General features: G+C 41.1%; 2 protein-coding genes and 3 long non-coding RNA genes across 9 annotated transcripts; 3 read left to right on the forward strand and 2 right to left on the reverse strand.

The window, feature by feature from the left end:
* Positions 1-7,733: 7,733 nt before the first annotated feature.
* On the forward strand, positions 7,734-13,987 carry LOC310883192. The gene is made up of 3 exons (XR_014573367.1): positions 7,734-8,801; positions 11,506-11,591; positions 13,436-13,987. It is a non-coding gene; the product is annotated as an uncharacterized lncRNA (long non-coding RNA).
* Positions 13,988-47,924: 33,937 nt separating this feature from the next.
* On the forward strand, positions 47,925-87,808 carry FAM3C (FAM3 metabolism regulating signaling molecule C). 3 transcript variants are annotated; one of them, XM_083803112.1, is made up of 11 exons: positions 47,990-48,092; positions 59,982-60,067; positions 62,067-62,127; positions 64,703-64,807; positions 65,925-65,954; positions 66,143-66,266; positions 80,264-80,322; positions 81,660-81,710; positions 82,180-82,264; positions 84,355-84,481; positions 85,538-87,808. In XM_083803112.1, exons 3-11 carry the CDS (start codon positions 62,115-62,117, stop codon positions 85,625-85,627), a joined length of 684 nt encoding a protein of 227 aa, XP_083659238.1. In that variant the 5' UTR covers positions 47,990-48,092; positions 59,982-60,067; positions 62,067-62,114; the 3' UTR covers positions 85,628-87,808. The 3 variants fall into 3 exon arrangements, with proteins under 3 accessions (XP_083659236.1, XP_083659238.1, XP_083659237.1); XM_083803110.1 differs by lacking the exon at positions 59,982-60,067 and having other exon boundaries at positions 47,925-48,092; XM_083803111.1 differs by lacking the exons at positions 47,990-48,092; positions 59,982-60,067 and adding an exon at positions 48,306-48,583.
* On the reverse strand, positions 67,398-76,175 carry LOC310883183. The gene is made up of 2 exons (XR_014573362.1): positions 75,439-76,175; positions 67,398-70,606 (listed from the first exon to the last, which is right to left on the reverse strand). It is a non-coding gene; the product is annotated as an uncharacterized lncRNA (long non-coding RNA).
* Positions 87,809-93,717: 5,909 nt separating the features above from the next.
* WNT16 (Wnt family member 16) lies at positions 93,718-107,883 on the reverse strand. The gene is made up of 4 exons (XM_083803088.1): positions 107,541-107,883; positions 107,228-107,448; positions 105,145-105,431; positions 93,718-96,912 (listed from the first exon to the last, which is right to left on the reverse strand). Exons 1-4 carry the CDS (start codon positions 107,627-107,629, stop codon positions 96,448-96,450), a joined length of 1,062 nt encoding a protein of 353 aa, XP_083659214.1. The 5' UTR covers positions 107,630-107,883; the 3' UTR covers positions 93,718-96,447.
* A 189-nt stretch (positions 107,884-108,072) lies between these two features.
* Positions 108,073-119,025, forward strand: LOC310883186. Of its 3 annotated transcripts, none has more exons than XR_014573363.1 (5): positions 108,073-108,301; positions 110,790-110,890; positions 111,847-112,172; positions 113,296-113,357; positions 116,051-119,025. It is a non-coding gene; the product is annotated as an uncharacterized lncRNA (long non-coding RNA). The 3 variants fall into 3 exon arrangements; XR_014573364.1 differs by having other exon boundaries at positions 111,847-112,001; XR_014573365.1 differs by lacking the exon at positions 111,847-112,172.
* Positions 119,026-121,896: the final 2,871 nt, after the last annotated feature.

Here is a 121,896-nt window from a genome sequence, read left to right on the forward strand (position 1 = left end):
CCATGTATTATTATGTCATCCAAACAGTAGCTTTCTGCAGGCAGAATCCATTGCCTCAATGTAAGGGTACAGTCTATGATCTGGAGAAATGGGCTCAATGAGCAGGTAGCCATCTACGCTAGTCCTTAAGAAACCTCCCTTCTCAAATGTAGATGCCTTGTTCAGGGTATCAATAATGTCCTTCAACTTGTCCTAGCTTCATGGCCTTTAGGAGGCAGCCTTGACTGGAAATGAGATACCTTCATTTTCCTTCTTTCCAAATGGATTAATTCTGCCTCATGGGTGCTGAAATTCATAACTTTGGACTGTACCTGTTAGAAGTTACCAAATCCAGTACACCAATCAAGGCAAGGCTGCCACAACTTCATCTCCTCAGATCCAGCCAGTAGTGAGCCTGAGTGTGTACTCCCAGTAGGCACAGATACACATGCTTTCAGTACATGTATACATGTATGCATGTAGACATAGACTTATCTACGTATGTGCATAGCTGGCCACACAGATTGACACAGACATAAAATGCAACACTAAGCTAACACAGCACAGATGGACCGATTCTGCTCCCCTCTGGGGCTGATTGCATTGAAAGCCTGTTAGTGGAAAATATGTACTTACATATATGCATACTCCCCATAGCTTCTCTTGGACCCCAGTCCTCCCAGTTGCTGGCACCTGGACATAGAGGCCCTGAAGCAACAGCCCCACTGCAGTTGCTGGTACTCTGACCTGCACACACACACAAACACACCAGCAGCCATCCGTGCATATTCGGCCTTTTCAGTAGCTAGCCTTGGACCCCCCAGCCTCATGCACAGATACACATGCAAATGGGTTCCTCCAGTAGCTGATTCAGACCTATGGCCCCTCCAGTAGCCAACTCCCAGCCCCACGATCTCTTGAGTAGCCAGTATGGGACCCTGTAGTCCCTGCAGTAACCAAGAGCCCCTTGTTTCTCCAGGATCAGGCCCAGACAGACAAACAGGCTCCTGAGACCCCTGGTCGCAACCCAGCAGCTGTACTCAGGCCACAGACGCACACATAATAGAGATCTCAGCACCCAGGAAAAAGAGTTGGGACTTATCAAGAAGATAGGACAAACCGTGAGGATCAGATGAAGGGCATGACCAGACAGGTGTACAAACCAGCAACATTTGCACGTGAACAGACCCTTTTATTCCCTTTCCTCTCTATTTTTCCGCACTTGCTCCTTCTCAAAGAACCTTGATCCCTCCCTTTGCCCTACCTTTGGTTCCTCCTCTAAATATCCCATAAGTCTTTCACATGCTCCAAATACTCTTCCCAACCTACCATAATGCCTCCCATATCCTTGTAGGCAGGAATCTCTCTCCCCAGTCTTAAAGCGATCCTGTGAGAGCTTCTCCTGGAGCCCAGGCAGTGGGGCTGATGGCCTTCCTTCCCTGGCCAGGGAGTTGGGGTGCTCAGCTGGCACTGATTAGGTTGCTGTATTCCTCTGCTCCATCACATTTTTGGAGGTAATCCTCAAATCACATAATCTAAAATTCCCACTTTGCACAGAAATCACTGTGCACTTGTCTGAGGTGTGTATCAGTCAATGGTCTTGCTGTCACGCAGGGGAAACCTGGGTCTCTTGGCACCATGGCTATGCTGGATATAACACCCAATGCCATCAGACCTTTACAGACAAGCAGGACAGTCCTGGATCTCATCAATACTTTGAGCCCAAATCAGAAGCCAGGTCTCCTTCCAGGTGCCCAAATTATCAGATCACTAAGTCATTCCCAAGTTTGTAAACTCTATCTATTGTGCCTGCTGCTTCGATGAGCCCACATTCTCAAGCACAACACGCACAGCTGTACTCACAGCAAGTCTGGATGCTCTTCTGAGAGTTTAGGCTTGCAGCTTCCAACCCCCTTCAGCAGAAGAGAAGGCGGAACTTAAATTCTTTCATCTTGAATGCTAACCCAGCTACACAAAAGGAAGAAAAGTAACACTTGCCAGCACACTCTCTATTCATGCATTTGAGAGAAATCTATCTTGTCATTATGTGAGGGATAGAACCAGTGCTTATTGGTTTGAGTCCCAGTCTGAGAAACACCACTTTACAAATCATTATCTGGTTTAAAGTTCAATAGTTTATGAGGTTTTGTACCTGTCAAAACATAGAGGGGAAAAATTTCAAGAATTTTTTTTACATTGGAAACATGAATATCTGTGGACTTAAAGCATCTTGAGGATTAGATGGCAATTTTTTAAGAGTTGGCTTTTGGATGTCTAATTATGAAGGCAGCTTGGAACAAAGTGACTAAGACAGCCTGCCTTCTGTATCTCTAAAGCATATGTGGCATTTATATTTATTGTCTACCTTGTAATCCTGATGGTTCTCTGAACCTTATCCTTGCAGACTATATATAGGCTTCCAAGCAGATGCAGGAATGCTCTCATCAGAGCTGTGAGCTTTCACACCCCCATCCAGCACATGTGCAGACACATCTCCAAAGAGAGCAGATAACAGCACATGCGTCTGGCATCCTTTCCAAGAGACAAACACAGCTTCAGACAGTGAGTCACGCACTGAATCATCACCTGAACAGGGCTATCACCTGTGTTTCTAGAACTTCACCATAAGAAAGGTAAAATATTTTTTTGTTTTACTTTACTACAAGAAAAATATATGCAACACTTCCAACTAAAACACTCTCACCTTTTCTTCTCAAGCTCTGCAAACCCACACAATGACCCTTTCTAAATCATATCTATTCCTTAGGGAAAAAAAAAAAATATATATATATACATATATATATATGTATGTATAAGTAAAGTAGTCTTTTCTTACTTGTTTACTTTACAGATGTGAAATTGCTTGGCTGTGTGGTTATAAAGGAGCATGTGAAAAAAAAAATACGTTGGTGTCTTTTTGGAAAGACTAAGTGATCCTAGAATTCTACTCCAACAGATTGACACTAAAAAAATCTCGCACTAATGTGAGCACAGTAACAAATTATGTTATTTCTTCTAGCCAAGGTTCCCAGTGCTCTTTGCAGGTATTATTGATAAGCTTTCTCACAGCCTTGTGAGAGAAAAGAACACTACTTTCCCCACTTTCTGTATAAATAAACAAGCTCAAGCAAGGTTAAATGATGCCCAGTTAACATGGGAAAGCCTCAGCTCTAAATTACTGCAGAACCTGCACCGCTGGAAGAAAGGGCTCATGTCAGAAAATCCCAATGCTATTTTATAGTCAAAACGTATGAAATGACCTGCCTGTGGTTTCATCATTAACATACAGAGCTATCTTTCCTCCTATAGGCAGCACACCGGTATAATTAACCTGGAGTTCATTTATCATACATTTTTAAGAAACAGAAGGCAGAGAAGATGAGCTTTCCTCTTTCACATTAACCAAGCTGTCCTAGGGAAGATACAAAGGATGGTGTCACAGCTGTGCCTAAGCACTCCTTGCTAAGATACAAGATTATTTCACTTGCACTTTAACAAGTTGTTGGTAACTGATTGGAGACTCTCACTGCAAATGTGATGTAAAATGTGTCAGCTCAGACTTCAGTCTAGGTTAATAAAAGAAAAAAAAGTTTTCTCTGGCATTTGCCAGGAAAGGAGCAAGCACCTAGGCAGTCACCTGCCTCCTCTGACATGCAGTAACTTATTAACGTACAGAAACCCACTACAGTGCCAGAGCCATTAGAGACAAAACAGCATCTCACCCTCATTAAAATGCAGCTCTGGAGGCTGCCCTTCAGGAGTAATGGCATGTGCAGTGTTGGCTCCGTTCTGTTTCCTGCAGAAAGGAGAGTGATTATGCGGAGTCATGAGTTCACTTTGCAGATGAAGAAGTAATATTAATGAAGGTGCTCTTGGAAACAGAAAAGCATGTGCAAACATTTCCTTGTAGGATAGGAGATTATACTGTCAGTGCTGAATAAAAGCTTGTTATGTACTAAAAGGGTTTGTTTTTAGTGGGTATTTTTTTTATGTCTTTTTCTGCATTAAGCTGTACCTACTATAATGCATTACAAGAAGCTACATCACATTTATTTTGTAATTGTCCTTTTCTTCAGTAAATAAACCCTGGCATTTGGTTGGTAGTGGGTGTATCCCCTGGGTGTGACCTCGTTTTGGGACTGCTTTGAGGTACAGGTGAATGGGCGGCTGGGTAGGGCAGGAGGGCAGGGGGTTGTGACTAATACCTGCTGCAGGATGCACGGCCACAGTACATGCTGTAACCACCCCTCTGTCCCTCCATCAGCCGAGATGCGCAGGGACTGCAAGCTCAGCTTCACTGGGCTCTTCCCTCAGCTATCCATCCTATACAATGACCTTCTTCACCTTCTTTGTGGAAGAAACAGCCAAGGTCTGGTGCCTCGTTCTGGGGTAGAAAAATTCATTTTTGCTCACACTGCTGGGGAACCTGAGTTGAACGTACACAACCCTCCATGCACTGTGCTTTCTTCTTAGCTGCTGTGACCTGTTATCCTGGTTTGCTAACATTCACACATTGAACAGGTCATCAGGATGAAAGAGGGCTTCAGTCTCCTCTCCATTTTGCTTTGATTTCTAGAAAGTGAAAGGTGAAAGAAACTTTATTTTGGAACATGCTATGAACATGTACATAATAAACTAGAAGGCAAAGAAAAACAATATAGCGAAGGAGAAATAATGGCATCTTTTCAAGTTCTTTTTCATGCATAAATCTATAGAAATTGTCCTAAGTAGAAATGAGGGGATCAGGCAACTTCTGAGAATCTGAATATCCTGAGTTGGAAGGGACCCACAAGAATCACTGAGTTCAATTCTTGTCTCTACACAGGAACACCCAAAAAATCAGACCCTGTGTCTGAGAGTGTGTCTGAGAGTGTTGTCTGAGATTGTTGTCTGATTGTGTCTGGCTTCTTGAACTCTGGCAGGCTCGGTGCTGTGACCACTGCCCTGGGCAGCCTGTCCCAGTGCCCAGCCACCCTCTGGGTGCAGAACCTTTCCCTAACACCCAGCCTGACCCTCCCCTGTCCCAGCCCCATGCCGTTCCCTCGGGTCCCGTCGCTGTCCCCAGAGAGCAGAGCTCAGCGCCTGCCCCTCCGCTCCCCTCGTGAGGGAGCTGCAGGCCGCCATGAGGCCTCCCCTCAGCCTGCTCTGCTCTGGGCTGAACCAACCAAGGGACCTCAGCCACTCCTCATACGTCTTCCCCTTTAGACCCTTCACCATCTTTGTAGCCCTACTTTAGGCACTCTAATAGTTTTATATTCTTCTTATACTGTGGTGCCCAGAACTGCCCACAGTACTCGAGGTGAGGCCGCGCAGCGCAGAGCAGAGCAGGACAATCCCTTCCCTCACCCGGCTGGCAGTGCTGGGCCTGATGCACCCCAGGGTACGCTTGGCTCTCCTGGCTGCCAGGGCACACTGCTGAGTCATGCTCAACCTGCTGTCGATCAAAACCCCCAGATCCCTTTCTTCAGGGTTACTCTCCAGCCTCTCGTCCCCCAGTCTGTATTTATAGCCAGGGAGAAGCAGAACATCTTGAAGAATTGCAGCCTTACAAATGAAAACCAATCTCGAAGTAGTCTTGTGCTGTACAGCACCTGTCTTTTGGTCCCTGTGCTAACAGGACAGGTACTAGAGAGGGAAGGCTTCATCCTAGACTGATTCTCAGGGAATTGTACAACCAGAAGTAGACAGGAGCCCAAGAAATCCACCACAAGCACTTTGTAAAACCTCCTTCTTTTGGGGGATTTTCTACTGCTGGACATGGTGTTTTGCTCTGTAGTGGCTTTTTTTTTTTTTAATTTATTATTATTTTTTTAATTAAAGTGTTACTTCAAGGGTTAATAATCATTCATTCAAGAGTTTCTGACAGAAATCTGCTTGGTTTGATGTGATTGGTTTCCAACTGATAAACAAAGTAACCTAAGAACTCAGCAACAGACTAAAATCAGCAGTTGCTGGAACTCCTTTCTCTTGAGGCAAAATTAGCATAGTCATTACGTTGCTCCATTCATCTTTTTCCCCTTCCCTGTTGACTGTTATAATACTCAGAATGTATATCATCAGGACTCACAGGGAACAGCAAAAAGGTGAATATATTTTAATGGATTTCAGAAGCATCCTTGAACTAGAAGCAGGAAGAAGCAGATGAGGTACTGAAATGCACTCTGAATTTAAAGGAAAACTCTTTATCTCATCATCACACATTCATATTGTGTGAACAAATCACTAAAAAAAGAAAGTAGATCAAATAAATTTTTCATATGTGGAAAGAAAAAGAAATAAAGGCACAGAAACAAGAAAAGAGCCATCCTGTGATGGCAACTGCCTTCCATTTCAAAATCGCTGGTTCTCTCAGGAGTTCTTGCATTGCCTCTGAATATCATGTCAGCACAGCAGTGCCTGCCTTTCCTTGCATAAGGAGTTATTTTACTTTTAATTCAGACTAGGGGCAGCAATAACATTGGTTGCTGATGAATGTGTCTTAATGAAAAGTGAAGGCCAGGTATCAAGTACAACAACATTTGACTAAAACAAATCCAGAGAGTAACCTCTTTTGATGAGAATCAAGAGTTTTCAATAAGGTCACACTGCCTGAAATGATAAGAAGTCAGGGTATTATTTGCAAATAAAAATTCTGAGGTATGTTTTGGCTTTGTCTCTTCGTGGATGATCTGCAATATGATTTGCACCCTGGTATCTGCAAAAGTGTTTACCACAGTTATTTCTTATCCATATTTGCAGCTAGTTTTTGTCTATCACCCCCTTGCTAACTGTAAACATCAGCAAAGAATACTTCGTGTGTGTGGATCAGGCTGTGCGTAGACCAGGCTTTTCTGGGTGGTGCATAGATCTTGTCAACAGTTTTCAAAAGGACATTCAGTCAGAGCAAGCAATTGCCAAGAAAGGGAATAATTAGTATGTAAGCCAGACCACTCTGGAAAAGCAGGTTTCCAAAACAAATCTGGCCTGATTTGCAGCATTAGGACATGGCTTTGCCCTAAGCCATGTTTGGAGCAGCCAATCTGTTCCTTCTGGAAAATGCATGAGCCAGAGTCTTCTCTGGGAAGAGGCATCGAAAGTGATGCCATGCTCAGCTCTTCTCCCCTGCAGGGCAGTCACATTCCCAGGTTGCTGTTTGCCTGCGAGACACAGAGATGCTTTGACTGGGATGTGCCACCCTAAATAAGCAAATATATTAGCTCACAGTTTTGCCACCACTAGTCTCATGACAGCTGGCAGGGATTATTATTTGTTTCCATCCTAAAAGTATGTAGTTAGAAAGGTGTTTCCTTGCCCTCATTCACCCACTTATATAAATGCACTGACATGTCAATTGCTCACACCTACAGAAAGCATTTTCACCTGAGCACTCCATACAGCTTCCTTTGCTCCCTGCCCAGGAAGGACTGGCTGAGACATTCAGTCTGTATTCACTGATTAAATGGGTTTGCAACACACTGAAACAGTGGGTTTATTTTGTTCTAACTTCTGCCACAGCACTGCCGTAATGAAATAGGTAATTGAGCCAGTCTATCCTGGAGGCTTATTGCTTTCCAACTCACAAAATCCAGAGGATTATCATTTTGTGAAGTTGAATCCCTTTGAGTACTGAGGGCCAAATTTTGCAAAGGGAAAGTAAATTAGAACATTTTAGTAGGTAATAAATGGATGATCAAGCTCATGGTTTTTCTCAGAAGGGATCCTTTGGCTTGTGGTTGAATGATTTTGGATACTAATCTGCTAAAAATAATGTGGTGTCCGGCATTCCAATGGCAGGATTGTTATTTTACAGATAATACTTCAGGTTGAATTAGAGAATGTGGTTTCGTAGGTCATGCCCTTGAGGGATTTTTTTAATGGGAGATAACTTTCATAAAACCAAGAATGGGTTAATAAAATACTAATTCCTCACCCTTTTCTGCAGTGAGAACAGCAAATGGAACAGTGATATCAGTTAACATTTTTTTCATTCTGTGAGCAGAATTTTGCCTCATGCTTAAGTCTAAGTTCACAACATTTTCTTACAGTTCTTATTTTGTAGTCATTAACTGTGTGATTAACCTTTGTGTTCCATGGGAGGTAATGTGCCTCCTGCCATCGGTCTCTCTTGCAGCATCTAGACTCTGTAGGAGTATCCTGACAACTAGCATTTCTTCACACCAGTGACATCGTCTGTTTATTGCTGCGTGAACCAACCAGTTCTACTGAAAAAAAAAAAAAAAAAAAAAGTGAACAGGTCTGTGATAATCACAAAAATGCCACAAATGAGAATTACCCGAGACAGAAAAAGACAAAAGCATCATTAGCCCTAGAGGCTAAAGATCACAGATAGAGTGAGCTTTCTGATGCCACCTACAGAGGACAAACAGGAAGGAACGAAATGCTTCTGTATGACTGTTGCATGACTTCAGGCTCCAGGGCAAGCAGCACGGGGTTTGGCCAGAAATCCCCTGAATTTCTGTGTAAATCTAGTAAGCCCTCTTGTCTGACCCAGTGTGGTCCGACTGGCAACCTGTAGTCAAATCTGGCAAATTGGACACTTCCATCTGGTGTCTTCCCTGGAAGAAATGGTATAGCCAATCAAGTACAAATGATGCTTGAACAGACAAATGCCTCTTCTGGAGGCTGTGAATGAGCTGCCAGCTTTCCAGCCGTCACTGCCTTCACTCCTTTCCTCCTCCTCACTGACTACAGCAGCAGCAGAGCTCCCTGAGCCAGAGATGGGGTGCATCTGACAACTCTTGACAGCAAGGGGTTGAGGTAGCTACAGCTTCCCGGAGGTGAGAGTGACTGGAGGAAGAAGAAGAGAAGGATGCCAAAATCTGGTGAGTCGTGCCCTTACCTGAGTGAACATGCCCTGAGGGAACACTGTCTCAGTTGAGGGAATCAGGCTATGGCAAGGTTTGAGATTTCTTCTCAAGGGGAAGAGTACCCAGGGTGCTCAGACATTTCTCGTGTCCTCACTGAGCTGAAACTCAGGCTTTGGGCTGAGGACTTGTTCTCCCCTTTGTCTGGACTCTGCTGAAGAGAAACCAGCTGGGCTGGGCAGCACCATCCTGCCGAAGCCAGACATTGCCTTGGGAAACAGCAAGGCCTCCTCAGAACCTGTGAAAAGAAGCAGGGAGAGCACCACCCACAAAGCTGAAATTACTGGGGTGAATATAAGAGTCTTTGTACTGAGCTGAATGATGACAGAAGTATGACACCAATGGGTAGATGATAAGGCAGAAGCACCATCACTGCTGCAGGCAATACTGCAGCACCTGGGGATGGCATCACGCCAGGAGCATCTCTAAGGCTCCATTACAAAGGCACTCTGCTGAAAATGCATCTGCCTGAAAATAACCCTAGGCACAGGAACTTTACTAACCACTGACAGCCATCTGAGGGCAAAAGGAAGAAAAATTCAAGGGTCAAAGGAATCCTTGTTGGCAGGAATGTGGAATTTACTATTCACATATGCTAATTGTTTCCATTCTTTCTAAGCTTTTATCCAGAAAGAACGTTTACCTGCCTCCTTCGCAAAGTGTTCAGTACTTGTCAGTGATAATGTGCTTTCTTATAAACCTGGTTAGAGAGGCATTTGGCTTTCTCAAGTTTCAGGCTGAAGCTTGACTCGCTTTATAGGTTTACCGAGGCTTTGAATCCTGCCCTCATTTGTGGTGTTCAAAGTCTAAGGTTGTTTCAGAACAACATGAGATAACAGCATTTTCTATGAAAAAAATTACTCATATCATTATATGCCTTGTGTTCTTCTCCACATTCCCAGTTTCAGTTTAGCAGATTAGTCAGTGGGTCATAAAGTGAGGTATAGAATAGACTTGTTCGTACATTCCCAAGCAGCAAACAATCCTATTTCTTACTTGGAAATTCCTGTAAGTGTGTTTCAGTTGACTTATTGACACCAAAGGGACATGGGAAGCATGCAAGGATCACTTTTTGTGTTTTTCAGGAGCTGAAGAGCAGTTTTTTTTACGGCTGAAGAACAGTTATGGCTGGAGAACTGTTTTTCTAGCACTATATAAGGTTAATGCCTTTGGCCACCTTCCTTAATGCTTTTAGGGACATTACTGCATTTGCGGAAAAAATGTCAGGTTGAAGTGTTTATTTTCCACAGAGTTCATGTACCGGTGTTCTTTCATAATGGCAGTTTCTATTGTACCAGATGACTGATGGAGCATTAATCAGCTTATCTGATGGTCTTTGTGTTAGAGGGACATTTTCTCATGCTATTGCTATTGATCTGTTACCATCCCATTAGCTTACAGAATTGACTTATGGAGCACTTTAGACATAGGAAAATCAGTTACTACACAAAAGTGCCCTCTATTTTTATTAATGCACTAGAACTAAATTCCCAAGGGTTAGTTTGAGACCACTGATGTAGAAGACATTGTAACCTGTCTGCCACTTAGCCTTGCAGGTATGTGACATATCTGCATCTCACCGTGGAGTTAGTGCTGACCTGAAATGGGATGCCCATTGCTGATCATAATGTCTCTCCACTGAATGTTAACAGATCAACTTTCTAGAGGGTTATGAAAAGAAACCATGAAATATAAGTATACTCTAAAAACATTTACAGTTGTCAGCAAGGTACTTTTATTACTGACATCAAGTCTTCTGTCCATGGTCAGTTCCTGTTCCAGCAGTCACTGGGGTAAAGATGGTCTAGTGAATAATTATTTTTTACACAGTGTATTTCATGACAAAAAATGTAAGGGAAAAAAAAGGAAATATAGAGCCTCAGAAATTTTCCAAGTGCCTCTGCTGCTGCTTGCTCTCCCAGCCTTATTCAGTGCCTGCCTCTGCAGGTTGGGGTGAGCAGCCACGCTAGCAGCAGGCCTCATAAAGTGCTGGGGTAAGAGCAAAAAACTTAGTGGTGGGCAGCCCAGCCTTGCCTCACCTTTTCCCTGTTCATTGGCATGGTATCACCTGAATACGTCTGGGCACAGGAGATGGGAGGGAAAAGAGAGGTGGACACTTGCTGGATCTGGGCATGGAGGTAACAGGTCAATGACAGCTCCTCCTGAAAATGGGATTTGTTCAGCCTCAGGGCTCCAAGCTGTTCGTGGAAGATGACACTTTGCTGCTGCCATGATGACTGCTTTGCTGATGCCATGAAATTGATTTTTATGACCCAGGATGAGGACAAAACAATTTAATCTTCATCAGTGGGGCAGAAAAACACATTTCCCTGCTTTGCTGAGGACACTGAACCTACATTGCTCACTATGGCTGGAACAAATGAAGCAGCTTGGTGCAGTGTAGTATAATGGACTGCTAAAGCCATCACTCTAACAAGATGGAAGGCAGCTCTGTCCTGTCTGCCCTAGACCCATGCAGCACATTTGAATCGCCCTTCTTCTGCATCTTATACCATCATTTATACTAATGCATTTGACTGCTATCAATTCAATTCACATTCATTTCACACACAAGAAAAATAACTAGAGCAAAGTGAACAGAAGTGGTGAATCCAACACAAAAGAGAAAATCTGAGATGTGACTGAAACTTCTCTTTAACAGGTTAAATTAATTAGACTCTACCGAAACCTCACTTCCTCTCTCTCAGCTGGACTTGCACGTCACAGATTGTATCTTAGAAAGAAGAGGTAAGAGCTTGGCTTTTAATTTAGCCACAAACTGTCAATTTAAAGTTTACCGGAACCTTAGTGAATGTAGTCCATATTTCAGGAGTCATGGGTCCTCTATGTGCTTCTGAGGAAAGACTCAATTTCTCTTAAAATGAATAGATTCAACAGGTTTTATTCTTGACATTCTCATACGTCTTGCATCAGTTGCCAATAGTTCTGAATACGACCATTTTTTTTACGTTAAAAATAGCCGCAGATGGTTCCCAGGAATGGACTGTCAGAGACATAGACAATGAATCTTTCCATTTCTCACTGTGTAGGGATCTTCCAGATTTTAAAAACTGATGCGAAGAGTCCAAAAAGAGGTAGTCTGAAGAAATAGGCCTAGGACAAATTTGAATGAAAATTGATCTTAATACCGTGGGTTTGGGGAAGTGATAAAGAAAATAGCATGGATTTTCTAAACTAATTATACTTTGTCCTTAGCTTAAGTAGTGTCTTTCCTTAATCTCTTTAATTACTTGCACTCTTCGAGAAATATTTTTTCTTTATGAAGATCATTCATATTAAATGAATCACGGCTTTGTACTGTTGCTTCAGTTTTTATTTAAAACATAATTCACAGACAAGTTCTGTATTCCCTCTAGATTTTATGAATTATAAACAACATTAAATCTCTTTTACTTAAACTAACAAGTTTTCTTTTCCACAAGCTAGGAGCTCTTTAGCACCATAAGAAGTCAGCAATATCTAAGCAGGCAGATAATTACTGTTTCTTTGTCATGCCTGTAACTCTAATGCACATTAATTGGAGCTTTACATGCAACTCTGAATAAAGCCTCATTCTTCAAGGTGCTGAACAGCTTGCCTAACACCTGGAGGTGGTAAGCACCTCTCCAAGCTGCCAACCTCCTATAATAGTTGTGGGCTTGATGCATCGGTTGTAAATTCTGTTTCAAAATGAGAAATCCCTTTGTACTTATCTGTTTAATCTTTGTGCTTCACTCTTGGCTATCTGGATTTATCAGAGAACTGTGAATGTTGTCAGACTCCTAGGGGTGACAGCTGAGATTATAACCATCTTCTTACACCTTAGTTAAAAACTGGTATATAGAAATAATATATATATTATATGTACATTATAATATATTCATTATATGTATGTACATTATAATAATATGTATAAGTAACTGCATGCCATATTACAAAGAATTCGATCAAAATCTCACATACTAAATCCTTTACCTATTTCAACTCTTTTATGACTTGGCTAAACCTGGAAGTGGGGCTTATTCTTCTTTTGAACAGTAGTTCCCTGGACTCCTGTATTTTCAGTTGCTATTCCAGACCTTAACATATTGAAGAACCAAGAACAGGCAAGAATTATTTGATATACAGTTTCATGACTGCAATGCAGCCAGGACTTGCTCACAGGTGGTTGTTTTTCGTTTGTTTGTTTGTTTGTTTGTTTTTGTTGTGTTTTTTGGTAGTTTTTTTTTCTTCTGTTACTGTCCTCTACCCTTAGTCACATGCATTTTTGTTGCTATTTCCCTCTCTCATGTTCATTCCTGCATTTCTGACAAGTGCACAGAAGGTATTTTGTGTCTAACATACATGCTAAATACTTGTCAAAGGGTTTTATGCCCAGACAATCAAAACTTCAGCGACATTTCTAACTCTGGCAATGATTTTCTAAGCCTCTTCTCCCCAAAATACCACAATTTCAGTCCATTGTACAGTCTCTCTAACCAAGAGAATTCTGACACACTTTCTGTTTCTTAGGGATGCCACTACACATCATCTGGATTTCTGCTCCCACAGGAATTAAATTTCCTAATTGCATAACTATTAATATTCCTTAGGTACACTCCTCATGACTGAAGTTCTCAAAATAGGATCTAAAACACATGGACTAATCCTTGAATTACTACAAGAGAAGACCTAAGTTTCACAGCTATGTTAGCAATGCAGGGTGTTGAGGTTGCATTCTGCTTATTCTTATCATTGTGTGGTATTTGAACTGGAAGAAACCAGAAGTCTTATTCATCTATTTATTATTATTATTATTATTATTATTATTATTATTATTGGGCCCTGTTGAAGCCAAGGAAATCAAGAATGGCTATGGCTTCACTTTCACTTGACAGACAGCATTGGCTAGGGAATTCTATAGGTATGGGGATGACCTGAATTCAAAGAGGCATTCTGCATCTGGACACCTGAACAAACGTCAGCTGAAGGACTGTTCTAAATCTTCTGAGCTCTGGGTTTGTAGGGTTTTGATTTTTAGTTACTTGTCTTTATTCAGTTTAAATTAAGATGAATTAACATTGAATATTCACTGTGGACGAAGGATCTTACCATCTCACTTGCACCATACATGTCTGAGACCAGCAGCAGGGGAGTGATACTAGGGGCCATGCTTGTGGAGAATTTTGCTGTATAGTTATTAGTATATAGTATATTATTTTTAGCATATAGTATATCTTAGTATATAGTACATTATAGTATATATATTATTAATATACAGTATATTGCTCAGGGTAGCGAAGTTGGTAAGAAGCATGTGAGGCAGTATCACAGATTCAAGGGCAAGTCAAAGTGAGCAGAATGGTCAGAATTTTAGGTGCAAGTGGGGTATACATGCAGGAGGCCATAACTAACCATTTCACTAAGGTAACAAGATGAATGAGCATTGAATAGACAAGAATAACAGGAGAATAAGAAACTGCAAAGACATCTAAAGGTCAGAGAATCAGGTAATGGTTTGGGATGGAAGGGATCTTAAAGATCATCTAGTTCCAACCCCCTACCATGGGCAGGGACACCTCCCACCAGACCAGGTTGCCCAGAGCCTCATCCAGCCTGGCCTTGAACACCTCCAGGGATGGGGCACCCACAGCTTCTCTGGGCAGCCTGTGCCAGGCCTACTTTAGGTACTGGAAAACTGCTATAAGGTCTCCCTGTTTCAGATGAAACATCTGAACATAAAATGTGCCATCTTTTGGGGGGTTAATAGGAGAACAGCAAGTAAAGCAGGATAATCAAGAGTGGGGGAAGAAAGAAAAGCTTTGACTTGTTTAATGGGTATCATAAGGAAATAATATAGTATTATTTTCTTTTCTTTTTGGTTGTGAATGGGAGAGAGAAGTGAGAAGGTAAATTTCAAGCATGCCCATCTATAGACTGAGTCAGGAAAGCAACTCTTGCTTTGTTCTCCATTGGTTCTGGTGGGAGGAAGGCAGCTGGCAAGGAGGTTTTATTTTCATGTCAGTTGGAGGAGGGGTGAGTAGAGTGGGAGGACAGTAAACTTTTGGTAGGATTCTGATATGGAGTGAGCTGTGAAAACTTGAAATCTAGTCTCACTTCTTTTGATCATTAGCAGGCAGGACATGGAAAAAATGAAAATCTTCCATTTGATTGTCTGAGAAGTTTTTGGAAAGAAGTGTGGCATTTACCAATATCATGTATTTGCATTTATTGTAATTTGTTTATTTTTATACAATTAAAATTATAGCATATTGAAAGATTTGTATTGTGATTCATGTTTAATAAACTGATTCTAGAGGAAGGAACAGAAATGAAATATTTATTTGAGGGAGAGGAAGAAATCAGAGAAAGGAAAGTATTCTTTTTCTATCTTTTTTTTTTTTTTAAAGGGGTTTGAAGAAATTAGAGCTGTAGCTTTTGTATGTGTTCACTATGAGAAGAAAAGTGTGTCCTCAAAACTTACTTCATCCATTACATTTAGTCTGTGGATAAGAATACAAGGAACACCCTATCAGTCATAACATCGGTCCCAATACTGTCTCTTACTGTGGCAATCCAAAGCGCTATTCGGAGAGAGCAGACAAGACCACTGGCTAGCACCCATTTCCATTTATCATTCCCCAGCATCCATAAGTCTTGGTGGAAAGATATTAGAAGGTAACACACATCACTGCTGTTCCTTTTAATTAATTTGTCTAATACCTTTCAAGCCTGTGAAAGTATCTACTTTTTGTCTATTTTAAACTGATTTCACCAAGTGCTTTCTGGTTCTAGTACTGAAAGTTTTAACGAATTTCACTTTTGTGTTGACATTTTCTACAACCCTTTTTTTTTTTTGGTAAATCTTGCTCTTTTTTTCCTTTCAGACTTCTCATTTCTGTATTGAACAGCTTCAGCCTTTTTAGTCTTTATAATAAGCCTCAATCATTTCAGCTGCCTTCTTTTGCGACTTGTCTAACTCCACTATGCTCTTCTTGAGGACCCAAAAATCTGAAGTTCTCAAGATGTGGTTTTACATGGTGGTAAAATGGTACTTGTCTTATTGTCAATACCTTTTCTGATGATGCTTTATGTTTTGCTGACTCCCTTTTTGTCTCCCACCAAACACTAGGTGAAAGATTTCAGTAAACAGTAGTTTCATGATCATTTTCTTGAGGTGAAATGGCCAATTGTGAATTCTGCATGTAGGTGCACTTCATGTTATTTTTCTCTAGATACATTACTTCTATTTTAGATACAGCGAAACTAATTTGCTGCATTTTTATTCACTCAGTATTGTAAACTTCTGGAGTTCCTCACTGTCTACCAGAAGAGCTTGTTATCATCTTCAGATTTGAGGATTTTGTTGTGTTTTCTTTTCCTGATCACTGGTGAAGATGTTGAATAAACCTGGTCCCAACGACAGTCCCTATAGGACCTCACTGCTGATGTTTCACCATCTTAAAAAACACTACTCTTTTACCTACACTTTATCTACCTTTCAGAAAAAGAGGTCATTTCCTGCAGTCCTGTGGCAGCTTACATGTTTTGTTTGTTTGTTTGTTTGTTTTTTGTAACCTTTTCATGTAATCTGGTCAAAGATTTTTTTGAAAGTCGAATGTATTTCCAGCTTTGTCCATGCTCTTACTAACAGTGCTATTGAACTCCAGCAGGAGTTCAAGGAGACCGGATAACCCTTCACCTGAGCCATTCTGGCTCTTTCTCAATAGTCTGTTTATTCATGTGTTTGGCAATATCTTTCTTTATTGTAGGCATTATCTACCATTTTCCCATGAGTCAGACTCATGGCTCAGTAGCTCCCAGGTTCACCCCTTGAGTACTTGTTAACAGCCAGCAGTTCTTCAATTTTATGTCTGATTTCTTTCTCAATTCTTGGGTGAATGCCATCTCATCCTGGTGACTTATTAACATTTAGAACAGCTGGTTGGTCTAAATACTTTCAGTGTGTTTGCTCCAAACTGACATACCTCATCTGACCTCTGTGCTGTAAAGAATATATGAGTTACCTGAGCCTTCCCAACACCTTCAGCAGGAAAGACTGAAGCAAAGAATCAAACGAGTTTCTCAGCTATCTTGCTTTTGTCCACAAATGCCCCTTATTTCCTGTCCTCAGGCAGTCCCACCATTTCTCACCCAGGCTTTCTGCCTGCCTGGATAGGGCTGCTTGACCTCCGGGAATAAGAAGTATGTGACTCCTTCTGGAGTGCTCTCACCTGTAAATGTTTGAGTTGTGGAAAGCATAGGTTTTGTCACCTTGACCAGGGTCACAGTTAACATGCATGTTTACCTGCTGTGTTTGATGAGAAGATGCATGACATGAAAGATCATAGCATATTAATTAAAGATTATTTTCAAATGGTTAATAAATAATGCTATTTATCAGTATCTCTTGACTTAAACTATAGTCTATAATAAAAATGCATATTTGTATGTCAGATTAAATATCCATCCAGCCTAGCATTCTGACGCTGACAGACTAGCACAGCAACACGGAGTACTTCCCCAGTTGCTAACAATTAGTGGTTCAGAGAAATGATGAACAATTGTTCATTATTCATTTTCTTTATGACACTCATGATTTTATACTCATCTGTCATATTGTCTCTTAGGGGAACAGTCCTGGCTGAAAAGCCATGTCTATTAAACAAATCCTTTCCGTTCTCTTCCATACTTTGATCATCTTTGTCCTTCTCTTGACCTTCAGCGGGAGATTTTAGCTTTCATTAACTTCTACCAGTTTTTTCCCTGGTTTATTTATATACTTTTTCAATTTGGGATTTTTTTTTTTTGTCTAGAGGAAAATGAGCAAAGTAAGTCATCATGCAAGCTTGTTTGTTCCCTTCAGCACCAAATAGGTAACAAACCCTGCCATGGAGATTCACAAATCTTTTTAATCATATATACCTGTCCACAATCCACATTCTAAAAGCTATGCCTCCCATATTTTCAGCTGGGATTTCTGTGAATAAAAACGTGCATGCACACCAAGCAGAGTGGCCGTCACGCTATTTGCACATGGTTAAACCTTACAGCTGAGCTTAGTTAGTTAGACGTTCACCATCTGTCAGGAAATAAAATTTGTCAGAAAAGTAACTGCGAATTAAGAGGGAGCCGTTTTTCATTGGATTAACATACTGAATTAGCATATAACGTGGTGTGAGGGGTGCTAGAGGAGGAGTTATGTGGCTGAAAGCATGGGAAGAAAGGGCGGGATTAGTCCTCCGGGCAGCATTGAGCCTCGCGGGTGGCCAGTTGCACCCTCACTGCTCGCTGTCTCCCCGGGGTGGGCTGGATGCAGCTGTAGGTTGTTTGCAGAGCTGAGCTGGATGTGTGCCGCAACCCAACACATTCGGGGCAGGTTGGTTACTGCACACTGCCACGGCAGCTCTGTGTAGTCGGCTGCAGGGGTGGCCTCTGTGAGAAGAAACTTGTGGCTGTCCTCATCTCTGTCCATGAGCATCGCAGTTTTATCTGTTTCCCCTGCCGTAGTGAGGATGGGAGCAAGGGAGCAGCTGCGTGGGTGCTGTGAAGCCAGCCAAGGTCAACCCACCATAATTAGTAACACATGGAGTATCCAAAGTACAGCTGACTCATTGCACACACAAAGTGGAAGTGCTCGTTCCTCAAGGCCGCGCAGTGCCCACGAACCTCATCAGAGCAGTACAGTTGTGTTGTTAGACACCTGGAAATCCAGGCAAAAAATGTGGCGGTGGTGTGAAAAGCATAGGAAAAAAACAGCAAATGATTACAAGAAATGATAGCGTTGGCCAGCCTGTACCAAATAACAAACAAGAAAAGGTAAAAGAGTTGATCTCCAGGAGAAGGTGGTGTGAGGTGTCTTCCCCAGCCACGGACACAGGAAACACCTGCCCTGCGTGCAGGCTGTCTCTTATCCCTCCTTATGTTCACAGCTGCGGTCAGCCTCACCTGCTGGAGTACTTGCCCGGGGATCCCAGGGAGAGACAAGGATGGGCTGGCAGGTGCACAGGTGCCCAGGTGGCTTGGTTACTGACAGGAGCCCCAGGATGCCATACTGCCACGTCACTGTGCGTTAATGCAGTTAATGCAGTCCCTCTGTGAGTGTGTTCAGGGAAGAGGGTACTGGCAGCAGCCCGTGCGCCCCTGATAGCACAGAGTAGGAATGTTTGTGTAAGAGGTGGTTTTGGACCTTACTGAGTTGTTTATTCATGCGATAACTTTATTTGCCTATAGTTGGAAGAAGTCTTGGATTCAGTCCAAGTCGTACGTGGCATTTTTCCAGCGGGAGGGGTTGTGGCAGTTTTACTTTCATTGTAGTCATGGGTACGATAGGGCCTGATTGTAAATCTTTATTATTTCCCTCTGTTACTAGCTTTCTTTTTGTACAGCTGTAATCAGAACATTAATGAGCTCCTTAAAAACTGAGTTTAGGTACTCACATTCTCATTATGATTCTGCAGTTTGTTACAAGTTTCAGCCACTATAGGGCATATGTTTAAAAATACATGGCAATACAACTATCAGAAAACATCAGTCCAAACAGACAAATGAGTGAATGATTAAGTTCTGTAAAACTACAGTGTTTTGGAGAAAAAAACTAAAAAAAGTAGTGCAAAATTGGAGGTGCTAAAACTGTCTAGTTCAGGTCTTATTCTAACAAATCTTACAACCATCCAGAACCCTTTGCGTGTTCACTGAACTCAGTGGAGAGATTGTCACACACGTTCAGTAGGAGTTGAATCACTCTGCCATTTCAAAGAAGTCAGATAATTAAGATACACTGCAAAAGAGTGAATCTGCAGTAAATTGTCCTGGACCTTTTTTTTTTTTTTTTTTTAAAGCAAAAAAAGCAGTATGCTTTGAAATTTGCAGTTGAGTTGAATTGAGCAGTTGAGTACACAACAGTTACTGTAGATTATTTGCATGGCTTCTTCATTACTAATAGTGAAGATCGGTACAACTCTAGCATTCTGATAATTATGCCCTCACTGGAAACCATGTTTGAAATTAGCTTCCTCCCTCATAATACAAACCTTGAAAAAAATAGGATAGTAAAGCCAAGAATTCACAAGCCTGTAAAATGTTCCAGTAAAGGCCCATTCATGCAACCTTCATTTGTTCTCCCTTGTGCATGTTTTAAGATATCATATTTAATTCTAAGTTAATTACAATATATTCCTAATTTACCAAAGGAATGGGTGTCACTCCGGGACAAATCTGGAACCTATAAGGGTAGTGACTGTAGGTTGGTTCCTTTAAAGACATAAATAGACGTGCAGTGGGTAAGCCAGGGAAAAACAGGATAGCAAGTTTTGACCTTAAGACTAGATAGTTGAGTGCTTTCCTGTGGGACTAAATTCTAACCTGCCCTCAGCTATGGACTGCTTCTGTGATTCTAGACCCATTTTTTACATTTATCCTGCTGCCTTCACCAATAAGAGCCTCGGACTTTGAAAACTCAGGGTCCTGAAATTTCTTTTTGAGCATTAGAAATTGGCATGTACTTTGTGTTGATAATTTTGGCTTTCATTTCTCTGCCTCTACCTGTAGAATAAGTGTAATGACACCACATAATGTAACAGCTGCATTGTGTAGATAACTATAATAATAGCTTTGAATTGCTTAGCTTATTCTGTTAACGGCACCTCTGAAACCTCCATTAAAAAAAAAAAAAGTGATTTCTTTTTAACTCAAATCACTGGATGAGGTGGGAAACTACTGAAAATGGCAGTGCAGTTTCATATTATTAAAGACAGTCATAATATCTGTGAATCAAAGGAGCAAATTAAAATTCCACAGAAATACCAAATTCTGTCGTCTTCTAGGTTGCAAACATTAATTTAAAATCTTCTCTCTATTTTAATGTCAATTTTGTATGCAGTTTTTAACATTTAAGTTTCATTCCCAGTGCCCACTTAATCACTCGAACTTATGGAATAGCAGATAGTAGTAATAAGACACTATGCTAGTAAGAGAAGGGTCACAAACCTTACAGTAAATTTGGAAGTTTTTTTCCTATACCAAGATATATATGCTAATTATAACCTCTTTCCTTCCATTTTCTTTTGTCTGTTGCTCTTCTGCTGTTCAGATTATAAATCTTCTACCTCTGTAATTCCTTCCTGTTTTCCATAGGCCCTCAGTGAACTTAAACACACACAACAGTATTCCATTCTGCAGCATGACAGAAGTCACTCTTCACCTCCAGAGTTGAGAATATTTGGATAATTAAAATGGAGTCAAGCTTTGGCAAGCAAAGCAAATGGGGCTTTCCCAACTCTAAATAACTTATTAGATTCTTCACTCATTTAGCTGTGTTTCACCACAAATTCAACCATAATTAGGTCTGAGCATCTAAAACTTAGAGAGAAAAAAAAAAAAAGATATTAAAAAAAAGTGAGACCTTAAAAAATGCTGTGTTATCTTAATGGCTAGTACCACAGCCATGCATGAAGTCACAAAGGACTTCATGAGTGCCTGAAGGAGCTCTTCCCATCAGGATCCATAGGGGTAGAGGATGCAGGGTCCTGTTATGCTTCTGTCCCCACAACATGCTTCAGGGGAGAATCCCTAGCAGAAATCTGCACTTGCATATTTACTGATCCACTGATATGCTTATGCCTATCTTCCCATTTGTCATGTTGCACTAAAAGCATCTGAAAGAGTTTACTCTGTAGAATACAATTAGTGAAGTTTGACACAAGCAACCTTTGCTTTGGACTTCCTTTGGAAGTGGTAATTTGTGAAACCATAATGTTGTTCTAACACAATAAGACTCAAGGTATTCTTGAGAAGACGTCATTTTCATATATTACTTCTCTTCTCTTCATCCTAAGCAGCTAGCCAAAAAAAAATTTGATGTTGCTGGCTACGCCATCTAGAAGCAAAAGTGGTTGACAGTGTTGATAATGTTCTCTTTATTTTCAAACATGTACCAAGCTCCATATCTTTGCACTCAGGAAGAGGAAATAAATAAATATAGATTACTCATTCGGTTTGATTTTTTCTTTAGTCTATACTAACCTTTAAAAAAACATTCATCCGTCTTTAGCTAAGGGCATGCCCCAGTTGTAGGGTCAGCCTTTGGCCTCTGTCAACTTCATTATTCCACCATAGTCTTCCTCTTGAATGACTTCAACTCCACCAATCTGTCTTCTACAAATAGCACCCAGATAAAGCCCTTTCTGCTTGATGCAGTCAGATTTTTCCATTCCAATAACTAAAACTGATGACAGACACACTGGTTTTGACTGATAGTTGACAGAGATGAATCTGGCATCACATAAATTAGCATAAGCTATCTAAAAAGTTTCAAAACCTGATGTGCCAAGCTTGCATTTATCTTATGACAAAAGTAGAAATCACAATACTAAAAATAAACTCTGCTAGCATGGAGATTTCACCTTTCTTATAGGCATTAGATCGCAAAGACACCTCAGCTAATAACTCCCAGATAACTAATTACCCTTAAGTTGCAGTATCACAGAAGTAATCATTTTTAAAAGCCAGTCAAAAAAATAAAATCAATTTTCCAGAGTAATTAGCCAACCATCTATGACTGAGATGAATGATTCAATTAGAATTTGAATTATACAGAGCTTGTTCATGCTGATATGAAAAAAAAAAAAAAGGAAATAGGAAAACAAGAAACAGTCTATCCTTGGAAGCCTGTGGCTTTTGTTGACATACCTATCAAGACAACTTGAAGGGTAAAGGCTTCCTCTAAGGCAAATAAACAAATCTATTTCTGAGTAATTATTATCACACTTCAGGTAGTGAATTTTGCAAGCTGTGATGCTGCATGCTAAGACTGACTGCTAGAGACATGGAATTAGCCTTTAGAAATGCTTTGCCTGGAGTACTGTTTGTTGTTGAAATCAATTAAAGAGCAATAATAAAGAGCACGATCAGATTATTATTGCTTTTTTTTTTCTTTTTTTCTTTTTTTTTTTCCCCGTAGATGTCCAAGATGGTGAAATGGTGTCAGATGACATCCCCTTGTGCTCTGACATGGGAAGTGGTTACAGTTCTAGTATTTGTTATTCCCTAAGGGAACAGTCAACTCTGTTCTAGCAGTACAGGAAGGACTGGTTAGTGACCCCTCTACAAGAGAAGGACATAGAACAAAAAGAAAAAATATCCTTTCCTAGTATAACAGTGCCAGTGGGTTTTTTTTGGATGTTGCAAAATTTGGACAGCCATTTGCTCAGATCCATTAAGTTATTTAAGGCTCTTAAATGAAGTCCCTAATTTGTTGCTTGAGATATTCCTTTACAGCGAATGGAGACAGAGATACCTTTAGAGAGCTCCTCAGACAAACCAACTACAAATGACTTTTCTTGCTTTTGAAGCAATTTTACAAGCAAATGTTATTCTCTTAAAAACAGATTGACTATAACTATGCTATTCTATGCTATTTCAGCCAATCTCATAGTGTTATCGTTATTCTTCTAGATGACACAACATTCTATGAGTTATGGTACTTCTACATTGCAAGTCACATACACAGAAATTGCTTTAAACTAAATACAGAAACTGCTGTATAAATTAATTATCTCAATTACACTCTAGCATAACGCACTGTATTGAACATTTAGAAAGTGGCTTGATACTTTCTGACCATCTGTGGAAGGCCAAATATGTCACTGGTACAAGAATGTCTAGCTCCATTTGTTTCATAGGCATCCACTCCATTTTCCTGCAAAATAGTAAATATAGCCAAGGAATTTCAAAAGTTTAAGAGAGCACCAGCACAGCAGAGCATGAACACATGCTATCTTATACCCTTATCATCTATGACAGTGTGAATATTTCAGTAACACAGTTATGACATTCCTTGATATGTTCACAGTTTATTGTAGATAAAAAAGTTGTCACTAGCAAGTTATTTTGGCCCATAGTTTCTGTTCAATATCACCTTGGATAACACAACTACTCCCTGTATTTCAAGCAATTAATGAAAGTGCTGTGATACGTACTCTGCAAATCAGGTCTTCTTTATTTTGAACTTCATATTGTTTTCCACTTGTGAACTGGGTGACAGAGAAACCTTTAGCCAACTTGTAGATTTGCTTGTCTACTATGGATTTCTTGGGAAGCCTAAAGCCTAAATCATTGTAGTAACGAAGCTAATAGGAAGGAATAGTAGGCAACACTACTACAACAAATTAATGCATGTACACAGAGCATCACATCAACCTTGATGTGAAACAAAAGTGATGACCACAAACTAAAGATTTCTGTGATGCTTGCATGTGGAGGAACATAAGGAGAACACACAGGCTCATCCAAATAGCAATGGGGAGATGGACAAAATAACCAGTGACTTACACTGGGCTGCTCTGTGACTGTAGCCATGATCAGCAGAAACTAGAAGGGCAAGGGTGAAGCAGTTTGATTGCTGGGTCCTTCACAGCATGCTGATGGACATGAGTGTGTCTAATAAAAGCATCTCAGCTGTCATCCAGTTTTGTATCTCTTCTTGGGGAATCAAATTAGGCAACAAGCTGTCAAAAATCACTATGGCTCAAAAACAGTGCTAAGAAAATATGACTACATATAGAAACAGGAAAAGATATGGTAATATCATTTCAAAGGTGCAGTTAAACTCCTCTTCAGTTTCTGAATCTGTCGCTGATCTGAATCCAGTGAGGCTTGTGGTGACTGAAAGAGGTTGTAATACAGTTGGAGACTGAAATAAGTCCTGCAAAATAAGTTAGGTGGATTTCATCCAGCTCCCAAGAGAGACACATCTTTGTCACAAAATCATCACTGCTCTTGCTACTAATTGGCATCTGCACTGGCAATCTCAACAGAAGAACTGAAAGAACTGCCAGAGGATAGAAAATGAAACCTGCTCCGCTCATTGGGGATTGTCACTCAGGTCAGGCCTGAGACACACTCACAGGAGCAGAAAGGAGAGAGCTTCTCGATGTACTGCCTGGGGGTCTGCAGCTCCCCCTGTTCTGCAAGGGACACTCAGCCTCCTTTGCCTACCACTTTCGGTCACTTACAGCCTTATACAGCTTTCATCCCTCAATTACTTGAGCAGTAACACCACACCACACACCCAATAAGTTTTTTGAAGCCCTGAAATGTTTCTTCCTCTTTTTTTTTTCCTTTTTCTTTTCTTTTCTTTTTCTTTTTTTTTTTTTTTTAGAAGGATGAAGAACAGATTTGAGAATACTAAATGGCTTATCAGCAAATGCAAAAGGTTTATCTCATTCCCATGGCAGTCCCTGGGTACAAAGTTGGTTTCTTGAGGATTTTTACAGGAATGGTTGACTTTCACCTTGGGTTAGCAAAGGTCTTCAACTTCCAGGCCTGTTGATGTGATATACTTTACAGGTTATTTTTTTTTAATAAAGAATAAGACAGAATATAAATTGCATAGTATATTCTAGGTATTTAGGCAGGAACCCCATGCTATTGCTTAAATATGACAATATCAAATACATTACATTGTCATTACGTGTGATCCGTGTTTTGTTCATTTTATTCTTTTAAGATTTCATTGAAGATGACTATAATCAGTTTCATCAGCTGGTATTTCTGGCCTTATCAGGAACATTCAAGTGCTCAGTAATTCAAGTGACCAAATATATACCGAAGAGAGAATAGTAAATTACTATCCTCGGAAATAAATAGAGATGGACTTCTGTAGGGTACCTGTAAGAATCAACCTTTGCCAACATTATTCCTCAGAAGCTTAGGGTATTCCTTGTTTTAACTAGACCCTACTGACAAACTAAATTTAAATGCTCCCATATGACATAGCAAATATGGATAAAGAAGTGCAGGATGAATAATAAATACATCACAAAAAAAAATTAAATCTGTTGTGTCGATGCTTAGACAATTTACTAGATTACCATATTTCTTATTGTACCTGTAGAAACATCACTTTAATGCAAAAACTAAAGAAATAATTATTAATTTGCAACTAGATACGTCTACTTGTCAGGGTAAAATTCTTTGGACACTTAGATCAACACCAGCTTTTAGCTCTCAAGAGCAAAATAATTCAGATGTTTCCTATTGCAAAAGAAATTATATTGCGGCTGGGTACAAAGGGGCACAGTGTTGTTATTTATGTGAAGTTCTCCACCTTTTCACCTGTTTTCTTTATTTTAATCACCTTTTCAAAAATAGTCTCCTTTAAAAAATACATGGAAGTGAGCGTTTTACATGCAATCATGAAAGTACCAGATTGTGAATTAAATGCACTTACTCCAGTGAATCTGCAAGCTTTTGTCTTCCAAAGAAAACATGCATTCAAATAAATATGAAGAAAATCTTGGATCTCCTCTTAGAGCTAAAGAGTCACATGACAACTTTATAATATTTCTTTTTACAGGTGTCCTCATCTTTACTTTATGAGTATCAACCTTGTGCTCTTGAAAATGGAGATTTTATTTTCACAGGTGCTTGCAAAGTACACAGTTGCCAGCAGTTGAACATTTAATAAGAAATGTCAAGGCGTTAAATGCTGTTACCTGTTACCATCGTATTAACGATCCTTTCTTCAAGAATCAATTTCAACATATTAATTAGATATCTTTCTTTTCTCAAGGCCTTAGTTTGAAGATCTTAAAGCTACAATAGCATTTGAACACACTTTTTAATCTGCAGTTTAAAGTGAAAATTAAGGCAGTTATGTCAGTGAGGGACTGCATTTACATCACACATACCATCACAACTGACAGTGGCAGTTCAGCTCAGACTCGGGATCAGAACAGCTTACATCCTCTGTACCATGGCTGAAGTACTTTCGAGAAACAATGCAGAAAAACCTGTACCTGTATAGATTTTTACACCTCAAGCCACTACAGTAAGAGTAGATTTGATATTGCTTCATAGTTTGCTTTATGAGCTAATCGTTAAATAAATATCATATCTACTGATGTTGCCATTGCTATGTCTTACAGCACAAAGTGTGTTATCTCTATGTACAGGTGTGGTAAATGTGGTACAGCTACTCAGTGGGTAAGTTTCGTGGTTTGCTTGTATATGAAGAAAGCAAAATTACTTTTCTTTTTTAGCAGCTACTGCTGCGCTAGCTGTCTTTCTTTCTTAATTCAGCAATGAAGTATAGCTTTTTCTGTTGAGGTTTATTGGACTGGAACATGATTTGCAAGTTTACATTTTGTTCCCTACTTTGTGCTACATGAGAGAGCTCCCAAAGCTGTGGGATAAAAAAAAAAAAAAAGCCATGTCCTTATTAAAAGCAGAGTTCTACTTCAGAGAAAGTTTCCTACATATTTTCCATTAAGTCTGCAAGGCAGGTAGCCTCAACTGTGTCTCTTTGTATGCCACACTGTATTCATTCAGATGATGATCAGACAGTAGATGTCCATCTTGGCCAGAAAGGTTGAGGGAAGGTCATGCTGTGCTGCCGTAGGTTGTGATGAACGAACTTCACACATAGCCACAAATTCTGAATCTGTAATTGCGAAGTTTTGTCTAGGCTTTACCAGGTATGAGGCTGAGATGAGAGTGCATCTTATTTTTTTTCCCTAGCTGTGAGTCCTATGACCCTCTGATTTCAAACTATTTGGAAGCCTTGGGAAAAGGACGTGTTGTCTGAACCCATTGATGCTACAGGCATGTGTTGGGCAGTATCCCACTCTGCTAGGAGTCCAGTGAAGTCAGAGAGAGACCCTCATCTTTCCATTCACTTGATTTTTCAGTGCAAGTGCTGAAAAATCAGTGTCCAAACCCAGTGTCATACTTTCTGTGCACGTGCAGTGGACATAGTGCATAGTGGACCCCGTATGCTATAAATGTCTCATTCTGTTCCTATAGGCTTATGTGCCTATATCCTTCTGTGCGTAGAACACATAAATATGTGGAAAGTGCCTATTTGTCCTGGATCTGTGAACACGCAGACTCTCAGACATTTAAGAATCCTTGACAAGGGGCAGAAAAGCAGTAGTTCAGAAGATTGTTTGTAAAAGTAGCAGCCTAATGCTAAAACTGGGAAAGGAAGCATGTGTACGCCTGGCAGAACAGACTAATTTTCCAATGTGATTGTAATTCCAGTTCAGTCTTAATGCCAGACCTCTGTGTAATTGAGAAATGATGTACATTTGCAACACAAATAATCTGATTTAGGTTCTTAGAGTATTTCAAATAGCTAGGAAAATATTTAGTGTATAAACTAAACTGTGAATAGAAAGTCTGAGGGAACATACTGAACTGGAAACCCATGTGAGAAATGATGAACATGGTTTGTAACTAATCTTGCATTGGTATTTCAGACTTCTCTGGGCAGTGCTCTACAAATCTACCATTATCTTACTTAATTTGTTTGAAATGCCTTTTCACCTCTGTTTTTCTGACTGGCTGGGTACTCAATGGAGTGAAGCAGAAGACTTTAGAAAATTAAATCCTCCTCTTGGTCTTGTATCCAATATTTCTTTTTTGTCTCCTGTAGAAGTGATATATGCTGGCATTGTCCACTTGCAGACCAGAAAGTCAACCATATCCTGGGCTGCATCAAAAAAAGCGTGGCCAGCAGGGTGAGGGAGGTGATTCTCCCTCTCTGCTCTCATGAGACCCCACCTGGAACACTGTGTTCAGCTCTGGGGCCCCAAGCACAAGAAGGACATGGAAGTATTAGAATAAGTCCAGAGGAGGGCCACAAAGATGATCAAGGGGCTGGAGCACCTCTCCTACAAAGACAGGCTGAGAGAGTTGGAGTTGTTCAGCCTGGAGAAAAGAAGGCTCCAGGGAGACCTTACAGCTGTCTTCCAGTACCTGAAGGGGGCTTACAGGAAAGCTGGGGAGGGACTCTTTGTCAGGGACTGTAGTGACAGGGGGAAATGGCTTTAAACTAAAAGAGGGTAGATTTGGATTGGATATTAGGAAGAAATTCTTTAGTCAGAGGATGAGTTCCAGTGATCAGAGGCACAGGAACAGGCTGCCCAGAGAAGCTGTGGATGCCCCATCCCTGGAAGTGTTCAAGGCCAGGCTGGATGGGGCTTTGAGCAACTTGGCTAGTGGGAGGTGTCCCTGCCCATGGCAGGGGGTTTGAAACTGGGTGATCTTTAAGGTCCCTTCCATCCTAAACCATTTATAATTTTGTGATTCTAATTATAAGACTGAAAATCTTATCCAAGAGCCAGAATAGTTACTAATTGAGTTCTCAAGCACTGCAACACACAGAGAAATGAGAACTGTCAAAGCAAGCCAAACCAAATATTAGCAGGAGCCCAATGACACATAAATTTCAGACTGAGTGAAAACCACCCAGAAGTTTTGTATAACTAATCATTTGGAATTTCATTTTAAAATAGCCTATTAAACGCAAAATATTCCAATACAGTAGATGAAAGTGTATCCACAGAAGGAGTGAACCTCCTCACTTTGATGTCAATGAGAGTAAAATTCAGACCCCACTATTTGGGAAAGAAATAGGATCATCCTTAAGGCAACAAACTTGAGTGTGGGTTGGCCTAAGAATGTTTATAACAGACAGAAAGAGGAGCCTGAGCTTTGAGATAGGCTCAGACACAGCCCTTTCATCTGCTGCCCAGTTGTTCTGTTTTTCCCATCTATGGCACAGTAATTGTTATACCATAACGACTAGATGTTTGACTGAGCATGAAATAAAATTTAATTGCTATATAACAGATAATTTGGTCTCAGATCCAACCCTGCCAGCAACTCTTGCTCACATTTGTTAAAATTTCATTTCATGTGCCTCACACAGTCATGTCCATACAAGGTGTTGGCCAATATAAGGCAATGGGAGATTTGCCATGACTTCAAAGGAGTTGGGATTTCCCCCATGTTCTTCATATGGCTGTATATTTGGCATTATAACAAAATAATTAAAGATATATTTAAACTCATTTATTAAGTGCAGAGAGTATTAGGTAAGTAGCTAAAGGTGAATCCATCCAATGCCTCATCTTTGCCAATGTATACTTATCCTTACACAAGGCATACCCTTTGTTTAATTTACTTTCTGAAATACACATACTTCTCAATTTTAGTCAAGTGAGTGGTAAATTGGCTTGTCTGTCCCACAGTCTTAAAAGGGAGAGATTTAATACTGTCTACTTGAAATCCTGCTCCACTGCAATCAACCATAGCACAACTTTCATGGACGTTGCAAAGCACCAGGATTTCAGGCTCCCTCAGAGGCGGTATCTGACCATACTGTCTACTGGCTGTGACTGTTGATTGAAAGGGATTCAGGCTTTTTATTACCTCCAGCTCTGATACAAAAATGGTTAATTTTTGTTTATGCTATGTCTGTAACAAGATCAGAGTTCTCAGCTCAGAATCAGTATCTCAATCTTATATAAGTACAACTTATATATTAAATTCAAGAGTCATGTTTTCTTTACAGGATGCAAGGGGAATGGAAGTTTTTGCATAGTCAGGGAATTAGAACCTATGTTTCAGAAAGGGAACCTGTAAGACATAATCTTATCGGCAAGCCCAGGAAAAAAAATGTTTAACTATACTAAGAATTATCCTAAAAACATACTTTCACATTTACAACAAACTAAAATCTCAATCCTCTAGACCATTTTCAAAATATCACTAGTGAAGACCAGAGACAAAGGTTTCAACATGGCTTCTGAGCACACATGCACATGCATGTGTGTCAGATTTGCATCTATACAGTGTGGAAAACAATGCTGAACTGGAGTGATGATTCACAGAGTTTAAATATATGGCATTTTCTTACATTTTGACAAAAATGTGTTAGCATTTTATCAGGACTAGTTATTTTAGTGGTGAAAGCAACTCCATACCCTTGACTTTTTTTTTTTTTTTTTTTTGTTAATGCAAAAGAACAAATTAAAGAGGAAGGCCAAAGAAATGTATAAAACGCATATGTTTGTTTAGGAATCCAGAACTGGTGCTATCCTTGATGGATAGGTCAGTCTAATGGTCCCTTTAGTATAATGGTATTTGACAGTGGTTGGGGTACTATTGGTACTACACACTTGAGGAGAAAGAGTTAGGAAAAATCATGAGTACAACATAACAGAGTTTTCTGCCCTGCCCTGATATCTTGTTGCTTTGCAGTAAAGGAATTTCCAGAGATCTTAGTTTCAGCTGGACAGTTGTGCTTAATTTTAATTAAGGAAGAATTTCAGAAAATAGAATTCAAACAGTATCACAGAAATTTTGGCTAGAAGGGACTTACAGAGGTTGGGTGGTCCATCCTCCCACTCAAAGCATGATCATAGCCAACATTAAATCAGGTCACCTAATTTTTTGCTAAGCCATGTCTGTGTCTAGATTCCACAGTCTTTCTGTGTGACCAGTTGCTGTGCTGAGCCATTCTCCTAGAGAAACACGTCCAGTCTGAACCTCCCAATTGGCATCTAGTGGCTGTCACCCCTTGTTGAACTGTCTGCCACTACTGAGAAGAGTTCAGATCTGCTGTCTTAGCAGCTTCTCTGAGCAGATGTTGACTGCTATCAGATCACCCTCTTCTCCAGAGTAAACAAGCTTAAATCCAATAAATTCTTATATGACATATCACAGCCCTTGGCTGTGCTATAGATCCTATCTAGTTCTTGATATCCTTTTTGAGTTGATGAAACGTAACCTGGATATGGCATCTCAGGTGCAGGCTCACCAGTGCTGGGTTAGCAGGATAAGAACTCCAGGGCTTAACCTCTCCCACCGTGGGCTTCTTGTCTGTCTAGCTGGTTGAAAGCATCCTTGCTGCTAGTTTTGAATGTGGACTCCCTTCCACTTGCTGGGCACTTCTCAGGAGACTGTCTTATCTTTTAACCTTCATCCTGCCACCCTGCTACCCCTTATTAGACAGGTTAAAAAAGAAATTAGATTAGTCTCTTGGCTTTCTCTCCAGGCTGAACAAACTCCCTTAGGCTGATTATACATCATGTGCTCAAACTCTCTCACCATATTCAACTTGGCATTTGCTGTGATCCCCACCACGAGCCCTGTTCATCGGTGCTGCTGCTCAGCCAGTTATGGGTGAGCCCCAGGGCCCCTCCTCACCCTGCTCCAGGTGCAGAGCTTTGCACCTCTCCTCTTACAACTTTACGAGGTTTCTGTTGGCCTGATCCTCAAGTTTTCAAAAGTCTTTCTGGACTGAAATTTTGCTATTTGGTGTGCCATACACTACCACAATTTAGCAGGTTGTTAGTAGCTTTCGTTACATTTAGTATATATATAGTATAATATATACATATAGTATTTGTATATTTTTCTGTATTTGGCATTACATATCATGAAAGGGATATTGGAACTTTTCCCAGAATGTTTTTGAGTGGGAATGCCAAATAACCGTGAACAACATGAAGAGCAAGTACCCTTTTTGGAAAAATATGATGTGGTTCTAAAGTCAGTACTGCCTCTGTAACTCTTTCCTACCATCCTTTTTCCATACATCCCCAAGCCAACATCAGAATCAGTGCATAGGTCACTTTACCATGATATGCTAAGTTGGAGACAAAGTCAGTGCTGTTACACAGAGGTGGAGAAGAAACACTCACACACACCCCTCTGTGAGCTGAGCTGTAAGAGCAGTAAGTCCCTAAGTTGTAAGACTGTTATGTGAGAAGTAAAAAGAAAGGGCAAGAAAGGCATTGTTTTCATTGCCTGAAGATAAAACTAGAAAATTATTTGTCCAAGGCAGAGGAAAAAAAAAAAATAATTTAATACTTTATGTTAACTTAGAATTTAAGAATTTTAACAGAATATGCTGGTCTACTGAGCCTGATGATACTGATTATGTTTTGTGGTTTGGAGCAAACCCGTAACATGTCAGCTTTCTACCTGTTAAAATGAAGTGTTACTTATTATTGCCTAAAGGATGTATTAGAAGAATTAATCAGTTATTTGTTAAGTACTATTAAGAAAATATTAATGATAGCAGGGGTATGTCAATACATCACCACGGGCATTACTGCCTTGTCTTATGTCCAAGCATGATCTTTATCATTTATAAATGTATGTGTAGAATGAGCACTCTCTTGCAGAATTAGTCTGTGTTCAGAAATGAAGAGCAACATGAAGAAATATATTTTTATTTTTTTTCCCAGTGGAAGATTTTAATATTTCAAAATTTGGAATGAAACCAAGGAGTGTTGAGACTTTTCATGGCATGGTGCCTCAGCTCTGGGGCAGACTGTCAGCTTTGCACCCTGCATGTCTGGGGAATTGGGATTGCCAAGATGCCAGAAACTGGAGGATCCTTCCTTCCCAGCTCTCAGCACTCCATCAGCCCCAAAGCCAAGGAATCTGTAAGCCCAAGATCCCCTGGCACCAGCCAGAAGGGCTGTTGAGAAGACAGACACACAAACTGGCAGGCTCTGTTGTCTTGGAAACCTGCCTGGATTCCATTGGAAATTGGTCAAAAATGGAAATTCTCCTGTGGAACATTTTGATTTCAATGAATGGCATATCCTGATGAGAAAATGTTTCATCAGAAATTTTCTAGCCAGATTGTTCGCTGCTGGAAGTAGATAAAGCTATTTCATGGATTTTGTTTATTTATTTATTTTACTCCCACATGGTTTGGTAGAATCAGATTAATAAGCAAAGCACTCTAAACACTCTGACATTTGGTTCTGAGGTTTTACTCCAGGAACCTCTCTCTTTGGCTGAAATTTAAGTTCCATTTTCATCATTCAAGCCTCTGTTATAGAGAAATTGTGTCAAGTGAAGCACAATGCTACTAAAAGATAATTGCTCTCTATTGCTACATTTTGTTTATGTCTGTAATTGCCCTTAACTTCAGAAGAGCCCATGCACAATTAATTGTACTAGAGGCTTGTCTCTGCTTAAAGATGCACATTAATACCAGATTAATCTTAAACACAGGAAGAGAAGATTTCCTGTGGAAAGCCCGGTATATGTTTCTGTAAACTGTTTGTGTTCACATGCACAGCAATTATAGTGGTGCTACAAGAAATAAAATCTAGTCCTCAATAAGCAGCTTCAGAAAGTGCAAGATTTTCTGATTATTTAAAATAAAAAATAATAATATGCAAATAAAAATATTTTTGTAATTTAAAATATGTATTGAGGTTACGTGGACAGATGTCTCCTAGCTGCTGTGAAGTCAATGAAGATTCTATTAATGCAGGAGCAATATTACTTCAAATGCCACGGAGACCAAACATCTCAGATAATCATCATAGGCCCTATCATGCTAAGGGAGAATAAAATTGTTCATATGAATAACCTAATCAAAGTAACATGTGTTGTGGTTTAACACTGATGGGCAGCTGAGCTCCACCACACCACATTCTCACTTCCCCTCCTCAAAAGAACACGGGGAGAAAATATGGTGGGAAAAAAAAGCTCATGGGCTGAGGTAATGGCAGAGAGATCACTCACCAATTACTGTCATAGGCAAAACAGACTCAGCATAAGGGAGATTAATATAATTTATTGCCTATCACCAGTGGACTTCCCCCCATCCACCCTCTTTCACCTTCTCCCCCCAAGCGGCGCAGGGGAACAGGAGAATGGGGGCTGCGGCCAGTCCGTGATGCTTCATCTCCACCACTCCTTCACGGTCCCTCTCTGCCCCTGCTCCACGTGGGGTCCCTCCCACGGGATGCCGTCCTTCCTGAACTGAGCCTGTGGGGGCTGCCCACAGGCAGCAGCTCTTCAAGAACTGCTCCCACATGGCTCCGTACCACGGGGTCCATCCCCCAGGAGCAAACTGCTCCAGCACGGGTCCCCCACGGGCGGCAGCTCCCCCCAGACCCCTGCTCCTGCGTGGGCTCCTCTCCACGGGCTGCAGCTCCGGCCCGGGGCCTGCTCCTGCGGGGGCTCTCCATGGGCCGCAGCCTCCTCCAGGCCACATCCACCTGCTCCACCGGGGGCTCCTCCACGGGCTGCAGCGTGGAGATCTGCTCCGTGTGGGACCCATGGGCTGCAGGGGGACAGCCTGCTCCACCAGGGGCCTCTCCACAGGCTGCAGGGGAACTTCAGCTCTGGTACCTGGAGCACCTCCTTCTGCACTGAGCTTGGTGTCTGCGGGGCTGCTTCTCACTCCTCTCTCCCATCTGCTGTTGTACAGCAGTTTCTTTCCCCTTTCTTAAATCTGCTCTCACAGAGGCCCACCCAGCATCACTCCCTGGCTCAGCTCTGGCCAGCAGCAGGTCCCTTTTGGAGCCGACTGGAACTGGCTCTGATCTGACATGGGGCAGCTGCTGGGCTCCAGTCACAGAGGCCACACCTGCAGCCCACCTGCTACCAGGCCCTTGCCACATAAATTCAGTACTGGTCATGTAGATAGGAGAAAGGCAATGGAAGTCATATAACTTGATGTTGGTGGCATTTTGGTCTCTGCCTTTCATGAAATTTTCATGAGCAATCTTGTTGTACAAGATTTAGAGAAAACTGCCATGACATGGGTGGTGACGCTGAGAGAAAGAGCTGCACTCAGTTGTATAACACCAAAATCCCTTAGTGCTGGGCTATCCCCAGTGGTTTGTCCTGGTTCTGGTACAGCCCACTACTTTAACTAAGGCTTCTCTGGTAGTGGGATATCTCATTGTTAAATAAACAGATAAAACCAATATGTAAAAGGCTGTGAAGATCTTAGGATGTAGGGATTGTACACAGCCGCAGCCTAGTGTCAGTCAACAAGATCTCTGTGGCAAAGATGGAAAAAAGCATCATGTAAGAACACTGTGTGCCATAAATAATTCTGTGTTGGTAATGCCTAAATAGGAGCATTGTGGCCAGGTTTGGGCACTATGTTTCAAAGAAACTGTAAACCAGAGAAGGAGACTGAAAGTCTGGCAAACATGAGTTGTGAACAAGGATTAGAGAAAGTGGGATTATTTTGTTTAGGGGGAACTGAGAGAAAACAGAAAAAAGAAAAGCCTAATAGCAAAGGTAAAGGATGTACATGGTTCTTTGTCATGACTGTGGATGAGAGGAAGAAATTGTACTACAGCAAGGAAGGTTTAGGTTAGGCATTCACATCATAAGTATTGGTAAATAATGGTATAGATCACTTACAGAAACTGTACAATCTCCATCACTGGATGATGAGAATACAAATATGAAGTGACAGCTGTAAGGAAAGGTTTATGATTCTGCTGGAAAGTAGAAAGATAGGTTAGGTGGCCACTAAACATCCCTCCCACCTTGTTTTTAATATTCTATGAAAAACTATGTGTGATTTCATCTGATTTATAAGTAACAGTTTTAGAGTATTCTAAAAGGAAATTATTCAGAGATAATTTAAAATAGCATAAGGGGGAAATATCTTCAATGCATTATTAAGAGAAATGTAGTACTTTAAGGAAAGTACATCAAAAAAGATGCTTTATAACACAAATCTGTTACAGTAACACTTCCATCTAATGTAAATCAAGTGATTTTAGCCTCAATATGTCCTGTCTAGAAACTAACTGTGCAACAGCATAACAGCCTCTCACTCCTCCAGTATTTTCCCTTCCTTTCATTTCATTCTGTTTCCATTTGCAGGATAACATACTGATTCCAAGTAATAACAATTTAGGATTCAAATCTTGGGTAGATTATTTTTTTAAAAAGCACTGAACAGACTTTCCTTTTGACAAGCTGTATTATAAAAAGAAAACAAAACAAAGAACACATTCAGGTAAATACAAATAATGAAACTGCTGTCTTGTGTTCTGAGAGTGTTACTAGAAACAGCTGTTAATACTTTATTTAAGAAGCATGAGCCATTTTGTGCACTTCTGTAGGCAGGCACAAGTACAGACGTCTTTATAACCAGAGCAATTCCCTGCAGAGATACAGACTAAAGGTCTATAGGCCACACAGGGTGTGGCCTCCACGCAGACGTGATGGAGGAAGAGGTTCATGCCTGTTTGAAGAAGCTGGCTTCCCTTGGAAAGGTGGGACACTGCTTTTCAAGGGGAGGAGATTTAGCTCTCTGGACAATCTACAGACCAGCATTAAGTTGAGACATGAATACAAGCCTAACAAACTGTGTTCACAGATGCAGAAAAAGGAGAGTAGGAAAACCCCTGGCATCAGTGGGTACCTTCCATCAGTTACTTAGAAACTGCATCTTCCCGTGCCTCATGAGTTCTTTCTTTCCTATAAATGGTTTGAACACAACTTTGAAACAGAGTAAGTATTCTCCCAATGTCATTATTTGAACTAAAATTTAAGATATCCATAGTTATCACACTATGAGAGTATGTATTTTTAAAATTTACTGAAAGGTATATTGTTCTTTTGTCAGAAAATCTGTGGTATTGGTTCTTAGAGTATTGAATTCAGCAGTGTGAGAGACAGTTAAGTGCCGATATATAAAGAGTGAGTGCCCTGCTGCAAAAAAAGAGATGTCAGTTCTGACAGTATATCTTGCTTTAATGAGATGGTTGTTGAAATGGGCTGCTTCTCATACGATATTACTTTGACTACTGAGGTAAAGCTTCCTTCAAAAACATCTGACTTTCAGTGGTTGTGTCAACTCTACGGTTAGGAGGAACTAATCAATGAGATTTTTTTTCCCCCTCCTAAACTCCGGAGCTCAGAAAACCCCCGTGCTTATCACCAGATGAATAGAAACTCCCTGCTACATTTGATTCATTGCTGAGCAAGTCTGAACCTTTGCCCCAGCTGGACTGTGAAGAACTTTTGAGACAGGAGTTCGTTAGCTCTAGGCAGAGCCCGAGCCTGATTGCATTTCACTGCTAATGTTGCTGTGCTACTTTGAGACTCTCAGCAGTAGCAGTGAGGTTGGTATAGGCATAATATCAGCAGGAAGATTGCAAGAGAACAGTATCAAAGGGCACAGGGATTACCTGAGGAGCTGACACCTTCCAAGTCATTCCAGAAGTTCTCACAGTTCTGATTCTTTCTGTTTCTAGGCTGGGCAATGCTGCAGCTTAGTCTGGTCTCTGGATAAATCCATTTGGCCTGAAACCAGCTGCATTTGGATATGCTTTCAACAGAAACAAAGCGTGTTTGCCGTCCAACTTCTCTTTTTCACTTTCAAAGCCAGTCAGATGCCTATTACGAGTTTAGACATACTTTGTGGTTGGAGCTAGGCTGTCAATCCCTTCTTCAGGGATATGTCTGTCAATATACAGTGAAGGATGCCATTTCTTTTCTGTGGTCTAGCCAAGCACAGTGGCAGGGATGGAGTGATCAACAACGCCTCTGCATTTTTTAACTTACTCATCATTAGAGGCTCAGAAGGATGGGGTCAGGTCATTCCATGCTGGTGACATGTCTATGTGAGCTCGCAGAATCCTTAATTACAGAGGCTGATTTCTATTTCTGGATATATAAGATTTAATGTTTTTTATTATAGTAGAACCTAAGGGCCCAGCCTAGTACAGGCGCTATCCTCTAGGCTGAGCTGCCCTGTCATTTTGCCCCATCACCCTGAAGGTTTTTTCACAAGATGGGATTCTTTCCTTTCCACCAGAAAGGCATAGACATATCAATTACTGACGATTGTTCATACATTGGTAAGACAGGCAGTGTTGGTATCTTGATTAAGCACTAAGGTGTGGGAGGAGATGGAGAGACTGTCCATCAATTACATGCTCATTATTTAAGTTATGTTGTGAAAAACAGAGCACATTTCTCATGCAGTTACACAGGAAAAAATGATGATGAAGGCTGGGGGCTTGTGACTTCTGGCAACAGGAGGAAGGTTCCTCCTGGGAGCTCTGTCCAGCAAAGCACTGACACCAGCAGAGCATGACCCCACAGCAACACGTGGGGGAAGTGGCTAGCCATAGTAAGGGGAAACTCCCTGCTGTGGGTCCCCATGGATGACTTCACCTGCTGGCTAAGGGGGGTTGCTTAACAGGGCTTGAATCTGAGATTCTGAAGAAGGGCTGTTGAGACTTTCGGGGCCCTTAGACTTTTATACTCTGCTGCTCGTCCATATGAACAGCAAAGATTTTGCCAGGCAAATGCACTGAGCATATCAAGCATAACTACATGACTCTGGTTGTGAGGGTCAAGGACATGGAGGGTGATGTGGTTTTCTCCTTGATCCTGCTAAAGAGAAAGGAAGGGTTACAGGAAGGGTTGACAGATAGTGCAGATCACCAGCTGCCTGAGCAGCTGGCATCAAGAACAGGGATTTGGTTTTTTATGACTATGGGACCCTCTCTGAGGGTCAATAACTGCTAGGGAGAGACAGGATCCACCTGACAAAGTGGAGTAAAAGTCACTGTGCCAACTGGCTGGCCAACCAGGTAAGGAGAGCTTTAAACTAGAAATGACAAAGGAGGGAGATGATGACCCACAATCAAATAAGGATGTGGTGGACCAACCTGGCAAACAAATGGTGCAGGATGATGTGGATAAGAAACCCTATAATCAACAGAACAAGGTGACAGGGGCCCACTTAAGCAAATGCCCATAAGTAAGGAAGTACCAACAGCATGACATTATGGGGAAAGCTCACATAAATTTTCTGGAATATCAGCATCACGAGGTGCACATCTGAAGGGTCTGTACATCTATGCACACAGCATGGAGAACCAGCAGGAGGAATCGGAGAACTGAACACAGTTGCAGGGCTACAGAATCTCACTGGGATCACAGCGATGTGGTGGGATAGCTCACACAACGAAGGGGCTGCTATAGATGGATACAGGCAATTTAGCAAGAACAATCTGAGAGGGAGAAGAGGAACTGCATTTTATGTGAGAGAGCAATGGGAATGCGTGCAGCTCTGCCTAGTGACAGGCATGAGCTGATTGAGAAGTTATGGGTGAGGACTAACAGGAAGACAAATGTGTGATGTTGTGGTGAGTGTCTACTACAGACCCCCTAAACAAGCATTAGGTGGGGCCTTCTTCAGAAAATCTGGGAAAAGTATCATGTTAGCAGGCCTGGGTACTCATGGGGGACTTCAGTCACCCTGATATCTGCTGGAAGGACAAAACTGCAGGGCATAAGCAATCACAGGAAGCTTCTGGAATGCAATGATCATAATGTCCTGACAGAGGTAATCGAGGAGCCAACAAGAGGAGGCACTTCACTGGACTTAATACAAACAGCGAAGAACTGGTCAAGGATTAAAGGTCATGGGCAGCCATGTCTGTAGTGACCATGATATGGTGGAGTTCAGGAACCTGAGAGAAAGGAACCAGAAAAAATCATGATTGCAATGTACTTTGTGAGAAGAGACATCTGCCTGTACAGGGATCTGTTTGGAAGAATTCAGTAGCAGACAGCCCTGGAGAGAAGAGGGGACATGGAAAACTGGTTCATTTCCAAGGATCACCTTCTCCAAACTGAAGAATGGCCCACTTCAACGAGCAGGAAATCAAGTAAAGGCAGCAGCAGGAGGTAACATGAATGAATAAGGAACACCTGATATAACTCAAACGTAAAAAGAAATCAGACAAGTGACCTGGCAGCAATGCAGAGACACTATACTAGTGTGCAGGGATGGGGTCAGGAAAGTCAAAGCCCATCTGGAGCTGAATGTCACAAGAGGTATGAAAGGCAACAAGAAAGGTTTCTGCAGGTACAATGGCAGCAAAAGGGAGATTAGGGAAAATGTGGCTCCACTGCTGAATGACACAGAGGACCTGGGTGGAAAAGGCCAGGCCCCTGAGGCAAGTGAGAATGTCTGAAGCAAGGAAGGCTTATCCTCATTAGAGAAAGATCCAGATAGGGAATATATAAACAAATTGGACAAGTCTATGGGACCTTATGGGAAGCATCCACAATTGCCAAGGTAGCTGGCAAATGTCAGTGTGAGGCCACTCCTGATAATCTTTGAAATGTCATGGTCATCAGGGGAGGTTTCTGAGAACTGGAAAAAAAGCAAATGTCACATAATAAGGGCAATAGATAACTGAGAGTAGCCAGGTTGGATTTAGGAAGGGAAAAATCATGTCTGACGAATCTGATTGCCTTCTACAAAGAGATGACTAGGTTGGTGGGTGATGGAAGAGCAGTGGCTGTTATGGTCTTCAAATGTGGGTTTTAAAATCTTTTACATTAAACCAGTATAAATGCATGTGTCATTCACCTGCTCTTGGAATGCAATTCTACTGCATTGGTAAAGCATGCTATAAGCTTCTCATTCATTTTCTGACTATGGCACTTTTCTCAGGGTTTTATTAGTAATGATTCATACGAACTAAAAACCTGTTACTGTACAAATATCAAATCTGAATAAAGGAGCAGGCATCAAATGCTTAAATAAGGTGACCACAGGGAAAAGAAAAAAGCAAAATACAGAACAGTATTAAAAAAAAATCTTGCTGAAATAAATCATTATAAACTTAGAGGCAAGCTTTATATTCTTGCTCTGAGGAAGAGTTGTAGATGGAGGAGTTTCATTGTGTGGAAAATGATACTAATGCAAGAAGTTCAGTGCAGCTCATGACCTTTCACAGTGCAACTCGTGAATACCATCTGTAATGTGTCTCTCAGGACATCTACAATTTCCAGCTGGTGATGCTTGTTCTTGATCTGAATGGGTACAATCTCTATCTGCAGTGTTCCTCAGATGCTACTTGTCTAAAATGGGGGCAGTGCTTTTTTAGGACTTCTAAAGCTCTTCAGGAGACTGATAAGATTCAATAATGTTGTAGGCAGGAACCATAAGATCTCCGCATCCGCAGATTGGGGGTGTTACAAAAGGTTTCCATTTTTCTCTTTAACACCACATGAACATTTCATGTGCTTCTGCAGCTCATTATACACTGCTTGTAAGACCTCAAGCCAGCAATACTTCACTGCAACTGCACTAATAACCTATGTACCAGACGTCGAGACAAACATTTATGAGTCCCATATGACCACAAAAATGACCACCTTCCACTTCGTCTGTCTAAATTACAGGATATCCTTTTTTTGCTGACACCAAACTGGCTGATTTCACAAGAACATTGTATTTCATAAGTAGTAAGTCATCACATACAAGGAGTAGCTCTTGTAATGTTTGAGGTACTTTAACAAACAGCATAGGAAGATTCCCCTACCTTATCCTACAATTATAATTTACAGAAGACTTTGGTCTCTACTGTTGTCAAAGTAGGATAGCTAAATAATACTAGATGCACTCACAGGGAAGAAAATGAAATAAGAAACCCTGTGGTCTAAATGTGACATTATTTAAGCAGTTGCAATGATATTGACTCCAGTGGAATTTTGCTCAATTACATACACATTTCCTCTGAAACTTTGGGAATGCTTGGACATGGAGTTTATTTTGACTTATTACAGAAAAAAATGGTGATGTGAAATATTGGTCACGATTAATGCATCAGTGGCAAGAGCGATTTTGGAGATGTTCAAATCCATCCTCTAGAATCAGATTTTTACAGGAAACTCGATACCAGCTAGAAAGCTAAGAAAACTTTATTATAAGGAAGATTTTTCCATATTTGTTCATGCCTGTTTGTAAGAGTCAGGAGAGAGGAGAGGAGTGGGCTTCATGTTGTGCTTTTTAATTTCTATTTATAGTTAAGTGACTCACAAGTTAGTGAAAATCACATTTTCCAGTTGCTTCAAGACAAACTGCCTGTAGCATTCTCTGCATAGCTTTATTCTTTTTCTTCTTCCCTCTCCCCCCTACCTCCTCCCCCCCCCCCCCCCCATAACATTTAAAATATTGTCTAGGGTGTCCATCTTATTTATTTAAGACTGATTTTATCAGATGTAAAGATAAGTGCTTCCTATGATCATGTTCCTGTGTTAAGAAAAGTAACTTTTATGCCACAGATTTTCCAAGCTCCAGAGAGCTAGGTCTCTGCCAGCAGTCCAAGGCTGGCTCATTCAAAACTGCTTGGAAAGATCAGCTAAGGCAGAAGTATCAGTTTATAGCACATAAATGTAAAGTTTATGCTTACAGTAAAATGTACATTTAAGAACCCACCAGGAATTGCTTTCGTACCAGAACAGAGAATCAAGACTGATGATGGATTAGTAGAACATCTACTGCCAGAGGCAATAAGCAACAGCCTAAAGATAAAGAATCTGAAATGGTTTGCTTTTGTATTTTACCTTGTTTCTATTTATCCCCATTAGCCTTAGGGTGCTAAATAAGGCATGTATCCCTTAACCTTTCTGTAATTACATGAAGGCAACATCTTCATTTTCCTAAAACAAAACAAAACAAAACACAGTGCAATGCTATAATTTCTTTTAGTAAAAATTAGCAGCTAACAGAGATGCAAGAAAGTAAATGCAAGACTAGATATGTTAGCAAAGAAATTCATCAGAGATATGAGTTTCATTTCAGGCCACCAAATTCATATTTGTTCAGACCCAATATACTCAAATTCTTAAGACATCTTACTTTCTAACATTGGCAAAATAAATATTTAGAGTATAGTTCGTTGTTTTTTGTTTGTTTTTTTGTTGTTGTTGTTTTACCTTGGAATTTAACATTTAAATGATAAAAAGAAGCTATTTTGTTGTTTTATGGTTTTTAATATATATAAGAATTGTGGATTTAAAAATTGTACCATTTAGAACCTCCTATGTGGCTATGAAACGTGTTTGCTTTTGTAACCCTGTTATAACTGAATTTCTTAATCTACAGTAGCAAAAAATGGTCAATTCACCACAGACAATAATAAAAAACAAAATAAACCCTTCTAGGTATAGACCTTACTTGTACTTAATGGCAACAGCTATTTCATTATCAGGCAAATTAGAAAAAGAAAAAAAAATGAAATTGTAATCGTATGAATCATAAACACCAGCAAAATGGTATCAGAATCAATATACAACAGAGGCTTGTTTAGATTAGCAGTATAAACCACGTAAGCAAATTTATTTCAGCCTAATTCATAAATGAGAGGTACTGTTGCTTAATCCTGGCACAAGTTCCTCTAATGTTCATGCAGGAGCTTTGTTGATAAGTAGGAATGGTATCTCTGGTACAGTGATGCTTGCACACGCCCAGAGCATCTCACTGGAATCAATTCATCGTCACGTGCTACTTAAAAATCACCCCCTAATGCCAGTAGTTGTGGTAACAAGCAGAATGTAGAAGCGCTTTGCTTCTACACCAAATCATAAAAAGCATTTGTGCACAGGCTGCATTTGTAAGATCAGTATGTTCAGCTGCTGGTTTGATTTACCAATGAGTGATTGTGGTTCTTCAGTAATGAGTCATTAATAGCAGCCTACCTTCAGTTCATCACAACGCTGTGCACGAAGCAATCTAGGTTTTGTGTAACCACACCCACAGGCACTTGTACTCAGAGCCTTCCTGAGACACCGCGGGGTCTGGAATAATCTCTCCTCTTTGGGCTCCTGCCAGCTGACATATTTCTGTTGAACTGCAAGACTGTAACTCTCTGCCTTCTGTGAGTTGTAACACCTTTCCAGTCAGGTAGATAATTACTATTCTTTAATCACGGTCATTCTCAAGTCTTACTTATTTCTTTGACCGTGATAAAGATGTAGTTAGAGGTGTCAGTTATTGTGCATATAATATTATTTCTTCTTTTGATAATTTCATACTGCTATTTACATTATCTTTTTAGCATGTTTCTTCCTACTGCAAACATTTACTTATCAAAGGATCCAATCTCCTTTAACATGGTGACTTCAAGAGTCTGCTATGCAGACAGTGCCACCTAATATTTAATCAGGGGAACATGGTGGGATTTCATATACTAAGCACTGAAATAACAGGCAAATTAAGATATATCTATTTCAAACATTTAGAAATAAAAGCTATAAAGTCCTTGTTTTCTTGAGCAATGTTCCTCCCACTGGGTATTTCTTTGCTCATTTTGAGATTACTGCATGACTGAAACTTCAATGGGTTATGAGAATTTACTGAAGAAATTACTTGGCTGATGTTCAAACAACCATCCTGTACCAAGGAGCAGTTGGTATCAAAGTATGTTATTTTAAACCTGTTAAAAGAAAGATATGTTGACCAGAGGTGGTTAAAATAAGACATGGAAACGTCCTTTTGTCTACCTAACTTTGATGATGTGTGATATGCCCTATATTTTAGCTGTGGCTGTGTTCTCTACAACGAAGAGAAGTACCACACTGATTTTGTAAAAGTGCTCTCCTTGTGGTTTGACAATAATGTAATTGAGTCTGCCTATCTGCTGCCTGAGCACTTTCTATATACACCACAGCAACAGTCCAGCTGAGGGAGTTACATCAACAGAAATCTTATTCCAGAAACTAAAACAGTTAGTGTCCTGCCAGCATTATCTCCTTCCCTATAACAGCTCATGGTGGGGCTTGATGAAGACCAGCACCAAAAGAAAAAGAAACAGCAGCCACAGAGCACAGCTAAGGACAGAGAAAGGGATTTACCTTTTCTTCTTTTGAAATAATTCATTTAGATCAGCTCTGTCTGTCCTACTGATCAGAGGATTTTAAGAGTTTTTATTATTATTATTATTATTATTTATTTTAAAGCAGAAAATACATTTTCTGTTCTATAACAAATTAAATTTAGCTGTATCATAATTTTCCAGGGAGACCTTACTGCAGCCTTTCAATATATCAAGGGGGCTTATAAGAAAGATAGAGAGAGACTTTTTACCAAGCCCTGTAGTGATAGGACAAGGAGAAATGGTTTTAAACCAAAAGGAGGTAGATTTGTATTGGGTATAAGGAAGAATTTTTCCATGATGGATGAAGGTGGTGAGGCATTGGAACAGGTTGTCCAGAGAAGCTGTGGATGCCCCCTCCCTGGAGGTGTTCAAGGCCAGGATGGATGGAGCTTTGAGCAATCTGTCTGGTGGAAGGTGTCTCTCCATCTGATAAATGGGAAAGGAGAACTGATAACGACAGACATGGAGAAGGCTGAGGTACTCAACAACTTCTTTGCTTCAGTCTTTGCTGCCAGTCAGGCTTCTCACGTCTCTCATTTCCCTGAGCCTGTAGATGAGGGCTAGGGGAGCAAAGTCTCTCGCACTGTAAGTGAAGAGCAGGTTTGAGACCACCTGATGAAACTGAACAGGTACAAGTCTATGGGGCTTGATGACATGCATCCTTGGAACCTGAGGGAACTGGCTGATGGAGCTGCCAGGCCACTCTCCACCATATATGAAAAGTCCTGGCAGTCAGGTGAAGTCCACAGTGACTGAAAAAAGGGAAACATCACTCCCATTTTTAAAAAGGGTAGAAAGGAGGACCCAGGGAAGTACAGACTGGTGAGCCTCACCTCTGTGCCTGGCAAGATCATGGAACAGATACTCCTGGAAGCAATGTCAAGGCACGTGCAAGACAAGGAGGTGATCTGAGACAGCCAGCATGGCATCACCAAGGGCAAATTGTGCCTGACCAATCTGGTGGCCTCCTATGATGGAGTGACTGCATCAGTTGATAAAGGAAGACCAACTGATGTCATCTACCTGGACTTCTGTAAGCCCTTTCACATGGTCCCACTTGACATCCCAATCTCCAAATTGGAGAGATATGGATTTGATGGGTGGACCATTCAGTGGACAAAGAGTTGACTTGAAGGCCACACCCAGAGAGTGGTGGTCAATGGCTCTATATCCAAGTGGAGGCTGGTGACAAGTGGTGTCCCTCAGGGGTCTGTCTTGAGATGAGCACTGTTTAATATCTTTATCAATGACATAGACAGTGGGATTGAGTGCACCCTCAGTAAGTTTTCAGATGACATCAAGCTGAGTGGTGCAGTTGATACAACAGAAGGAAGGGATGCCATCCAAAGGGACCTGGACAGGCTGGAGAAGTGGGCCCCTGTGAACCTAAAGAGATTCAACAAGTCTGAGCGCAAGGTGCTGCACCTGGGTTGGGGCAATCCCAGACATGAGCACAGACTGGGAGAAGAACTCATTGAGAGTAGCCCCACAGAGAAGGACTTGCGGGTTCTGGTGGACAAAAAGCTCAACATGAGCCAGCAGTGTGTGCTTGTAGCCCAGAAGGCCAACTGCATCCTGGGCTGCATCAACAGAGGAGTAGGGCCAGCAGATCGAGGGAGGGGATTGTCCCCCTCTGCTCTGCCACTGTGTGGCCCCACTGGGACTGCTGCATCCAGGTCTGGGGTCCCCAGCACAAGAAGGATGTGGGGCTGTTAGAGTGGGTCCACAGGACGGCCACAAAGATGATCAGAGTGCTGAAGCAGCTCTCCTATGAAGAAAGGCTGAGAGAGCTGGGGCTGTTAAGTCTGGAGAAAAGAAGGCTCTGGGGTGACCTTATAGCATCTTTCCAGTACAGGAAGACCTCATTGCAGCTTTTCAGTACTTAAAGGGGTCTTATGAAAAGATGGAGAGCAACATTTTGCTTGGGCAGATAATGACAGGACAAGGGCGAGTGGTTTTAAACTAAAAGAGTGGTTTAAACTAAAGATTTAGGTTAGATGTTAGAAGGGATGTCTTCTCTCAGAGGGTGGTGAGGCACTGGAACAGGTTGACAAGAGAAGTTGTCATCCCTGGAGGTGTTCAAGGTGTTCAAGTCAAGTTTGGATGAGTCCCTGGGCAACTTGACCTAGTGGGTGGCATCCCTGCCCATGGCAGGGGGGTGGAAGTAGATGATCTTTAAGGTCCTTTCCAACCCAAGGTGTTCTGTGATTCTGTGATTCTATGATTCCATCTCAGAAGATATGATTACTGTGTCTGCTTTGGGACAGAGAGCACTAGAAAACAACTGTGTAAGCTCTGTTCCCTGTTTTCTCCTAGCCTGTGTCACTGGGCTGATATTTCAGATGTGTCTAGCACATTTTCTTCACTTGGCCTTGTAAATTCATGACTGTGGGTGTACAAATGTAAGGGATTTTTTTTTTTTTGAATACAGAATTTCACTGAATTATCCAAAAAGTTGTAGTCAAGAAGAGCTGAGCATATGTGAAATGGTCCACAATACGCCAGCTAGGATTTCTCTGTTCCAAATCTCCTCATGGGGCACGTAACTCCAAAGCACACCCTAGGTTTGGCTGCTAGCAGCCAGGTCAGGGCCTCGGCCTCGCCATGCCAGCCCCCTGAGGGGACCTTTCTGGGCTGCCGCAGGAGCCTGCCCTGTGGGGACGGGCTGCAGGACTTGTGGGGACGGACAGCAGTGCTTGTAGGGACAGACTGCAGGACTTGTGGGGACGGTCAGCCTCGCCCCTGACGGGCACCACCTCGCCTCCCCGGCCACCTGCCCCTGTCTTCCTGGGGCGCGGCTGTGGGGCGGCGCCATGCGGCTCCAGTCCGCCACCGGCAGGGGGCGGGCGCGACGCCTCGGCGCCTTCCTTTGCCTCAGCCTCCGCGGCGGCGGCGCTCGGCTTCCTGCTCCGTCGCCGGCGGGCGGGCCGGGGCAGCCTGCGCGGCGCGGCCGCTCAGCGGGACCGGGGGGGCCGCGCGACGTGGCCGTGGCCGCCCAGCCCAGGTAGGAGCCCGCGTCCTCCGCGGGGCTGCGCGAGGCGTGGCGGCGGCGGTCCCGGTAGCTCGTCCGCTTTCCCCGTTGGTGCAACTTTCGCGGAACCTCCCTGCCCCCTTCCCCCGTCCTCTCCGCGATGCCTCCTCCCCCGGGCGTCCCCTGCCGGCTCCGGGGCTCCGGGCTGCTTCCCTCCCCTCTCTCCTCCTTCCCTTCCTCCCCTCGCGGGACTGCCGGACTCGGGGCTTGTCGCCGCTGTGGCAGCACCGTGTGTGTCGGTGCGGGACGCGGTGACAGCGCTGCCGGTCGCCCTCAGCACCGTACCGGGGGCTCGGCGCCGGTACCGAGCCGTGGTGCCTGGGCTGGACGCTGCTGTGTCTCGGCGGGGCAGCCGGCTGGCTCCCCTTCAGGGCAGCCTCCCGTGGAAGTAGCGCCGTGCGAAGGTGTTGCTTTTCAGTGGTCTCTTCTCCTTTCGAGTGTCGGGCCGTGGGCTTTGCTGGCAGGTGAGCTGCAAGGCTCAGCTCTTGGTTAGCGTGAACCGCAGCGTCACAGAAATCAGGCAGGGGCTGACCAGATTGCAGAGGGAACCTGCCGGAGTAGCCTGTATTCCTTTCGTTTCCGGCTTCTGACGTTTTAAAGTAGGAAAAGAATACAGTTATTTTACACGTATTCGGTAGGTAAATGTTGTCATACCTTCGGTCATGTTTTTGTAGAGCCGCTGACAGGCTGAGTAACTCGCCTCGCTTCTTTTTCTTCCTATTTTCTCACATTCAGAAGGGGTTAAGTGATAGTGTAATAACTTCTGACTTCTGTAAAATACCCATATTTTAATATTACAAATATTTATATAATGTATTATTTGTACGTATATTAATAAATATATAAAATAACATAAAGTATTCTTTATAGTATTTTGTGTGCCCTGTAACTCCATGCAGGCTTAGAACCCGTGATGGTTCATTGTGAGTGAACATAGCTGACAGATCCTTTTCTTCTAACATTTTTTTTTTATCCTAATAGTAGAATAATTTAGGGAGAAAAAACACTACAGGAACATCTGGTTAAAGTCTGTGCACAGGTGTCTTTTTTAAAAGCCTGCAAAGGTGGACAAGGTACGAGTTAACCTCACTAGCATGCTCCCCCTCCTGTGCCAGCCAGAGAGCAGTTCTGTTCAGTAGGAAGGGATCTTCTTGATCTCTTGGCTTGCATGGTTGTCTCTGTGCAAAACAAGTTTTGTAACTTGCTTTAAGCCTCATATAGACTCTGAACAAGTTAATAGCTTAGTATTGTCGTGTAATAACATCTAATCACTTAAGGATGGAGGAGGCACCTGGTTTGTTGCAGGCCATTCTGTTTCCAACAGCCCTTACCCTGTCACCCAGTAAGAGTGCAGAATACATAGTGAAATAACGAAGTGGCCTCACAGTGCCCACAAATTACTGTCTTGCCTCTCTACGTGCAGCCCAAGTGATTTAGAGTACGCAAGCTCTACATTTAAAATAATTTTCATAGTGCTTTAAGAAAAGAGTGACAGTATCGAAAGTTTAAAATTTAATGAAACTCTAGCAAGCTAATATTTAAAAAGTGAGCTGTTACTACCGGATAATTCGTTTGTGGTTTTATTCAGAACATTAGCATAATATATAGAAGATGTTTTTTTTTTTTTTTTGTAAGAGCACAAAACAGGTTGATACTATATAAGTTGCAAAAATACCAGTTTGCTTACAAATTTTCTTGTAGTCTAAAATTAGGTGTCTGTAAGATGAATCCCTAGTGGACAAGGAGAACTTTCTCCTTAAAATTCAAGTTATTGAAGTGGAAGTTGTTATTCATATACTATGTGAATTCTGCTTTTCAAATCTGCAGCCCCAGTGAAGGCAGCTGACGCATGACTGTAAGGACTGCAAGTCTTAACTGCTTATGTCAGTGATCAGTATATCTATAAGCTCTAATAGAAGTGATATGTATGTTCAGTTCTTTTTTTTTTTTCCCCCACAGAAATCTGTTAAGGAAGTTTAGGATTTAAGGTATAATTATTGTAAACCTGCATGTTTTCTCTGCTAGTGGCCTGCTGTACAACCCTGTGACAATCATTTTGCTGTCAGCAGCACTGGAATTATTTTGGTTGTTTTATGGTTTAGAAGGATCTCTCAGGGAAGTATCATATTTATCTGAATCCAAGACTGTTCGTAAGTTCTCAGGTTTACTTCAGGAAAAATGTAATCAGTGATAATGTCAAGAATCTTACTGTCTTACTGCATGAAATGGCTGGGCAGATCTAACAACCTGTTGCTGCTGTACTCTGCTCCCTACCGCTCCAAAAAGTTGTCTGCTGAACCGGTTGAAATATATTAATTCTCTTTTACTAGGTTAGCTTTCTTCCTTAGTGAGCAAAATGACATGACTGGGTCTGGAGAAATGGTGAGTGGGGCTGTAGCATCTTGACAGATGAGTCCAACTTGTCTCCTAAATTTTTGTGCTTTGTAGTACTATCCAGACCTGAGGCTTAGTGACATGGTAGTGGAGAGGAGGAAATAACTTCGAACTGTTTGTGGTGCTTGAAACCTCATTTCTTCAATACCGGAACTTTCAACTTGAATGGATGTTCAAACATTTACAACCAGTGCTTAGGTGCTCCTGGCTTCCAACTTCATCTTCTAAAAAGTTGTGTCTAACAATGAATCCAAGCAGAGCCTCATCATATTTTTCTTAATGGTATATGGATACTGGGAGGACTTGGAATTATTTTTTCTTGAAAGAAGTAAATCTTGTTTTGCATAACTTGTGTTTTTAATTCTGCCCTTTATTCATGTATTGTTTGTTGTTGCTTTTTTTTTTTTGCATCTCCCTGTGACTTGATGCTATCTACAAATTTAAAAAGCATACCCCTATTCAGTAGTCCAGCTTATTAATGCCAATATTGAATATTGATTTACCCAGGTTTCTTGAAATTCAGTCACACTTAAGTTTTCATAGTGAGCTATCAATAAGTACAATCTGGGGAATTCTACTCCTAATATATAGTACCGTATTTCGGTCATACAAAACTAATTTGTATCTTCATTTGCAGACAGAGCTGCAACTTAGTTTTATCTAGCTCTTGTTGGAGTTCAGTGCCATGAGGGTATGGAAGAGTGAAGCAGCTTTGGAGGACTACCAGGACAGAGGGAGCTGTTGGAGTACACTCTCCCTTGTGTTTAGTCCACAGAGCTGCTGAGTCAGTTTTAATGAGAGAAAGTTACAGAGTGTGTTTATATGTAGAAAAGCACAGTAGTTCTCATGAGAATGTCATGAGAGTCCAGCTAAAATCTTAATTAACATTAAAATAGGTGACATTTACAGTTTTCCTTTCTATTTGTAAGACTTACCCTCTTGTTGTGGCTGGTTGACTTCCTTTCCTTCTCCCACTGTCTCAACAGTTTTTTGTTTGTTTGTTTGTTTTTTATTCAATGAGAGAGAAACTATCTGCTAGTAGCAAAGGCTTTTTTCTTAACCTGTTTGATATCATCACATACCTGTCATCACTTCACAAACATTTTAAGCTGGTGTAAGCTAGTACTACTGCCATTAGAAAGCTTCTGAGCTGCTCCCAGACACTTATTTCTGCTTTTAGATCAGTTCAATATTTTTGCAAGTACCAGGTGAGGTAGTTCAGGGAGCTGCTGTGGCTTTTGGTTGGTTTGTTGGTTGGCTGAACATCAGTGAAACCTGAATGCTTTTGAAACTGCTTTTGAGTCAGTTCAGGCAGAAGTTTATTACAGGAGATTTTGTAATAATTGGAGAACTTCTTTTATAATAGTATGTTCCAGAGAGGTGTTTAGAGAATTTCTCTTACAACACTGTGTTCCAGAGGGTCATTACAGCATAGAGGGATTGCATATCAACATCCCTGTGTAAGCTGTGTATAGCGTCTCAGTGGTAAGCACCGTTCTGTCCTCGAGGCATAGTCATCCTTAAACTAGTTCATGTTTATTTCACGTTATCACCTATGGAGAAATTGACGACATGCAGTAATTCCTATCCAACGTAACTTTGCCTTTTTCCATATTGCTCAAAGCTATGATGATGATCCTTAGATTTTAAAATCTCAAAGTGTAGATGATGACCTTGTTGCATCTGATTCTGTGGTGCGTGCCTGTTGATAACTAAATATTAAAATAGACAGTGTATTTATCATATAAAAAGAGTACGGTTCCCTTAGATATTTTTTTCATGAAATTAATTAATTTTGCAATTGTTTCGTGTGCTTTGTATTGGTAGCTAGAAGGTTGCACCCAGTCAGGATCTAGGTCATGGACCCTTGTTCTAGTCCCTTAGACTGTAATATTTCTTGCTGTGTCTTTGTATTTTGAACAGGAAGAAGTGAGTCAGTATGGAGCTATAAGGGACCTCACAACTAACTGACTTCCTCTCGTTTCTAAGCGTGTTCCACCTCATCTTTCACAAGTGGTGGTCTGTTCAGCGCTAATACAGACCAGCAGCAAGGGCTCACCTGTACCGCAGGAGTACTGTGGCTCTAAGTGCGCCATGCGGAGGGGTGGTGGCTGTTGGTCACCGGCAGCAGTCAGACATCTCCCATACGAGATACCACCGTGTGAGGCCCTGTAGGCCTACTGTGACCCCTCTGCGTGTTAGCCCTGCTGTGCTGCACCTTCTCCCCAGAGCCCACGCATGATGCTTTCTCTGCAGGGTGCTCCCCTCAGCCAGTGGCAAAGGGCCGAAGCCAGTGCAGCCTTGTGTGGCAGGTGAGGGGATGAGAAGGGCCTCTGCGGTGGAGCAGGGGTTTATTTATCCCGTAGAGGAAGAGGAGGGAGAGATACCGTCAGCACTTTGGGCCGTGGCAGTCACTGTGGAGTGCTTTCCTCAGACATGTCCCAGCTTTCTACTGAGCAAAGGTTAAAACTCTTCTCCAACATCCAGCCTCCTCAGATCATGCTGACCTTTCACTAAAGGAGCTTAAATGATTAGTAGTATCTTTTTTTTTTTTGTCTTTTCTTGTGTCAGCAGCATTGTGGTAGTGTCCCTTGCTGCTGTCATTACCCTTGGTACTGTCTGCCTCGTGAAATATTTAGGAGCTCCCTGTATGGCTCTGTCTGCAGCGTCGATGTGCAGCTCCGTGGTGAGGTCGTTGTGGTATTCTGTGCAGTATATGAACCTCGCTCATAAGATGATGATATCATTCTGGCATCTTAAAGTTACTGTCTAGAATTGGTTGTGCTTGGGAGAATAATAATGTGGAGGAACAGACAGTCATTCTGCAGTGAATTTGGACCTATAGAGGAAGTATTTGTAATGTTCCTTTTCTGTTCTGCTTTCTTGTTAGCTCTGTTCAAAACAGGCCCCAGTGTGAAGTGACGTGCTGTAACCATAGCCTCAGATGCATTTCTGTGGCGGTCTTGTGTGGTTATATGAACTCGTAGTATTCATTTGTATGAGATTTTTTTTTCAGACCCATAACCTTTCTGTATGGAAGTTCTGTTGAGAGTCCTCCTACATGGCAGGGTGTTGTGTAGTGATGCATTATTCTGACAAAAGACTTGATACATTTTTTTTTTTTAATTGGAAGGAAGATGTGGAAGCCATACATTTGAAACATCTACTGTGTTATGGCAACACGTTGTCTCCAGTGAGACCTGGTGATCTGATAGAAGCTTTGCAATGCTTTATTTACTCATTGCAGTTGTGGAAAGATTGTACTGATTTTGTTGTCTTATGAAATCAAGGTGGTAATTTGTTTCTTAAAAAAAGACAAAGCCAACAAAAACAACAAATCAGTGGTTTTGGACTTTTTTAAATGGTAATTGCAGCAGTTTTTCAGTTACAGAATAGTGTGTTTGTTATTTGAGAGAAGAAAATGTTAAAACTCACCTTCTCTTTTTTAACTCCGCTCTGAGATTTACACACTTCTCTGTGATGAAGTTTGAAAGGAAGTGAGTGAATGAGGCTCATCAATTTGTCCTTGACAACTTTATCTGAATTTCTCTATGTAATTTTATCCAATCCTTCGAAATACAAGGGCTAAGATTCTCTTTAATGGTTACATCAGCAGCTCAGGGACAGTTGACTTTCTTGTATTTAAATAGGATGGCTTTTAGGGACCATAACTAAAACCCCATTAAATATATATATATGGACCAGTAAATTTTGTGTAATATTTGGAAAGCGACTTCAAAGCACAGATTGAGAATAGTCAGTTCTTAGTGCTCTGGAAACCGATTGTTTTATGAGGTTCTTTTTCTTTTAATTTCAAGAGGAACGTGGGTTGAGTTTCATACTTAGTGGGAAGAGTGCTGTAGTACTTTTATCTTAGGCTTCCCAGGGTTCAGGAGATTTTTTTCTGTTTGAGACTTGAAGTTTGTGTGTTGCCTAAGGTACGTGGAAGTACTGCATTGATGCCACCAGCAGAAGAAGCTTGCATGGTCAGTAATTTGGCACCTCCTTTAGGAAGTGTTTGTTTTGCACATCAGGTATCAAAACACTCCTGCAGAGTCATGTTTCTTCTCATGTATATTTCCTTTCTTAGAAGTGAAACCACACACGAGTATTTGCAACATAGGTAAGTCTGCTACTTTTGCATGTCCTGTTTTTAATTTTGGAGTAAGTTCTGGCTTCATTTGCTAAACTTGTCTGGGTTTCATTTGCAGTTGGCAGAAGTAAAGTAAAATCTTGTTTTAACAACCAAACGTTTTGGGTCCAATTCAGTGTTGTCAGGATACCAATTTGAATCTTATGTGTATATGGAAGAATACAATTAAGATGGTGTCTTTTTTTTGTAGGAAAAGTTAATATTTTTGTACATAACTGCACTTTGTGGTAGTTTTTGTCTCTAAGGAGAAAAAAAATATATATCCACAAGTCCATAAGGTGTTCTGTGTAGACAAACCTTTTGCCAGTGTAGAGTTCTGCCATAACCATGAAGAATTCCTATGAATGTAGGAGTGACTGTAGGGGAAAAAAAGAAACTCAGAACAGAGATTGTATTATCAGAAGACACAAATGGTGCATGATTATACAGTAAAATTGAAACTCAGTAGTTACTTATTGAAGATATAATGCTTTTCAATGTCTGCCACTCAGTGCTCTAAGTTCAGTTTCAAATTTATTTAATTTTGTAAAGGTGGCAGAAAAGCTGTTCTTATTCTAGCAGGAGGATAAGCAATCATCTTGGTAAGGAAATGCATCTTGTACTTAAATACAACTTATCATACTAGAAGCTTGGATTTAGAAGCTCCAATTTAGACTTGGAATGATTTCTACAGTCTCAGCTGTTTGGTCCATGGCATATAATTCAGGTTGGCTCAACAACTGGTTTAAAACCAGAGCTCAGATAAGAATAGCTAACGCTATCCCTGAAATATCTGATTCACTGTGTAATTCACTGTATAATTTTGGGTAGAAAACCACCACTGTTCTGAACTGCTTGAAGACAGCAGACTGAAATACCTATTAACAGAGGCTGGATTAAACAAAATGTTGTTTCACTGGTTGAATTTTGCCAGGTATGAAAAGGCAAAATTGCTTTCTTTTATTTTTTCTGACAGAAAAGACATGCCTCTGCTGAGCACTGAGGAAGGCGGTGTGCTGCAAAAAGCAAACACTATCCTAATCTAGTTGTGGCTCAGAAACAAAAACTGCTTAAGCCTTTTTTTTTTTCCTTTAGTACTAATCAATTTTGAAAGCTTATCTAATTGTCGTTCAGTGTACTTGGTAACACTATAGATAGCATTGAGATATGCTTGGTAATGCTCTGCATATTGACAGATGTAGTAGATAAAAAGAGGGGATAATGTTATTTGACCATTTTCAAAAATTTACAGTCTTCTAAGTACTGTTTAGGGGAGAAAAAATCCATCTGAATTTAATTCAAAGCATCTCAAGCTGATACACATTTAGTATTACTTAAATCTGTGTGCAGATTTGAGTATAATCAGATAGAAATATGGGGGCGATAGTGAAGGGGACATTAACTCATGCCTCATGGACTACATCGGTTACGAAAGCCTTTCTCAGTTCTCTGGAGTTTTGCGATGATTCACAATCGTCTTTTCCTTTCTTGTTTATCCTTGTAGTTAGGACTTCTTTTTAATCATTTTGTCTACAATTAGGCAGACAGCAGTCGGTGGATATTAAGAACACAGACCATCTTAGCATCTATTAAAATAGTTTTTAAGTTCTACCTTGGCGGTGAGAGACAAGGGTGCCTGTTCAGTATTCCTCTTTGCTGTCATGCTTCCTCGCAAAGCAAACCTGATTCTTTTAGCCTTTTAGTTGTTTTATTTAGGTCATGTAACTGTTATCTAGACTCTTCCCATTTGGGCATTATGCTTTAAGATAAATTTAGAAAAAAATACATACGGGGTCTCAATGAAAAGTCTAGATGGCGTGTAGGCACAGCACAATAATCGCTTTTTGTTTAGCACACAGCAGTCCTGCTGGTACAGTTCGCAACAAGCAGTTCTGTTTTTGCAGCAGTCCCACATCATTGACCCTAATATTAGTTCCCTAAATGACCCTAATATTAGTTCCCTAAATGACCCTAATATTAGTTCCCTAAATGACCCTAATATTAGTTCCCTAAATGACCCTAATATTAGTTCCCTCAGATCCTTTTCTTTACTGCTGCCCATTTAGTTGCACTCAATATCCTTTGTGAAGTGTATTGCTTTCTGCTTTGTTAAATACCACTGCTGATTTATTTGGACCTTTTTCTAATCAACTATGCTCAGAATTCAAAATTATCATGACCTTCTAAATTCTTGCTTCTCATCTCTGTTTTCATGTGTCTTTCATAAATATCTACACGCTTTATCAAATTGCTAATGGAAATGGGAATGAAGTAGACTGATTTGTTTGATATTATTCATAAAAAAAACATTTATTGCAATCCTTTTTAAAACAAACAAACAAAAACAAGATTTAAAAACAGCAGTAGACTGCAAGTGGCCAAAGCTTTAAAACACAGTAAGTAGGGCAGAGGCTGTGCCCAAATGTGCCCTGCGTCATGTGATCCACAGCACTTGTCTCTGGGCAAGAGCATTGAGCAAGGCTGATAAAGAATTGACCAGACTGAAATGAATTCATCTCAGTACAGAAATCTGGACTTCATTCAATGTTGTGTCAGTGTGCCTCTATGTGTTTGTTCATATTTTAATGACTACTGTACTCAACGTTATTTCCTCTTACAGCCTGATTCTTGGAAGAAAACAGCTTGCTTGATATGATTATCATATCTAATACATGAACACAGAAAGAACCCAATTTGCATGTTGGAAACTGTATATCAGCTAATAAAGCACGATGACAATTTGTTTGGCGGGAATATAAGCTGATCGTTTTCCTAAATGAAGTTATATTATAACCTCCACGTGTGAAGTATCTGGCAGACTTTCCTCAAGAGTGGCATGTTACTTCTAAAAGCAGCTATCTGCTGCTCTACTGATTGAAGCTAGCGTTATTATATAAAAGCATATATGCAGTAGCTATGTCGATACGTATTCTGAGTTCATCGGATTTGCATTGTGTCTGTCATCCCCACACAAGTTAATCGAGCAGTGGAGCAGCAAACCAGAAATCCACTGAAGGCTGAAACCAAGTGAGTGGTAAAATAAAATGAAGTCGGTGAAGACACTTTTCTCTCTTCCTTTTTTCTGTAAGCTGCTGTTTTGTGTTTGTTTCTTATGTTAAGCTTTGTCTAGCGTTTTTTTGCTGCTGTAGAGTGTGCTGCTTGGAAAGGCTTTGGCACTGGAAATCACAACATCTGGAAATTGCCCCTGCCGTGGGTCAAAGCGCAATCCACAAGGATGGGTGGAGGAGAAAAAAGCAACCAGTAACCTCAGCTCCCAACTGTCTTTCCACATACCCACTCCCTAGTACTTTGCAGCCAGAATAAATAGCTCTTTTCTGCATGGGTGGACATGCAGCTCCATGCAGCGAGCTGGTCAACGAAATGCCGGCATTCAGAAAAGATTTATAGCCTGTAACTTCTCAGCTTCTCCAGTTCAGTGAGCTGTCTATCTTCTTCCTATTCTAGAGGGGTTGAGTTAGCCGTGCGCTGCCCTGTACTGAAGGAAGAGGTTTCTAAACTCACAAATACGGCAACTTCCTGCCCAGTTGCTGTTTCTCTGCTACTTTTTTCAGTGAGCACATCATACCCTGCTAGTTCAGGGAGAAATTTTGCATCAGTTTAACAAAGCATTCCCTTCTTATGTTTTGTACCATTCAGTATTTCACCTTTACGTGCTGGATTTTTATCCTCATAGCCATGCTGACTCCCTGGTTTGGGCTGAAGTTTAATGTCATCTAGACCTTACAAGAGGAAAGTCTTCAACAGATATGGTTGTTGTGAAGAGATGACACATCTGCACCCTTAGTGCTGAGTGGGATCATAGGAAAAGGACAGCGTGTTCCTCTGGCCTCATTACAAGTTGCACAGGATTCCTTTTGATAAAGTAGGAATATTAGAAATTTAGTGGAATATGGCAAAATGGCAGTGGTGCTCATCTTGTGTGTCAAGTACAGAGATGTGGCTGTGCCGTTTATAACTAGAATTTATTCTTAAAGAACATCTGGATGGAAGATTTAAGCATGCAGTTCTTACTCCTTCTTCTAATATACCATCCTGGGAAGTAATAACTTCCTTTCTCAAGAAGCAGAGAAAAATCACCATTTGAAAGCACTGGTTTTACGTTCTTCTATGGATAGCTTTTTATTTCAGGAACCTCGGTACTGCATGTAAAGGATTTGTTGGTGTCTTTTCACCATCCCAGTTTTGTACCTTGCCTGATGGACTGCTAATTTCTGCACTGAGGAAACAATCTGAAGAAAAACAAATTCCATGTTTCACAGTCATGCACATCCCCAAACCCCCGTTTTTGTGACTTAGAGCTGTTGATCCCTTCTGTTGCTTGTTTCACGGTGCTCCCCTGGCTCTCATGTCTGTAAGGGGATCTGCTTTACTCATCTGCCTGTGCATCCTCATGTAGGCTGCACCTCCTGGGTGCTAAACGTGGTAAATAAGGGCCTTGTTAGCCCTTCTGCCCAACAGAAGTAAATCCTGTTGACATAGTAACAAAGTGGTTACTTATCTTCTGGCCTTACAAATGTCTGATAATATATTTGGGTTGTAATTTTACTGACCCTGCTTGATTGGGATGTTATGTCAAAGAGGACAAAAATAGTGGTGGTGTTTTTTCGTTTGTTTTGTTGGTGGTAGGTTTTTTAGCTAATTTCTAAAGCATTTGTAAGAATGTTGTTGCTGCTGGTTTTGTGCATCTGAGTCTGAGCTACTTCATTTTTGGTCTTTTTTCTTTTTTTTATTTTAAAGTAAATTAAGCACTATGAGAAATTCTTAAATTGTTTTTTTTATCATTTCTGAATTCCAATTATGAGGTCTAATACCAAAGACGTGAAGTGATGGTCTATGGGCATTCATAAATGGCTAATAGACTGTTCTTTAATTAAAAAACGTGGTAAGATAATATTGTATTGGAAAAGATCATTTTGTTCATAAGTTAATTTCTCTTGCACTTGGAAAATGCTGTGCAACGTATGTCTGTACTGTAGTGTCCCTGTATTTATTCTGTAGATCAAACCCCATCACTTTTTGGAATAATATATTCTGTACTGTCATTTAGGAAAAAGAGTATCTATGTAACTTAAATTCCTTTCAAGTTACGGCATAATCTATGAAAAATGAAAAGAGGAAACTATATTTTCACTGCTGACTTGAAACAGTATTGTGGTTATTCAAACTACAGACAGTGTTTACTTTAATGTTGATGAATTTTCGGGGGGGGAGGGCGAGCAAGAAGAGAGCTTAGAATAATTCTGTAGGTGAACTTTTAAATAAATTTCTTATATCAGTTGGGCCCTGATTGTAATCATTTGTTTCGTTGCTTGAAGGTGTTTGTCTAACAACAGTGCAACATCACTGCAGAAAATGGAAGCAAGATGTATGTCGTGGATTGTGCTTGTGCAGGCCTGTAGAAGTAAGGCATTGTATATCGTATGTAAAATGCCCCGCCATGGTTCTTTATACCTTCTTATACGATAAGTCTTCCACTGAAAGAAGATACAGTGGCTGTAGAATATAGAATATATGTGGACATAAATAAAATGGATGTACTGTGTCCATAATATGCTATGAAATTTCCCTTGTAGTATAACCTTAGTATTCAGATACTTGTCTGCTCTTCAGTTTTTACACTGATATTTATTTTTCAAATTCTCATGGAGTAGAAATATTTCTATACTTGTATTTGATCTCTAATGTTTTTTCTCTGCTGAGCTGTTTTTTTTAATTATTTTTTAAGTAGTACATCGTAATGATGGTGTTTTTGGCAAAGAGGATCTGGACACCAATGATTGAACTTACAGATTCTGATTTAAGTGAAAGCAAAAAGTGTTTATATAATATCAGGTTTTCCTCCCTGGCCTAGACTCTGAGAACTATGTTTGGTTTTGGTGATCTTCTCAAATGATTTGTGTTTCCTGACTTCTAGTCTTAGTGTTTCAAATAATTTCTAAAGATAGTATTTTTGATGGTATTCAGAATGACGATATAGGAGCACAGAGCATTAGGGCTACTGCAGGTTTTGTGATAGGTGGGTGTGGGACAGCTACTTCAAATAAAATGATGATTTCTTACATGTTTTCAAGTTCAGCCTTAGTGTAGGTGATCCAACATCATCACTGAATGGCAATAGTTATTTACTGCAGTAAGTGCAATCACTTATGCGGTAAAATGCAAATTTAGAAGCAGATTTTCTTTACTATTACAGAATGTTCCTTGTCCGAATGCCTCATGTATTTCCGAAAGTAACCAAGAGCTCTCCTTGCTTATGATCATAGTAACAGAGGAGATGGAGTACACTACTCGAACTGTTCTGCTTCCAACCAAAATCTTACTTTGGTTCATTAAAAAATAAATGTTTACATGCTTAAACTATCTAAATATTGTAAAAGGAATTGCAGTGTTTCTAATGGACCTGTGGTAGGTTACCATGAAAGACCACAAGACCATATGGTGTTTGCCATACCTGCTTTGCTTGGATACCACGTCAGTGCCGGGGGTGCCCAGTGGTCAGCTGCTTTGCTTTGTGCTTCTCGAGTCGGGAGTAAGGGGAGACTTGGCAGAAGGTGTCCCGACTCAGTGCGGTTTGGGCGTGGTGTGGCCAGGAACAGTGTCATCGTACAGAGCCAGCAGCAGCGGTCTTGTAGGCAGAGCCCAAGGGATGCTGAGGAGGAGGAGGAGGTGGTGGTAGCCTTTGAGGAAGGCCCGTGTAGGTTGTGGCACCTTTGACTTCATGCAGTGTCAAGCTCTTCTAACAAGAAACTTTTGAGTGTTCACGTGGCTTTTGCTCCTAGGCAATGATTTTTAGTTTACCCTGAAATAGTCAATTCTAGCGTTGTTGCTTCTGCTACCGTTGGCCATAACGTGAATCTCCTGGATGCTGCTATGAGTGACAGATGTGTTATTGCATTTCTGTAATACAAGGATCTCGCAGTTCCATTGAATGCTTTATCCCAAAGAACAAAGTGCTTATATCTTTTCTCTCCAAGGTATGGTTTATTATGTTAGGTTACCAAATAGCAACTTAACATCCAAAAGTCAATAGGATTTTGGAGCAATGCACATAAATTGCTGGCTTTTAACACATAGCTTTAAGAAATCAAAGACTGCTTAGAAAGAGCTCTGTTAAATACTTATGCCATAGATTAAAGGGTTGAAAGTGAATGGAATTTGTAGTAGATTTGATTAAATGAAAGTAATAGTTTTTAAGATGTCTTGTTTCATGGAGTAACAAATGAAAGTGATACATCAGAGATCCATCATCAATCTTCTTTCCTTTACTGTTAGTGTGAAGAGTTAACTATTTTGTACAATCATCACTACTGGCTAGAAAATCCACGGTGTTTTTACAGTTAACTCATCACAGAAGTGCTAATTAGACTAATTACAATGGTGTGCCTTTTTCCCCCCCATAGGTGGCTTTTTTTAATGCAGTAGTGTTGTTTCCTGGCTGAAGATTAAAGATGAGAATAGCAGGTAAGCACACACACTGAAATTGGGCTTTTGTCATTTGTGAAACAATCTGTAGACAGCATTAACAAGTTGTGACGGTAATATAAGGTTTTAAAGTAAACATAACTGGCAGAACAAGCATTGCTATTCTGTTTAACTGGAACCTGCTTTGGAATTTGGGATAGTCTCAGAGCAAACAGCTGGTTACAACACTTCCTTCAGCTGATCTGCAGTGACAGTTTAAGATATCATGACTTGATCTACTTTGGCTGCTAACTGTAAGATGGTGAAGGAACAAGGAAATGGTCAATTGATGGCTTAAGCAATTTCTTCTCGGCCCCACACTGCAACCAAAAGTTCCATGCACTTCTATAATATAGTGTCTTCCTGAATGGTGATAGGGAGGTTGAAAGCTATAAAAAGCCTTTAGTAGAGGTATGTTACTTCAGTACAGTGTTTGAGAAACTGATTTGACTTGACAGAAGGTGCAGCGGTTATTAAAAAATAATACTATAAGAAAATATTGTTTTAGACACTTTCTTGCAGTTGAATAGCCTGCTACATTTGTGTGGCAACTGAGCAGGTTTGGCATTCTGATGCACTGCACTTTAATCAAAAGTGGTAGTGGTAGTTGCAGAAGGATCAGCTTTTGGCTTTCCTAGGAGACAGTGACATCCTCTTTTCCAAGAGCGTTGCACGTTAGCGTTATTGATGAATTAAACTACTCCTGATTTTTAAGGTTGTTGTTAGTCAATGTACTTACGGAATATCAGTAAGTATAACTGTGAGCAACCTGTTAAAGCAAAGCTGATAAAGAACTGGGAGAATGCTGTGATTTTTAGAAGATTGCCAAATCACCTGGAAGATGGTTGACTTTCCCCAACCTCTTTTTGTCTTCCAGCTAACTACTTCTGTCACTAAAACCTACAGACAAAAAGTTATGGTGGTTCATACAGAATGTTTAACCTGTAGCAAACAGGCTTGTTTTGGTTCAAATACTACACAAATATTCAAGGAGATTTCTTGCCTCCCACTTAGAGGGAGCACTTAAAATTCAGTTGAAGGGGTCAGAATATAGGTGGAGAGGAGGGTTAGTGCTCATACTGAGTACTTGTTCATCTCGCCTACTATCTGCTGAAACAACATGCTTTTCAAGTACCACTTGCTGTGTGACTCATTCCAAAATCTGGTACCATCTTGTCTTTTTGAGCAAACGTTGCTTTGAAGCCCTTTCTTTTCCACTTCTTAATTTATGTTCAGATCATCTGTTTCCCTTCAAATGCATTTATCTTTGGAGCTCCAGTGTAATGTTTTTAAATTAAGTTTGTATCTCTGTTTTCCTACATAGTAGTATGTATACAGTCACACATGTGAAACGGGAGAGGAAGTCCAAACTGCGAGCAAACAAAAGTCTTTTTCTTCTTCTATCTTTTCTAGCCTTTGGAAGGATTGATTAACATCTTTCATCCTTCTGAAGAAGGCTGAGTAATCTATCTATTTTAAGCTTTTCTAAACAGCCTAATCTAAGATTGCAGGAGTGCGTGTTTTTTTTTCTGAACAGTTTATTTGGATGGCCATCTGAGAAACAAGTGTGCTGTAGTGTTGCTTCTTTCAAACAGTTTGACATACCGAGGTGAGACAGGAAGGTGAGATTGAGCAGACGCTTCCTCACCTAACTTCTCTGACAGTCATTAATTTACGAGAATATAAAAACAGAATATTTTTTTAAAATATATTGAAAATGATGTTAGAAAATGGCAGAGTTCCATTTCAGATTTAAATTGCTCTGGTTGTGTGCTTCCAGTTCTTTTTCTTGGAGGTGGCTTGACTGCTCAGCACTGGAGTAAGTTAAGCTTGTTAAAATTTCAAGCCATCTGAGACCATAACATATTAAAAGGGGCAGGGGTGAGGAACTGCTTTTTGTTACTTTTTAAATTAGATCTTCAAAGTTTTCTAACTCTTGTCGAAGGCCTGTAATTTATTTTCTTATTATTTTTATGTAATGCTCAGACCTGACTGACCAAAGGAGACAAGCTACGTTATATCAGCAGATCCCTAATCACTCAGTCTGGTTTATCTGTTAAAACTGAGGTATCTCAGTCTGAGGGGGAAAAAAAGAAAGGGAGTATTCATGAACAGTGAGAAACAGATACAGAGGACTAAGAACAGGGAAGTGGGATGGAGAGGGCAGGACTTTCCACTTGGACAGCAGCCACTAAAATCAGCGAAGTTCATCTTGTTAAGCTGGGTTTCCACAGAAAAGTATGTGGTTTCTCCTGGCTGCTGAGGTGTGTTGGTAAACCGTGATGTCAGAGAAGCATGAAGCTTGCAGAAAGAACAAGGTGAGTTTTCATGGCTGAGAGCATGGTACATCTGTTATAGCAACCTGGTGAAGTGGCTCAGCTGCATCCTACATCGCGATGTTGTTTTTTGTGCAGATTACTGTTCGGTGAGTCCACAATTCCTCATTGTGTTTCTGAGTTCCTCTTGATGTCACGCTATACAAATTTTTCGTGTAGTTGATTTTGACAAACTTAATCTTATCGCTTACAGATTAATTTTTGTTAAAACTGGTTTTTTTTCCTCCACTTCTGAATAGGTGCTGCAAAGTTGGTGGTAGTTGTAGCAATATTTTTATTGACATTTTATGTCATATCTCAAGTGTTTGAAATAAAAATGGAAGCAAACTTAGGACACATATTTGGTAAGTGATAAGTCACTGTTTTCTGCAAACATCTGTTAATATTTATTTGAGCCGTAATCAAGAATAGCATATTATTTTACTGTAAGCTTGACTTAAGCTCTTATGAATTTTGTGTATTTTAATACTATTGCCCATATGAAATATTTAACCTACTTCATTAATCAGTTTGATTCTCTCACCTTCCAAGTATGCATTCGTTTTTACCCTTTTTTTTTTTTTTCTTGCTGGTAATTAGTCATAGTCCGGGTTTGTAAACTCTGTGACTTGAATGATGTCTCTGGAATTCTACACTCTGCCTTTCTGTTGCTTAAGCACTTCAAAATTCTGTGCTTTGGGTGGGATTTTGTTGTTTGCATAGTTACACTGCCATGTTCAATAATCAAAACATTTCAGATGTGCTGAGTTCTGTGCAGAAAATAATTACCAGCTTAGATGACGTAAAATTCAAGATATATGTTTTGAACCAACTTTATCTTGAAAGGGACTTTCCATTTTGGGCACATGGATAGGGTTCATGCTGTTTAACTCAGCTTACTGCAGTGTGGGCATACATCTGAACCAGTCACCAGTGGCATCATTAATAATTATTGAAGAGAGGTGTCTTTGCATATTACAGATGAACTGTAGGTATGTGTGATGTCACTTGTCCTTCCCCATCCTGAGAAAGGGAGTCATGAACGATAGGGTTCAAATACACCTAAACTGCAGAGTTCCAGGGTTGAATGAAAGGAATCACATCCTTGTGAAGGTTCTGATTTGTAGCACTTATTTTTGACAGGCTCAAATTCTGTTGTAAGACAGGAATTAATTTCACTTCAGCACCCACACCTCCACAGATCCCTGGTTGTTTTGAATTTTTATCTCCATGTTTTTTTATTTTAATCAGCGATCCATAAATTAAGATAGTTCTTCTAAACATGTTCCCTGACTATTTTCATTTTTCTGCCATGTAAAGATTAATGTTTTTTACATTGTAGCCTAGTGTTCATATGTATTTGATACTTTATTTCAACCAATCTATTTTTATAGAAGCATTGAAAGGTTTTAAATTTATAGGATATTTTATAGCAGATGACATTTTAATAGTAACATCTTGTAAAACTCTTTTGCTTTTCAGCTAGATCAGCATTGGATGCAGCTGCACGCTGTGAGTATTCATATGCATGTGTTACTGCTGTGACTTGCTTTCACTAATAGTAGAAAGAATGTTGAATTTTCATAGTTTGGAAAGTCTTAATTACACTTTAAATGCAATCAGAAAGTAATTTTCCTCTTTCCCTGATTTTCCTAAATTCCTGGTTTTCTCTAAAATCCTGTTTTATTTCCTTTTGAAAGCCACAAAACCTCCAAGATACAAATGTGGGATCTCTAAAGCTTGTCCTGAAAAACATTTTGCGTTCAAAATGGCAAGTGGAGCAGCAAATGTAGTTGGACCTAAAATTTGCGTAGAAGATAACATGTAAGTACTTTTACCTGTTGTCTTAAAATATCTCTTTCAACTGCTGCCTTGGATTGCTTTGTGCACAGAATTGTTGATTTAAATGATTCTTTGTAGATTTTGTTTTGTCTACAGTATGACCACATGAAAAAATTATACTTCATTATAACTTAATCTGTGATGAAACGTATTTAATACTCTGCAGTAAATGCTGAGATGTATGCAATTTTAATGCATGCAAGATAGCTAACAGTTTATTTTAGGTTTAGAGGCTTTTGGAGTAGTGAGACTTTATGCAGTCAGATACAGTTTTTCCTCCAAGTAACTTGTTCTTGTGTCTGTAATTGTAATTCAGTGCACAACTGTTGTCTTAAGTAATTACTTTTGATACTTCTAATTGAATGTAATCAGCTAAAACTGCTGTGGATTGTCTTTTGCCAGTCATTTTTTTAAAGTATCTGTTTACATTGTACCAGTGACAGAACATATTTTCAACTTTTCTTTATCATATTTCTTCAAAAGGAAAAAATATTTTAATGATTGGTAGTTAGTTGACATCAGCACAATTAAGTAAATAAACTGTAAAATTGAACTGTGAAATGAATCATAGAATCATTTACGATCTTGAAGGTCTTTTTCAACCTCAAATCCAACCATCAACCTGAGCAACCAAGCCCATCGCTAAACCATGTACGGTAGTACCATGTTCATATTTCTCTCAAGTACCTCCAGGGATGGGAAGCCTAGAACTTCTCTGGACATCCCATTCTAATGCTTGACAACCCTTTCCCTAAAGAAATTCTTTCTAATGTCTAATCTAAACCTCCTCTGGTGGAACTTGCGACTGTTTCCTTGTGTCCTATTGCTTGTCACTTGAAAAAAAGACCGACATCCTCCTCACTGCAGCCTCTTTTCAAGTAGTTGCAGGGAGTGATGAGGTCTCCCCTTGGCCTCCTCTTCTCCAGACTAAAGAACCTCAATTCCCTCAGCCCACTCCGCGTAAGTCTTTGGTTTCTACTCCCTTCACCAGCTTCATTGTTCTTCTCTGCACACACTTAAACAACTCAATATCCTTCTTGTAGTGAGTGGCCCAACGCAGAACACAGTACTCAAGGTGTTAGCGTTCATGAAGACACATAATCCACAAAGTGATTATATGAAGGTGCTTTATTAGGCGCCGGAAGTTAGGGGCATGCCTGCCCAAATCTAACTTCGTCTGATGTGTTTTCTTAGTTCTCTTTTATCTCCTAAGATACTACATATGCATTAGGTTTCACAACTCATCTATGCATATTCATTTCCTAGCTCCACCTAGCCTCGCTTCGTATGCTAATTATCTTATCAGTCCTTCTGCACTTGCGTACTACTCTCTGGTGGTCGTCCGGGTGGTCGTTGGGATGAAGTAAGATGTCTTCATCAGAGTTGAACTTTTTAACCTTTCCTTTTCACGCATGCTCTCTGAGCCCTTGGTCTCAGTCCAAACCGCAAGGTTGGTTTGACCCAGTTCCCAGAGTCCAAGAAGCCCCAGTTATCTAGATGTCTTGCAAATTGAGCATTCTTTTAATCCTCCTTACTCCTCATCATGAATTGGTGCATTCTCATGTTACCCTTGCACATATATTTTGTATCTTCCAAGCGCAGCCTCGGAACAGTACATCGCAAATGTAACATACTAAACAATGTTGTATTATTTCTTCTTCTATTACTAACATTTCCCCCCTTTGAAAGCATTTCACTCCTTTCAAGGAGGGCAAATGCTTTCACTAACTAACTAAAATATTTTACACTCAGTGCTCACCAATAATATAACCACGGAAAATTACATCATTAAGAATCAAGGAAATTACAAAGATTAGGATTGTCACAACATTTCATAAGTCCACCACTTCTGCTTTATGTTACATTCGCTCTTCTGGTTGGGTTCACTTGATCTGAAACTGATCTTGTCTATTTGGTTTTCATTCCATTTCACCTCCTGGGTTCCTCAGATTCTTTCTCTGAAATCCAAAGTTGTTAGATGCCGGTGGAGGATATTGAGGATGTGGTTCCATTTACCGAGCAATAGTTTGCATCACTGTCCGGTTCCAGGTTGTCTTCCTTAGAATCAGACTTTTCAGCATTATAAATGTTAACCAAATTAGTACCCCTACAATCACCAATATAATTATTGTCTCCAGTAAGGACTTAACCCAGTTACTAATATTCCATCCACTAAAAATTTTATCCAACCAGCTTGTTGTCATATCTTTCTCTTCCTGTTCTGCATCTTGTTCCACTCGAGCCAGTTGTTCTATGTCATGTTCTACATCAATAGTCACATTTGGAATGTGGATGCAGCAATGATCAATACGATCTTTTAGAAATCCACATACTCCATGTTCCTTTAATAACAGTGTATCTAATGCCAATCGATTTTGTAGCACCATTTTAGTTGTAGATTGTAGTTGGATATTAAGGTCTCTAAAGCCTTCTTTTGTGGCTCTCGCAAGCCTACTCACTTGTCCTGTAAGTTTATAAATCATTTCCCTATTTCGATAAGTAGCTACCTTTGCAAATAGAGATTCTAATGCCCAATTGAATTTTACTCCATCCGAGGGTTCATGCCATATATCTTCATCTGCCCCTTCTTCTAAACTTCTTTTTTGCCCTACTAATTTGTAGGGTTTCCAACTTTCCCTTAAAAGGAGACTTTTTCCATATTGGACGCAGTGTGGGGAGGGAGTCCTAGAGTTATTTCTTTTACTTCCCCATCTATCGGCGGGTGTGTAGTCCAAGTTCCATCACTGGCTGCCCATACAAATTGTCCTGGACTTTGTATGGTACTATAGCTACAATCCACTGCGACTTGACTAGCCTGGCTATTTCTTTCCGAATTGTACTTAATTCCTCGGCAAGCACATCCTGCCCTAAGAGCTATCAATACCGGAAGTAAGTGCTCGATATCTTCATTATTACTGTCGCAAGTATATTTCTTCTCACAAGTCCACCAAGCTACCTTTGTTGACTCTTGTCTACCACTACTATCAACCCGGCTTACTGTATAAAACTGATCAGTTCCATTCTGCTTTCCCTGCCATTTAATACACCATGATGTATTCCCTCCATACTGGAATTTCTGCAATAAACTTACTGTCCAATCACTATCTCACCCTTTCATTCCTTTTGGCTCATTTTTCTCTTGACATTCCCAAACAATCTTTTCTCTAACTCCTTCTACTACACGTAGTTCATCGTAATAACACTGTTCCACATTCTTAAATCTGCCTATCATTATGAAATGGTAGTTCTTCTTCTTTTCACATTCAGACCTTGATGTTGGGGGCTCAGTTTCCTATAGTATTGTGTAACATTTATCCTCTCTAAAACTTTCACTTCTTTACATTGAATTGTTTCATTTCCTTTTACTTGGGGCAGTGGGGAGGTTATTATACCCCACTCAAGCGGGTCCCCTGTTGCTTTTGGAATGGGCAAACAAGCAGTAATTCTATCAGTTCCTTTCATTATGGCAAAATCTTTAATCAATCCTACCAGTAAATTCTCTGATGGTTGCCTAGGTGGGATCTGTACCACTTGTGTCCATGGTGCCTGGCCCTCTCTTTTTCTTCTAGATCCTTTTCAGTGGGCTACCAATATTCCTTTATCCAATTTCGGATATACCAATATCTCTCTTATCCCGTAATCTGTGCTATTTTCATGTGTTACCACGCACCGGTAATTTCCTTTGTTGACTTTAGTAACACTAAACAGGGTTCAGGTGGTAGCTCCTCTCAGTTGTTGGCCCAATTCTATGGTTTTACTTACGTACGCCTTCCCCTTCCATCCAGCCTTCAATCCTGTATTGTCCCTGGTTGTGTCTACGTATATTTCCTGGCTCTGTCCGGAGTCACTTATTTTTTTCCCAGACCACCTGTAGAGAGCTAATTGTTATTGGTTTATCGTTGTGCATTCCACATTCCAAAGTAACATTTTCTCCTCTGAATATTTCCTCTTTCTTATATTTTTCTGGTATTTCTAGGAACCCAATTACAAGGTATTTACACAAAACAATTACTGTTATCGTTACTGTTGTTAAGAACCCCAACATTGTATGGTTATACGTGCTTCATCTGTAGTTTTGTATCTCCGATTGCTCGCACTGACCAAAATTCGGGAACCTTTTTCACCCGAGTATAATGAATCCAAGCATCCACCCCTTCTACCTTTAAAAGTAGTCAATAATACTTGATAAGGTCCAGCCCACCGTTCTCTCAGGGGTTCTTCATTCCAGTTTTTAATGTACACTTGGTCACCTGGCTGAATGTTGTGGACAGGATTTTCCAGTGCCAACGGTCGGTTCCACACCAGAACACTTCGAAGTTGAGCTAAACTTTTACCAAGAGACAATACATAATTATAAACATCCTGGTTCCCTGTTATATGCATATTAGGATTTGGTTCTGGGGATTCATAAGGCTTTCCATACGTAATCTCGTATGGGCTTACTGACATTCCACTCCTTGGCTTTATCCTTATTCTCAGTAAAGCTATAGGCAAAGCTTGTGGCCATTGTATTTTGGCTTCCTGGCAGATTTTACTGATCTGTCCCTTTAGAGTTTGGTTCATCCTTTCTACCTGTCCACTAGATTGGGGTCTCCATGCAGTATGTAAATTCCAAGAAATTCCTAATAGCCGACTTACGTCTTTAACCACAGATGAAACAAAGTGCGGCCCCCTATCCGAGGATATTCCTAATGGTACCCCAAACCTCGGAATAGTTTTCCATTATGTAACCATTTTACTGTCTCTTTAGCTTGATTGGTGCGACAGGGAAGGGCTTCTGGCCATCTGAAAAAGGTGTCAACCCCTACTAACAAATACCTATATCCCCTAGTCCTAGGTAACTCTACAAAATCAACTTGCCAGTAATCTCCTGGTTCTATTCCTACTCTAACTCTTCCCATTTCAGCATGTTTTCTTGCTACTGGATTATTTTTCAGACAAATCTCACACTTTGACATTACTGATTTTGCCATTGTTAACATATGTGTAGAGATAATGCTACGTTTTAAAATGTTACCATTGCCTCTGCACCCCAGTGACACTCATTATGTCTTGTCTGAAGTATTTCTCGCATCACCAAGGGGGGTATTACTACCTGGCCCGTAGCGGTTACATACCGTCCATCAGAGTTCTTTCGGGCCTTTAGGAGATGTGCTAATTTCTCATCCTCTGGTGAATATCTTGGTTCCTTGGGAAGATTAAGACAAGTGGGGCCTACCTTGAGTGGTACCAAAGCCATTACATTCCACACCTCCCGAGCAATTTGTCGAGCTGCTCGATCTGCCAGCCGATTCCCTTCTGATATTTTTGAGGTTCCTCCTTGATCAGCTTTACAGTGCATAATAGCCACTTGTTTTGGTTTTTGTACCGCATTTATCAAATTTAACACCTCCTCTTGATAGCTTATATTGGCTCCTTGTGAGGACAACAGCCCTCTTTCTTTCCATAATGCTCCATGAACATGGACTACTCCAAAAGCATACTTTGAATCTGTCCAAATATTTACCATCTTTCCTTTACTCAGTTCCAGTGCTCGAGGTAGGGCTATCAGTTCCACTCGCTGTGCTGATGTTTCAGGTGGTAAAGGTTTTGCTTCAATTACTGTCTTCAGGGTTGTTACTGCATACCCTGCATATCGTGTTCCATTCTCCGCAAAACTACTACCATCAGTAAAAAGTTCCCAGTCATACCTTTCAAGGGGTACATCCTTCAAATCCTCGCGGCTGGCATGGGTATGTTCGATTATTTCCACACTATTGTGTTCCAACGGTCCTTCTTCTGGAACAGTTCCTAGAAATACTGCTGAATTTAACAGGTTAGTTGTTTTCAAGGTTACGTCATCTTGTTCAGTTAGTATTGCCTGATATTTCATCATTCGGCTGGGTGATAACCAGTGGCCCCCCTTTTGTTCTAAAACAGTTGTTACCATATGTGGTACAAAAACTTCAATATGTTTTCCCATTTGAAGGCAAATAATTTTCTACTATCTTTATCAAGAGGTATGCAAAAGAAGGCATCCTTTAAATCTATCACAGTAAACCATTTATATATCTCTCTCACAGATGTTAACAATGTGTAAGGATTAGCCACTACCGGGTGAATGTCCTTTGTTATTTCATTTATTGCTCTAAGATCTTGTACCAATCTATACTCACCATTCGGCTTCTTTACTGGAAAAATTGGAGTATTATATTCCGATTTACATTCTTCCAGAATCTGATGTTTGAGAAATCTGTCAATAATTTTCACTGTCCCCTGCCTAGCTTCTATCTTAAGTGGATATTGTTTGATTCGAACAGGTTTGGCTCCTTCCTTTAATTCCACCTTTACCGGTTGTGCCAGTTTCAACTTCCCTGGTATATCTGTTTCCCATACTGTTGGTATAACTGCATTTTCTACTTCTCTTGGAATATTAACAAAGGGTTTATCTTTGATCATTAGGATTTGTCCTACTTTGGACTCAGGTACCTTCATTATTAATTCTCCATCCTCAAAGGTTATTGTTGCATCTAATTTAGCTAATAGATCCCGTCCCAAGAGTGGAATCGGGCATTCTGGTACATACAAAAATTCATGGGTTAGTTCCTTACCCCCAAAACGCAAATCAAGGGGTTGTAAGAATGGCCGTCCCTCCTCCTTCCCTGTGGCTCCAATTATTGTAGTTGTCTTAGTTCCCAATCGTCCTTTTAAACTATTTAACACTGAATATGTTGCTCCTATTACATTTACAGACTAATTAACACAGAGAAAGAAGCTCCTGTAACCAACAACAACAAAAATTCAAGCCTCTCTCTTCGTTTCCTAGCTTTATTTCAACTAGTGGACCTGCTAGGGTAGATGCCCCAGGTCCCCGTCATTTCTGACTGTTGTAAGTTTATCCTGCAGCCTAAGACAAATTCTTTCTGATATCAGGGGCTGATTGCCCTAGAAAGAGGCTAGCCAATTGCCTCTGTTTGTTTTCTGAAGCCAGGTCCAAATTTTCTGTCTTTTTTTTTTTTTTTTCGTTGCATTTCAAAGTTGGTCCAAAAATTCAAAAATTCCATAGGGTTTTCTTTTGGACCTTGTTGGAACAGATTCTCAATTCCCAATTTAACCAGATTTTGGTATTTACATAATTTCCGGGGTGGTAAGGGTCTCGGGGGGGGGGGGGGGAAGGGGTCGGTCAGGGGAATGCAATGGTTGAAAGTTCCCTGAGCGGTCCCATTGGCAATCTGAGCTCACACAGGAACTCAGGTTGTTTTAAGAGTTAGCTGCTTTTCTGTTTCCACGACAACTCTCCCGGACCCATCACGGTCCCCCTGCCCCAGAGGGCTCACACCGCGATTTTGAGATCTCAGCCTCGGGTTGAGGCAGAACTATTAACATTCCTACATCCTCTTTCCCTGCTCATTCAACTTCAAACAGCTCTGTTAAATACTACATGCCACAAAACCTTTAACACCTTCAACAACCCTTTTAACACTTCCTTTATCTTCCTCCAGCCCGTACTTTTCTAATGCCAACACCAAAGGCTCAGTCAGGGGCCAACTTAATTCCATACCTTTTCCCTCCAAGATGCTGAAACAACATATCAGTATACAACATTTCATCCTATTTTCCTTCTCTCCTCAAAAACAACATTAATTGCAAGACACTGTTATAGTCGATTGATCCATAAAGCGGCCATTTAGTTTATTTATTTAGTTTATATATTGGCCACAATTGATTGCAATACTTAGTGGAAATCCTCTTGCTTTCCGCGCCCCCCCCACTCCCCCTTCCGACAATATCCTTGCAATGTGCCAATATACACCCAAGGAGGCTTTCTTTAAAACGTCTTTGTTTTGGATATTACCCATTTCCTTGATTTCCCATTCCCTTTTATTTATTTATATTAATTACTGTCCCTTGTTTCAATTTCCACGCAAACCTTTTTATTGCAGGTTTTTACTATGTTTTCCTAGTCTTCTCAAATGTCCCAATTCTCTGGGATTAAACTCCACATACAAACTTCACTATTTCAGATTATTAATGACCCCCGTTCCAATCGTAAATCCACAGGACTTCGGAAAAACACCTGAAGCACTCAGCCTTCCATCTTCTAGACAAACAATACCACCTTTTCCACAAAATTTACATTTCAACAAGGCCGAATTTCAAGCCGAATGCTAATTTTTCTCATGCACTTTGTTAGTAAGCCTACACAAAACAAGGAATCACTCCTGTCTATCCATCAAGACGGGGGTTTAAAAGGTACTGAGGCCTAAATAAATTCGCTCTCCCCCTTCTTACCAAATTCCCAGGGCTCAGGCCCGAACCACCAAAGAAGTGGCTCTCTGTTCTACCGCTTTGATAATCAGTCAGCCCCCCTCCCCCGATACTTGGGAAACCGACCAAACACCACCGCAAATATACTGAAACTTTTAAACTGTTATTTAGATAATGCTCCCACCTTCCTCCTTGTCACACTCAAAACATTTAAGAACGAAATAGGATTGCAAGATGCACCGCCGGGCCCGTGTATTGGGCACCACCAATCAGCATTTGGATAAAGCAGCACTTCTTTTCGGTCTGTCATGCGCTTCGTTCGTCTCCGGCCGCTCCCCTCGCGGAGAATACGGAACCGCGGATCGGAACTCCGCACTCGCTTCGCAGCGATGCTGCATCTCACTCACAACACAATCACGCAATCACACAGAGAGGCCCCTTGCACTCTCGCTCACAAAATAACATTAATTGTAAGATAGTATTGTACTGTAAGGTTCCGTTTTCTGGCCAACTTTCTTGATCTTCTAGTTCATACTGTGGCCACCAAACATTACAGTAATCAACCAGTTTACCCTTTCGTAACTCCTGCCCGAAACACCCCTCCTTCCAGTGTGCTAGTAAACAGCCCAAAGGGGAGGATCGCGGTACCGAAGCATTACCGCCCAGAATACTTTTAAGTTTTTCCATTATCAGCTATAGCTTTTACCGAACCGAACCAGATGCTGAGCCTGCAGCAAAACCAGACCACTGATGCCGAACCTGCAGCGCTTTCGCGACTGTCTGACGGACGGCGCCTAGGCTTACCACGGGAATTCCCTAGCCCAACCGTGCGTGGCTTTCGCCGCGTCTGACCGGCAGGCTCCCAGACCAGATCGGTACCGATTACCAGAAAGCACCTTTTTCTTACCCTTTCAGAGGTACGTTGTGAGCAGCGGGGGTCGGTCGCGGCCGATGGCTCCCCGAGAAACTCCTCGGTGCCGGCTGGAGCGTGATCAGTTCGCGAGCCGCCTCAGCAGTGCCCACGAGGTCCCACCTGGGTCGCCAAAATGTTAGCGTTCATGAAGACACATAATCCACAAAGTGATTATATGAAGGTGCTTTATTAGGCGCCGGAAGTTAGGGGCATGCCTGCCCAAATCTAACTTCGTCTGATGTGTTTTCTTAGTTCTCTTTTATCTCCTAAGATACTACATATGCATTAGGTTTCACAACTCATCTATGCATATTCATTTCCTAGCTCCACCTAGCCTCGCTTCGTATGCTAATTATCTTATCAGTCCTTCTGCACTTGCGTACTACTCTCTGGTGGTCGTCCGGGTGGTCGTTGGGATGAAGTAAGATGTCTTCATCAGAGTTGAACTTTTTAACCTTTCCTTTTCACGCATGCTCTCTGAGCCCTTGGTCTCAGTCCAAACCGCAAGGTTGGTTTGACCCAGTTCCCAGAGTCCAAGAAGCCCCAGTTATCTAGATGTCTTGCAAATTGAGCATTCTTTTAATCCTCCTTACTCCTCATCATGAATTGGTGCATTCTCATGTTACCCTTGCACATATATTTTGTATCTTCCAAGCGCAGCCTCGGAACAGTACATCGCAAATGTAACATACTAAACAATGTTGTATTATTTCTTCTTCTATTACTAACAAAGGTACGATCTCACCAGAGCCAAGTACAAAGGGACAGTTACTTCCCTGGTCCTGCTGGCATTTCTGATGAAGGCCAGGATGCTGTTGGCCTTCTTGACCACCTGGGCACGCTGCTGGCCCATGTTCACCTGGCTGTCGAGCAGCACCCCCAGGTCCTACTCTGCCAGGCAACTTTCCAGCCACTCTTTCCCAAGCCTGTACCACTGCATGGGCTTGTTGTGCCCCAGGTGCAGGACCTGGCACTTAGCCTTGTTGAAGAAAGGAACTGTTTGAAAAATTATTCAAGCCCTGTATTTCTAATAACAGTATTTTTAACACAATATTGTTAACAATATTATGTCAAGAGTATTTAACTGAATAACTTTCAGTAATCCTCATAACTAGAATGTTAATGTTTATTTTTAGGCTGTTTCTTTGCTCTTAGGTTGCTACTGCTCATTGTCACCCACAGCATGCCATTTTGTATGATATAATCTATCCACTCAATTTTGAATGTCATGTGGCAGAAAAGACATGCTGTTAGTATAGTCAGAAGTAATAGATACATTTTTTTAAGAATCAGCCTTTGCCTTCCATCTACATTTAAACTACCCCAGTTTAGCTGTTTCTCAGCCCATGCTATGTAAGTACAGCGTGGTACAGATAGCACATGCAGCAGTCAGCACTAATTCTAGAGCAAATGGCAACATTTCTGTGAACAGCAAAACTCATAAATAGGATAAATGATCAGTTAATGTTTAGGTCTGTAAGATCTGTAAGTACTGGATTATATTTTCCATCACTTTATTCTCTAATAAAAATAAAACTTAAAAAATATTTTTATGTGATCTAAAAAACTATTTCTGGCTGCTCGGTTCTCTTCATTCATAGCATTCATTCCCTTTACAGCCTTGGAAAATCTTATCCAGTCTCCCTGCAGAGAGATTTTTTGTTCACGTTCCAAAATTTGCCAGCATCTCAGCCTGGTTGCTAGGAAGCTTAATATCTGCAAAGATTTAGGATGATTCACTGATGAAAAGTTATGAGACTGCAAGTAGTATTTTAACATCAGGACTGTAGGCTTTTTAAGTGTCTTGCTTACTGGTTAACTAAGGAGAGATTGTTGTTCGTGTCCCCCCAGAAATAAGAATATTTCATTGAAGCAAGTGATGAAAAGTAGTGACTGTCAAGAAATCCTCTGTTCTTTTAATATTAGCGCACAACTTAATGCACAACTATTGGGGTCTTAAGTTCTGTTTCAATTGGCAAAAAGCTTTGCTAATTCCTTGTGAGGAGGACTTTTAATGTATATTGAAGTGTCCATCAGCAGAATTGATTAATTTTATATGATCTCCTCCTTTGTTCATAATGCATTTGATTTCTCTTTCAAAAGCTGACATCATTTCTTGATTGTGAGTTTTCGGAAGAATTCTAAAACTGGTAAACTACTGCCCTCCTGTGAGAAAGCATTCACATTACACCCACTAGTATTTGTGACAGCACACAAGCTATCTCAGGTGTGTAGTGTCTCAGAACTGTGAAGGGACTTATTTTATTTTTAGTAGCTCTTTTTTTAGTGATGTTTTTTGACAATCCTGCAAAACGTGTTTTTCTGGTTAAGTCAGGATTGCTGAATTTTTCTTGATATTCTTCTTTGTGCTTCCAAGACGAGGAAGCAGGAACAAGGTTTCATAAATTGTTCGTAATGTTTACAGTGTAAGTTTTTGCTCGGTATTAAACAAGGGTGTCATTTAGTTTGGCAGTACTGGAACTACTGGTATAATTTGCAGTGCATTTAAGTGCTCGGTGTTTCCTTTTTATTGTATAGGTATTTTGGACTGCGGTGGGAACTCTGGTCTGTAGAATTTCAGTTATGGTCTTGCTTTTCTGTATTGGAAGGGCATAATCCAAACTAGAAAACAATATACTGTAGTCATTGTCAAAATATTAAATATTGTGGTTGCTATGTGATGGGTTTAGAAGGAGCAAGTTATACCTCTTTACTAGCAACTTCTCCATACAGTTTTTCTTCTGTAAAGAAGCCAGTTCCATATTTGTGCTGCAGTAACCTTATAGCAGGATGTTACAGCATCCACCTTTAATAATTATTTTACTTCTGGTATTCATATTTGCAGGATTTTTTTGTTATCTGAAGTCCATTATAGCTGTTAGGTGTGTGTGGTTTTTCAGTGCCTAAGTAACCCAGTGTTGGATTTTTTTTGACTTGTGTTTATTTACAGAGAATTGTAGTTAAAAACGAAATGAAGTTCTTACTCTTTTTGGTAAATTAAAGTTCACTAAATCTTCTGTGACCAAAGGAATGCATTCAGAGCTTCACTGGTTTTGTTTTTTGTTTTCAGTCTATTTGCCATCTGTTTCTGTTGCTTAGAATTGATGCCTAGACATGATGTGAAAATGATGTGATCACAGAAGTAATGGTCTTCCAGTGGCTAAAACGCTTCTGGAACTCCCTACTGACCAAAACTGAATTCTGTATTTTAGAAGAAAATTACTAGTCCTCTTCTAATCACAAATGTTTGGCAGATGATATGTTAGAGGGTTGACAGAGGAATATGGAATCTTTCATCTCTGGTTACTACTACTTTAAAACCGAAGTCACCATACGAAGAGTTGCCATTAACTGGTAGTCATTCACTGCCTCTCTGAAATCGCTGATACTGAGTCTGTTCCGGATATGGAGTTGTCTGAATTCGATCTAAATTTTGGCTTGTATCTTCATCCTAAGTGCAACAGACAACATCAGAGAGGAAGGTTCTATCCTTATTTTTTTTAACACAGCATTTCTTGTTTCTGGCTCATGAGTAATGAATTAGTATGGGATGAGTAATGAATCAGTATGGGTTGTTTCAGTGGTGTGTGCAAGGATGCAGTCCTTCTGAAACATAGCTTAGAACAGTTGCTCAGACATGACCTGAAAATCATGTGGTCACAGAAGAAATTACTTGAAAAAAGTTTTGAAGGTAGCAGGGTTGTACAAGCTTGCCAGCCCCTTCTGAGAGCAAGCTGGGGAAGTCAAAGCAACCCTGGTCAGGAAGGAATTGACACATTTGTTAAAGTGTGTTTGGAACTGATGAGGTATGCTCCACTGTGCTTATGCTGAAGTGCTTTCTTAAATCTGAGCTAAAGACTTCTTAACTGTCTTCATAGGGTTTCAATCCTTATTCCTGTTTCTCCTTGCTTATGTTAACGCTTTTACTTCTAGCTTCAAAGTGGTACTGCCAGAATATTTAGGGCTTCTAGGTAGAACAGAGAGTTTCATACAGTGCCAGTGAAAAATAATGAGGTCATCTGTGAGCTTCCTCTCACTGGAGTGGTACCCTCACCATGGCCCAAGGCACCGTAGCTAACAGTCTTAACATTCCCATTAGCTCTTCCTTACAGCTTCCATTTCACAGTGTGTCTGTACTTTCTGAGCTCCTTTTCTGCTCTGGCTTTGGCCAAACAATGTTGTCATAGATTGTGGTGGTTTTGTTGAGATGTCTAATTGTACTCCGAGATTATAGTCAACTTCTGTTTAAAGTCCCATCAATACATTAACTATTTCCATTGGACTTTAGATACTTTTATCTGTTATAGGAAACCTATCTGCTTTGACTTTCTTGTTTAGTAGTGTGATGCTTCAGTATTCATTTTAAATACTTTGGTTCAGTCATTAACGATTTTGAAAGTCATTCACTCATTAACGATTTTGTTCATCATATGCTTAAAAAAAGCTTAAAATGTTGGTTACGTGACTGTGCTAAGCCCCTCAAATTGGTCTTTATGTTTCAGGCTCCTTAACTGCAAGAATTTCCTTAACTGAATTGATAGTGCTTAATTTTTGTTGGCATTTTTAATACACACATACTTTGAGCATTTAATCATCTTTTTTTTCAAGCAAAGTGGTTACAATTAGGGACATTAGATCTGTTGTTCTCAATTCAATGGTTCCATAAGGGCACGTAGGAGATTTTGCTTCATTTAAGTACTCATGGGCACATGGTCTTCAAGTATGTGTATCTTACGATTTAATCGTTCCTATTTAAAATTGAAATACTACATATCAGAAGATTGTCCTGTTACAAATTAAATTGTTTGTTTTGTTTCAGTTTAATGAGTGGAGTTAAAAATAATGTTGGCAGAGGAATAAATGTGGCCTTGGTCAACGGTAAGTGATGTTCTAAGTGAGCAGTGTCTTCATTTTCAAATTCTTCCTGAAATTTAAGGTCTATTAAGGGATGGTGAAAAGGAAAGAGGAGGAGAAGAGGCAGTATTCAGTACTGAGATAATGTCAAATTTTGGCACTTCCACATTTTTTTAGCATACAGTTTGAAAGTAGAAAAACTCAGAGCATTTTTGTGTCTGAAAATGTATAATAATGTGGAGTTCCATCATCGTTATCTTAGTGATACATCAGGTAACTTTCTAACGTACATATAGAATGAAAAAATGGCTCTCTCTCTCTTGATTTTGTATATTGCCACCACTAATAAAATTCTATACACCAAATTCTTCTCTTACTGTTTTCAGTGAAACCTATTTAACAGTGTTACTACATGAAAAAGACAGTTCATTATTTCCTAGTTTGAAACAGTATATTCTATTAGTCCATATATAGAGATCTTGTCCCCAAATACATCCATGTTATATAGTCAGGATTCCGTTAAAAGTTAACAAATTTACCTGTGTGTCAGCTTGAAAGCTGAACTGAACACCAGTACTGACAGTTTTGTCCTTAATATATAGGAAGCAATTTCTTGTAGCAGCGAGATAGTACTTTGTCATTTCACAGCAATATAAATTCATATTATTTTTGGATTGTACTCAGGTTTACGTTTATCTAAAGCATGATTTGAACAATACTCAATCCTATTTTGCCCTCCTAAATTGTCTCAGTCTGTTCAAAAACAAACCTCCCAGTTCTGTATTATATAGCTGCCAGTCTTTCTCATCTTACAGATTTTATATGATGTATCTATTAAAAACAAAACTTTATCTTCCATCAAATACTGACGTTGTAGACAGCACAGTAAAAATGATGATGAATGTATAATACTCGCTTTCTTCTCTATTTGTTCTAGAAGTTTAAATCAGCTAAGTATTTGCAGTTTCTAGCAGAACATGCATTTTGTTCCTGTATGGTACTTCCTGTGTGGTACTAAAAGCAAACTATAACTGCACTATCTCTTTTTTGCAAAAAGAGCCTTTAAAAAAAAAAAAAAGCTAAGTGCATTTTTATTGCTCTTTTTTTGTGTTTTGTTTTTTTTTTTGTTCCACTTGAAGTAAAATCAGAAGTTTGCATCTTCTATCTTTTTTCCCCTCTCTTAGCTTTTCACAAATGGCTGTAGAGTTTAAGGAGAAGTCTTCATGAAAGATAGAAGTACTTGATGATTTATGTAGTGTCTTCTTCAGTACTTTCTTTGACAGTCATTAAGAGGAATTGGGCATGTTGTCTGTGAAGTACCTTTGGCTATTTCATTAAACCATATATTTCTTTCTCTTCAGGTAAAACAGGAGAACCATTAGACACTAAATTCTTTGACATGTGGGGAGGAGGTAAGCGCAGTTATCCTAGATGGTTAGAGAGAAACAACCTGACTGTGTGCGTGTGTGTGCACTTGTGTGTGCCCCCTTTAGGGTACGTTTGCTGTGGTGGTTTAAGCTTGACCTCAACCTTAGTAATTGTGAGGAGAATGCAACTTTAGAGAAACACAGATAGTTGGGGATGGGGGAGAGAAGAGGAGCATGGTGCATTTAATCACACCTGCTCATTCTCCTGAGAAGTTCCCACTAGCAGGTACGTCTTTACACAGTATAGATGAAACCCTTTTTATAAAATGAGAGTTCTTCCTTGTGCATTTTATCTTCCTCACACTTACGATCTTGTTATAAATGTATGAGTACAATTATAAATATTAATACTTATTAATTTAGCAATGTCTAAATTAAATAGATGTTGCAGGCTATTAGATTTATATATCTAATGATTGCTGCTTATGATTTTTTTTTTGTTCTCTCTTTCCAGATGTGGCACCATTTATTGAATTTCTTAAGTCTATCCAGGATGGAACCATAGTGTTAATGGGAACATATGATGATGGTGCAACCAAGTATGTCATTGATTTATACACTTAATATTGCTTAACATTTTAAATGCTGTTTCGTACTTGGGAAAAAAAAAAAAGAAAAAAAGAAAAGCATTCTTTATCACACAACCACTTCTGATAAAGCTTTGTTCTTGCAAGATAAGGGATTTGAAACTATGCTTCCAGTTGATTAATTTAATGATGCTGATGTGATATTTACATAGATTTAGTTCTATACTTTCATGATCACTAACAACAAACAGTCTAATATATGTTAAATTAGACATATTAGCAGAAATATCCCAAGTGTTTTCTGCAAATCATAAATGCTGATTTTTTAACCCCTCAGAGAAAAGGTGTTAATGCAACAAGAAGACAGTGTAGGACAAATGTGACATGGCTGAGAGAACACATCCTCTGATGGAAATTGGTCTGTTTCATCCAGTGCTTTTCTCAGAACAACTCCAAGACAGAGTTTGGTAGTTAAAAAATGTGCACAGACCATTGCTACTAAGTCTTACGTGTACCCTTCCTGTTTTGAGGTGTGAGATTTTACTGCTGTGAGCCTCATGCTTGTTGGCCTCAAAGTTTGGAACTGTTCCACTATCAAGCTTTTCAATTGATTAATTTCAATTTATTAATATAGACATATCATAAGAGGTTTTAGTACTCTTTCAGCAGTATCTTCTAACCTTCTCAACTTTGATCATCTTTAATAGATAGTAAAATTACTGTAGAAATTTGTATTGGGGTTACAATACAAATCTAAAGAATAGATTTATTCCATACTTAAGTCATACTGTCAAAAGGATTACTTTTTGTAGTGAAAAATAAGGATTTTTTTTTCTTTTCCTCCTGTTTTAGACTTATTTAACTTCTTAATGTGTTCTGTACGTTCTTTTTTTTCCATCTTTTAATGCAATTTGTTATCTACAACCTCTCTCTGATGTAGGAGTAGCTTTCCTATGACAAAATCCTGACTTTGAAATGAGCGGTATTTGCAGTAAATGGTTGAAAGGGTCTGTATATTCACTACTTTGGGGAGAAGAAAGCAATTTAATGTTTCTTTATTACAAGGCTGGATCTCCCAGCTGTTGTTGTTTTTTAATATTTAGATAAGTACAGTTAGTTTGTTACAGTAATCATGTCTCAGCTGGTGTTTTTTCAAAGCTAAACAGGAAGGCCCATTCTTTCTGATAGCCAGGAAGTACTTATTAGTAATATTGAAAAAATAGCCCAAACCGTGCCATTGAAACTTGATATTAATCATAAATGCCAGTGCTTGGAAGCAACTAAAACTGTGAAGAACCATCATGTTTAAAAGATAAAAAAAAATTATTGTGAGGTTGTGGGTTTTATTTAAATATAAGCTGCACTAATGTTGTAGAAACTTGAAGTGTGAGTGTACAAATAACCTCCAGAGTAAATTAAGTAATCATTTTTTTTATCGTTTTTGTTAAAGTGAGTCACACAACTATATCTCAGTAAGTAGTAATAATCAGAAGTTGTATGTGATGTTTAGTAATCGGGCAAATATAGTAACTGGTAGGAAGAAATAAAGAGCTGCTGTTTGGAGGTTTTGTCTCCTACAGAATAATTTTCCCTTCCGTATTTTCCTACACGGACCTACAGGCACTGAACCATGCTGTGGGGTAGCATTCTGAATTTTAAATTAATTGACTTGAGCAAACAAGAACTTCTTTTGTGTATTTAGGTCATTCTTTTAACCTAAGAGAGCTTGTGTTTTATCTAGGCTTCAACTTGAGTCTGCAAACACTGTTTACTTTAAAGGTTGACTTTGTAGCTGCCGGGAGAATTGCTAAAATTCCTTGAGTTGTATGTATAAATCCTCATAAGATAGGGTTCTTGGCTTTTGTTGGTGTACTGATAGGCTTGTGTGCTGGTTGCTTGAGATAATAATATCAAAGAGCAGAGCTCATAAGATCAGCTTATTTCAGAACTATCGTTATCTTATTATGAAAAGTAGATCTTTCCCAATATTCGCTTCCTTAAACTATGTTTAATCAGACTGAAGCTGAATGGTGCATTGAACAATAAAAGCTCTGAGAATGTGTAATTTTATTTACATATTGAATTTCTCTGTTTTGTTCAAGGCTTAATGAGGAAGCACGGAAGCTGATTGCTGAATTGGGAAGCACGTCCATCACTAACCTTGGCTTTAGAGACAACTGGGTCTTCTGTGGTGGAAAAGGAATTAAGACTAAAAGTCCATTTGAACAGGTCTGTTATTCTGTAACTTAGTGGAATTCAACAGCTTACGTTAATGAAGGGTTAGCATGTTTTATAAATGCCTTGATTTTGTTCAAAATGGATACTGCAGTAATGGCACACAGTGTTATTTTCAAATTTGTTCCTTGATTAGTCTCCCCCTTTTAAATGTGCAAAATGATTCCATCATGATTCGCAAATAAGAAAAAAAATCTTATGTAGGTGGGTTTTATTATCCCAATAACTAGATGAATTCTTTTTAATGGATTCAATTAAACTGATAATTCAAAATTTACTGCATAACACTCATTTTTAGACCTGCTAACCTCTGATAGATGAGTGGTAGTTAAGGTGTTCGTGTTCCCAGCTGTTCACTTTGCTCTTCTGTCAGAAATTACTGCTGCCATAGGAAAACTTGTGAAATTAAACAAATCCACATAATTTAATAGCTGCAATTCAGCATATGTCATTGCTGCCTTTAATTACCAGTAAAGGTAGCTTTGTATGTGGAGAGCAAGCCTGTTCTCTTTTTGCCAACTTTTAAGGGAGTGGGAACTAGCGTAGGAGCAATGGTAAACTCTTGGAGGCAGTAATGTCTTACCTGACAGCAGATGGTTGCCTCTTGGAAAAATAAACCCCTAATTTAAAAAAAAAAAAAGAACATTCAGCCTTATGTAATTTTCATAAAATCTGACTATTTATTTTCTGTGCCCTGTAAGTTTAGTGTCCTTATTTAACTTAAACCTAGTGGTTTATGTTCTCTTGGCAGTTGATCTTTTCCTTGCTTGTTTCTCTTCCTGAATAAACATCCATGATAAATTTTAAAAATGTTTTCACTACTCAGATTCACCTGTTTTTAGCATATACTTGTCTGAGCAAGCAACTTTAGATGGTGAGTACTGAGAGGCTATTGTATTGGATGTTACTTAAAAAGCACAAGAGGCTAATACTACCACCTTCTCTTTGTTTCCTGAAAATAGTTACATAGAAGTGTCTTTTAAAGCCATACTTAAAGCAACAGGGTAAGTGACTTCACATTAAAAGTAGATTGATATTTTCTATTTACAGCATATAAAGAACAACAAGGATACAAACAAATATGAAGGCTGGCCAGAAGTTGTTGAGATGGAAGGCTGTATCCCTCAGAAGCAAGACTAAATCAAAACAAAAGGAAAAAAGAAAATGGAAGAAAATGCACTTTCTGCTGTTATTAGAGAGAGGGCTATGAAGGAGACTGTACTGTAAATAATATTTTTAAGCATGCAACCATCTTGTCGGTGTGTGCATGAGCACTGACATTTTGAATATCGGGATTATTTATTGCTAACACATAAAAATCCTTTTTGTAAATATGTTCAAAATAAACATCAAATCATTTCTAAACAGGTTTCTTAAAAACACAGTATTTAGTTTGCCTATGGTAAATAATATCTTGTAGTTCAACTGGCTAATAAATTGCATATGCCAATAATAAATAGATCATGACAAATATACTGTCTTCTAATATTGCTGTGAGTATATAGCCTTTGTGGAATATGTAGATTTTAGTGATAAGTTAATAAAAAACTTTAATTTTTTTTATCCTCTGCCTTTTTAGTGGCAGCACCACTTTTTATTGAAGCTAATTGGTTATTCTAATAACAGGTGCTCCAGAAATTTATTTTGTAGTTCCCCACCAAAACCAAATAATTAACAAAGGAAGAAAACATGATACTGAAATGCAGATATGCCACAAAAAGCACAACATGAATTATTTTTACTAGGAGAAAAACAAAAGTAAATGTATCCATAGTATACATGATACTTAAAAGCAGCTGAAAGGATTTGTACTCAACTTGAAAATAGTGTTTACTGTGTAGAAGAGACTTGGCATATTAAGCAACAGTACTTATGGCAACTTGTGCAGTTTTTATTACAATTTTTATACTGCTGTTTAACCATTTAGTCTACCTATGGCTGTTCAGCCATACTGGTTAGTCACTTGTTAAATGTGCAAAGTGGAACGCCTTCCTGCTTTAGTTCTAACACCAAGAATAAATTTCCCATTGCAAAGAACCTATTAGAAAGCAGTCTGCCTTTTAGCAGCAGTTTTCAGGGTACAACATTATGAACCTTTACTGCCTATGTTACATCTAATATGAACTGAGGTCATTTGTGCTTACAGTGAGTTATTAGCGAAAGCATTGTATATAAGCTTATGCAGTGTATAACATTCAAACTTAACTGACAATGTTTCTTTTTTTTGTTTTCAAAGCAAAAAAATGGACCAAGTTGAAGTGGCCTTATTCCTTAGCTCATATCAGAGCTGTCAGAAAACAGCTTTTATTGGAAACTTCAGTTTCTTTTAAGTATGGCCAGCTCGATCTTTCACTGAAACCAAGTTAGCATGGTGTAACTGAAAGTGTTGGTATTCAAGAAATAGGGGCTGTCACGGAATTGATTATAATCTCTTGGAGTTTCACGCCATGAGTTCTGGTACAATCTTCAACAATTTCTAGCTAGTACCATGGGACAAAAGCCACAAAGGATTTTTCAGGAACCCACAGCCTAAGCTGAAAACAGTGGTGATCAAATACTGTTACCATTGGTGTCTTCTGAGATGGATGTGTGCACTAAAAAATTCAAGCAATATTGGGAATTGCTTTGCAAGTCAAATAACCTGTGATATCAGAGCAAGTCTGGACTCCAAGTTGTTCTGTATGTTTAACTAGCTTCTTAAATAATGTGGTTTTCCCTCAAGTTTAATGTAGAACAGCAATAAAAGCACCTTATTATGGTGAAATTGTTTTTGTTAAATCTTTCAGATTTTCTTGTTTAGGAGGATGTGTCAAAATCGTGTATATCTCTGTCATCAAATAAAGTAAAACCCTTCATTTCTATCAATTGGAAAATAAATTTTATTTCATACCATTAGGGTATTGTGGAAAACTGGTTTCCTAAGTCCTGGGATTTTCACATAAATACGTTTTTATTGGTGAATAAGCCATTATCGGTTGTGCTGCTGTCCAAAATAATAGAAAAATTTTGAAGGTACTTGGCAGGGGCTTAAGAGGGTAAGAAAAAAAAAATGTATTAATAGTTTCCTTGCACTATTGTCTTTATTCTTGATTTTGAATGTCAATGCATATTTCATCATTCATCAAATTAAGAAGTTCAGATTTCCTCTACAAAATGAAATGGAGAAGAAATAGAACTGAAATCAGACCTCTTTTAGCCCTCATCTTTAAATTTGTGCCTTTTTTTACCCTCAGCAATTTGAAGGAAGTAAATATATTCTGATTGTGTAACCTGCTAAAGTTGGACCTGCCACAAAACAATTAAAAACAGTTTTTAAAGCAATGAACTGGTAGGGTTATTTTTTATAATTTTTCCTTAAATCATTTGATTTTTTTTGTGATTTTGATGGAAATCCTCCTTCCTCATTCTCTAACGTTACATTTGAGACTTGAAGTATATGAAACAAACTCTCACTGGAGTGGCCATGCAAATGTGGTCTCCTTGCTGTTGTCCATCACCTTGGTCTGCTTACCGTCTCGTTCTCATGCCATCTCTTGTTCTCTGCCTTGAGTGTGCTAGTTTTAGCATTCTCTCTTGTTGAAGCAAGCTGACCCTTGCTCTCAGGAAGTGAGGCTTTGGTAATTGATGCACATTTCAATTAAATTTCAATTAACTGACCAAGCAGGAAGATTACTTCTCTGGCCTCCCTAGTGTCTTCTACAGTTTGTGGGAGGATGTTGTGAGGTGTGAGGATGAAGGCATTTTGTACAAATAGCTTCATGCAAAGGTATCTGTATGACAAAGCTCCAGGATACGTATTTTCCTACACAAGTTGATGGGAACATCTGCAGCATGTTGAAGACAGCAGTGAAGGAAGGAAAGAAAGATGTGCAGCATGTCTTCCTCAAAAAATGCAGCTGTGAGAAGAGGGGGAGGACACAAGAAGACTGTGACTTCATTTTGCCCAAGGAGCACAGCTGGGATCCAAGCCTCCTGAAGACTTCATTGCAAGCCACAGCTCTCAACTGCCGTACTATTGTTGCTTTATGTGGAACAGATGAGTCTTAAGAAAGATGCTGAAGATTTCTGCCTTGACATACCCTTTGCATCTTCCCTAGCATCTTTCATGATCAAACATTGTTTTCTTGAAAGAGCAGAGGTTTTAACAGCCTTAGTTTCCCAAGTGCTGGTTCAGAAAAGGCTTCTCTTTGGCATGTTTTGCTTTCCAGATGTCTCTAAGTGGTACATGGTTCCCTCAGATGTTGACAAGACTCATAAACACTTAATGTGTACATAATGTCTCCTAAACTGTTTGGATTATCTGCAGTTTAGAAGCCAGGTGGATAAATCAGGAGGGGAAATAAAGTAATGCTACCAACATGTGTGTTGACTGACATCCATGTGTGCAGATGGGAAGAACCACAGCCCCTCCAGAAACTGTGGGGTGGAGCCCAGGTTGGAAGATGCTGGGAAGCTTTCTCAGCTATCAGGCCATTGCAGATGGAAGCATCCCAGCTAGTTCAGTCTCAGCCCTGATACCACGAGATGGCAGTTGCTTCCGATGCTGTACTGAAGGTATGAGGGACCCTGCTTCTTGCCCTTTGAGCAAAGGAGCAAACACCTGGGCTCAGCCATCTCCTGTTGCTGCCTCTGTGGAGGAAGAACCGCATGTCTGCATGGACAAAATATGAAGAATGGCAAGAGAGAACGTGCTTTACTTGAGATGTTTCATTAAATTTCTGATGAACTTATCTCTGGCGTCAGAACCAAGCTAGCTTAAAACCACTTGTAGTTTCACCTCTCTTTCCTTGTAGTAGTTCCTTTCATCCTTACAGCCAAGATCTAATGCATCCTCCATAGACCCAGGCTAAATCAGGTTCCTCAGGCATCTCTTCCTTTGTTCATGCATCCATCTAGGTAGATTTGAATTATTATAAAACCTTCTTTGCTGAAAAATAATGATTAATTCTTAGCAAATTAAAAATTGATCATTATCCTCCTAGGTAGGAAATCGTCTTTTTATTTTCTTCCAGGCCCTACAATTTCCTTACTAGGACATACAACCCAGTCCCTTTAATCTTGCATTTATCTTTTAAAATCTCATTCTTGTTCCCACAGAAATGTTTGTTCCTTTCTTAGGGTGTTGCTCATAGCAGGACACAGCATTGTTGATATGAAAAAGGCACTCCCAGCTTAGGACGGGATCATGCCTCCTCTTTGAGCTTGATGGATGGTGGTGGAAGGGAGTGCCGTCTTCCGTGGAGCATAGCCTGCATTTTATTTTTTTTCCTGTGATATGGCAATCCCTTCTGGCTAATTATCTTCTAATTATATTTCAACATTTTCTTTATCAGTACAGTCTCATGGTCCCAGATCTTGGCAGTTGAATCATCCTTTCCAAGTGGAAAACTCGGTGGGTAATGTCTTGATTTCTGGCTTTTATATCTGCACTCTCATATTTTCTCTAAAGCACCTAACACCCATGTGGCACAACACAGATAATCTGTTTATTATCCTTTGGGGTATGTAGAAAATAAAACTTTGTTTCGGGGCTTTATTACATATATATTGAGAGGGGTAGGGATCAGTATAGAGCACTGTAATAGTCCAGGCACATTGTGTACTATGTAAAATGCACATAAATCACTTCATCCTCTCCATTAAATTTCTGATCTCAAGAGACAGCCCAAAGCAGATGGTTAACCATTCCTCTTGCATTACAACGCAAGGTGCTTGGATTGGTTTCTTAGCACTGCAACTGTGGGATGTTGGCAGCACAGTCAGCTCAAGGAGTTACTGCTCCTGGTTGCCTCCCTAAGTCCTTATCGGTGTGTTGTTGCTGGAGTTTGCTGCTCCAGACTCAGCCAAAGCTCTTGTTTGTGGCATGTTTCTGTGAAACGTATTGCTAAACTGATCCATGGGCTGGAGGCAGCACAGGGTTAGTGAGGGCGAGAACATGCTCAGGTAAACCAGCTGTGAAACCACAGTCTAGTCTCCAAAATCAGCAAGTATAAAAGTTAACAACCTCATTCTCTAAGTTTCAGGCAATTTTTGTATTTGCTCCCATTGGCATAATCAGCAATGACTAGCCAAAACTGTTTTTTTATTTTTGTTTTAAATCCCATTAGCACATTTTAAACTAACATTGAATTGTACTTTGATGTCCTGTTCCTCTGCATGTTGGTTCTCTTAATGATATATAGATTCTGTAAAAACTCAGTGTGTTTAACGTCAAAATATTTTTTAGTACACACTGAGATACAATAGAGTGCCAAATTAATTTCTTAGATTATGGGGCAGCTTGGTCTGTGCAAAAGATGTTTTAGCCATCAGCTGCTTTTGTGCTAGTAGCACAAGACACAATGCACCTTTCAGCACAGACAGTAAATGATCAGCCACATAAATAATGCTTAGGCCTTTTTTTTTTTTTAAACCCCTTGTGTGGTATCAAGCTTTTGCTCTAGAAAAATGCTTATGAAATATGTCATTCTGCTCCACAACCAAATATATATATGTATTTTTTTTAATGTATTTTTTCAGAACTTTGGGGAAGATTATAATAGAAGACTTACCCAGTCAGAAGTTTTAGTATTTTAATTGGGACATCCTGGTGCACACAAAACTTGATACTTAAAAGTAAAAATATCAAAATAAGGGCTGAAAAGCTGATGATTTTTGAAGAATTAACAAAGGTAGTGTGCAGCTCATTTAAAATTACACTGCATAGTCACAAAAATATTAAGGCTGAGAGGAAAATAACATGGCCAAACCCTGAGATAGGCTCTGACCATTTAGCTGAGATGAGGATGCACGCATGTTTGCTGGCTCGGAGTCAGCAAGGCATTTGAGAAGGTATGTGGCACTCTTGTAATGAATCTCTGTATCTTTTTCCAGTTCAATTAATGCATCTAAACTCCACACGTGTGTCCATCTTAGCTAACCTACCTCTATTTATTACACTACTTTGCTGCACAAACAAGGTGGCAGCTACCTTCTGCAGAAATCAGCCCTGGCATCCCGGTTCCAGCCTGTGCCGGAGGCTTCACCTGGCAGTGTTATCTGGTGGCTGAAATGAACTGCAGCGTCACGGCCCTGTCTGCCACCACACTTTCAGCCCTGAAGTGCTGACAGAGTGGCCGGAGAGGATTAATTGTCATTTCATTCTCTGCTGAGTAAACCATCCATTAGTTAACAGAGCTGTCTGTAGGATTACATAGTTGTCAGTTCAGTGTGACAGCAGAATCTGGGACAGGCATTAAGTGCTTAGTGTAATATATTTTAGCATTAGTATTTTGTATTAATTAGTATTTTAACATTAATTATCTCTAGCATTCATTTAACATGGAGTTCACAAACATCATTCCCTTCAGGATGAATTTGTCATTTGTGAAGGGAAAAAGCATATTTACCTTCCACAAATAGAAACCACAGGAGTCCATGTTTAGGAAACACAACTTTATCCAACTGATTATTGTAGTCTTTGCCTGTCCTTGAACACTGTACTGAACTCTACAGAAGCACTGGCCCAGCAGCCACTACTGGGATGGTCTCTGTGTAGTCCTGGCTGGCAAACCACAGATTTCAAACTATGAGTTGAGAAGCAAATGTGGTGATCAGATAGCTGAAGCATTAAGTTCATAATCAGGAGACCTGCCTATTTTATAAAAAATACCTAGGTCTGTCACTGCTTTTTCAAGTGACCGTGAACAAGTCCTTTGCCCACAAATTCCCATTTATAGTCAGAAAACTGCTACTACTTCCCCTCCTTGGGTATGCTCATTGGGGGCAGAGGTGCAAAGCCCCGCTTCTCAGCTAGGTGTTAGCTAGCACTTGAGCCATGCACTACACTGTGCTGGTTCACCAAAAGTGAAAAAAATGTGAGGTTCTTTAAAATCCTAAACATTGCTATCGCAAATCTGTGTGTGAAATGAGAAGCAGTCATGACACCACATGCACTGTTGCTAGTGTTACTGGACTGGGGTACTCTGGATCACCCAGCAGGATACAGTCAGGAAAGGAATCACAGTTAGCATCTTTGGCAGGTTATCTAGAAAAGAAAAATAACATTTATTCCACCCTGCTAGTTTAAAATGACTTTGACTTTATAAGTGGGAGAACAAGTGATATCTACAATATGTTACAGGGTCAGACAAAGACTGCCTCATTTGGCATGAAGTCTGCCACAGAGGTATGCTCCTTTTATGTGTTTGTTTGTTTGTTTAATAAACTTTAACCAGGAGAGTGAGTTGGTACCACTTCAGCACTTTATATGATGTAACCATGACAGTTTTGCTCTATGAGAAACTGCCCTAAATTTGTTTGCTACCTCCAATGAAATCAAACATCTCAGCACCTTCAGAAATCCCAGCCAAAGTGCATGCCCTGTTAGCATCATATCCTCTGAATGACCAAGGTGAATTGTTACTGTTTACCTTGCACATATGTTTCATATATCTGTCATTTACTAGCACTGGGAAAAAAAAAAACAACAAAACACACTATCAAACTGAGCGATTGAAGTCCATCTCAGTGGCACATGCCCACAAAAGTGGCTGAACCATGTATGTCCTATGTAGGCTCCTGTTCGAAAGCTCAGGAGGCTTGCTGGCTTACATATAGTTCTTGCTCTTGCTCTCACCCACGGGAGACTCTTTCCAGAGTGTGGAAGAACTGAAGGCAGTTTTGTGGAATAAATACTGCAGTGGATGTCAGCTAATTTATTTGGCCCTGGTGCTACTACAGAGCAATGCAGTACTACAGAGCAACATATCCTGGTCAGGTCCAGAACTACTTTTACAGGCGCAGCCCACACAGAACTAGTTTTATGGATGTAACTTAGGTAAGTTACAATGGAGCTTAACTTAAACACCAGTTTCAACTGCTATAGGCAGAGAGGGGCTCATGCTCCCAACGCACTCAGTCCTGCTTCTGCTCCCCCCGCCTTCAAGCACACGATGCGGGTGCAGCTGAGGGCTGAGCAGGGACCCCTCCGACTGCACCCACTTGCTTTCACCAAGGTGCTGCCCTCCATGCAGAAAGGGTAATGCTGTCCCCCACAAAACAGCTCCCTTTCACTTCCCCAGGGGCAAGCTGGGTCCTTCTGTTGCCCCTGAAGCTTCAAATCCCTCACACATATTTGTCCAGACATAATAGCCCTCATAAACTACGTATAGTTTTATAAACCATGTTGCCACTTCTCTTTGTTGCTTTTTATCACACTTAGAAAAAAGAAATAAACTTCCTCCCCTCAATCCAGAAAAAAATCTTTATTAATAACATTTATTATTATTATTATTATTATTAATCCAGATGACTGCTCTGCAGCCTCAATTAGGAGCTATCCAAGCAGGCGAGAGACACCCTGAATGCGCTGACCCTGTCGTGATTGCCCGACTCCCCAGTTCAGTGCTGACCCACACTGAACAGTTCCCGTTCTTACCCACAAAAACAGCCTATTGAGATTTGTTCTCCTGGGCAAATCCCTGAAGCTGACCTCATGCCCAGGAGCCCAGGACCACTTCCTCCCCCTGCCAGAAGTTAAGGCCTACTAAGAAGTACATCATAGGTGATTTTCCCTACTTGAAATCAGGCACGGAAGAAACTTTAGGTCAGGCACAAGCTAAGGTAATTTTGAGGTACAGATCAGTGCTGCTTCAAGAGATGATCTCGATCCCCTTGCTGAAGTCCCAGCAGCTGGTTCCTCCTGGAGGCCTGTACAACAAGGCGGTGTTGATCTCTGTGCTGATCTCCGTCAAGACACAGTTACGAGCAGTCTCACGTGGGACACTGAGGCACTTGTGTCTGCCAGCAGCTCGATGTAGAGCACACTGAGAGGACATCTACACCTTCATATCTATAGTGACCAGCAGCACGTCCATGTAGCTCACAGACCCATTGTGGCATCGCCTGTAGTGACTGTGGGGTTATTTTCTGGAAGATGGGAACAACCATCTGAACCCTTCACAACTCCACCTCAGGATCTTCCACCAGAATGTGTCCTCCCCATCCAAGCTTTCACAGGAAGACTGTTGAATCCGCCTCTGACAGCAACAGGAATGCTGAGCACCCTTCTCATAAATAGCAGATCTGGGTAGGTCAATGAAGAGAAATTGGGCCAGAAGCGGAGGGATGGTCCCCAGCAGGTAAAGGGCTTCTTCTGTTCCTGATACACCACATAAGGTACAAAAGTACCAGATCACAGAAGATTTTATTTGCTCGCTCCTGACCTACACACCCAATTAGAGTGCCAGGGAATCTTTTGAAAAAAAAGTGACTTTTAAAGCCTCAACCAAAACCTCTAAGCTGATTTATTTCTAAACACTGCCCGCCAGTGTGGAACAAATTAAGGGACTGCAACCCCCAGCTAGTTCCCTTGATGTCAGTGGGCGTACTGCCACTTACCACTGAAGTCAGAATTTCACTGTATGCAAAATGGATTTAAAAGAACAGAAAAAAACTATACAGAATAGTAAATAAAGGTTCATTTAAAATGTCAAATAAGTGCTTCTCTTCAGTGTGTCACTTCTCTTCAGTATTAACTGCAATAGTTATAACCATCCTGATGGTAAGAAAAAGAACATTTCTGTAATCCTCTGAATAAGTTCCCCCTGCACATGCAAATAAAAATCAATTAAAAACTATTACAATAGAAACAAGTATCTAATCAGCAAGTGTCAAATGCTGTAATCTTATCACGTTTGTTTTGGAAACCTTTTACATAACTTGCATAATTTAAATATTTACAAAATATAAACTTTCTTGTCTTATCAAAAATAGGTCTTTGCACATTTAAACAACAGAAATCCTTTCACATGATGTTTTTTTAAACCAGGAATTGTATCATTGCATAAAAATAAACAACCTTTCACAGATGTAAAATAAAATTAAGCCAACATATGGAAAGGCAGAAGATGTTATCAATAACAGTAAATATTTCAGTGGTGTGAGCCAATCCTTAAATTACATTGTGCATTGAACTTACTTAGGACATTAATGAAAAGTTCTAGCTCTTATAAGAGAAAGCAATCAATGTTCTTAAAATCTTTCATTTTCTGACAGATTTCTTTGGGCTGAATCCCGTATGGTTAATTGTGAAAATGGTGGTGAACCACCAGCAAGATGGTTGAACGTGGCAGGTTAATACATGCAGTCCAGCAGTGGGGTGATGACTGGTTGACTCCCAGATTGTGCGTTCAGGTACTGAAGAAATACCTGTGAGGAGCTGTACTTCCTTCAGATACCAAGCTGTATTTCAGTCCCTCCTCAGACCTGGCCTTTGTGCATTTGAAAGACAACTTACACAAAATCCTGAGGTTGCTATTTGGCACACCGTTCATGTTCATCAAACTGTGCTCTAGCCCCTCTGCTCCAGACACAGCCCGTTTCAGGCCAAGGGACCCTCCTCTCCCACCCCACCAGTGCCCACTTCTGCAGGCACAAGTTTCTGGGTACCAGATGCTTTTCTGCATATGATGCAAACAGCTTTTTGAACAGTCACAAAGGAACTGCTTCATGGTGAACAGCTGAACATTTCCTGTAACCTGTAACTGTGGTTTTGGCTCTTTTTTTGTAAGGCCTGCAGAAATGAATTGTCCAGTGGATCCATCTGATGTGTCTTACAAGCCTCTTAGCCCTGCATTCTCCAGCTAACAACCTTGAGTTTTCTCCATGTACCTACCGACCACATTGATCTTCATACTGTAGCTATTCAAGACTTAGAAAGGTTTTAACTCTAGTGTGGAGTTCAGATGTGCCATCAGGAGTCCTTTCTTGCTATTTTAGCTGTCCTTGTGTGCAGGCTGCTCTTCACTCAGTTGCTCTTTTGTACACCAAACGTTTGGACTGCCCCTGGTTTGGCAGTGCCCATTCCCCCTGAGGCTGATCCCCTGTAATCCCACATGGTAAGAGCAATTGCTGCTTGAGCAGCGGTTCTGTGTACAACACAGTGCAGGGTGATCCGGCTCCATTTTCTGTGCTTAACCTTATTTACAGGTATGTACGTCAGTCATGGTCTCACACCGCCGGCAGCGCACATAGCAGCACCAGACAAACTTGCAGTCGCATCTTTCCACGTGCCTGACCACGTGGGTGTTGTACCCGCGCCCACAGCACAAGAGGTTGCAGCCGTCGGGTCCCTCCGATGTGCGGTTGCATTCCCTCCCCTGAGTCCCAGGGATTCCCAGCTTTGGATCTTCTACACAGTAATTGGGCGATTTGTTCACATACAGCAGGTCTTCCTTCTGGATCGGTATTTTTCGCTGGCTTTTCTCTTTCCTGCGCAACTTTTTTTTCAGTCTGTCTGATATCTGTATGCTGTTTTCATACTTATCCTTTAAAAACCGGCCAATCTTCTCAAAGGAGGACATGGTTTTCCAGCACGTCTTCACAGCACAGGACCCAGAAACACCGTGACAGCGGCAGTCCACTGACATCAGCTTTGCTACAGCCTGAAAGCAAATAGAGAAAAACATTTGGATGTGGTCTTTCTCTCATTAGGAATACGGGTTAACATCAGTAACCCAGATGCTTCTAAGTATTTAGTACTACTGCTGCCATTGCCATTGCACTGATTGGGAAGCCAGGCCATGGAAAGATATGTTTTATGAATGAGGTTTCCACCTCTGAACCCGCAGTATGAGAAGCCTGATCACAGATGGCTGAGGCTGGCAGGGACCTCTGGAGGCCATCTGGTCCAACCCCCTGCTCAACCAGGGACACTGGGAGCAGCTTGCCCAGGATCGTGTCCAAGTGGCTTCGGAAGATCTTCAAGGAGGGAGACTCCGCAGCCTCTCTGAGCAACCTGTGTCAGCGCTCAGAACATCTCCAGAAGTGCTCTGCATGTGCACTATGCCATTTGCCGTAACTGATCAATTGGTAAACACAATAATGAAAGCTTGTATTTCTGGACAGCTTTTCTTTCTGAAGTATCCTAAATACCCAAAACAACGTGTTCTTTTTCACAGTGTCCACTGAATAATGGGAGTGGACGCAGGGAAAGGATGGGTAACAGCACTGTTCCTAAGATGGAAGAGATGTACTGAGCTTATCCATGACATCTTCTAAGAGTGCCTTTGGGCTACCACCAAGACCTCTAAACAGTCCCAACACAGTCTGTAGCTGAGGTGACAGGAATGGCTTGAGGTTGCTCAGGAGTGCCTGCGTGACCAGCGTTGCTCAGCAGCCAAAGCCACTGACCCTGGAGGTGCCCAGGAATGGACCCGTGCTGGGAGAGCAGGTGGATGCCCACGTCTCTGAGCTGCAGGGAAAGGCCATGGAAGGTGTCATTATCGCTCTGCAGAGGTAGGTTCAGCTCACCTCTGCAGCTGAATCACCTCAGTGCTTCTTACAGTCTCAATGCCTGTTCCTGTAATTTAGGCACACTAGTACTGTCATGGGTTTCCAGTATTTAAATGCCCTTAGATAGGCTACACGACTATGCCCTGATGGATGCCAGCACTGGACTGTACAACGAATGTCCAGCTAACAGTGGGAATCTGCAGCCTGCATTCAGCTTTCAACACACAAGAATTTTGGCACAGTTTATATGAAAGCAAATCTCAAAGAATTGGAATCTGTAAACAACCAGTAGTTTCCTTTATCTGGGACTATAATCATAGAATCAGAATATCCTGAGTTGGAAGGGACCCAGAAAGGTCAGTGAGTCCGAATCCTGGCCCCACAAAGGACCACCCAAAAATCAGACATATATTAAATAGTCATAGTATAAAATTATACAGTTAGATTTGTGACACATCCCACATTACAGTTAGGAAAAAAATTAAAGAAAAAAAAATCACATGCAAGATATAGCAAAGGACAAGGTATCACGATTTTGTTTTGTTTTGTTTTACCTTTCCATGAACTGTACTCTTTGTAGCCATCCATGGACTCATATGGGCTGTTGGTTAATGGTGTGCAGAGCCCATGTTACAGTATGCTGTTTTATTAACCTTCTACCCCACATTTCATTTCCAGAATAAAGGCAATTGGGAAATTTAACAGAAGGAGTGAATTTTAGTTTTTCTTGACACTTTTCATGCAGCAAAGCCAATGCATATTCAAATTATTCCTCTGTGAAAGAACCAGTATTTCCCACAGAGCGGAGAAAATAAAAAAACTTTTGATGCTGTTTATTAAAATTCATCCTGTGTTCACTTCCTCCACAGCCCCCACAGATTTTAACCATCATCAGTCTGCCTTCCTCAAACTGTTTTAGGAAAGAGGAAAAAAAAAATCTAAAACCCTCCTCTAGTTTTCCTAGAGAAAGAAGTTTAATTAGTGCCTGTTCTCGAGTCCCAATCCTGCAGTAAGAACAGAATCCTGGAAGTCTACAGAGGCCTCCTGACCCTCTGCTGTTACCCATGACCAGAAATAAACTCAAGGCCCAGCTGGCTTATTTGTAGCTCAGTCAGCACATCCAAGTTTTGGAGCAAGTCAAGACATGGAGCAGATCAAACAAGCTATTTCTACTCCATGTGTTAGACCGAGATTTTTTTATCAAGGTAAATGTGGTCACTGAAGTTTGGGCTGAGTCCAACATGGTTAAGTCCGTGGATTTCAGTGTGAATTGAGGCCTCCCAGAGCGTTCTGCCCAAGAGATATTGACACAACCCCGTGTAGGTATTTGCATGTAACTCTACAAACATTATTAAAAATACACATGACCAAAGTGTTTGCTTGGAGTCACATCTTTGGTGAATGAATAGGACTTACTTACTGGTAAAGGTTACTATGAAAGCCAAACAAGCGAGGCATTCAAAGAACCATTAGCAAGAAACAGCAGGTGTATACCCTGACCTAAAACAGCCATTAGATTTTGCAAAGAAATCTGGTGAAGTAATGCACCGATGCAGGAGATATTTCCAGGTGCTGTGGACTGCTTTTGAGACTGGAGATTTTTCCCTACCCTGCGAAAAGGAAGACCAGTGCAACAAGCAGATCCTCACCCCAAAGCACACAGCCTCTTTCAGTGGCAAATCAACTAGCAGCAATTTTTGCAGATACTTATCTTCTCTCCTTCACAGGTTAGTTTCTGTTTAAGAGACAGACCTGACTTTGTGCTCATATCTTCAGAATCTATCAATAAGGAAATCACTGGGTAGTCAGAATGTGCATCATTAAGGCATAACAGTGACTGAGGCAGATGAGAATTTGACATCCAAAGACAGAAAACCTTTGTTAGAATACATATAACCTAAAAAGTATCAAGGAAAAGAGAAACACAATATTGAAACACAGATATTACACACAATTTACAAACAGAAGGGATTTAATAATATTTTCCATTTTCTAATGATTATTTATTTGTATCATGGTAAGTTTTTGGAGTCTCAAAGTAATTTGAAACCATGTTGCGCTATAAGCCTTACATAGTTTCAGATACAACCCTTGCCTTCACTGTGGTATGACAAGGTGCTAAACAGGGAGGAAACAACAGGGGAAAAATGCACGGTTTGGTTTGTTGGGGGGGGATGGGGGGGAAGTACTTCCAGGTCTGATAGAATAAAGCACAGTAAAACCTGGATGAGGCAGAATGATCCAGAAATTGTCTGGGGAAGCATTGGACATGTCTGCTAGGTACTATGACTGAGTTACTTCCATGTGGGCAAGTAGCCCAGCAGGTGACACTCAGAAGTCTTTTTCTGAGGATAAAATAATGAAAGCTAGAAGGAAGTAGTTTCTAAACAGGAGTGGAAAATGATGTTGGAATCTCAGGTTAATGTCAAAATATAAAAATACAGCATATAGTAGCAGTGTATGGAAGATTGGACCAGTGCAAGTACTACAAATATGGTTGCAGTGTAGAGTCACTGGGAGCATCCACAGCAGTTGCAAACATCTGCATTCCTGTTTTGTGTGTCTCTGGCTCCTTGCATGAAGTTTTGATGCTATCCACTTTAAAACAATTGATGGTGTCATCACAGATGTGCATGACCCCAGGCTATTGCTTCCCAGCTGCAAGGACGAGCAAATTTTCTAGTTGGACATATGTGGGTCATCTCTGCTGACAGCACTGGGAGCTGAAATCTTGCTTTGTTTGATCACAGAACAGAGCCCTAGATCTCAGTCTGTCCCGTGAACTTTAATGAACAAACTCCCAAGTTGAACATCTGGCAAAATTTAGGGACCAGGAATCTTCTCTTGCTGTGTTCTTGGAAACAAACCTAGGACAGTGCCTACAGAGCCAGCGCAGCCTTCTGCTGGAAAGTGGTTGCAACACACGCTGGTGCCTCAGTGCTGCACAGAGACACTGAGAGCATGACTTCCAAACTGGCTCCCCAACAAGCGCTTGGTTTCACACCTTTAGATTCACATGGTGAACCTTTTCAGTTATTCATGGAATACTGTGACAGGAGTCTCCCTAAACAACAAAGCTTCATAGAGAAGTTAGGAGGAACACTACTAATCACACACAGTGGACAGATGTGTCCATCAGTGTGGTCTGGGACAGTTTTCCAGTTTTCTTAGGCTGGTCATGAAACTAAAATGACTTTTGGTTGTGATAATGGTCAGTGTTGAACAGAGACAGGTCTGTGAGTGTCAGGCTCAGCCATGAGCCCACCGGCGGTGGTTCCTCTTGCCCTGGTTGCTGCTCGCTGTCCCTGTCTGTGATGGTGCTGGCACAAGAGTGTAGGGTTAAGTGATGAACCAGACACAGTGGTCAACACTGATCTGTGTGAAAAATTAACCTGAAAGAAATATCATTTTTAACGGACTTCCTTTCACTGATCTAATATAATTAACAGAGGGAGCGTTGTGGGGTGGGAAGGTGTGGCTACAACAGGCGGATGGGAAGAAAGCACAGATTTGTCTTCAGATTGGGATCGTGTTAGTGGAATCGTAGTCTGTATACCCCTTAATGCCAATCCCTGCTGAATAACTCCAAACAAAGCTCTCCGTTTGCAGGCACTGTTCTCAGCTGTGAGGCAGGGGCTGCCACTACTTGTTTTGCAGTGAAAGCCTACACTTGCCATCACATAGACTAATTGAAGCCACTGGTAGAAGAGAGCAAGAACTTCATGAAGATAAGCAGATGTCCTAATGGAGGTACAACACTTAAGAACAGTTGCAGGCTGTTAGTGGGTCTGGTGCCAACCCACAAGTACCTATAAAAATAAACCTTCTGATGAGCCAATCTATTTGCATGTGGGAATACAAGTACTGAAGATCAAATACATTTCCACTAGTGTGTAGCTGAACAGAAACTCTTCTGTGAGTGGAAGGGTACTACTAGAATAATACTCAACCCATAGTGCCTGACTCACCTGTCCTTTTATATAAGGCAGCTCACATATCCACATCTAAGTACCCTGAACATTACAATGCCAAAAGATGATGACCATTCATCTCGTGGCAGAATAAGGAATAAAATCTGGATCTTCTGAGCTTCAGGTTAGTACCATAAACAGTGCACAACTCAGTCAAAGCACTGGTACTCATTTAGAATCGGTTTATCTTAGAGTTAACCATGAGACGTAGACGTATAAAATAGCATTTAGTATGGAAATAGGAAAGGAACAAGAGAATTCTCCACATACCAGTTCCATGAGTTACTCCAAACAAATACGGAAGTATCGTCCCTGGAAGACTGCTCTTGCAAGACACAGAACCAGGAACATGATAGTATTTATTACAAAAGGTCATTAGGTACCAAAATATATTGCAAAACATCCTTCCTGTAAGCCCCAAAACATGAAGGTCAACATTTTCCAACATCACATTGTCAAGGATTTTGAAACTAAAAAAATCGAGCGTTCTGCTAAACTTTACTTCAGTGATATCACTGTCGGAAATCACAAGTACCAGCAATAAACATTCTCTTTCACTGTAAGACGGTCAAAATATTTGCTTTATCCTACAGTTTGCTATTAAGTTACAAAATACTTACGCACAGAAGCTGACTAAATACTCTGTGTATTTTCATCCAAGATAATGAACAGTAAACACACCATTGCTAGAAAATGACCAGAGCTAAAATCCTCCAGACTTGCAGTGTCTAAGTAAAGCTAAGTAAAGTGTCACAGAAAAGGAATGAGCATATGCATCATGTGCACAAATGAGCCCACAAAAGGGTACTTTGAGAGCTTTGTTGCAGACCTCAGAATTGTGAAAAGCCTGAAATCCTACAGGGTCCTCTGGGCCTGAAGGACCCTGTTAGGCTATGGTGGATGAAACCAGGGAGCTGATCCAACTTTAAAGAAATCAGCCCCAAAAGAGAAGTTTCTTTTCTAGGCTAGGGGGATGGAGGCATGCTGTTTATTAAAAATGAACAGTTCCTTGGTAGGTTTCACAGAGCATGACCTCAGGCAGCGGGGCTGGCACACCTGCGGGAGGCAGCTGTAGCCCAGCCTGTGCAGGAATGAGTCCTGAGCACAAGATGGTGCAGGAGAACAGAAGCAAATGTTGTCACTGAAGGCAAGAGGACAGCAAACCGCTGCTGCTACTGCTAACCTAAAACTAGAGGCAGAAGAGAGAACGGGATTCAAGAAGACCTGTGTCACTGCCACCTAAACTCAGAAATAACATCTCTTTTTCTCTGAAGGTGCTTCGAACTGCTTCCCTACGTCTCCACTGTCACACTGATGGAAGAATATGGCACACACTCAGTTTAGTTTGACTTAGTCCAGAGACTGATGAAAAACACCGAATTCCTGGAAATGAGTGATATCAAAGAAGTTTAAGTGCATGTGAAATGCAGATTGGCAGGACTGGGCTGAAATGTCACTGTGACTTGTCATCCACTTTCTAATGACAAAAATGACTATCAAAATAAAAATGCATCATATATTAAAAAAATCATGAACTTGAAGAGAGATTATTTTATGGACATTATTCTATCCTCCCTTAGCTACCTCTTCTCTACAAATGTGATTAATAACTCTGCTCTTTCCATAAGGAAATAACCACTTAATCTCTTGTTCCTATTATTAATGTCCCCTACTACACAATACCAACCACTGTTCCTTAGAGATGATTTAGCTGACAGACATCTAATTAAATCCAAAGTAACTGTTCTCAGCATATACTCAGTTTTAAAGTTTATTTCATAAAGTCACAGAATGGTTTGGGTTGGAAGGGACCTTAAAGATCATCCAGTTCCAACCCCCCTGCCATGGGCAGGAACATCTCCCGCCAGACCAGGTTGCCCAAAGCCCCATACAACCAGGTCCTGACGACTTCCAGGAATGGGGCATCCACAGCTTCTCTGGGCAACCTTTTCCAGTGCCTCACCACCCTCTGAGTAAATAATTTCTTCCCAAAATCTAATCTAAACCTACCTTCTTTTAGTTTAAAGCCATCCCCCCTTGTCCTATCTCTACACCCCCTGACAAAGAGTCCCTCCCCAGTAGGCCCCCGGTAGGTATTGGAAGGCTGCTATAAGGTCTCCCCAGAGCCTTCTCTTTTCCAGGCTGAACAACCCCAGCTCCATCAGCCTGTCTTCATAGAAGGCCTTCAGGCCTAAAAAGAGCTGGTCTCTTAATGATCTTTTTATTCCCATCAATATAAATTAATTAAATAAAATATATTACCTCATAAAATGTAAAAGCAAATTTACTTTAAAACAGGTTGCAATGGTATCACCATGGCTCTCCCTTGGATATGGTGGATTACTGTGGCTATTCTCAGACTATGGCTGATAGGAGAAATGTTTTCAGTACAAACCACCCATGCTTTTTTTCTGAAATTACATTTACAAAGGAGTCCATCAAGTATGATCAAGATGTGTGGCCAAAAACAGAGAGTCTCCATTTCTTGTCTTCAGTTATATCTCTGTCACCGAGCTGAACAGTTTTAAAGAACTACGGGGCCAGAGAGAGCCATTAAACACGTACAATGTTAAAAACTCCAAGGTAAAGCAGAGAAACTAATTTTAGAGGAAGAAACAGAACCCAAGTCTCTGCCGTTGCAGAGGTAAGCCTCAGCCACCAAATTACAGACTCACATCCCCTATGTTGGCTCTTTCTGCCCCATTTATTCCTCTGCAGACCAGCACAGGAGGACCCAGCGTCACACACACACGCCCAATGTTTGACGGCAGGAGTGTTCCCTCTGTAGCTGAGGCTTTAAAGTCTCTTGGGCAGAAGAAAAGCTGTCTGAAGCCTGCCTCCTCTCACTTCTATGATGAGTGCCCTAATCAGCGGGCTACTTTAACCTGGGAGTGTCATTTCCATCCCATCTTTTAAAAGAAAAGGTTAAATCTTGATTTCCTCTTTGAAAGACTCTAGACTTCTGCTCTCAGATGAGGACCCAAACTGTGGATCCCAACTGGGTGCTGATGCCTGGTGTCCAGTGTGTCTGCTTATTCACCATTACAGAGAATGAAAAATGCAGGTTGCTATAATGACAGAATATTACAGAGAATAAGGGAAAAAGATCTTCAAGTATTATTCTGAGAACAAGAATCATTACAGTTTGCTTGGAATATGACCTATTTGCGGTTACCCTGATCAGCACTCCACATCTAACTCGGCCTTTGTGGATTTTATTTTAACCTGTGGAGTTTAGTTACTCAGTCAAAACCAGCTTTGATTCTGGGTTTGTATGTGTCTGCTTTGGAGGTGTCAGTGCGGTTCTTGCCACTTGCGCCTGCGATCAAGGACTGCCCGTGTTCGGCCGACGCCGTTTTGTGACCAACACCAAGCAAGTGATGGCTCCCGCGCCCGCGTGGCGACACGTACCTGCCTCCCAGCCTCGTTGTTGTGCCGGTTCATCGCCGCCAGCCCGCTCCCGCTCTTGCCCGTTACGTTCTTCACGGGCACGTCCAGGAACCTCCTGCTGAATGACATCCCGTAGTGGATGTCGTCCGAGCAGCCGCCCCAGTGCCAGCCCTCGCTGGCCGAGCCGCCGCTCTGCAGGCTGGTGTCGCAGGAGCACTCGGTCACGTTGCCCGCGCTGCAGGACCGCGTCACGGCGTGCACCAGGCCCGCCGCCGTCACCGCGTGTATGAACGCCGTCTCCTTCGTGCCTGCAAAGCAACGCACGGACATGTTGCCTCACAGCCCCCTCAGATCACCTTCCTGGCGGAGCCGGAGAAATGGATTTTACTAGCCAGAGCATTATTAAAAGGGAACGGTTATGAGTTTAAAGTCATCACAGCTTGGTCTGCGTCGTTAACTTGTTTAAAGCTGTAGATATTCACATCTGAAAAAAGACTTCAGGGACTATTCATGTGACCGTGCTATTAATTTTGCTGTTTCTGGCTGCCAGTACTATGCAATTTCTGGTAACTGCTTTCTAAATCTGGTTGGGAACTTTATTTGACACAGAAACTTTTGAGCCAATTAAGTTTTAATCAAATCAAATCAAAACAAAACAAACAAAACCCCACCCAAACCTAGAACCCTTTACTCTCCCCTCTGCTTTTGACTGCTCATATTAATTTGATGAAGAATAAGAAGTTAGTTCACATCTTGGAGGAGGATCTTGAAGCCACAATGATCTTGGGGTACTTTGGTACAGGTCCAAAATGTATTTCACGTTAAATTTAGTAAACGTTGAGGTTGCAGTAATTCACAATGTTGCAAACAGCCCACATATTCTTAAACCAGGCAGAAATCAGGATGGCACAAGAATATTTTGGCCATGTGCTTTTCCTATGATAATCTGGCCATGACAAAGCTTGCAGTATACAAAAACTTCATCTGTTCCTGTTAAATCATAAGAATCACGGATGTACCTGTCTGGGCCTCTTAAGCCTCTCTGTAACTTCTGGCATAATGTGGCACAGAGCACAACACACTTCCTAAGCAAACCTAAAATCAATATCTCACCATTAACTGCAGCTAAAATTTCACCGTACTAATTTTCACCGTTGTAAAAACAACCTGCTATTTCCAGTCTCCAGAGCTCCTGCTCATTGACAAGAAAGTTCTTGTTCTTTTCTCCTGTTCGTGTCAGTCTGTGGTACTGGTACCATCACAAAATCTTTCCCCAGGACACTCCAGTGAAGCTCCGTGGCTTAGCAGTGTCACTCAGCTATGGGTGTTTAGGAACAATTCTTCCCAATGGCTAGAAGGATTAATGCACAGTGTATGTGTTACATACAGGAGAGTAAAAAACTTTAAATCTTTTTTTTTTTTTTTTTTGGAACATGCATCACTTTTTATAGCTTATTTTATGTTTATATGATTTTTTTTTCCCCACTGCTGTAGTATAAAGTGGAGATTGCACAAAACCAAAATGGAGCACTGCAATACTTGATGAAGCTCACATCAATGGCTACGCTGAAATCAGCAAGCAGAGCGCTCAAAAGAAACTTGCAGGACCACACTGATCCTGCCACTCGATACAGACAGAACACCCCCACTTCTGCATTAATTCAGCATTTTCCTTATCAGCTCATGCAACGAAAGCAGCTTTGGGCTCGCGGTGTCGAGCAGTGCCGTCTAGCAGAGTGCACGTGGTACGATTTAAGGTAACTCCTGGTACGGCTGGTGCCGCCAGCAGATTTTTACCTGCAACCGAGCGACGTTTTCGAAACGCCGTGTGCGTGTGTCACTGCCATTTAGCAACCGTGACACAAGCAAGGGCACAACCCCAGCCGCCAGTCCAAGAAGAACAGCGTTTCAACACAGCTAGGCGGATCTACCCAAAGGCACCGTCACCCCCGGGGAGCGGTGGGCAAAACCCAATCGCGACAGGTCGCGACACCTTGGGACGGACAACAGCAGGTCGAGGCCCGCGTGGGTGGCTCCGGGGTGGGTCGGGGGTCGCCTTGCGGGACGCAAGGGGGACACGGGGGGGGACACGGGGGCCACTCACCGCTGCTCAGCTGCTGCCCGAAGGCTGCGGGCGGGGGGCGGCAGTCCCAGCGCTCGTGTCGGAACTGGCTGCGGCACTCGCGGAGGCCGAGGCTCGCTCCCTCCCGGATGGCTGGCACCAGCTCCGGCTTCTCCCTGCACAGCTCCTGCTGCCGGGGGCTCAGCGGCGGGCTGGGGCACCCCGTTTTCTCCGGACCGCCGGCGGCGGCGATGCCCAGCCACCTGCGGGATCAGCCCCACAAACCCCCCGGTCAGCCACGGGGCCCCGCGGACACGCGTGGCCGCGGAGCCCCCTCCCGAGCCCCGCTACTCACGTCCAGGTGCCGCCGGCGGCGCCGGGGCAGAGGGCGAGCAGCAGCGCCGCCCGCAGCAGCCACCGTCCGAGGGGGGCCCCGCGCCCCATGGCCGGAGCATCGAGCCAGCCCCTCTCCGCCCCTCTCCGCCCCTCTCCGCTCCTCTCCGCTCCGGGCTGCAGGGACCGAGGAGACGGCGGCGAGTGGCGGCCCACTACTCGGCTCTGCCCCCCGCGGGGGGCGACCCGGCCGTCGGAGGGCGCTCCCGCGGCGGACGGGCGGGCGGCTGGGGAAGCATGGGCAGAGCTTTATTCCCGGCAAGGTGAGAAAGTTGCCTTTGGTGGCTTCTTTCCCCCCTCCCGGCCGGCCCCGGCTCGGCCTCCGCCGGCCGCGCATTGGCCGCCTGGGGGGGCCGGGGCGGGCCGGGGCGGGCCGGGAGAGCGAGGGCTGCGGTGCGACCCGCAAACGCCCCGCAAGTGCTCCGCACCCAGGTCAGGCCGGAGGATGCTGCCCGGAGCCCCTCGGAGGCTGCCCGGAGCCCCCCGACGGCGATGCTTCTTCCTCCGGGCTCTGAAGCTTCTGCCAGGGGTGCCGGCGGGGCTCCAGGCGCGGCAGAGGAAGCTCGGGGTCTGCGGGGATGTCACCCCAGAAAGCAGAGGGGGCACACATTCCTAGTGCTCATAAACTCTAACTTGTCCCACAGGTTTTATTTATGCCGCCCAATGCTTCAGCAGCATGAGCTAGCCGGCCCTAGATCCAGCATCGCTATTCATTAGAGCAGCGTGAGTCCACTCCTCCTAACTTCAGTGCGAGTCTTATCAACTCCCGATTCAATAATTGCTACTTACTGGCGTAGACTGTCACGTTAAAAGCCAGCAAGGCGGCTCGCACCAGCAGCCTGATGCAGGGCTGCCGCTGGCACTCCAGCCTTTCAAGCCCTCTTTGATCACGGTGCATTGCTGCTTCCCTCTGAGTGAAACACCTGCACCGCAAACAAACCGGGTAAAATTGGCAGCCCTGTACAGGCTTGGATTTGACACAGTTGTAAATTAGTGGAATAGCTCTTGTTGACTGACAAGAGCTCTAACTGAAGAGCAAAATCAATCATCTCGACTGGCAGATGTGCATGATTTTAAGAGTACAACATGTAGAGAAATAATCAGACAAATGTGTTCCCCCTGTCTTTTTCCCCATGGATGTGCTGAGATATTTTAAGAGTGTTGGCTGAGGTACATTCAGGTCTATAAAACTTTGTCTCCGTCCTACTTTGCATTCAATTGCCTGCTCTTAAAGAGTCTCCATAGCATCGCCAGCTCTGGGCATGTTCCATATGACCCCATGAGCTATTTAAACCTTCCGATGCAGCTTGTTTCTGTGTTCTGAATTTCAGTCTGGAGAACATCTGCTTGTGGTTGCACAGAAACTTAGTCCAGAGTGAGGGAGAGGGATGGAGGACCATGCTGCAACACAGGGACCAGCCATGAAACAGGCCTGAACCAGCCAAAACTGTGTGGGTTGTGTCAGAGAATTATCTAATTATTCCAGGACACATGGTTCATTTTATCCTCGTTGCTGCTTCCTGGCTCCACCTACTCAAGTTAATTCAAAGCCCTGATCTAACAGCAGTGTATTTCTTATTGCCTTCTTGATCTACTTTGTGCATTTATTATCGATTGTGATTTTTTTTTTCTTGCCAATTCTTTTAACTGGGCTCTCCTCTGTATTTCTCTTTTTTTAATTAGTCTGAAGCCTTTGATCCTAAATTCTTATATGTGAGCTTTCGTCTGAAAGCTGCAGAACCTTATATTCTAATAACAATTTACATAAGATTTAAATTAGAAAAATATTGATTTCAAAAATTCCAATCCAATTTGGGTCATATTTTATATATGATATCATAAATAAATTCTCTGTTGGGATCCCATATGCTGGTATCTGATTTTGTCTACATTTCTTGCCACAATATCCATGAAGTAGTTAAGAAAATCTTTTGATCATACACACTGGTGTAAAGTAAGACAGTTGCAGTCTGGATGCTAAAGAATAAAAAGTGTGAGCTACCTCTTGAGATCATCCAGTTCAGCCTCTCTCAGATGCTGGCAGCAAACCACGTTTTTCCACAAACATCTGATTTAAAGAAGTTTGGATTACTAGATGTGTTTGCCCTAATCCCCCACCTGCCTCTCTTTCCATGTTTCCCTTTCAAGCACTCTCTTGTTGCCCACAGCCCCTGCACCTCCTCTCTGGCTGTTTCAGCCTGGTCCCCCACCAGGACCCCCAGACTCTTCCCTCCTCCTGCCCCCATCTCCCTCTCTGCCATTTGCATCACCTCTCTCCTTTGTTCCCTCCAGCAAAACCCTCCTCTCTGGGCAGGAGCAGCACGCACGACAGTGCTGGTGCTTCAGAGCCCTCTGTTCTGGAAGGCCATTCCCTCCATCACAGGCAGCGACGTGAGTGTTTGGTACAGACACAACGAGCCAGACTCCAATACAAGGTCAAGTTCCAAGCCTGGGTGATCAAAATTTGCTACAAACCAGGGAATATAAATTTGGTTTACTGCCTATCTTGCATTCATTGTCCAAGGTGGGGCTGTCTTTGCCTATTCATAAAAAAGCACCTACATTTTTCTATTTTAAAGAGAAGACAATAAACTGTTGTTAAAAGAAAAGAAAAAAAAAAGTGAAGGAAATATGTCTCATCTGAGTGGTGTTTCCTGACTGGACATTTAATAATCTACTTTTTAATTATGATGCATGTGATCTTGACAGAGTCAATTACAGATAAGCATTTTTTTTTTTTTGATTCATTGCTAGATAAAGAAGAATAGTCTGTTGTGCAGACTTCGTGTGAATAAGCAGATCACTCAACAGATAATGTGCTTGGAAGATGGACCAAATATCTGTTTAAAAGCTAGAGGCCAGTGTTGTCATCATAATCAAGGCCTGCTGGCCTATTTACTGGACACTAGTACCTCCAAAGTTAAACACCCTTGTTTCAAATTATTTTCCTTCTCCTGGAAGTACTGATGCCCAGCACAGGCACCAAAAAATGAGTACAATATAGCATACTGCATTATCCCACCTATACGTACGGGTCCTATCATCCAGCAGGGGCATTATCGCTTTATCTTAATGAAACGAGAACAAAGAAGCCCATCTCCCAAACAGAAAAATCTCCCATAATCACTAAATCAGATCATTCCTTCAGCTGTAAAATTTATTGTGTCTGGTGGTACAAATTATGCCTCTAATTCATCAAATGTGCTTTCAGTCCATCTCAGTACTTGGCTGCACGATGACATCCATCAGCACCAGGAGCCAGGAAGGTGCTGAGCCTGTGCACAGAAGAAGCTGGCACCATTTCAGCACGAGGTACTGTCATCATGGTGTGTGTATGTTGGCTGCAGCAAGCTCCTCTGATGGAAGCTCCCAGGCTGCTTCCAGGTATCTTGTACCAGCAGAGCCCTGAAGCCGGTGTAAAGGTCACAGGTGCTGTTCAGTCATAGACAATTCCAGGTTGGAAGAGGCCCACTGAGTCAGCAGTTGTGACCTGCTGTGCATTCGCTTACCAGTGCCGGGCAATACCCTGATAGTGCCTCAGGTGCCAGCGCACAGCTCTGCACCCTGCTGGGATCAGGGGGCATCGATATCGTGGCATCTACAGAACCTGGAGGCCTGGCCCACCCCAGCCTGCCTGTGCCCGCTGTGCTGTCTCCAGCCTTTCCTCCTCGGCCGGCAGGAGGAACAGAGATGTGCAGGGAGGCACAAGACATCAGGGCAGGGCTCCTTGCGCTCCTGGTGCAGTGTGCCCTTACACCGTAGCATCTCTCTGTGAGGCGATGTTTCAGCAGACAAGTCTTAGGCCTTCCATAAGGCCTGGCTGGCAGTAGTAGGGCAAGTCAGAGAGGAAAAGAGGTGTCCCTTCTCCCATTCAACCCCCCCCAGATCCCACCTGCCTCTTGTCCAGAGGGTTGATATTAACGCTGTTCTCACTGTTTTATTTATTTATTTATTTATTTATTAGTATGTGTAGCCTGAAAGTGTTCGGGTCCATGGCTAATGTAGACTTGGCATGCTGAGCTCACAAATGCAACTGGGACAGCAATTAATATGCACCCAGTGCGTGGTGGCAGATAGAGACCTTACAAATACATGTAATGATTTCAAAGCCACCCCTTAATATCACCTCTGTAATAGCTGCACAACACAGTGTGCAGAACCATATTTTCTATGTGACTGGACATGAAAAAAAAAAAAAAAAAGTAGAAACAGGACTGGGAAGGCCAGGAAAGAGCAGACCTCTCACAGTCCTTTCCATTTCCTACTAGAGATCCAGAAGAAAGTTAAAGTCTCCAAGAAAGTTTCCTGGAGCCAATAACTTGGATGACAGTTGCTACGGCAGTTGCAGAGCAGATCTCCTGGCAATCTGCTTCTACCAGTGATACGCTGCCAGAGAGCAGGGGCTGGGGAAGAGGAGATTCAGGTTGGCTTTGACGTCTGCTGCTCCCCGTGGTTAAAATCTGGAGACTGCCCTTGCCAATACCCACACCAGCTCTTCAGATCTGCTCACATGTTGGGGGATCCTGGAAGCAGATCCAGGTTTCTTCTGCAGTGCTGCTGACAAATTCTGTTCTCTGACATGGACAGTGTAAATGTTGGTATTATCTAGAGTTACTCCAGAGAGAAATTTTTTGGCATAAAAATATCAATTAAAATGTGCCACGAGAATGCTGATAAGGCTTCAAAGCATAACTAAGAGGGGTGTGAAGGATGTGGAAAAGAAATTCAGGTTTTATTTCTGACTTCACCCACATCCCACTTACTACTAAAAATTAAAATTAGTCATAAAATTGCACTTGGTAACAGTGCATCTTTTTGCCCTAAATAAGTTTATCTGGCTGTTTCAAGGAGGATGAGACATGCCCTAGAAGGTTTGAGGATTAAGAAAAATGAAATTGTTTGTCGATAGAAAATTTGGTTAATGTTTTCATCATACTTAGAACAGTAATATTTAGAATTTTTCATTATTTATTTATTTATTTGTGTATTTTACACAACATTTATGAGATCAGAGGAGGGTGGGTGCTTTTGGCTAGTGTTGCAGATCTTCTAGGAGGTAAAGATGCATTTTGGTGAAAAAATTAGGTCAAGTGAAGAAGAATGCAAGTGAAGAACTAGCTCAAGGACCTGAGTGACATCAGTGGGGGAGAGAAGTCCTCTGTATGTAGTTTTTAAATCAGTGTCAGCCTCCCCTGAGGGTGTAACACGACTGTTTTGTTGCTGTATGTGGAAGCCTGCTTTGTACATAGGTTTCTGAGATAAGCAGGATAATATACCATGTATGTGTGCACGCGCGTGTGTGTGATGCTGCATTTTAGGTACAGAGCAGATAAAGGAGCTGCTCCCCAGGGAGCAATGCTGTCCAGAACTCAACCCATAATCCTGTTCCAATTGCTAATTTGTGTTAACACTTTCTACACAACACTTTATAGCAATAATTTTTTTATGTTTCATAACAGTGACATGAGTGGCATGCACAGAACTATTGCCATCCTGTGATGAGAGAACTGGGATTCAGAGAGAGATTTAACTTGCAGGTGTCAGATGGTACATCATCATCAAAACCACAATTAGGACCTCAGTTTTTAATTGCTAATTCCATGTCTATTGAGTTACTTACCTTTTGAGTGAGGATAATGATTGAATCAGAAGAATCCACTCTGTAACTCTTACAATACAAACCAGGCACTCGATTTATTATATTTTCTTTCATCTAGGTAGTGATATGCACCCGATCTGTAAAGCGTTCGGTCCAGTCATCAACCTCATCGCACCTTAGGTATGAATTTACCTACAAGCTCAGTTTCAGAAGGAGGAAATGTAGGAAGAAGCAGGGGGGAATGATGTTGTGCTGACAACCACAGGAACGCTAGTGATCACTTACTACCTGCAGTGTGGTGGTGGTAAAAAGGAAAGAATGAATACCCTAATTTTTCAAGTTCACAGTCTTTCAAGTTATACGATAACAGTTAAAACATCCCAGGCATGGGATTCAGATCATTCATTACCCACTCTTTCTCCCAATTTCAATGATCTTACCTGTTTCATTGCATTAATTTCATCTCTTCTGCCTCAGCACTTCTCCTTTTATTCATCAATTATCCTTGTTCTGTTCCCACTTACCACCTTTTGATCAGCAAAAATAATATTATAAAAAACTATATGGCTATCGTCTGAGTAACCCAAGGCTCACGTAAAGTTGTGCCTCTTCACTGATAGTGAGCGTACCAGGTGTTAAAAATGAGGGTGCCAGAAGCTCCCTAGTGAGAAGATGATCTGTACATTCATAAAGGTTCGTTTTAATGTCAAAGTTACAAGTCATTTCAAAGTAGCAGGTTTTATGTCACTTCCAAAATTTTTATTTGGGTTAGTTGTGGGAAGTCTGAATGTTCTTATTATCTGTATAAACATCAGCTCTTTCCTTGAATTTTATTAAATATTTAGTGTTAGTTATGTCTTGGAAAGTCTAACTTGTGAAAAAAAGAGCTTTTGTGTGTGTGTGTGTGTGAGAAACAAACTTGTTTTTCTGAGGTTTTGAACTTCCTATTTTATCATTTTCATCCTGAGAAATATACACACACCCATGAGGTTCAGGATCTTGGGTATCTCTTCTGTGCCACCACCTGGTTACGTTTCTCTTCTTTGTGGACATGTCTGGGAACCCTTGTGACAGACCCTGGACATTGCAAGCCTTTCTTTTGCCCATTCTTCTTTACGTCTGTCATGTCTTCTAGCCATCACATAGCACACCCTCTTCAGACACATGACTATTTTATAAGACATCACAACAGCACACTAAGGCACTGGTTTTGCATCTGAGAATAATATAAAGTCCTTGTGCATTCCAAGTGTCCTTCTCTAAAACACATCACCGATACCAAATTTCATCTGGTAACCTGGTACCTGTTTCCTGAACCGCCTTCTTACTTCATCTCATCAGTGATCCACTCCATCTCTCTTTCTAACATGCTTTTTTTGGCTGGACTTGGCACTGGAGTATTTGAACCCCCTTAAACCTTTTAGCAGCATTGTCACAGAGGGTCTTCCAGCTTTGGAAATCCTACTCTTGCTATATCACTACAGCTGTGGCGTTTATACACTGTTGCATAAGGCATGGTGGTTGTGGTTTAAAATATGTGTAGCCACAGGCAAAATGCCAAAGTCTGCAGGTTTAGACTGTCCCTAACTTATTGAACTCTGCTAAACTGGCGAGTCATCAAGTAGCTGAGGTTTGACATCTCAGCAACCTTGCAATAGCACAGGCCTAAACCGTGTAAAAGTTAGTGCTGATGGGGAAAAAATGGAATAGTTTAGGTTGTTTGGGGATTTTTTTGTGTTTTTCATGGTCTTCACACAGGTAGTGCTAATAACTATTTATTTGAAAATTTACTTTGAATCTCATCTTTTGAGATTGAACAGCTACAAGAGTCTTTAGTAACCACCATTGAAAATGGGGTTAGTGCAGTGTTTGAGAACATGTACTTTTCCCTACTTGTGCAAGCGGAGGGGACAATCCCTTAGCATGGTGCGAGCAGTGGCAGATATCCCTGGGGATTCATCCAGGAGTGTAGGGCAAGGCACCCTCCACCCAGCCCCATTCAGGAGTGGGAACAGCAGTGACTGTCCTCACTGGGACAGCGCGAGGTGTGACCCCGTGCTGCCCTGGGGGCCCAGGTGCCCCCAGGTCTCCACAAACACCAGGAGCTCTGAAGGGGGAACCTCAGAACCCCTGCAATGTGGGGTGGCAGGTCCTGACCCCTGGCAGGGGAGTCGGGCAGTTTGCTTCTCCCTCTGCCTTTCCTTGCCCATCCTGCGGGCAGGGTTGTGGCCTGGAGGGCTGGGAACTGCTGCTGGCTGCCCTGGCTGCGGTATGCAAAGGATTCCCCAGATGAAGTGTAAAGGAGCTCGCAAACACAGCTGTAAAACTAAGTGCTGCAGCGTCATAAATATCTGTTTATAATCGTGCACACAATATTGAGTTTCCCTCTTGAATGAACAATTTATTTACAACCTTGACACCAAGTTAATGACTTCTGCCTAGAAATTAGGCATATTTCTATAGTTCCAATATGCTCAAGGCAAGTGCTTTCAACCCACATTACTGCTCAAAAAATTCAATTATCTTGTAATTTGAAACTTTCCTGCCCTTTAGCTAGTAAAAGACACCAGGCATGACCGTCAAGTCCTTTAATTTCTACTTTGTGTAAATATTAATCTACTTTATTTCATAAGTATCCTTACCAGTTGCGTTAGAATGTACTGATTCTCATCAATCTGCCCCAGCTGTGCTTGGTACTTTCATGCATGATAGTCTAACAGGTGCTTCATTACAGTTCCTGATTTTTTTTTATATATCTGCAGCTGTATCTACAGAAGTGATTAGGAACTACTTTTGGATAATGACATTTGAATGTAAACTGTGTATAATTACTCAGAATTGCTTCCTAATGTCAGACTTCCCATTATCTGTAGTTTAATGGAGCATAAACCTTCTTCAGCTGAACCACGAAACCTGCTGCAGCCTGCATGGTGTCATCTGCAAGGGCGACGAAAGACACTGTTCATTCATGGACAAACATCATGATGAGATGCAACAGGCCTGGCCCACCAAATAAAAAATAAAAGAAGGGAAAATAAGACTGTTTTCTGGAAATGACCTTGAAATCATTGTCTTCACCTCATCTTGTGTTTTCTAATGCTTTCTACACTTCTTTTACATATGTTGGTGTAAAGAAGAGGAAGGAAATATGCATTTCTCTATCTAACCATCAGGCTGTCCAGGATATTACAGTATGCCAGCCAATAATATAGCTGATTCAATTGGAAAAATTTGCAGAGCAACTCAGCATGTGTTTTGAAGTACAATTTAATGGATATGTAATTAAAAGCTTTCATGTACATATAGGAAGCTTGAGTGTGTGACTCAGACGCAAAAATATATGAAAAAAACTCAGTATATTTTGTTTTATTATAGCTGTCACAAATGTTATGTCATTATCATGGTTTTGGAGTACCGGAACATTATTTTTATTTTTATATTTGAGACTGAAAATACTATCATTAGCATTGACAGCAATGTTTCTATTACTGCTCTCCTTCTGGTGAATGCAGAAATTTAGAGGAAAAAATTTATAGACAAATCCAAACCAAAAATGTAACCTTAATTTAAAGAACAGAGAGTAAATAATTTGCAGATAGTTTTACCAATAAAGATGGCATGTACGTTTATAGAAACTGGCAATGCCAAACACTAGAGTGGCATATTTAGATGAGATATCTAAATACAAAGAGTTAAGTGAATCATATGTGTTCAAAATGGAGAGGAACATATTCTCAGGTCTGGTTATAAAAAGCCCAGAGCTTGCAAAAATTCCTAATGTTCTCTATTTGATATCTGTGACCACTTTCAAGGAAATAAATGACAGCACTATCTGTATAGTACAAATAAAGCAGAAAAATAAGTGTCTGCTGAATAAAACTATATCAGATCATATTTGCATCATATAAAGTTAACAGAAATGTAAGTGTCTATTAGATCAGACCCCTGCAGCAGTTTTGAAGGACAAAGTTTCATTGTATCATTTCTGGCTTTAGAGGTGCTGTATATTAACTTTAAATTTACCTGCCTTACAAAAATAAGCAAACTGTTTAAAAAAGAAAAAAAAATCAGATGTAAAACTACTCCCTAGCTGCAGAATTTGTGAGTTTCAGAAAGTGGCCAGGAGCTATGGAAATAACTTTTTTTATAGAAGTAAGCTTTAAGACACATAAAGCTGTATGCTGAGGTGATGTGTTACAAGGGAGACTGCTTTACAGTAAGGCTCCTGAGACCACTTACGCATGTGTGAGTGTGAGAGTTGGTGCAATTTATGCACCAAAATCCAGAATCTGCTATATTACAGGAATACAACTCTGCCTATTTAAATCAGGGGTCTCCACTTCACCAACACCCCACCCCACCCCCCTTAATACACAGCCACCGTATTATGACCAGCTAAAAAGGAGGACGTGACTCTGTAAATGCACCGTGTAATTCCACCTATATAGGCGCAAGGAATGTTAAAAAGGTAGGTGGGACACATTTTAGCTTTTTTAATTTCCTCAGTCTTTGTTTTTTTGACACCAGCAGGCCATTCTGAATTTTAAAAAGCATGTACACAGCAGAGATTTGATGAAATTCATGCACTGGTGAGCAAAACATGGGAGGTGAAGGATGAAATGGTTCTTTTAACAGAGCATGGAAAACTGAAATGCACTCCTTCATCACTTTAGTGTCCATCTTTTCCTGCTAACAGGTTTTAGTTACATGGTGGACCCTAGCTGTAAACATCCTCATGTCTTAGTTCAGGAGGGGCATGCTGAGTCCAGAGGCTTGCTGAGGTGTGGAGGAGCCTATTGCTGTAAGTAGGCTACCCAGCTCCCTCTGACGATCTGTGGAAACATCATGCATCCTACCTGCCCTGTTCACTGGCAAGACAGTCTGTGATCCCCATGCATGTAGCTGAGGTACAGAGGTACCTCGGCTCTCTCACAAAGTCTTCACTGCTTGTCCACCAAAATACAATTGATGGAGATCACAGCATCACCAGCTGAGATCTGAATGTCAATCGGCCTGTGAAGGTGGTGTGTGGAGGCTGGAAAAATTATTTTGTTCTACTGTGCACCAACAGGGTTGAGGGGGAAATGGAAAGGGTGGGACCAAGAGAAGATGGAAATGGAAAAGAAACTCTGAAAGATCTTCAAAATGGATATTAAATGGAAGGCAGAAAGAGGTTTGGGTAGAAAAGGAAAAGGCTTAGAATGGGGATTGTTTGTTTGCAGGAGTGGTCAGGATGAGCCGGGAGAGCCCATGAATTGCTTGCATGCATTCATCTTCATGAAGAGTAATGTGAGCATCTAAGTAAAGCATGAGCAAATCTGAAGAACTTTGTGCTTCAGAGCTTTGTCATTTTCTGGCCATCTGGAAGCCCTTCTGGGGAGGACCTTTTTCAAAAAAAAAATATGAGCTGTTGAAGGAAGAAGTCTAGACATGAGGAAAAGGACACAGGTAGTGGGTCCACATGTTGGACATATGTGTAAGTCATTGATACCAAACAACACTATCTGCATTCTGGACTAGATGGTCATAAAATATTTATGGATCCAGGAAACAGGTCCATTAATAGTTGAATGTGTGGCCATGATGGGGAACTTGCTTAGATGCTTCCATAGTAGTGGTCTCTAAATCTAAGATGTCAAAAATAATCTGGAAGGGTACTCAGCACTTCTGCTGAGTGTCTTCGTTTCCTTCAAAAGTAATAAGACATCATGCATGAGCAAGGGAGGAGCTTAGATTTCTGTCTCTTCAGCACAGCTTGCACTGTCATTAATATTGTTGTGCAGTGAGCAAAGGCCTGCAAATAAGCTATGGTGTGAAAGTGGAAAAAATAAGGCTAAGTCCACCTATACTGTTTGGTGAAAGGTTCTGAAGCACAAATAGGCAAAATCATACCTGTGTTTTGTCATAACATTTTTACCAGAGCCCTTGTAAATCAAGCCTTGGCTTTTCTTTCAGCTTATATTGAAGCGACCAGCCACTTGGACATTAGCCATGTTTTTCATTTCAGTGACTTGTCTGTGGCTGAATTACTGTTAAAACCTTAAATGTGCCACAGGATTTTTTTCTCCCTCAGCTCTTACCCAGATCTTCTATGCTCTGCATAGAAAGCCTTTGCCCAGTAGAGGCAACAACATCACTTCAGTTTCCTAGAATCAAGCAACAAATAGCCAGCTAGCTGTTTTCACTTACGCACATCCCAGAAAATGTGTGGCAAGGATGGAGGAAAGGGACAGGATCATCCCAGCTTCCCCAAGCCCCAGAAGGTGGCAGAGACCTGGTTCTGGTGGGAATAGCAAGTCTTCTGTCCCAAAATGGAAGGAATCGAAGCAAAGCTGCAGTGGAGAGCACCTCCCTAGGACAAAAAAAAAGGTCTTTCTGGATATGTAAGTGCCATCCTTGGCTGGCATACTGTCCTCAGTCACTTTCCTTCTGCAACACCGGAATGTGCTGCCTTACTGACTCTCTCCCATCAGGTATAGGACCATACTCTTCAGTGTTACAACGGTAGTTCTGTTATTTGCATGCTGATACCTTATAAATAGGTCAGTGCACCTGAACAGAACCACAAGCCAATGGAATCAGTGTGTGCTCAGAGGAACAGAAGCTATTTGTCCCTTACAGATCAAGTTTTACGTGCCCCTGTCGCTGCCCCTGCCCGAGCTGTGCCTGTGAGCGAGGCCTAGGCAAGCACTATCATTGCTGAATTCACTGTTCTAGAGCAAAAACACAACTTTTTCTAGAGGATATCAGCCCAAACTAGAAACAACTGTGAACCTGGGGGACAAATAGTGACTAAATGCTTGATATTCTGCCCCTCAGAAAACTCAGAGGTTCCGCCCAGGGAGGAGCGGAACGAAGGACGGCATACCCTATAGGCGTCACAGTGATTGCCTTGCACAAGCTGTGCTGCCTTGTTGAGACAGCCTCCGCTCCAGACTGGCTCCTGCGGAGCCACAGATCACTCATTAAAATGACTTGCATCTCTGCTGAATCTTAATTAAGAAAAGTGGAGCAGGTGTTTACTTGTTTTATAGGCTAATTATAGTCCCTAGGGACTCCCTAGGCACAGCTAGATATAGTTACAGAACATTAAGAAGTTCCTGATTTTGACCCTTTTTGTCTCATTTATGGTCTTATATTTATAGCTGGTATTTATTCATATTAATTTAAGGATATTGTTTTGAGGCCAGGCATTCTAATCTCAGGAGCTGCAGGACAAGACCATGAACTGGACTCTATCGGGACAAGATGCTGTTTCTGTCTGCAGCTAACCTGGGAGATTGACAGCTCCATCCTGCCTCCAGCCCATCCCTTGCCTTTCCCCTTCGTGCTTTTAGGGACGCTTCTATTCACCTACTGGCATAGCTGCTATCTAATAGTTTCTCAGCCCAAATCATCTGAAATTGCTCAGGTTAGTTTACACACTTTAATTTGCAGAGCTCAATTCTAGCTTACATTGTTCTGAGCGAGCCAGGTTAGAGAGCACTTACATGAACAGCTATATCTACAGAGTAACAGGCAGTGGTGTCTGGGGTGTAATGGTGTGTGTAAGACGTGGAAGAAATGCACAGAGCAGTAAACTTTTCATGGAATCAAATAGGATACGTGACCAAGGTGTTTGGTTCAGACTTTTAACACCTGTTAGATGCTTTTATGGCACAGTAAAGTCAGCAGCCCCTAAATTATTTAGGCTCTCCATAGACTTCCAGGACAGAAATAAATCCTGGAAGATGGGGCTCTCAGATGCAAACCAGGTACTTATCTCTGATCTGGTGTCTAAGGCTGAAAAATATTTTTGTTGTTGTTGTTGTTTCTGAGTTGAGCACCTGACAGCTTGGCTTGTTTCACAGAAAGAGAGACATCCATCCTGCACTCCTATAAAGCCATAGACAGATTTGTTCTTCATTTTTGAAAATTAAGGGTCTTGACCTTGCATATCCCATATTACCATTGAATGTTCTGGGTTACCTGCAGGGCTGGTTTCCTCCTGATATAGTGCACAGTTAAATGGTTGGCCAGCTGCAGGAGCAGATGTTGAGAATGTACCAGCATGTCCTGCTGATGGTGGTGGCGAGCTTGTGGCCAAGTTCTGGATCTGAATGAGCAGAGTGGGAATGTGAAAACTTCAGCTACCTGCTCAACGAATCCCACAGCCACTCCTCTGCTGAGCTTACATTTATTTCTCAGAACTTTAGGTCTCCATCAAAGGTTTCTAAGTGTTGCTTTTGGCTCTCTGTAAAATAAGCAATACTGTAGAAGTAATAGATACTGCTAGAGAATAATTCAAGTCTTGATCTTTCTGTGATGAGTACAAAGTATGAGCACATTCATAATTAAAATGCCTCAGTTAAATATCTGTAGTCAAGTGGGAGGAATCTGGGTTCTTGTGCCTGAAAATAGATGGATAGTCTGTTCAAGTTGTTATCCTTGACTTCCAAGCTGAACTTGTTTCGAGGGTGAACATGTTTTGAGTCCATATTCAGGCTTTGCTTTCATACCTGCGGGTGTGCTATTTTTAAAGCTCCTCCAGGGCTTCAGTCCTGAGCTGTTCTATAGACTCGGGATCACTCGACCCTATCTCCTTGCTACTGAAGAGACATGATGCAATACAGAATTCTGGGGCCAATATTGGGTGGAGCAGTAAGACCTGTTATGATTTAACCTTTTAACATCAGCAGTAAATCCCCTTGTATGTATGTATTTTATAATAGCTAGGAAA

This window comes from Anser anser (assembly GCF_964211835.1).
Source record: "Anser anser genome assembly, chromosome: 1".
Taxonomy (NCBI): Eukaryota; Metazoa; Chordata; class Aves; order Anseriformes; family Anatidae; genus Anser; species Anser anser.

Bases quoted from the DNA above. Each gene is read 5' to 3' on its own strand.
- FAM3C (XM_083803110.1), top strand. The intron at 82,265-84,354 runs GTATGTCATTGA...GTTTTGTTCAAG, and splicing joins TATGATGATGGTGCAACCAA to GCTTAATGAGGAAGCACGGA. The intron at 84,482-85,537 runs GTCTGTTATTCT...TTCTATTTACAG, and splicing joins CTAAAAGTCCATTTGAACAG to CATATAAAGAACAACAAGGA.
- WNT16 (XM_083803088.1), bottom strand. From the start codon at position 107,629: ATGGGGCGCGGGGCCCCCCTCGGACGGTGGCTGCTGCGGGCGGCGCTG. The intron at 105,432-107,227 runs GTGAGTGGCCCC...GTTGCTTTGCAG, and splicing joins CGGGCAGCAGCTGAGCAGCG to GCACGAAGGAGACGGCGTTC. The intron at 96,913-105,144 runs GTACGTGTCGCC...ATTTGCTTTCAG, and splicing joins ACAACGAGGCTGGGAGGCAG to GCTGTAGCAAAGCTGATGTC.